We start from the raw sequence: 144179 nt of genomic DNA on the forward strand, positions 1-144179 counted from the left end.
AACCTAAAACACTATAAGACTCATAAAGTAGCTTATTGATCTACAGAGTGTGGTCACAGATGCTTTATCTTGGTTTAATGAAACAAAATGTACACAGTCCAGCCTAGTTTAAGCAATGCTTTGAATGGGAAATTTCGATATATATGTATTACAGTCACAGACTAGCATAGAATGGGAAATTTTTAAAAATGTACTGGATTCCCTTGTGAAAATCAGGGGAACTTAAATGTACTTAAAATTGAGCCACTTGTGACCAATGTGTTTAAAACAATCTAAAATATCCAAGCACAGCACTATATATCAAACTGTGTTTAGTTTAGCTACTGACTTTTCCATCTTAACTTAATGTGAAAGGATCCATTAGTATTGTAATGGAAAGGCTAATTACTCTGGGATGTGAAAATTATAATTAAAATTAATAAGAAGGAGGATGTATAGTCATTTAGCAGTCTTGTTAGCGAGTGAAGAATGCTGAACCATCCAGAAATGTTGGTTTTTCCCTTCTTGCTTTTCATTCAAACATTATGTTCTCCAACTTAAGGCCAAAAGATCCCAACCCTATGATGAGAGCAATAACCATTCCAAAGCATGTATAAATGACCCTCTTAACTGTTTATGAGACATTATCTGAGGTAAAGCAGAGTAGGAGAAATAAACTTGAAGTAGGAAGAGCTGGCTCGTCTCCCAGATGGGGTTTGATAAAGTGTCTTTGTCAGTGTTTCTTCTCAGTTTTATGGCTGCCTTTAACTGCTTGGTAGTTAGATTTTTTTTTATCAGAAGATGTGGAAAGAAGTGGATCCAAAGCAAAGTGGCTTTTCCAAACAATATTCCCCAAACGACTTTATGTGAACAGATACCTTGTTATCTGGCTATCAAGATAACACCATTTATTCCTTTACTTGCCATGGCAGCCTGTTGTTCAGATTTCTGGTTCTGGTATGTATAAGGAATTCCTCAGAACAGCAATAAATTTTCAAAGGGCATCTGGCTCCACCAATTTTTTTTCCCCCACTAGCATTAGTGGACATATTTTTGAAAAGTGAATCAACATTGAAATTGACAGAATCCAATGGGCCCTTAATGTTTTCTTGGAGAAAGGTTCCGCAGTTATTTACAGCTTTCATTCCACTATGAAACTGGAGAATGCTAAAGTGTCTCTGCTTTTTGCAAAAACAAAAAAACAAAAAAAAACCTAAAATATAAGAGAACAAGGATGCAAAAGCCCAGTCTTGCAGAATGTGTGCTGCAGCAGACATATAGAGAAAACTATCCAGTTTCCATTCTTTGACACATATTGTGCTGCTCAGCCATTAAAATCTCATTACAATTTGTTTGTGTATTTGTTTGCTTGTTGAAAAAAGAGATAACAAAGCTTTCAATGGAATCTTTATTGTATGCAGACACAAAACCATTTTGATTTGTTTCATTGTTGAGTTTCTGGTTAAGGCCTAAAATGTTTTGCCACCTTAGGCAAAGGGCAAAGCTAGTTTTCCTGCTCTGTTCCACACATAGAACACAATACAACTAACAGTTTCCTTTTGCTTCCACACTGCTGATTGACCCATATGCTCCACTACACTATGCTGCAGGACAGAGCATTAAAGGCTCACCAACATGTCCACATGGAGATATTTTGCTGCCTCATTCTGCCCAATAGTAGGGACAGCCCTACTCTCATTTTTGGTACCTGGACATCTTAAGAAATGCCTATCACCTCAGAGACTTTATAGTAATCAGTTCATGGAATTAATTTATACATTGGGCATACTCTTTATGCATTTATTTATATTTTGGCTATTAATTAATATCGCTCCATAAGTGCCAGTCACTTGCATTAATTTTCAGACTAATAAAAGAACATACGGAAATAGTTTCCCTGCCACGAAGACTTTACATGAATAGACTGTGTTTATCCAACACAGAGGATCACAATAAGTCGGCATTCAGTGGACATGCCAGGAGAGGGTGGGGAACTGCAAGATCCAAAGCCTTTTTCTGCCGCCACCCCCTTCCACCAAAACACACCTGCAGAACAAGGGAAGAACTACACCAGTATTGATGACAAAAATGGGTTTAAAAAAATGAAGGAAGGAAAGGATCAGCTCAGAATGGTCACATAAAAAGGAAAGAGCCGTACACATGGCTTGGATTTTCCACCTACCAAATGACAGACTTTGGACAAGATGGTTCTTTTTCTTGGTTTCGTGCTCTGCCTTCTACATTAAGATTCTTCTGCCCAGGATATCATGGAAATTCAAACTTTTGAAATTGTTTTTATTTTTATTTTATTTTGACTGGGAAATTCAAGGAACTGTCATTTTCCAATGCTGTGGAAATCAGCATGTTACTGGTCTGATCTTAAAGTGATTTGAGGAAAGGGCAATGAGATCACCAACTTACTATTTCCAACAAACTTATATGGAAGTTTCTGTTTTGATGGGCTTTTCCATTTTGTTTTGATTTTTAAACACAGTAGATCACTTTCACCACAGAAATAATACTTTGGCATACTAAATGGCCAGAAATTCATCCAGAAATCTTTCAGATGCTTTCTTTTAACCAAAAAAGAATGCTTCAAAGGAAGGTTTTTTTAATTAAAAATACAGTTTCAGTAATATTTCATTAAATAAAAAGAATACAATATGCCATATGTATCATGTCCATGAAAATATTCCTTTCCTTTTAAAAAAAAAAAGCTTTATTTTAAACTACTGTATTTTAAATACAATTTGGACTTCTGTTTATATATTTGTGGGCCTCCAGATATTAAGATATTGAGGATTTTCCTCCTAACCAGTTTTTATGTTGATGTTCTATGTATTCTAAATTGATAACTAAATTTTGGGACTCTGTCCTGTCTTACCTACGTTCTAACAGTATTTCCAAAACGTTTTTTCCCACTTGACTGATGCCGACTCTACTGTAAGTCATAGGATTTCTCTTTAAGCTTTAGCAGCAATGAAAATTCAGGAAGAAATTATTTCTGACATTACAGCTTTTTTTTTTTTTACTAAATTGCAGTGTCATTATTTACTCTTGATGTATTTTAATCCCAATGAATTTTTTAAAAAAATGTTTATATTCATTTTCCATTAATTATTTTACATCTATGGGTGTGTCTACACTGTATAAATAATGCAGTTTTATGCCACTTCAACTGTCATGGCTCCATCGTACAAAATCCTGGAATTTGTAGTTTTGTGATGCACCGGCACTTGGTGGCAGAGAAAGCTAAACACCTTGTAAAACTACAAATCCCAGGATTATGTAGCATGGAGCTACAGCACTTAAAGTGGCCTCAAACTGCATTATTCCTACAGTGTAGATGCCTCTTATATGTGATTTATTCTTTTCTATCTTTTTATTTCACTCATTTGGCTCAAACAATACTATTACTACTAATCTACTAATACTAAAAATTCAATCAACTGGAAAATTGAATAACAATTGGGAAATGGATATATTATTTCATTTTTTCTTACTTTCCTAAAATCACATCTCCTTCATCTGTCATTATATGGGGGATTTCTTGCAATTTATTTCTGAATTTTAACATTTTAAATTTTTCTTTCATTTTCTCCAGATGTCCTATCTCTTACAGTCTAGAACCTTGATCATTAATTTAAACCACTGAATTGTGACATCACAAGGGTTGATAGTAACCGTTTGGTGTCTCTCTCCAAAAAGGAGGCCCATCCATCCAGCAGAGCCTTCAATTGATAGAATGGAGGAAGAGAAGGAGATGAAGCCGCAAGATGATTTCCTGAAACACCACTGCCCCCTCAAGCCGCCCACCCCCCAACTGCCCCACAGTTTCTCTGGAGAGCTGGAAGACTGCTTTGGAAAGCTTGGGAGTTGGAGTGGGAGCAGCAAAGACAGGGAGGGGGAAATCACCTCATTCTCCTTTCCAATTTCCTTTCCCTCAGCCATGGAGGGAAACATCCCTGCATTTTCTGGTACCTAGAAGTGCCAAGTGGTTGGTTTGGTTATTTAATTGTTTATTTGGTTTGGTGGCCAGTTGTTTTCTAAATTTATATCATATTCCCTCAAGACTAAAAATTAAAATTTAAAGAGAACGTAACCAAAAGAACAGCAGTTATGAGCAGCAGAAAACGCTCCAAATGAAACTTGTGGTTACACAGAAAAATGGAACTGTCTTCAAGGATTTTTGCTTGGCATTGCAAAGTAGGGCTGAGGATGTCCTCCTGCTGTTATTTTTGCTGCTTGGAAGGAAGGAAGGAAGGAAGGAAGGAAGGAAGGAAGGAAGGAAGGAAGGAAGTTGGCTCCTATGTATTCAACTTTTCCTGTCCCCATTTATTTAATATATATTTTTCTGTCAAGTCCAGTCTATATGCCATTTCTCCCCAATTTTTTAATTGACAGAGTGGATTGCTTTGAAGTTCTTTGCTGGTGTTGAGACTGTGCACCCTATAGGTTGCATGTAATCCTCTGGGAGATCCAATGAAGACTTGGGACCCCACCAACCTACTAAAGACCCCAATATCACCCCCGAAAAAAATTGTTGGTTTTTTTTAATATCTGGAGAAAACACATTTTAAAGTTGAAAAAAAACCTTTGTGGGACTATTTCATGCTGTTTCAGGGTGCTTCCCACCCTGAAACTGACATAAACATTCAAAATAATTGAAGAGGCAATTGGAAGTGATGTATTGTCATTTGCACTTTCCAAAATGGTAGCCACGATGGATGTAGTTGTGGCCCTGGAGTTCCAGAGGAGCAAAAAAATCTGGTTTTGCAGTTCTCCAAGGAGGGTAACTGCAGTGGGATTAGGGGCCACATTCAGGCAAGGGAGACTACTTGGGGATGATCTTTTTTTAAAAAAAAATCTAACTATTATCTTTTCAGGAAGAAGGGGTAGAGTGTTTAGGAGTGGGTGGAAAGCTGTGGGAGAGCTATGGCAAACAGGATCATTTACACCAAAGTGCAGCAAGAAATGCAGGGCATTTCAACTAGTGAAGGTCTCTCACTTTGCAGAGAATGACTCCAGAGGCTTGTGGGGCTGCGCTTTTGGTCTGGTGGGCCACATGTGGCCCACGGGTTGCACTCTATCCAACCTTGCTCTAGACGGTGCCCTGGACTATGCCTTCACTGTAGTGAAGGAGATATATAATGGTGATCACAGAACAGAGAGATATTACCTTCAGTAGCTACCTCACTTCTATGCCTCCCTGGACTACTGGCAGTCATAGAATTATCAAATCATAGCATTGGAAGAGACTTCAAGGGACATCAGATCCTACCCCATACCATGCAGGAGTACACAAGCAAAGCACCTCCAAGAGATGGCCATCTGACCCTTGTTTAAAAACCTCCAAAGAAGAGGACTCTACCACACTCTGAGGGAATGTGTTCCACTGTTGAATAGCTCTTACTTTCAGGAAATTCCTCCTAATGTTGAAGTGGAATCTCTTTTTTATTGTAGTTTGCATCCATTGCTCCATGTCCTAGTCTCTGGAGCAGCAGAAAACAAGCTTGCTCCAGCCTCAATATGACACCCCTTCAAACATCCCCTCTTAACTTTCTCTTCTCTAGGTCAAACATACCCAGTTCCCTAAGTCGCTCCATTTTGGACACACTCCAGCTTGTCAACATCCTTTTAGAGTTATGGTACACAGTATTCCAGGTGAGGCCTGACCAAAGCAGAATGGCACTATTAGCACTATCACTTTGCTCAATGTAGGCATACCAGGGGATAAATCTGTTAGTCCCAAATTGAGTAGATCAATTGAATCCAAGTATTTTCTTGAAGGACACTCTGCCACTGCTTCAGTCTTCTAGAGGCTGAACTCTGGCCTTTTTAGCTAGTCCTTTTATCCCAATAAATCAGCTACCTATGCTTCTCAACATTGTCAAAAATGACACATATTGGCTGCACTGGATACCATTGTTGGTCTTATACAATTCACTGGCATTACAGTTAGCATCCTGCCCTAAAGGACATTCATTCATTCATTCATTCATTCATTCATTCATTTAAATTCTGTTACATTTTTTAACTTCTGATGCACATCAGGGGCTATATCTTTTAGTCCCAAATTGAGTAAACCCATTGAATCAAAATGAATTACATGACCACTGACTTATGTCTCACACAGTCATTGTGGTCTGTTCTGGTTAAGACTAACAACTGTTTGCAGCCCAAGGAGTTTGGCTATTCACAACACCAAAAATCTCATCAAAGTCAGATGTTATAAACCAAACTAACAAAATAAATGGAGTGTACTCCTCAGGTACCTGCAAACAGGGTTACTTTTAAGTGGAAAAAGAACAGTCAAGAAAGTGAGCAAGAGCTCGAGCAGATGTTATTCAATTCTGCTTTAAGTATGTTACCCCTTTTAAGCACACTTATGCAGGTTATAAAAGCATGTGGTCAAAGAGTACATAACCAAAATGGGATTGCTTGCACCATCCCAGTGGCTCTATAAAGTACACAGCTCTTTCCTTAAAGAAATCTCCTGCCTCTTTAAACAATGGAACTGAAAGATCTGGAGTCAGTGTTAAAGGCATTAAAAGGAATCCGCTTGATGCTGGAAGTCTGCATTTGCCATTCCTTCATTTCTCAGTTCTGCTACCCAAACAAATAGAACAGGAAAGGCAGGGTTTGTTTTTTTGAAAATTCTTATCCGTTGTCAAGGCTGGATCCCTTCTTTTAACATCTCTCCCCTTGGAATTAATGTGTCTGGATGAGAACTATAAAAGTCCTTCCTTTTTCCCCATAGATTAGCATTCAGGAATTTACAAAGAACACTAAATATATTTCTAAATATTCCTGGAAGGAAGGAAGGAAGGAAGGAAGGAAGGAAGGAAGGAAGGAAGGAAGGAAGGAAGTCTTAACATTCATGCCAATAAAATAACATTATTTTATAGCAGTACAAAAAAAACCCACCTTGATTTGTAAAGATCAATTTACTATTAGTCTATCCTGAACAATATGACTATGAAAAATTGTTCTGAGCAGGTACTCTAAAGTAAAATTCCTTTGTAAGACTTTTTTTATAGTTTTACCTGTCCTATCCTATTATACAGTGTTGTTTTTGCAACCTAAACCTATCAGCCTTAGTCCATAGACCCCCCCCAAATGCAGCCATGGATTTCTGCTGAATATTGCCAGGTGTATGTCCATACAACAGACAGTTTGGTCTTCTCAGTTAGACACTACAGAATTAATGCAGTTTGACATCACTTTAATGGTCATGGCTCCATCCTATGCAATCCTGAGATTTGTAGTTTGTTGTAGCACCAGGGCTATCTGTAGAATTATTGCAGTTTAACGTGGCTTTAACCGCCATGGCTCTGACAGAAGGCTAAATATCTCACAAAACTTGAAATTCCATAATTCCTTAGCACTGAGCAATGGGAGTTACAGCAGTGTCAAACTGCATTAATTCTGCAGGATAGATGCAGCCCTAGTCAATCCCTTGTTTAGTGAGAAAGGGAGACTCCTCTAGACTTCACACTTGCCTGTAATGGCACTGAAAATTCCCACCCCAGCCAAGATGATTCTTTCCCCAATTAGAAATGTTTATCATAGGGAACATCATCATCACACAGAGAGTCACTAGGCCCCTCAAAACATCCTGGTAGCCACCAACAGAAGAAATGATGAGTCACAACATGATGATGACCGCATCTATGACAACCTAGAGCCTGGCTTATGAAACATATGGGATGGTAAATGCTTTGGAGTATCCTTTGCCACATGATCACTAAATTTAGTGAAAACACATTATGGGATTAAATGGCCTTGATTAAGACTAGATGGTATAATCCTTGTGAACAAGAGTGAAAGCCCATTCTACTCAAACAAGAAAATGTTCCCAGAAATTCCCACTAGCCAGACACTTTCATGAAGTCCACAAATAGGCAACAAAAACAAAGATCTGAGTACAGCCCCAGAATCACTAAAGAAGTTAGATGACTAATGACTGAGCTTCTACCTGGTGCCTGAAGCAGAGTGTACATTGGTCAGTGCTTTTCAACAAATATTTTACCAAATGCATAACTTTGTGTGCCATAAACGCAGAATAAAATCAAGTTAAGTGAGTCATTCTATAAAAGATTATAACATCCTTTCATTTTTATTTTTTAATGAGTGCTTTTAAATACAGAATAGTTTGAACATGTTTGTTTTTAAACCACTACTAAATATGAAACAAGTCAGATATATGAAATAAGTATCTGAGAAAAAGTCTTCTACACACTTTCATAAAAATGTATATCTTAGAATTGTTTGGGTCAAATGATTGCCAGGATTAATCACAGTACAATCCAAAATCCACAAAACAGTGATACCTTTATTGGACCAACCAAAATGCACAAAATATATGGTGTAAGCTTTTTAAGCTCCACTGGTATCTTCATCAGACAAAGGTGTTAAAATCATACAGGGGAGAAAAAAAATTAAAATATGAGGATGTCAGTCACAGGCCTGCATTTTGTCATGATGTTGTTGTGTTGTTCTGTGTTAAGATGGTATGGAGGGATATCTATGCAGGCAAACCCCTCCTCCTTATTAGCATTGCAAAAGGGATTAATCTGAGTGATCAAATCCACTTCAAGCAGAATCAATGATCTTGATGGAGGACTTGTGTCTGTAATTGCTTATCAGCTTATAATGGCCCCATGAACTTCATACAGTTTTCTTAGGTAAGGAATACTCAGAGGTGGTTTGCCATTGTCTTCTTCTCACATACAGCCTACAGCACCTGGCATTCCTTGGCAATCTCCTATCCAAGTACTAAGCAGAACTGACCCTGCTTAGCTTCCAAGAAGATGGAATTTGGTTCCTTCAGGATGGCTTAACACTTAGAAAACAAAAACCTGGGTATGTGTGTTCCCAGTACCTTTCATAAAACATAAACTGAACTGCAATGTTACATTCAGACTACAAAACATAGTCTTTACAAGTCTTGGAATCCTAATTTAAATCCAGCTTTTAAAATATTGCAGTAATTTCATCACTTAAACTTCAGTATGTGAGCTAAACATTTCAACCCACCTTGATAAAATACCCCTAGGCAATATTACCAATGGTGTAGCATGCTGGAAGTTGCCATCCAAAAATATTTTAAGGGACACACCGTCCTTGATACTTGAGTTAGAAATTCATTGCTGCTGCTGCTGCATCCTCTTCCAGTAACAGATTCCACTCATCATAGTTCAGCATATGCTGCCTTTCAGTATGAAACACTGATTTTTCCAACAAGGCTAATCACCACATCGGTCTTTGAGTCCCTGACTTCTCTAAGCCAAGCATGGGAATTCCCAAATGCCATGTTCACTGAGGCTGCTCAGAGTTTGTATTGGGACAACACTTGGCAGCGAAAACAATATGTAATGCAAGCCAACATGGGCGAAAATAAACAAAGGCTATTCAGCTGATACAATACAATATCAACTGTGCAAATCTTAACTATTCACAGGCATACACAACTGGGCATATAGATAACTCTTTACAGTTTGCTTCATATATTATGGATAGGTGACTCTCCTTAAAAGCAGCAAGATGTGGGTCTTTGCCAGAGAAGCCAGGATATTCAACTTGATCGACCAGGAGCATTATCTGGACTTTTTTTTAATGTTCATTTGTTTACATAAGTATAAAGTGCAGTAAATTTGAGTCTTTAAAAGCAAACATGTAAATTCACTCTTTAATCCTGGAGTACACAATATACAATTATGCTTACACTTCTTGCATATTTTTGGCAATCATTAACTCCTCCCCAGAAATGGGTATTTCCTTTCACAAGTGTCTGACGTCCACAGAGTTGTTGCCAAGAAATGATATATGGAAAGAACCCCTACTGCGTGCATACCTTGCAGAAAAACTCAAGAATTTTCTAAGGTATGGGAAGGACATATGCCTACAACTCTAAAAATTCAGAAGGAATGCTGAGCAAAATTAAAATATGCAATCTCACCCTACTAAATTATATATATACACAATGTTCACAGTCTACAATTTCCTGGTATAGTCATCTGTAAATCACTTTTGAAAAGGATTTCTGATTACTTAACTGTGTAGTAATTTTCCCTTTTTTTTTCTACAAACAAGAATGCTAGATGGAATGCTTTGCAAGATAAAACTGCAAGTTTCCATTCAGTTCTTAGCCGTACATCTGGATATGTATTACATATGTAATAAATCTATGTGTTCAGAGCTTTCCGCATTATGATGTTTTAGTTAAGGAAAGCTTATAGTCTTGAAGGTGTTACAAGACATGAGATTTTTTTTATTGTTGATTTTGCTATTGTACATTAACAAAAGCTGCTCCTTCAGAAACTCTCTAAAAATTGTGCTATCCGATTTGAGTAACAGTGTTTGTTGGATCCAAACATCAGGGACAGCATCTGTGCCACATGATGGTATAATCATAGATTTAATGCAACTATATTTCCACTGATGGAGACCAGTGAGTAGTTTGAGTGTTGGGCTACGCCTCTGGAAACCAGGGTTTCAAACCTCTGCTTGAACATAAAAACCCACTGGGTGATGTTGTCACACACTCTCAGCCTCAGAAGATGGCAATGGCAAACCCCATCTAAAGAATCTTGCCAAGAAACCACCATGATAAGTTCACTTTAGGGTCTCCATAAATCAAAAGTGACTTGAAGGCACACAACAACAACCACAACAACATTTCCAATGACAGATCATTATTTCAGTATGATTAGGATTTCCAGATGAATATCAGGAATAAGGATATGAGCCAGCCAAAGCGAAGAATTTTAAATCCTCTTGATTTCAAATGGAAAGATTTAAGTGCATACAAACTCGCCCACTGAAATAAAGTACAGTACTGTGTAAGAAGCAATGTTATTTGAATTAATGTTGTTTGTTTAACCATTGCATTTTCCCCATATATTCATTGTATGTTGCCCTTACCAAAACATGTGATCAAATCCTTCTGGGTTTTCTTAGGCAGAAAAAATGAAACTATCCTTTAAAAGTCTGTAGTACAAGTCTTTGCATACTACAAATCAGGGTGGGCAACTATAAGACAGACAGAAAGAAAGAAAGAAGGTGGTAGCTTCTCACACACAACATTTGACATTCTCACACATATTTTGGTCTGTCTCTGGACTCTCCACTCCACCATGTGCATCTGAGGAAATAGGCTCAAGTCTATGAAAGCTATCATGCTATCAGTTTCTTTCATCCAGTTAGTCTCAAAGGTGTTACAAGATCTCTTTGCATACTGATTGTCCAGACTAACATGGCTATTTCTTTGAATTCTACCACCCTGATATATATTTACCTGCCATTGTCTGAACTGGTGCTGATGATTTTGCTTATGAGTAAATTACCTATGCTAGTACAAATTAAGCCATGGCCAATATTCTGTATCAGCTACTTAGTTAAGTAGACTTTATATACTTAACTGGTAAGTATACTAAATACTAACAATAACTTTTTAATTACCAAGTATACTTAAATACTAAGATTTTATATACTTACTATATCTGTTATCATTGTTTTATACCATATTATGATTTTTGCTGTCAGGAGAGAGTTGTAAGAGTTAGTTAGATTGATATGTTATTGTAGCCAGGTGGGGGAGGAGGGGGTGAGGGTTGGTCGGGCAGCACAGGAGCCAAGTGGGCAGGAGGACCCTGAGGCAGCAGATGGGCGAAGAGGAACTCCACCCAGGGGCTGGCCCATAAAAGGTGAGGGACAGGTGGACGAGAGGAGGGGCACCGAACGTGGAAGATTGGGGCACGTGTAGGTGGCTGTGGCAGGGAATAGCAGAGTCACCAGGAGCCCAGGACGGGTGGGCTGCCCCGTGGCCCTACAAGGGAAACATAGTCTGCTAAGGGTGGGCCCGCATGAGGAGGTGGTACTACCCAACACAGGAAGAGAAGGAGACTTTCGGTACCTACACGAGGGTGACTGGCGGAGACAGGCAAAAGAGACTTTGGAGGGCGAGTGGTGGGAACCCCGAAGGGCTCAGTGGGTACAGTGTCTGGGACCGGAGCTGAAGGAGAAGGCCGAGTCAGAGCGTTTGGAGAAGTACATGGGCAGCAGCCCATGTGAGGAAGTGACCGACGGAACCCAGGCCCTGTAAGAGCGGGCAGCTGACACCCTACCCTCCGGTGAGGTAACCGGGGTGGGAGACCAAAGAGAACTGGACATTTAGTTTGTTGTGCTTAGGTGAAAGTTTGTTGAGTAAAGTTTGGAGCATTCAAGCACGGCGGTTGTGGATTTTGGGAAAGCAAAACTCAAGTAGCCACACGTGCACCAGAAACATGTCTCAGGGAGTCAATGCCCCGCCCACAGTTATGTTGTATTTTAATTATTATTATATTATTGTGTTTTGGATTCTGTATCTCGTATTGTAATATCTAGTATCTTGGATTATGTTTACTTTAAGACTGTAAATTATCTAATTATTGTTTATTTCAGGATTGGAATGGGATGTGAAGGAATTAATTTTCATTTTAATTGATTTGTTAATTGATTGATTAATTAATTTAATTAATTGAACTGTTAATTGTTATGTATTTTTGCTATTTTTGTAACTGCCCGGATTCTACCTGATTGGGTGAGCTATAAATAAATCCTTATTATTATTATTATTATTATTATTATTATTATTATTATTAACTAAGTATCCTCTCCTGGCTCAATCCCCAGACCTGATGGAAACATTATTCACTTGTACTACCGTCACCAGCAGAATGGACCTCTTTCTCCCCATGCAGCTAAAGCCCAGTAAAGTAGATTGGAGGAAGGGGGAATTATGATCATGCCAATAGTGTTACAACAATTGTGACTAACTAGCAATCATGAAAATGGAACAGTCAGTTTTATTCATCCGGGAAGAAGAAGGTCCATTCTGCACAAGTAAATGATGTTTCCGCAAGATTGGGATGGAGTGAGTGCTTTCTGGTCAGGAGAAGTTAGATAAGTAACTGATATTGAATACTGGCCTATTTCACCAGTAAAATCAATAATCTGTATCACTGCATCACTTTCTCACTGTTGAGATGGAGACTAATCATAATACTGTTAACTTTTTACTGGTAGCATTACAATCTCTGAAATGCATTTTACATCAGATTCCATGAAAAATGGACCAAAACCATCATGTTTCAGAGAAGGGAGAAATAAGGTTTGCAGTTTAAATTGTACAAAAATGGTGACATATCCACTTTCATCAAAATTAGCTCATAAATATGCATCCTAAGCAGAAAATGCAGAAGTGTAATGCATTTGTTTGGAAATATTTGATAGAACCCAACCTTATTGTCATCTCACCACATAAAACATCCGGTTTCATGATGCAGTGATCAAATATGTCATTTTGTATAACATAACAAACAGGTTAGATTTGAGAGTCTCCTTTTTCAATAAGATGATGATGATGTTGATGATGTTCATTTGTATCCCAATTTCTCCTAATAATGGGATTCAAGATGGTTAGCAACATATTTGAAAATAAAACTGTACAAAGTCATTAACACAAGTTTAAATATAAAAGTTATTTTTAAAGTGAGGAAACAATTTATAAAATTAAAAGTTAAATTATTAAAACTTTGTAAAAAAAACAACAATACACAAGCCTTTAAAAGAGCTTTATAAAAATTTCATTATTCAAATTCAGTTTTCATTTTCCAAATTAAGTTCCTAATCACAGTGCAGTTCCCATTCAGTTCATAGTCAGACTGAAATTTTAATTCCAGCCATTGTTTCTCTATATGATGATACTGGAGTTCCAGCTGAGATTAGCACATCATCAACATTAAGAAGTAGTTTCTGTTACAAATTTGTCTCTCCTTTCCAAAATGTTGTTTATTTTTAAGAGGAATAGGTGAAGGACCATTTCCGCAGAAATGATCTTATGCTCTTGAGAATAATGAAATGTAGAGAAATCAAATAAAAAATAATGGGATAAAGATGCCATAAAGTTATTTTCAAGTGTAAAGACATGTCATTAAATACCGAAGTCAGAATCATCCAGGCCATAGCATTTCCAGTTTCTATGTATGCCTGTGAAAGCTAGACAGTGAAAAAACCTGAAAGGAGGAAAATCAGTTTATTTGAAATGTGGTGCTGGAGAAGAGATCTATAGACACCACGGACTGCTTTAAAAAAAAACACCAAATGAACAGGCTCTAGAACAGACCAGGACTAAGCAATTACTAGAAGCCAAGATGACTAAAATGAGGCCGTCATACTTTGCACATATCATGAGAAGATGTGACTCATTAAAAGAGACAATAATGCTTGGTAAGGTAAAAGGAAGTAGGAAAAGAGGAAGACCTCATTACAGATGGATGGACTCAGTCAAGGAAGCCATGGCTCTGTATTTGCAAAGCCTGAGGGAGGCAGTTGATGATTGGGGATCTTGGAAGTCTCTCATAGGGTTGCCATGAGTTGAAGTTGACTTGACACCAAATAACAATGATAAAGAGTTATTTTGTTTAGTCAGGTATCACCATGTGTAGGTATACTTTTCAGAAGCAACTCCCAAAGAAATCCCCCTTCTGCTATTGGGTGTGCAGCTTAATTTTCCAGTGGAATTTCAGCAGGTGTTAATGAAGTCCTCTGGAACTCCTTGGCATTTCATGTACTGCACTGGCATATCTTGGAGATTTGCCACAACCACTATGGCCCCTATTACTATGTGAGATGTACTGGTACTATAGAATCTGTGTATTGCCACCACGGCTCAACTCCACTAGCAGAGCTGCTGAAAGGGAGCTATGTTAGGGACCAGCAGTTTAGCTTGAATACTAAATTTCTCCAAAATTCCCCAGTTCAGCATAATACATTTAGTACAAGATATGGACCTTTTCCTATTGTGCTTTAAAATAAACAGGATTTGGGAATGGAGAGAGTGGTTTAGCATATAAATTGACTCTGTATGCTGATAATGTGGTAGTCTTAGCTTTTGATCTAGTATTATCACAGGGAGAAAATCAATGTTACAGCAGTAAAAAAAAAAAGATGGCTTACGTTTGCATACAATAATATATGTTTTTGTAAATTCCTTTCATGACCTTAACATGTGTATATGTGTTTTAATGATTATTGGTTATAAAATGTAATCAGGCTCCATGTGATGTTTGATTGTAGCCAAGGCAGTCTGTATTCAAAAACCCTGATACAGTATTTTATATAGACAGATCAATGTCTACGGTTGAGTACTTCAAGCTAATGCCTAAATCCCTCAAATCCTATCCTTTGTCAGAAAGTCAGTAGCAGACAGAGATCTTTAAAGTTATTTTCAGCATGACCCATGGGATTGCTAGTGATGGGAAAGCCTCTAACAACAAGAACAATTTATCAGTATAGAACATATTTCATGTGTGCAAAATCATCTACAAACAACATCTCATTACTACTCCTAGTCTCCCAAGAAGAAGAGAACCATTTAGAAGGAAGACAGTAGAGATAATGTAATAAAAATGCATGGTTTTAAATCTTATCATTTTTACTATAAAGACAAACAAATCTGGCTATGGAGAAAATCTATTTCTATATCCTATGTTTCCAAAACATTACTTTTTAGAACAGTTATTTATAGTGATGGCTAACTTAATAGTGATGATAATAGGGAAACTTTTGGTCCAATTTTATCATGCAGAGCTACGCTATGGTATAGTGGTTTGAGTGTTGGACTAAGACTCAGGAGAGCAGGATGTGAATCCCTGCTCAGCTATGGAAACCCACTGGCTGACCTTGAGCAAGTCACCTTTTCTCAGCCTCAGACAAAGGCAAAGGCAAACCCCCTCTGAATAAATCTTCCCCAGAAAACCCCATGATAGGATCATCATAAGTCAGAAGAACAACTTGTAGGCACATAACAGCAACAAAGGACCAGCTCTACTGAGAGGCAAAATTAGGCACCTTTGGCAGCAGATTTTGGTGTCATGAAAACATGGAGAGAAATGAATTATTTAATTTGTTGTAATTATGTTTGTACTACCAAGCTTAGAGAGAGGTGCTTGTGGGATTCCATGCCTTGTGCCAAAATAATCAGTTGGCTTTGGTGACTATTCACTTTTATCTGGACAAGTGGGAACAAAATGCTGCTCTGCTTTAGGCAACAAAATGCCCAGTACCCAATATCTAGTAAGAGATGTAAGAGTTGTCAAGTCACCCAAGAGCAGTAATTATCACTGCCGTGGTCAATTTATGTAAGTGGCATATTGTCCAGGAAATCCAACATTGACATATTTAATCACGAGAGGAACTATCTTTCAAATCAGGTGAGCCATTCAAAGGAATCTGAAAATGACAGAAGAGATAGTCCTTCTCAGTAGCAGCACTCTTAATTACAGAACTCTGTTCCAACTGATGCTTACTGGGTCTCATCATTACAGGCCTTACTAGACTCTAAAGACTTGCCTGTTCACCTTTGGGCCAGGGTGATTCTATTGATATTGATGCCTTTACAAGACTAATTGGCTTTAATTGATAATTTTGATGTTTGATGTTCATTGCTCTCGTCATTTTATTACGTTCTATCATTTTATGTTTTGTTGCAACTGACTTGGTTAATTTTTAAAAGTGACTTACCAATAATTTCAATAACAAAATGAAAGAGAGAGAAAGAGAGAGAGAGAGAGAGAGAGAGAGGTGGGGGGGAGTCTCAACAAGGCAAACCTGAAACAGTATACTTCCATCTCAAAATAATAGGGGTAGAAAAAATGCAGGAAAACTCTACTACACTGATTAAGGGAGGAGCAACCTTCATAAAAGGATCCAGCATGGGGTGGTTTAAGCACTGGACTCTAGAGACCAGGGTTTGAATCCCTGCTCGGCCATGGAAACCCACTAGGTGATCTTTGGCAAGCCATACTGTCTCAGCCTCAGGGGAAGGCAAAGTTAATACACACACATACCCAAACAAATCATGCCAAGAATGCCTTGTGATAGTGTTACTTTAGGGTCACCATATGTCTGAAATGATTTGAAGGCACACAAAAACAAGTGTTCATACAGGCATGCACTTGGGGTTTTCTTCAGAAACTACTACTAAGAAAAATAAGGGACATTAAATAGAGAGAATTATAATAACGTTTTTTAAATTTCATCTCTCTCATGGCTGTTTAGCCCTCAAGGTGGGTAACAAAAATGCATATTCTGTTGAGTTTGCTATCCCAGATTTATGAACTGAAACAGCTTTTCAGGAGTGAGGACAACTAATTTCTGGAGGATGGGGATAACTAAATGGAAACTTTATTTTCAGAGACAACATGCCTCATGAGTTACAGAAGAACAGATTTTGGTTGAGACTTTTTACTGCAAACGTAGTTCAGCAACAGAGCCCAAAATCTGCAGGAGGGCTCTCTCCCACTGGGGGACCTTAGGCAGAGGCCAGAGAACTGCTGAGGAATGCTTCAGCTCTAGATTTCCTGCACTGTGGAGGGCTGGACTACTAAGTACCCTTCAACTTTATTTTTCACTTTCTGGTTTTTATTTATTTGTTTGTTTGTTTTTGTTTTTTCCCTGGCAGGCCAATACACAGCAAAGCTCCTTTTTCATGCCCTGCTTGGATTTCTGGAAGCATCCTGCTAGCCTCTGGGAAAAAGAGGAGATTGACTAGTAGTGTAATCCTGGATTTTTTTAAAGAGTCTTTTCAGGGTTGAGAATCTTGTGGTCCTTCAGATGTTATTGGACTACAGCTCCCAGTATTCCTTACCATTGCCTGTGCTGGCTAGGGCTGGTGGGACTTGCAGTTCAACAACATTGGGAGAGCAGCATAGTCCCTATACCTGATAAATGACAAGAACTGTTTCTCTTATTTCTCCTTGTCTTCTCCTTTGAGCTACTTTACCCTGCATGGAAGAAGCCAGTGCCATAATCATACGGAGCAGCAAAACAGCAGTTAGCAGTGGCATGCCTGGAACATATTTGCTGATCCATGTCTCCTTGTTGCATCTGCAGCCTGTATAAATGTTTGCACTCCTTGCTATGGGTGAAGTAGCTCATATGCTGAAAAAGTATTTGCAGACATGAAATTACAAAAAGCTCAAGGAAAGAAGAAATGAAACTAAGACAACTAAGAAACATAATATCATCACTACATGTCCCACATTCAGAAATGTACCCTGATATTGTTAGCACCTTTCATATCAATAACATTTCATATTTATCTTTAGATGTTAAAACCACAAGAATATATTGCCCTCTAGTTTGATGTCAGTGAATCCCTTTTTGTTTACAGTGAATAATGCTGTCAGTTTTTCAAAGTATTCATTTGCGCACTTCAAATACCCATAAAATTGCTTGCTCTTTGTTGAATGTGAATCTTGCCTCTCTGTTTGAAGTTGCAACTAGCTAGCAGAGTTTACTAAGGGAATGTATATAAACACATTGAGCTGAAAATCCAGAGCCTCATTCCAACATCTCCTTTGAAAGTTTGGGGAGTGGAATTTCTTTTAAGTGAATGTTTACTACTGCAACATAGAAAAGGTTTGCAACACATTTCTAAGTATGGTCAACAACATTTGAGCAGGAACAGCAGGAGGAGAACAGGAAGGAAAGGGGATTCTGGGAGTAATGATCTAAAAAAGTAACTTTTCCAAACTGTACCTGAAGGCGGGGGGGGGAGGAGAGATGTCACAGAGAAAAGGAGGATGGTTGCCCTGCCCATGGCATGCATCTCTCACCCCACATGATCATCCCCACAAGAATAAAGCCTCTCAATGGGAAGAAGTGCTGCCTGACCCCTCCTTCTCTACTTCTTTTCCAAGTGGTGCTCCAGTAGTTACTGGATAGGTGGTATACTCTATGCTCATATCTACTTCTAGCTGCAAGAAAAAGAAAAATGGTTGCCTTTTTTCCAGCGGAAAACAATCTCTTCTTTTTAAAAAATGAGGCAATTTTAAGTGAAAGTACTCAAGTTAGGCAAATTGACTGCAAGGCAGCTGAGGTATAGCTGTGAAGGTGGTAAAATATAGGTATTGCCTCCAACAAAAAGGAATTTTCCCTCCCCCAAGAAATAGTTCTTCAGTCCATAAATATCTAGCATTGTGTAGAACACTTATATTCACATTCCCCTTGGTAGCTTTGTCTGTGCCTTTTCTTTAGATGTCTAAACTATATTTCTAAATGCCTGATCGAAATGACTGCAATACTAGATATTTAGAAACAGAAGGAAATTTTTCATTCATAGAATTCTAATACACTTGTCCTGCCATATTCACTGGGGTTAGGGGCACAGGACCCCTGTGAATGTAGAAAAACAGCATATAACAAAAACACTGTGTTTTTACCTGAGCAAACACCTCTCTAGGAATCTCTAGGTCCTCCAGTGCAACTCTGTGGCCAACATTTGCCAGATGATAGAATTGCTCTGGATGAGCTACAAATGCCTAGTGGAGTGCTCTCTCTAGGAATCTCTAGGTCCTTTGGTGCGAATTTGGTTAAAGTTGACCATAGAGTTGCATTGGAAGACCTAGATATTCCTAGAGAGAACATATTAATCAAATCTGTGAATAATCAAATCTGCAAAAGTCAAAGCTGCAAATGTGGAGGGATGAGTGTAGTACGTGATACACCTAAAACATAGAGCTTATATTTATTAGGGCTGTCCATCCAGTTCATAAGAAGCCAAAAGTCCAATACAAATTGGGGCCCTTTGGACTAGTTTTGGTTCTTTGGCAAAGTGGTCTTGCTGATCCCAGATTTTTCAAAGGATCTTGGCCCTCCTAAAGCTTAGAGCTTCATCTGACTTGGATGCAAATTCTTACTAAATATAATAATACTACCTATGTGGAATATGGACCAATGTGTATTATGAATTGCTTCTCTTCCCCTCCCTAGTGTATATATCAATTACATAAACATTGAGCATGAAACTTTAAAATAAGCAGATCCCAGGGTGGAATCTCCAGAATGCAGGAACGTTACTATTAAAATGGTCACGGAGTTGCAGTTTTGCTTAATACGCCAGACATCCCTGTTTGGAAATGTACCTTAACAACTGATCATTAGGAAAATCTTCCCTAGAGCTAATTTGCAGTATTTCTCATTGCACTGTGAATGAGAGAGCAAAAGGCAAAAATTTCCACTGGAGCCATTAAATGTCGGCTGGGGGAAAAAATGAGGATTACATCTCTCATTAAAGACAAGGAGAACAAAAGAGGTGAGAGGAGAAAGAGATTATAAAACAGAAGTGAAATACCCTAGTGTGCACTGGCTACAAACAATATTGTTACACCATCCTTAATTGTATGATCATACAAAGTACATATTAAGTAAGCACATTATTAGATACATTGGCTGAGACTATCTCCTCTTCTGGATTCTTCTACTGACAGCATCATAAAGATAGATCAGATTGATTCAAAGAACTATTTGTTTTAGAATGAAAAAGGAGGTATAGTCAGAGAGATGGTTTTAATTTACCTTTCCTGGCTGACAATAAGAGGGATGGGGGCATTAATCATTCCATTGATGTGATTAATCACTTAGTGCATCACACAATTATAGACCTGCTCCCCCTGAAAAAGTGCTCATCAATGCCATTAAAGAAAGACAGACTTCCCTAAGACATGGCCTTTTGTCCTACGGGGCAAAGGTGGGGAAATTCTTTGAGTTCAAGGGCCAAATTCAACTTCAGAGACACTCTTGGTGCTGAATTCGTGTGCTGGGTAGAGCCAAAAGCGCATATATATATATATATATATATACACACACACACACACACATACATATATATATATACATATACATACACACACACACATACACACACACACACACACACACCAATTTTTAGCTCAGAACTCTAAATTATACTAAAGCTTAAAAAGTCATTTCAGCCTTTTAGAACTGGGACATGCCTGTGCAGAACTAAGGCTGCACCCGCACTGCAGAAATGACCAAGTTTGACACCACTTTAACAGCTCAATGCTATGGAATTATGTGAATTGTACTTTTGTGAGACATTTAGTCTTCTCTGTCAGCGAGCTCTGGTGCCACAACAAAGTACAGTTCCCAGAATTCCATAGCATCAAGTCATGGCAGTTAAAAGTGATATCAACCTGAATTATTTCTGCAGTGTGGCTGCAGCCCAAGAAAGCCCATGTCTGGAGAAGCCCAGACTGAACCCCAGGAGTCAAAAATCAGAGATTTTGAGGTTTCAATCCAGCAGCACCTAATGAGTCACATGTTCCTCATCCCTGTGGTATACTTCAGTCCTAAACTGCTCTTATTTGAAAAGGATGAGAATTTTTTTGTGCACCTCTCAAGTGGGATGGAGGCCTTTCTACACAATGATAGTGCTATGATTCCACTTTTACTGCTGTAACAACAGTCATGTCTGGAGAAGCCCAGATTGGACCTTTGGGAGTCAAAAGTGAGACACTTTGAGGGCTTTGGTCCAGCACCTTGAATCCTATTGTCGGAGAAAGGCGAGATATAAATCCTTGAAATTAAATCAGTACATTAACAAACAACATCCTGTGGAGTTCAGGGATTTGCCGCTATAGTGCTATAACTGTATAGTGTGAAAGAGATCTCAGCAAGAGAGGAAGGTAGCACTAGCCTGGGAAGGGGGAGGATTAAAAGAGGGCAAGGGATCTAAAGAAAGAAGGGAAAAATAAAAAGGAAGTGATGGGTGGACAATGGAGAAATGGAAAGAAAGAGAAGCAGAAGGGAGGAAAAGAGATGGGAGAGGTGGTGAAGGGAAGTTGTAGCTGGGAGGCTGTAAAGAGAACAAAGAGAAGAAGAAGCAGGGAAAGGTGGAGAAGGAATGGGATGGAAACAATGGATGAAGAGGAAAGGAAGGGCTGCCAGCCAAGGGGCCCTCATGGTGCCACCTACTCTGACCACTAACCTATGGCTCTGTGCAACAGTGGTTTGAAAAGAACCTGGTGGGGAGGGGTTTAGCTATGGAAATTCCAGCTCCATGTGCTTAGAAACACCACCCAGGCTGGGGAGATGGGGTGGTGGAAGGAAGCTTTTAGCCACATGAGAAACTTCATTAGGCTGTCTCCCTCCCCTCTGAATCCTAATAATGAGCCAAGGAAAAGTGGTGAAAACGTTGGCAGTAATTATTGTTTTCTGCTTCTCTTTCCTGGCACTCCTTCCTCACCAGGTTCCTGCAATCTCAAACCACAACAAGCCCTTCTTTTCATTTCCGTTTAGATATCTGTGTGTGATCCTTTGTTTAGGAGGGCAGAAAAGTAAAAATCAATGAAAAAAGTCTTCCAATGATACATTATTAAGCACTGATTTAAAGACAATTGTCTTTTACTCTCTTTAATTTCATGCTCCCTTTAAACAGCTGCTCCATTGCAACAGGGATTCCCAGCTAAACAGGAAGCACATGGTTAGCTGCCTGCATTAAACCAGTAGAATGCATCAGTTTATGAGCTCCCCAGTGGTTTTTATGACCTTCATACCACCTTGATATTTTGGGAAGGCTGCTGGGCCAAAATCTCTCTCTTCCAGTGTGTGCCATCCCAAATCAATCCCACCCTGCCAGTCTCTTTGGAAATCACAAGGAGCTCATAAAATACTCACATTAATATCATCATACCATCTTAAAACTGACCACTGTCCCACATGTGAATCTCATTTACTGCTTTCCTTGTAGAGCAAATGGTGAATGTGCAATTGGACTGTTCCTCATTTATTGCAGTTTATTTTCTTGATCCATCCCATATTAGATTCCCCTCTTTGTTTTATACAAAGGATAAAGAGGTTTTGCCATAGACCTCTTGACATGTTTGATACTCCTCTCCTTGCCAGAAGATTTCTAGTATTTGTGAATGCTATGAAAGTGACCAGGCTTTACTGGATATTTTAAATAAAAAGAAGGGATGAAAAAGCAGGCATGGCATGTCTACAGTCTTGGGCCTAAATCCAGTCCCTAATCCTATACAAAATAAACCCACTGAATCAGATGCTGGATATTAAGTCAACACGTACATTAGCCATGTGAATGAATGGCTCTACTCTAGTTTAGAGTAGCATTTGGATCTAGGCCCTGGAGACTATGGTCAATATTCAATTAATAAACAGAAAGCACAATTTCTGAATAATATTCTGAAGCCCAAAACATCTATTGTTGTAGATTCACAGACTCAAGTAAGCATGTATCTTTTCCCTAGAATACACACCTAGAATATGGCACAGAACTGACAACATTTCTACTCTGCTCACCATTGTTATATAGAAATATTTTTAACCACAGCTTGGAAATTCTACTCTTTTCTCAGAGAATCACTTAGTGGTATTTGGGAAATCTGGGACATATAGTCCAAAAAGTAATTTTCCATGATGTTGTCCAAAAAGAGAAGGTACTGGAAACATAAAATAAGCCCAGTTTAAAATAGAGACTGGATCTCATGGTGTTTTTTTAAAAGGAGCATGAGTGTTTTTCCCCCTGCTCCATGCAGACTGTGATTAATTTTTCAGGAATCCTGTTCACATTGTCCATGTGGATTCCCAGTGTAGCTAGCACTTGATCTAGAGCATATCTCACATATTAGTTAAATCCCAAGCTGTGCTTCATTTTAGGTACATTCCACAATCAAAGCGTAGCAATGCCAGAGAAATCCAGGAATGCCTGAAAGCAAAGTGTGAGTTGTGCTCTTAACGTTGACCTGGGTCTTCTGCTCCAGACCATACGCCATAAATCACATTAAAATATTCATTAGGAACCTCCACCATTCTAATGGCTTAACCCTAACCCCTAAAAGCTAGCCTAAATAGATAGGCCATAAAGACGCTTTGTCTTGGCAGTTGCAGATATCCAAGGAAAGGAAGTTCCAGCAATGTGAGTGGGAAGCAGCTGTCCATGAACCCTTGATGTCTGGACCTGATGAAAAGATACAGACATTAAGAAAAGCCCTCTGTTGATTGCAGAAGTCGCAATCCAACTACTGTGTCTGCAAATTGTATGCAATTCTGTCCAAAAAGAAGACCAGATTATAGATGCGCCTTTATTTCCCCATAACATGGGAAAGACTTCTGAAGCCTCAGAAAATGAACTGGAGCAAGATGTCACTCCAAAGTGCCAAACCTAAGCAATAGCTATCCAAAATGTTAAAGTAGGTTCCAAACACATTTTCTTTTTATGGACACTTTACCTGTAGGTTAGACTTTACACTTTTCACTTGTTTTCAAATGTTTAAAAAATAAGATTGTAATAGGCACTGCATTCAAGCAGACCTGTATTTCACAGCCATTTCTCTCAAATAACTTTTTTTTTTCTGACTACAGTGTATCTATTTTTTATCACAACCCTTCCTTTCTACCATCCCATTCTCTGAATTTATGTTGGGGCTTCAATATAATTTATGACTTTTTCAGATAAAACTGCAGTTGGGGATAATTCAGATTCATTTAAACTAGGTCTGTTTCCTTGGGACCAACGGTTGCCGTGCTCAGTATGGCTTACTCCCAAGTCAGCCTGCATAGAATTGCCTTTTTAAACCAATTTTCATCCTAGTACTAAATAGTGCCAGGCCCATTAAATTCATTTTTAAAGCATAAATCAGTTTAAATCCACATTTTGTTTGGCTGAACGTGGACCGCTGAAGTAACATCAGCCATGTCAAGGTTTCTAATTAATATTTTAATACTACTAAATACTAATTAGTAATTTCATATTTCTAATGGGATATTGCTCATGTCCCAGTCTTTTAGTATATACACTGAACCCAGCTGAAATAGTGGAACCTCTCTCCATGTGATGAGTTGGATCCAGATGGGAAACATACTTTTACAGCAGTTCTATTGAAAGTAGTTGAATTTCAATTAGTGAAGACTGATTTAAATCCCATTTATTTCAAAGTGCCTTTTCTAAGCATGGCTAAATACATTCTGGTCGCCTGCAAACAGGTACTGTATCTCTGTTTAATCAGTCTGTGGCTAAATCTGTTCAGATCATTACTGATTCCTAAGCATTTCTGCTGCCACAGCTATCTGCAGGGCATAATGGTGTCTACTGAAACTTTTGAGGTAAGGATGTCAGTGTTTGAATCTGGTTTTTAATTAAGTGGTTTGCGGACAAGACTAGCCCTTGCGTAATTTAATTGGGCATCTGTCCCTAAACATGTTTATTCAAAAGTTAATCTCACTGGGTTTAGTGGAGCCACTGCCTAGTAAATACACTTACTTAATAATAATAATAATAATAATATGTTTTATTTATAGACCGCTATTCCGCAATGATCATAGCGGTGTACAGTAAAATCGTTAATACAATAAAAATACAGTTAAAGGAGGGAGAAGTCTCATCCTTCAGGCAGTCCAAGATGTTGCTGGTCTGTCTGATGGCTCCCTCTGAGGCCGAGATGACAGTTGAGGAGGGAGGGGCCTCTTCCTTCAGACAGTCCCTGATGTTGCTGGTCTGCCTGATGGCTCCCTCTGAGGCCGAGATGACAGTTGAGGAGGGAGGGGCCTCTTCCTTCAGGCAGTCCAAGATGTTGCTGGGTCTGCCTGATGGCTCCCTCTGAGGCCGAGATGACAGTTGAGGAGGGAGGGGCCTCTTCCTTCAGGCAGTCCCCGATGTTGCTGGTCTGCCTGATGGCTCCCTCTGAGGCCGAGATGACAGTTGAGGAGGGAGGGGCCTCTTCCTTCAGGCAGTCCCTGATGTTGCTGGTCTGCCTGATGGCTCCCTCTGAGGCCGAGATGACAGTTGAGGAGGGAGGGGCCTCTTCCTTCAGGCAGTCCCTGATGTTGCTGGTCTGCCTGATGGCTCCCTCTGAGGCCGAGATGACAGTTGAGGAGGGAGGGGCCTCTTCCTTCAGGCAGTCCAAGATGTTGCTGGGTCTGCCTGATGGCTCCCTCTGAGGCCGAGATGACAGTTGAGGAGGGAGGGGCCTCTTCCTTCAGGCAGTCCCTGATGTTGCTGGGTTTGCCTGATGGCTCCCTCTGAGGCCGAGATGACAGTTGAGGAGGGAGGGGCCTCTTCCTTCAGGCAGTCTAAGATGTTGCTGGTCTGCCTGATGACTCCCTCTGAGGCCGAGATGACAGTTGAGGAGGGAGGGGCCTCTTCCTTCAGGCAGTCCCTGATGTTGCTGGGTCTACCTGATGGCTCCCTCTGAGGCCGAGATGACAGTTGAGGAGGGAGGGGCCTCTTCCTTCAGACAGTCCCTGATGTTGCTGGTCTGCCTGATGGCTCCCTCTGAGGCCGAGATGACAGTTGAGGAGGGAGGGGCCTCTTCCTTCAGGCAGTCCAAGAAGTTTACTTAAAACTTGTAAGCTATCTAGGATCTGTGCCTGTTGCTAGCCTATATGCACTGCTAATGGGTAAAAAAGGGGGGAAGAAACAAAAATGGCTTGGATATGTGCAGGGTCACCAGATGTCCTCCTTTTCCAGGACATGCCCTACATTTCAACCTTCTGTCCAGGAAGGATTACAGAATGTCCTCCATTTTGAGCACGACGGAGTAGCATGGATTTACATTTCTCTGCATGTGTTTTTAGCTTTTCCTTGGTTTCTTGAATGTCCTACATTTTGTCCTCCTTTGCGGTGGTGACATCAGGTCCCCCTGGATATGTGTCTTTGTTCTCAAATCCCTCGACAAATCCCAAACCGACAAGGGGCCACTGCCTTTATTAGAATTAATCCTACAGGCACAAAAGTATGCAAGGTTTGGAGATGCTTTGATTGAGAATTCCTGCATGGCAGAATGGGGTTGGACTGGATGGCCCTTGCGGTCTCTTCCAACTCTATGATTCTACTATTCTATGATCTCCAGAACCCTTCATCAGACAAAGGTGCTACAAAGAGCAGGAGATGGCAGGGATGCAGGGTGACCAAATGTCCTCGCCACAAAGGAGGACAAGGCACCACAAAGTGCAGGACATTGAAGAAACATGGAGGAGATGACCAAAATAAAAGCTTTCTTTAAACCACTCACATAAATGTAAATTCATCCTTTTTAGTCATGCTCAAAAGAGAGGACCTTTTGGAATTCCTCCTGGACAGAAGGCTGAAATGGAGGACAGGCCCTGAGAAAGGAGGACGTGTCTGGTCCCCCTGCAGGGATGGAGGGAGACAAGTTCCAGGCCAGATATTCTGCCCATGGGCATGAGAGGCTCAACCTTGCCCTGGCCTTGTTGGCCTCTGCTGGATGCCACAACCAACCACACTTCCCAAAATTCCATAGCATGGAGCCATGGCAGTTCAAGTGGAGTCAAACCAGATTATTTCTGCAGTGCGGACGCAGCCTCAGTGTGAACGTGTGGTAACTCAAAAGCAGAACGTGGGGGAAGTTACTTTTTTAAGTTGGCAGGGAACCGTCTAACTAAAAACATTGCATGTACAGCGCTGTGTAAATTTACAGCGCTTCATAAATAAAGGTTAACAATAATAATAAATTACAGGTCCCAGAATCCGTTCAGCCAGCATGATGTATCCCCAAAGAAGTTCCATTATATTATTATCATTTTCTCCTGCCTTTTCAGTTTGGGTCCCTTATACAGACTCTTGGGATCTGTAGCTTTAGCGAGGTAGCACAGCTTAAGGCTGCATCTGCACTGCAGGGGGGGAAATCCAGGTTGACACCGCTTTAACTGCCATGGCGACATGCTGCCGAATTCTAGAAATTGTTCTTTTGTGGGACATTTAATCTGTCCGAGAGCTCTGGTGCCACAACAAAGTACAAATCCCAGGGTTCCATAGGATGGAGCCATGACATGTCAAACCGCATTAATTCTGCAGTGTGGCAGCAGCCTCAGACTAAGGTTCCGGAGTAGGGCTAGCGGCAGAAAATAACCAGGTATGCCCCAGTGTTAGCCTCAGTATTTCTATCTGAAAATGGTCTTAACTAGTGCTGTGACCTTTACTTTACTGGAGCCCGGGGTTGACTTTGGGAAAAGCTCCCTTTTTGGACTACAGCTCCCAGAATTCCTCACCCAGCATGAGACAGAGCAGACAGCACTAAACTTGATGGGCCAATAATTCAACTTGACAGAAGATCACTGAACTTCGGTCCAAAACGCACTGCAGAAACCGCCCGGTTTGAGACCTGCCTCGATGCTAGGGGATTCTGGGAACTGTACAGTAGTTTGGGGACACATTTAGCTTTAGAGCTCTGGTGCCACAATCAACGACAATCCCCAGCATTCCCAGGGCAGTGAAAGCGGCCTCAAACTGGACGATTTCCGCAGTCTGTTTCTGAAGTTTGGATTTCCTTCTAATGGGCCAGGAAAGCGGTCTGCCAGGATTGCGAAGCTCCTGAGAGGGGTGCCGCAGCCCAGCATTTTAGAGCCGTGACAGAGTTGAAGTGGTACCAACCCAGATTAACCGGGCAGTGCGGAAGCCAGGGTCCCGATCTTCTTTCCGCAGCAGGCGGCAAGGGCACTCCTTGGCAATGGCGAGGAAGAGGAAGGAAGGAAGGAAGGAAGGAAGGAAGGAAGGAAGGAAGGAAGGAAGGAAGGCAGGCGATGATGGGGGTAGGAAAGGAGGCATCCAATTTGTAGAGCCAGGGTTCCCTTGGGGTCTGTGCTGGGGAAAGAGGCCAAAGCCAAGGCAAGGGAATCACGCGTGGCTGCTGCGAGGAAGGAGGGGGACCAAGAAGACTAACAAGCCACAGAGGAGGGAAAGGAGGAGGGGGGACTTTCTCTTTTGCAAAGAGGGGCTCTGGGGGATTAGGAGGAGGGGGGAGCTCTCTCTCTCTCTCTCTCTCTCACACACACACACACACACACACACACACACAAAGCCACCCTCCCCTTGCTTCGGAGGCCGACCTAAAAGCGCAGGGCAAGCCTTCCAAGCCGTCGCGGATGGCCCAGATCCAGGCTGGAAAGGCGGCTGGGGAGAATCGCGGAGGGGCAGAGAGTGGGGTGGAGGGTCCTTGCCGTCGGAAACAAGAAGGGGCTGTTGTTAGGCTGGGAGAGGCTTCAAGGGAGAGGGCCATCCTCACACATCCAGAGAGAGAGAGAGAGAGAGACCCATATTTTAAAAGCCCGCCCCGATCTTGCGTGGGGATTTAGGTGCCAGGCTAGAAGGGACTTGAGGAGGAGGCCGGAGGCCAAGCCCACGTTCAAGGCAGAGTTCTTCCACGGTGGCCTCCCCCCGGAGCTGGGCCAAGAAAGACCTTCCACGGCTGGGATCTCCTCCAAAGGGCAGCCCCCAAGCTTCCCACCCGAGAGCAGGCTGGGGGTTCCCCCTGGCCTTGGATCGGCCCCTGGGATCCTGAGCCAGCGCTAGAGGAGGAGGAGGAAGAGGCCTGCGCAGCGCCAGGGTAAGGCCCTCGCTTCTCGGAGTCGGGATCTGGAGGGGAGAAAGGGGGGCAGCTCTCAGGTGGAGAAGCCCAGAAAGAGCCTCAACGAGTCCCCATCGCCAGGCCTTCGGTCCCAAGGAGGACTCTCGGCCTTTCCCTCCTCCTCTCCCTCCCCCTCCAGGGATACACTGGATCTCCCAGCGAACCCCAAAGGGCAGAGCCCCCATTCCCCACTCTCCTCTTCCTCCTCCTCTTCTCCTTTTCTTTCTCCTTTCCTTATTCCTCTACTTTTACTTTTTCTTCATTTTTCTTCCTCCTCGTCTTCTTCTTCTTCTTCATTTCTCTTTCTTCCTCCTTTTCATATTCCTCTCCTTTTTTACTTTTTCTTCATTTTCCCTCCCTCTTCCTCCTCTTCTTTTTCTTTTTCTGTGGCCCGCAGGGCCGAATCTCCGCACTGCCGAAATAATTCGGTTCGACTCCAGTTGAATTGCCATGGTTCCATGCTTTTACGGAATTGTGGTAATTGTTAGTTTGGGGAAAGATTTCGCCTCCTCTGTCAGAGAGCTCTGGTGCCACAAGAAGCTACAGTTCCCTAGCAACGAGCCATTGGCAGTTCCAAGTAGTGTCAAACCGGATTGTCTCAGCAGTGCGGATGGAGCCTTCTCTCTCAGAGCTAACCTGAATGCCGGCTGGCTTTCCGTCTGCGTGCCCCTCTTCGCCACCGGACCCTTGTGCCCACCCTGCGCCCACCGGGGGCTCCTGCCGCCCCTTCCCCCGCGCCGCCCGAGGCCCCTCGCTCCCCTAATTGCAGCCGGGGCTTAGCCTTGAAGTTCCACGTCCTTGACATCTTTATACCTTGTATAAATTCTCCAGGGCTCCTGGGCTTCGTCAAATCTGACAAATATGCCCCGAAAATATCATTCCAAGGAAAGGGAGGGAGGGGAAGGAGGGAGGGAGGGTTTTTTTCCTTCTGGAAGCCTCCTGTTTGCCTCCTGCAAGATGGCAATCCAGCCTGGGCTCCTTGCTCCGAGGCGAGCCCTGGCTGGAGCTGGCTAGTGTCAAGGCTGGGAGGGACAATTCCGTCTCTTGCCCTCCATGGATCAGGCTGACAAGGAACACGCCGCGACGCCGCTCATAAATGTTGTATTTTTATGGAATTCGATTTTCTTTTTACGGCCGCAGCTACTTGATCCTCCGGCGTTTGCGGGTGTGCATTTTCCTCCCAGGGAATTCAAATCTCTCTCGCAGCCGAAAAGGCCAACTTAATATTTTACAGGTGTAATATTTTTCCCCTAGAGGTCATGTGACTTATCACTTAGAGCCCCACGATTTTCGTTTTCAGACTGCTTTTTGTTGTTGTTGTTGTTGTTGTTGTTTCTGCCAGAGGCTTGTATAACTTTCCAACTGTCTACAATGGTTTTTCTTTTAAAAAGAAAACAAGAAATGCAACTGAAAATGCATTCGAGGAGAAGATTTGATATCTTCAGAATATTATGTGTTGTTGTTTTTTAAACAGAGCCAAATAAGTATTCATTCTAGTTAGGGATGTGGAAGTAAGCGTTTCAATAAAAGATAGAAAAGAAATTAAACAATATTTAAGGTCTAAGGGAGAGGTAGGGTTATGTTGGTAAATCATCGGGGAAAACAGGTATAATGTAAATTCGTCTAAATTTGTTTCCAGTGTTTTTGGAGAACTTCAGTTCACATTTGCTAAGATGTTGAGGATAATTCGTAGTTCCTTTTATGAGAGACTCGGCCTTAGCGTCCTTTACAATCTATGTGTAGTTTAAGACTGAAGAGTTAGGTTTAATGCATTTACATGGATCACAGATTTAAGCAGGTTTCCCTTTCGGATTAAGACTTCGAAACGTACGACTTTTAACTATAAGACTACACGATTTCCATAGACCCCCAAGTACGTTTCTTAAAAGCTGCAGCCCAGCTGGTAAATTCCATTTCTATCAGGGTTAGTTACTTTAAAACACACACACACACACACACACACACACACACACACAAGTGTATTTTTTTAAAAAAAATCGGGTTGTTAGTTCCACAATCGGCTGCAATCCAAGCAAAACTCTGGTGTAAATGGCTTGTAAATTAGAATCCCCCTTTTCCCCCTTCTTGGCGTAAGAAAAGTAGGAAAGCAATTGTGTAGAGTCAAGAATTGATGGGTTTGTTGAGAAGGTGAGGTTCCCGCCCTCCAAAGTATACATACCACATTTCTAGGATGTTAAATTTGACCCTGTCTAAAAACAAGGTCTTGGTCATTGTTTCTCCTGCTAAAGTGGGAGAAGGAGAAATTGATCTTTTTCATATTAGGTGATGTCTTTCATGGCCAGCATCCATAGTTTTTTGTGGGTTTTTCGGGCTATGTGGCCATGTTCCAGAAGAGTTTCTTCCTGCCTGCATCTGTAGCTGACATCTTCATATTAGTCTGTATGGATCTGGGCTACAGCCACTTGGGCCCGAGTCTTGGGAAGTTTCCCCTTGAACTCAGAGCGATTGACACCGGAGTAAACATAGGATCGGGTTGCGCATCTACTTCGGCCTAACATTACCAGTGTTGATCCTGAATAAAATTGCATTCTTGAACTATTTTTCCCTCGCTGATGTTTCTGTGTGCCTTCAAGTCGCTTCCGACTTGACTTTTCAAAAAGTAAATCCAGTACAGATAAGAAAGGAGTTCCATTTTAAATGTCTACGTTTTTCCTTATCTTTTTCCGGATCCTTTTTGTTGTTGATGATGACGACAATGGTGATGATGATGATGTGCGCCTTCAAAGCCACGCTGTCTATGGCGACCCTTTGGTGTGGTTTCCTTGGCAGGATTTATTCAGGAGAGGTTTGCCATTGCCTTCCTCTGCGGCTGAGAGAGAGTGAGACTTGCCCAGTAGGTTTCCAGGGCCGAGTCCAGGGATCCGAACCTTCCTAGTCAGATCACCACCACCCCATCTCCTCGTTTTCCTATTTTGAACGGTTTGATCAGATATTAGTTCTGGGAGAGGACGAAAGAAAAGAAACCTCAGTTTCTATGTCTCGGAAGGAGATACTGTATTCCTGCATAAATCACTGGGGGGGGGGGGGCACAAGTTGCAGATTGTAGAAATGCAACTCACTCTCTGCCCAAGTTTTTACCGAGAAATAACATTTCCCCAATGAAGCAGGCCTATCATTGCGTTATAAGGTCGCCATAAATTGGAAAGGACTTGAAGGCACACCGCAGCAAGGATTGCAGCCTGTTCTTACTTTAAATCACTCTCTTCCGCGGACGATTTCCCCAAACACTGGGCCCCTCCCTAGCAATGCCTTTTGATTAAACGGCCTACTGCCATTCCATCTCCATTGGGACCAAATCATCAGCCCAAATCTCTAAGCACTGGGCATGATCCCGTATATCCTGGGCATGGCCAGCCCAAACCTCTAAGCGAGTTCAGTTTCCCAGTTGAACTCAGCAAGGACTTAACTGCGATCCCGAAGGTTGTTGGACCGGCCCCTAAAAACGGATTCTCGTCCTCAGAAATAGTGGATGGTGTGGACTACCTGGAATAAGTTGACCTCGCCTATTGTAACGATTCGGTTCTGCTTCATTTCTGGCAGCAAAGCGATCGGCACCATCTAAACAAACGCTTTTGTTTCTCTTTTGTTGACTTCCTTGCTGTGGCCTTTCTTCGGGTCGTCTCAATACCTATCATTGGGTTGGGTTGGCAAGTTTCTTCAGAGGGCTTTCCCCCCCTTGCCATCCTCTGAAACTGAAAGACTGTGACTTGTCCAAGGGTTTACATGGCCAAGCAGAGATTCAAACCCTGGTTTCCAAAGTTATCGTCCAACACTCAAACACACAACAATACGCTGATTCTCTACGTCGCTTGTGTTTCGGATCTAAGTTTTCCCCCAGAGCCTTCCTCTGGAGCTGGATTTAGGGAAGAGGGTCTGTTCTGGCTAGAGGGCTTTGGGAAAGAGGATCAAATCTGCGTTACTTTTAATAACCCAGTAAAGTCAGACCAGCCTTTTGTTTGACGGATCCCTGAAGGCACTCAGGGAAACTGCTCGCTTTTATTTGCTCTAGCCCTGTGTGTGCTGCCCATTATTAACTCAGCTCCTTCCCTCCGGCCATATTAAGGGAATCTTTTGCCTCCCACCCATTCCCTTGGTACCTGGGTCCGGATCAAGCGGTTTTTATAATAAGGCGGCCCTGATCTTCCTTTGGCTTTTTCGCAGAGGCCTCCTTTGCCCTTTCTTGAAAGCCACCATGGGGTGGGATGGGGGGAAGCTGACCCACCAGGCTTGACACCCGAGGACTGGGAAACCTTGGTGGGGCTTTGCCTTCCCTGAGACCAGACACGGGAGGAGCCTGTAGCTGGGATGAGACTGGCATGCAATGCCCTGGGGTGAAGGTTTGGTAGTGGGATGAGTCCTATTTAATAATAATAATAATAATAATAATAATAATAATAATAATTTTATTTACTTATATTCCGCCTTTCTCCCAATATAGGGACTCAAGGTAGCGACGAGCAAATTTAAAACAATACACTTTTTTAAACACACAGACACACAAATGTATCCGTATTAAACCGAAGTCGTTTGCACCATCGTCGTCCCTGAGAAGGTCTCTTTGCGTAGGGTTGGGTATCGAAGGCACTGGATAGAAATCATTTAAAAAAAAAAAAAAAAAAAAAGCACACCCCCCAAAAAAAACCATCAAGTTTTGGAGCAAAAGATATGTACAGAACCAACTGGAAGCCGGTTTTCGGAGTTAGGCTGAACTGACTGTTTTGGCCGAATCGGGCGAAGAGGTTGTGTGGGGCGACCCCAGGCAGGCCCTTGCAACGTCTGGCAATTACACTCCGCGGGCCTTGATGTTTTCAGGGTGACCGGGCACGTCCTCCTTTTCCAGAACACGTCCTCCTTTTCAGCCTTCTGTCAAGGAGGAATTTCCAAATGCCCTCCATTCAAGAAACATGCGTTTATACTTCTATGAGCGTGGTTGTGTTTTTGCTTTGTTAAGCTTTTCGTTGGTCATGTCCTCCATTTTGCGGTGCCTTGTCCTCCTTCGCGGTGAGGAGATCTGGCCATCCCTCCTCTCTCCCGATGCTCATCCCCCAAGGTTACACACTGATGGCTTTTCCGCAAAGGTCCAGTCTGTCTCTGATTTTTACAATTATTTCATAATATTACCATTATCACCTGAGGATCATCATCATCATCATCATTCCTCTCCTTGCGGGATTGCTTTGGAAAGGCCCTGAGGGTGACTGGAGGCCTCCATCCCTTCAGGAAAGGACCCTGGAGAGAAAGGCCTGCCCTTCCTCCCCACTTCCCCCAATTAAAAGGCAGCCAGCCATTAAGAGGCTCCTCCAATGAACTCGGGGGAGGGGGCGGGAGGGGCCCAGTGGAGACCCCCCCCTCTCCAGGGCAGGACCCGGTGGCAGCTTCGGCCTCGGCCTGGGAAGGTTCTTGGGCCTCCGATCCGAGAGAGAACCTGAGCGGCTTCTTTGACAAACTCCTCTTTCTTTCTCCCTCAGTGGATCGGAAGACAAGCCCGTTCCCAGAAGGGCCAAGGCCTGGCCCTCTCTCTGCTGGCCCTCCAGCCCTCTCAGGCCTCCCAAATTTACTGCCGCAATCTTTGCCTTTCTGTTGTTGTTGTTGTTGTTGTGTGCCTCCGAGCCATTTTTGACCAAGGCGAAGCTATCATCGCAGGGTTTTCTCGGCAAGTTTCTTCAGGAAGGGTTTGCCATGGCCTCCCTCTGAGGCTGAGAGAGTGTGACTCGCCCAAGGTCACCACGTGGGTCTCCATGGCCGAGGCGAGATTCGCGCCCTGATCTCCAGAGTCCAACACTCAAATCTCAAACCAAGGCATCAGGCTAACCCATTTCAGGAGGGCTGCCACCTCAGGGCCCCCATTGCTCCAGAGCTCTCTTTCTTCGTGGCCTCCAGAGGAGGGGATTTTCAGAAGAGGAGTGAGACCCCCTTGGTCCGCTTCCGTGGGCTTAAAACGGAAGGAAAATTTTGTCTTGAGCCTCCCTTCCCGAGGCTAAACCACTTCTTTCACCATCAGTTTTGCTGGGCGACATTGATTTCATTTTATGATGGTTCCCCCCCCCCCCCTTTCTCTTTCTATATGGGTGCATCTTCACTGTAGAAATGATGTAATTTGACACCACTTCAACTGCCATGGCTCCACCCTACAGAATCCTAGGATCTGTAGTTTTGTGAGACAGCAAGACTCTTTGGCAGAGAAGGCTAAAGACCTTGCAAATCTATGAGTCCCAGGGTTCGATAGGGTGGAGTTACAATATTCAATGTGGTGTCAAATTGCATTGTTTCTATAGTCTAGCTGCACCCAAGGTAACTGCTATCCAGTGCACCTTACTCCGAAGCAAACCTCCAAGGAAGGCCTTGAAGTCCACAGTTAGCAAAAAAAATAAACTCACACAACTGAAGAATTTCTGCCAGATATGTCCATCCAACCTCCATTCAAAGACCCCCAAAGGCTGAGAGTGCACCACCTTCTAAGGCAGTCCTTTCCAACAGCTTCGCAGTCAAGTTCTTCTTAACATTTCGGTGGAATCTCTCTTTTTTGTGATGGATCTGAATCCATCAGTTCATGGCCAGATCTCTAGAGCAGTAGAAAAACAACCTGGCCCCATCTTCCATCTGACATCCCTTCCGATATTTAAAGAGGGCTGTCCTATCAGCTCTCCATCTTCTCTTCTCCAAGCTGCATAGACTCAGCTCTCTCAGCCACATTCACAGGGCTCAGTTTCCAAGATCTTTTACCATCTGGGTCACCCTCCTCTGCCTCTTTTAGTGCAGGATGAGACACTGCAATATTAGCCCAAGCTCAACCGTGGAGCAGAGATATTGCCACTCTTCAGATATTGCTAACTGGAAGTCCCAGCGGCGACAATAGGGAGAGATGATGGGACAAAATCTGGAAGGCTACAAGATTCCCAGCTAGGAGTCAGTCCTCCTGGCCTACATCCAGTTGTAACACTCAGCTAGAGTAGACCTGTCAAATCAATGGGATTTCTATAAATGCTGGCTTGGCACTTAGCAGTTGATTCAGCGGCACTGCCCTAATCAGGTCTAGGCTGAGCTTAAGCCTCCTTGTGAATCCCTGGGATTTACCTTTCTTGGGATCACAGTTCTAAGACAAGCTTGAAATGGGAGTCCAACCGTCCTCCACCTCAGTTTAACTATTTTTTTAATTTTAGGATCGCATAGAGAAAGCCCCCTTTCTCACACCCACCAGCAATGCAATGGAGTCTGCATTCTTGTGCACTCATCCTTAGAAGGTAGGATCCTTGAACTTCTTCTGAGTAAACCCACTGAGAAGGAAGACACAGTCCAGAGTCTGAAAGGCCTGAGCAGGGCTGCTGATGACTTAGAGGTCTCTCATTCATAGGGTCGCCATAAGTCGAAGTCGATTTGAAGGCAGCTAAACAACAACAGGCCAATTGTGGATTTCAGAGCTCCAATGGGCTGAGAGTAGATTATACCCAAAAAGGTACAGAGCTGGGAATGGAAGGCTGCCATGGTCCACATAGTTATTCGTAATTTAAGGATCTGGGGCGATTTTTGTTTTGACTCTATGTGAGGACTGAGAAACTTAGAGCTTTTCCTTGGAAGCAAATCCCATTTCCATGAATGAGACTTAACTGCGAGAGTGGGAGGGTTGGTTCATCCAGCTCTGGGGTGAGAATCTTGTTGCTGTCCACTGTTGGTTGTTCTGGCTAGGTCTTCTGGGAACTGCATGTGGTTGTTGTGGTTGTTGTTGTTGTTGTGTGCCATTTTTGACTCATGGCGACTCTAAGGCTCTGTCACAGGGTTTTCATGGCAAGTTTGTTCAGAGAGGGTTTGCTTGAGTCTAGCTCTGAATGCTAGATCATTTCTGTGTACCCTCGGGGTGAGCAAAATAGTGGGCAACAGAGTTTTTGGCCCTCCACCTCCCCCATCAGCTCAGTGGAGAGGAAGGATGGGAGCTGATCTTGAGAAACATCTAGAAGAACCCCTTCCGGTTCACCCTGCCGGGCAGAGAGGCTACCCACGAGTTTACGACCCTACCTGATAAGGCCAGGGCTTGGACCCTGCCCATACATATTGCATTTTGCCCTCTCTTAAGACTCTTTTTCTGATCACTTTGCTAATGTTAAGCACTTTCCACACTCACTTTCAAGATCACATCTCCATATGATTCAAAGGCAGGGCGACCAGAAGAGGACAAGGCACCGCAAAATTGAGGACACTCCATACAAATGGAGGATATGCCCCCCTAAAAAAACCTAAGGAAAGCTTGATGTGAATATAAATCCATGCTTCTTAGCCATGCGCAAAACAGAAGGCGTTTGGGAATTCCTCCTGGACAGGAGGCATAAATGTAGGACACGTCCTGGGAAAGGAGGAGGCCTGGAGGGAAGGAGGCGGCGGAGTCGTGTGTGTGTGTGTGTGTGTGTGTGTGAGAGAGAGAGAGAGAGAGAGAGAGCAGAGCAACGGTGGATCGGGCAGCCAGTCGCTGCTCCAAAGCCTTGGGGTGTCGTTTGTATCTGTCAGGAAAAATTATGCTTTCGATTTTTCTAGCCCATTTTATTTTCCCTCCCAAAGAGCCGCTGCTGTATTGTTGGATCCCATCGTCCGCTTGGAGAGCAATCTACCCAGGAATTTGTATTGGAAGGAGGACTTACTCTGCGGTGCCTCATCCTATTAGAGTTCAGCGTTTCATAGGGGTTTCCCCCCTTCCCACCCCATGGAAGACAATGTATCCCGCCCCCCCCCCCAATCTCTGAATAAGCCCAGATCTCACTTTGGCTTCACCCGCACGGCAGAAATGAACCCGGTTTGGCACCGCTTTAACTGCCAGGGCTCAAGGCGGTGTTGTTGGTGCCGCAACAAACCACACTTCTCAGAATTCCATAACCTTGATCCCTGGCAGTTAAAGCGGTACCAAACGGCGTTCATTTCTGCCATGCGGATGATGCAGACCCAGCTACACTACAATTCCCAGTCCCTGGCAGCTGGAGTGGGCAAACTGCGGCCCAGAAGGAACGTCCTGGAACTGGGAGAAGGGGAGGGAGGGAGGGAGGGAGAGCAGGTAGGTGGTCTTGGCCCATTTCTTTAACTAATCTGGTTTTTCGAGGTTGAATGGACCCACTTCTCTGGGGCTTAGAGCTGGAATGTCGCTCCAAGGAGGAGATGGGCCGGAGGCGGTTTCGCAGAGCGGACTCCCAGGCGGCATCCGGGCTTGTGCCTGTGCGATCCCTGTCCTTTTAAGTTGGAAGGGAGATACTGTAAAGGAGCTAAACCTGGGCTTTGGCGCACAACGAAAAGGAGACTCATAGTAGTAGTAATTTGAGTGTTGGACTCCGACTCTGGAGACCAGGGTTCGAGTCCTTGCTCGGCCATGAAACCCACTGGGCGACCTTGAGCAAGTCATACTCTCTCAGCCTCAGAGGATGGCAATGGCAAACCCCCTCTGAAGAAACCTGTGAAGAAAACCGTGTGATACAGTCGCCTTACGGTTGCCACAAGTAGAGAAGGACTTGAAGGCTTACAACAACAACAACAACAACAACAGAAGCGGATTCCAGCCCATGTGTTTATCTTCTTCTTCTTCTTCCCCTCCCTTCTTTTTGGCAACCGGCTCCGGGAGCTGTTTTATTGTCCTGCGTAAAATAAAATGCTCAATAAACCCTGCCTCGCCCTGGATTGCGGCCTCGAAGGGGGCAGGCTCCTCACAGCCCCCTTGCTCACCCCAAGCAGAGAGCTCCCTTGGCAGCCATGTCCTCCATTTCATCCTTCTGTCCAGGAGGCATTCCAAAAGGTCCTCCATTTTGAACAGGACTAAGAAACAGGACTTGGCATTTGGCTTTTACTTGGTCATGTCCTCCATTTTTCTGGAATGTCCCACATTCTGTGGTGCCTTGCGGTGAGGACATCTGCTCACCCTGGTCCTACACGACTGCTCCTTTCCTTTATCTTGTGAGGAGCATAAAAGTGAAATACATACATAAAAATAAATACATGTCCCTGCATCGACGCGTGTATTGAATGTTCACTCCCTGTATTGGCTTTCACGCACGCAACACACGGCTTAAACACGACAGTCCCCTCCGGGAATGCAGAGACCCTGTTTCTTATTCTTATTCTTTGCCTTCAAGTTGTTTTACTTACGTCGTCCCTAAGACGGTGACTCTATCATAGGGTTCTCTTGGCAATATTTGTTCAGCTGAAGTTTGCCATGGCCACCTTCTGAAGCTGAGAGATTGTGACTTGGCTCAAATCACTCAGTGGGTTTCATAGCCGAGTTGGAATCCTGGTTCCCAGTGTCCTAGTCCAATACAACCACCTATGAAGCTCAGCTTAACCCGGATAGCTCTGGCTGCTTTTCCTAACCAGTATTTTGGATGCAGTGGGACTCTCCCAGATAGGGTCGCCATATGTCAGAAACGACTTGCAACACACTTTTTGGACACTAGAAATCCGCTGCGCCCTCTAGATTAGGAGAGAGGTCCCTGCCTTTCCTCCTTTTAACCCTAATTCCCCTGATCCCTTTGGGGCCCTCTCAGACGGCGTTGTGGTTCCCAAGAGCCACTTTCCGTCGGGGATCTGTAGTTTCCTTTGCTACGCGTGATCTGGGAGAGATACCGAGAATCGGGGTGAGATTTTGGCCTTTCGATCCCAGGGGAGGTTATGGATGGTACTTCCTTCTCCTGGGAGACCTACCCCCCTCCCCCCAGTTATGTGTTTTGCTCTGATACCTGAGCGATACCATTTGAACGGGTGTCCAGGCATCCTCCTTTTCCAGGACCTGTCCTACATTTCAGCCTTCCATCCAGGAGGAATTCCAAAACGCCCCCTTTCCATTTTGAGAAGCACGAATTTGCATTTCTATGAGCGTTTTGAGCTTGTGTTTTATGATGCTCTTCGTTTTTCTTGAATGTCTTCCATTTCGGGTGCCTTGTCCTCCTTGGCGGAGAGGATCAGCCTGGATCTGAATCACTTGGAGATGTGATCTTGAGATTGATTGTGGAAACTGGTGCACAATGTAACGGTCTGAGTTTGGGACTTGGGTTTGGAGAGACCACGGTTCGAATCCCGCTCAGGCACGGAAACCCACTGGGTGAGCTTGGGCAAGTCGCACACTCTCAGCCTCAAAGGAAAGCGAAAGTGAACCTCTTCTGGACAAATCTTGCCAAGGAAACCCCATGACAGGGTCGCCCTAAATCAAAGTGGACAAGAAATTACACAACAACAAATCTTATCTGATGGATGCTCCACACTAGTCCATGGATTGTAAACATGCTATCCATAAAAATAGTGCTGTGCCCCACAGCCCTGGAGTGTGCGTGTGCGCGTTATTATATAATTCTTCAGGTTTTGTTTATATCCAAGAGCACTAAACCATGTTACCTTGGTACACCAGACTATCAGATCAATTAATCCGATTCCCTCGGCATTAAACCGATTTTACTTTACCCCGTTTACAGCTAGCAGTCTCTTATGATACACCCAGATCTGTACAATTCGCTGAGGAAAAGGGATAAATTAAAATATACAGAAATAGAAAGTTTACGAAAACCTAAATCTGCTAACATAAAATATTGAGGAAAGGAGAGGGCGGTATTTTCCCCTAGAGATACAACACGGGGTCATCTGTAAATGTAGCAGACAGATCAGGAGGAAATTAGTAAAACGTTAAGCATCGTCTGGTGGTCAAAGGAGCAGGAGGGCGAAAACTGACCCAGGAGCACAGCCCTAAGAGGGCCTTATCTGCTATTGAAATCCTAACACATCACAAGAGGCGTCCAATAGAAACAAAAAACAGGCAAGTGTGTATATAAGGGAGCTGCCCCACACTGAGTTCAATGGGACCCACATCTGAATGAGCATGGGTAGGACACATGCGCATGCCCAGTTCCCCCATAGAAACCAACCAGACTTGCAATCCTGCCGGACATCTCCTACGATGGGTGCAATCTGGAAATCATTTACGCCAGAGTATTGGAAATTGATTTTGGACTATAGCTTTTGTTAATGGGTATAAAGCAACTGCGGACAGGAGAGAAGAACGCTCTTAAACCCAAAGCTTGTATCCTAAAATAATCAGTTAAAAAGTATCTGGGATAACTTACTCCGTCAATTATGAAGCCCCGGTAATATATCTGTACGATCAGAAATAAGTGCCAGCTAAATTTAAGGGCGTTTATTCCAGCGAAGATGTGCTTAGCATTACAGCTTTAGGCTGCCCTTTCTTCTTTTGGACTTTACCAAACTGAGATTGTAAGGTGGTCGGGGCAGAGTCCCTGTGGTTAGGGATTTTGCATCTTTCTTTCTTTCTTTCTTTCTTTCTTTCTTTCTTTCGGGGAGCCTTATACTTCCGTGACATTATTTAACCTGTTCAATAATTACCACCCGCAAGACTTTATTTAAAATTTTAAATACAGTTCCTCCTACTGAGCTAAACACCATTTCGGCCACCTCTGGTGCGGGTTGGTGCTGCATTTCATTTCTATGTCGTCTATTTTTCTCTTCCTCCCTTTCTTAGCTGCATCCCTGAAAGAAGCCTCCTTAGCTTTGGTGGAAAATGAATCCCTCCCTTCTCTCCTCTCTTCAAAGAGAGCTCATCTCTTCTTCCACAGATCGAAAGCGGCCATTGGAGCCCGATAGAGAAAACGGGAGCTTCCCCTACCCATACATGCCGATTCCTTTGAATCCAATGGCACTGGTTCCCATGCAAGCTCCGATGACACTCCGATGGACCAAATCCATCCAGAGTTAGGCATTCTCGTGTAGGATATCCTTTGGAGGATAAGGTGGTGGAAATCATTTCTAGAGGTGCCCTGCCTTCCTTCAGGCACCCTAAATCTAGGAAGGATTCCCTTGCCCCAAACCCAGGAAGGTCAGGAGAGTTTGGTGGTGTTTCACCCTTTCTGGAGAGATTTTGTAGCATCTTTGAGATTCACTGAAAGAAAGAAGTTGGCAGCATGAGCTTTCCTCAGATGCAGAAGTAGACTTAAGTCTAGGAAAGTTCATGCTGCCAACTTCTTTCTTCCAGCAAGGACCAAAACAGATTGCAGAAACAATCCATTTTGAGACCAGTTTAACTTGCTCTGGCTCAGTGCAAGGGAATTTGGGGGACTGCCGTTTGTTCTGGTACCAGAGCTTTCTAACAGGGAAGGCTCAATGCCTCACAAAACTACAGTTCCCAGAATTCCCCGTAGCATTGAGCCAGGGCAGTTACAGTGGTCTCAAAATTGATTATTTCCGCAGTCTGTTTTGGCCCTTGGTCTCAAAGCTGCTACAAGATCTCTCTACAAACTGATTCTACAGACTAAAACACGGCTTTATCTTTGAATTCTGCTCTTTCTGGAGTTAATACAACCATTATTCACTAGGAATAAAACGCCCAACTAGGACCTATTTCTTAAGCAGGAAATCATTCTTAGCGCAGAATTCTCTCTCTCAGTAAAAGCGCACGCGAGTTCCCTTCCAGGCGCCTTTTAAGGTTTGCAAGTGTGATTGCGTCGATCCTTTGCATTAGCCACGGACGACTGGCTTTCTCTCTCCTAAACTGTCAGGGGTCCAAAACACACTGCAGAAATAATCCAGTTTGAGACTGCTTTAACTGCCCTGGCTCAATGCTAGGGAATTCCGGGAACTATAGTTTTGTGAGACATTGAGGCTTCTCTGTCAGAGAGCTCTGGTGCCACAACAAACTACAATTCCCAGGATTCCCTAGCACTAAGCCCTTAGGGCAGTTAAAGCAGTCTCAAATTGGATTATTTCTGCAGTATGTTTTGGACCAGGGAGATGCTGATCGGTTAAAAGATGGCATGTTAAACACACTCGCACAATGAGAGAGAGAGAGAGAGAGGCAGGCAACTATGGTTCAACTTTGGCAAGAAAGTGCCCCTCTCTCTTTAAAAGCAACACCAAAATCCCTCCTTCATTATACTAGGCTTCTCCTTGGAATCTGAGAGGAAACGGTGTCATTTGCTGTTTAACGATTTTCAATAATTTATCGGCCACGCGTGAGTCTGTTTAAGGCTAATAAACCTCCCCCAAACCCTCCCAGGCGGGGCAGGGGCAGGGGCAGGGGCCGAGTTTTGCTGCTGCCAGGTGGCTCTGGGAATCCCTTTCGGGGGCGAGGGGCGGAGAGAGTGGCAAACGCAAGCGCCTTTCACTGGGTGCGCCAGAGGTCGCTCAATAATCCACTGTGGGCTGCGACTTCATTTGCTGGAGGAACAGGCACCCTCCAGTTTAACACACACACACACACACACACACACACACACACACACACACCCCTCCCAGGTGGAAGGTCATTTTTATGCCGGGTGGGGAATACCTTCTGCCAGGTCTCCAGACTTGTACTAAGATCTCCAGGCAGCGTCATTATAGCAGTTTGGTTTCAGTTTCTACGATGGAACCATTGGATTTTTAGTTTGGTACTTAGAATGCTTTGGTCCCTTTCGCAGAACTGCAGGATTAGAGTCGGATGGAGGAGATTTTATAAACTACAAATCCCAGGATTCCACTGAACGGTGTTAAAAATGGTATGGAAGTGCTATAATTTCACACTGTGGATACATGTGAGAAGTTATTTGGTCGCATCGCAAGACCTTAGGAGAGGCACGGATCAAATCCTGCTCAGGCCAGGAAACCCACTGGGTGAGCTTGGGCAAGTCACACACTCTCGGCCTCAAAGGAAAGTGAAAGTGAACCTCCTCTCAACAAATCTTGCCAAGGAAACCCCATGCTAGGGTCGCTCTAAATCAGAGTGGACAAGAAATTACACAACAACAATAACAAAGCTTATCTTATGGGTGCTCCACACTCCATGGATTGTAGACATACTATCCATAAAAATAGTGCTGTGTCCCACACCCCTGGAGTGCGGGTGTGAGCGTTGTTATATATTTCTTCAGGTTTTGTTTATATCCAAGAGCACTAAGGTCTACTCCGGTGCCACAATAAACTAGTCTCCAGGAGTCCGTAGCCCTGAGCCAGGGCAGTTAAAACACTCTGAAACTGCGTTATTTCAACAGTGTGTTTTGGACCAAAGTCTACTTCCTCAGAAGTATGGTATACCCGTTGGTATCCATTTCTGGACATCTCTTGCCCACCCTTGAGCAATTGGAAGACAGATGACCCAGAACCAAAATGAAAGCTTAAATTCCGCTTTGGATTTAAATCAGATGCTGATGTAAGCGGCTGCCCATTCATCCCGATGCCTTACAAAAATAACTCTTACAGGATACACAGCCTAACTCAGCTCCAAGTCAGTTCAGTTACAGCGTCACCCTGTGTACGTTACACATAGGTTAGTGCCAATGTCTTTAAAGAATTTAACTCCCTCGTGTGTTTAAAATGACCATCCACAACATGCAATGTCATGCATGTTTACTTTGAAGTAAGCCCCATTAAGTTCAGTGTTATTTACTCCGAATAAATGGATATAGGTTTGCACTTGAATATATAGGGCATAGGATAGCTTAGTGAGAATCATTTGTAGATATGACTTTCTTTAGGCGTCATAGTTAAAACATCACTCCTAAGAATATGGCGTGTAAGATAGATAGGAACTTCCTTCATGCCATATTCTTAGGAGTGGGATTTAACTATGATTTCCTAGACTTGGTGTACCTCCTCAAATGCAGGTGTGTGTGTGTGTGTGTGTGTGTTTACTTATATTTACTTATACTTTTATATCTCTGGGAACTTACTTTTATACAATATTCTTAGCATCTGGGTGCTAAACTGTGCCGCCTGAAAGAAGCACATATATTGTTGCAATATAGCTATATGCCCTTAGTCAAAGGGAAAACCTGTACTTTTTACTTAGTCATTGTTGTGTAGTGGGCCAACATTGCAGTTTTGGACTAAGACCCGAGACACAGGGTTCAGATGCTCAGCCGTGGAAACTCACTGGGCAAGTCACACTCTCTTGGCCTCAAAGGAAGGCTGTTGGAATTACCACTTTCTTGAGATTTTCTAGAAACTCAGGAAAGTGGGAGAGATTGTTTAATCTCACTAGCAGAGTAAAACACAGAGGAATATGAGCTAGCAGGAAAACTAGGTCCACTATATCTCCCAGTCCCACGTGTCCCCAATAAAACACAGTCACTTGGTTAAAGTGAAAAATAAAAAAAGTTTACTTACAAAAATATGTAGTATGAAGTAACACACAGGTCTAGCTTCATGTTGCAGAAAAAAATAAGGTAGGAAAAAGTAGGTTGCGTACATCCTAGAAAAGTTTCTTCTCAGCATGCAAGGAAGGCATCTTCTCCTGAGCAAGGAGAAGGCAAGAGAGAGATAATGGTGGCTCCTTCTCTCAGGGACAACAGGCAAGGTGAGCTCGTGAGTAAACAGGAAATGGAGGAGGGGCTGTGAATAAACAATAAACTACCATAGACATGCATTACTAGAAGGTCTCAGCATGCGAAGTTGCTATATCCCAACAAAGGCAAAGCCAAACCTCCTCTGAATAAAGCTTGCCAAGAAAACCCTATGAGAGAGTTGGCATAAGTCGGAGTTGACTTGAAGGCCCAACATAAAAACAGTATATTATTATTATTATTATTATTATTATTATTATTATTATTATTATTATTAATAATAATAACCTTTATTTATGAAGCGCTGTACATTTACACAGCGCTGTACATGCAATCTTTTTAGTTAGACGGATCCCTGCCCTCAGGCTTACAATCTAAAAAGACATGACATAGAAGGAGAAGGGAGTGGTGGAGGGAAAGGGTAAGAGGTCCAGCAGTTCCTCTCTACCTCCAAGGCCTGGACCAAGGCAGATGGACTGGAGGGAGGGCGAGGCTTCATAATGGATGGTTAATTATGTGACACATTTGAGACTGACTGAAATAAAGAAGCTGGGGCATGAGCTTTCCTGTACAATAATGAAAACAATATTTACTTCCATGTCTTGTCTTAGGCAAAAGTAAGCAACCTCCATAAGAAATGATGGAGCCTTAGAAGCCTTATAAAGGGGCACGTGGAAAGTAAGCAGTTAAAGGCTTTAGTCATTTCAGTCTTCAATTGGGAAGATTACTGGAATTCGCTGAGGGCAAACAAACCTCTCCCTTTCCCTAAAGTTTGGGGAAAGACAGAACAGAATGGCCCTAACCTTGGTAGGGTTCTAAGGGAGCCACAATCGGTTAATCTGGGGAGGTTCGTCGGTTTAGGTCTGTTTGCTTGGAAGTCAATTAACAGCAAAATCCAAATTGTCGGGTTTCACCGTTCAGTGGGTATCTGTCTTTGGTACGTGTTTATTGTTGTTTTAACTTAGTCACCTACGTCTAGTTGCCAAAGGAGGTAAGGTGAAGGCCATCAGTTGTGAATATGTTTACTTAGAAGGAAGACCCCGCATTTGGTTTCGGGGAAAACTGTTTCCAAGCCAAGGCTGAGCACGGCCTTGCAACTGAGCGTACCCTCAGTCCACTCAGGAGTAAATCACGTCGTGTGAAACCAACCAGAAGACTTTCACCCAAGTATCCCTGGATGGGAGGGCAGCCCAGGTGGTCTAACAGAGCGGTCTGAAGCAAACGGCTCAGAAATAAAGCCCGCAATGGCAACGCTGGCTAAAGGAAGTTTTACCACAAAATATATATAGGCAACATGAAATAGATGAATACACTTCGTCCCTCCGGCCTCTTCTTCCACCGCAGCGCTGGATCCAAGGCACTCCTCCAACTTTCCTGGATCTGCAAACTCAAGTCCTAAACTAGTCTGTAAAGAATTTCCTGCGTCCAGAGTCCTTCCTTTCCTGTTCCGGGTCGCTGCCATTCTTCTCTCCTTCCGCTTTTGTTGAGCTACCCCAAACTTCCCAAAGCATCTTAAAACGTTTTATTATTATTATTATTATTTCTCACTTTGACAGGTATCCTGCGTCTTTCTGGCTACGCCTTACCCCACCTCCTTCGCTTTCATATTTAGTTCCTCCTTGTTCCGTTATAAATAAAGAACAAACCACGGAAGAGCATCGGCTCACATCACCTCCTCCCCTTTCCTGGAATGCATTTATGCCAACGTCGGAGCGGGAGATATAAAAACGATTTTTGGTTGCCTGCCTTCCTTCAAGTCGTTTCCGACCCCTCAGTCCCTGAACCGATAATGAGGTTTTGCTTGGCAAGATTTGTTGTGATAAGGTAAGCCGTTGCCATCCCCTGAGGCTGAGAGAATGTGACTTGCCCAAGGTCACCCAAGGTTTCATGGGTCTCACCCAATTCAAAACTCCCTGAAAGGCGCGGTTAGCCTTCCCTTGATAGCAAAGTTCAGAGGAAGCCAAGGCTGGGGAATTCCGACAGACGGAGGATTGTTCTGGTTTGTGACGTCACGCCCATTCAATAAAAGACCTTTGTGACGTCACGGCTCCATTGGAAGTTTCTTCTTGAGAAACGCAAAGGAGAAAGAACGTCAAATTGGAGGCATTACAGACTGAGGTGGGAAAACCCACGTTGGGACTCAGGACTACCCTCACTCAGGCTGCACCCACACTGTAGAAATAATGCAGTTGGACACTACTTTAACTGCCATGGCTCCATCCTACAGTATCCTGGGATTTGTAATTTTGTGAGGCATCGGCACTCTTTGATAGGGAAGGCTACAGGCGTAAAACTACACATCCCAGGATTCTGTAGGCTGGAACCACGGAAGTGGTGTCCAACTGCATTATTTCTACAGTGTGGATGCATCCTTAACTAGATTCGTCCTCCGTGTATATTATGTTCACTAGACAGAAACTGGATGGGCTGAATCCAATTAGTTAGTCCCAAAGTTAGTCTTAGTTAGTCCCAACAGAGCAGCTCCATTGAGTTAACCGGCGCTTGAGGAATCAACACGCGGATCAATCCCAGGGATTCAGTGCTTCTGCTCTGGTTGGGGTCTAACAGTGAGGCTTAGGGCCAAACATGTTGGAGATCCGGATCAGGTGTACTTTGTGGACTGAAAATGAGAACACCAGCCCAGTAGACAAGTCTACAAAGTAAGATTTGGAGAGGGTTTAATTCGTGGCTGATCCTTCTCAGACACACTGGATCCACAATAAATAGGAGGAGGAAAGGCGTGTGTGTGTGTGTGTGGCAGCACCTTTAAGACTAACTGGCTTTTCTTTCCGCATGAGTTTTCGTGGTTATAAACCCACTTCTTCGGATGCAGCCCACATCCGGTTGCTGGACCCACAAGGCCACCTCATCCCACACTGAAGCCTCACTGGGCCCTATTCCCAAAGATCCCTGTTCTCATTTGACCTGGCAGGGAGGGTGAGCCTGATCCCGCTGACTGGTGGCAAACCTGTTTCTCCACCCTTTTGCCTGAAGGACTGGGAGAGTCCCAGAGGTAGTAGGCGAAGAGCATTTGACAGCACAGGAGAAAGAAGCCCACAGTCTGAAGGGATGGATTTCGCCTACTACCAATAAAATCATGTAAGAGAACCTCCCTATTTCCAAACCCGAGAAGGGGAGGGGGGCAGATCAAGCAAGAGAGCCCTTGGGTTGCAACTCTGTGCACTCTCCCCCGTGGGTGGCATGGGCAGAGGTTGCTCAGTCCCTCCATGAAAGCCTAGGGGTTACTTTCGAGTAAGCAGGATTTACCCATCAGTAGTAAAGCAGGAGTAAGGGGAGGCCAGCGTGGTCTAATGGCTTGAGCGCTGGACTAAGACACTGGTGGGAGACCAGGGTTCGAATCCCGACCCGGCTATGGAAACCCCTGGCTAACCTTGGGCAAGTCACACTCTCTAAGCCTCAGAGGACGGCAAGGGCAAAGCCTCCTCTGAAAAACCTTGACAAGAAAAGCCTGGGATAGCGGTAAGTCAGAAATGAGTTGAAGCCACCCAACAACAACAACCAAGTAAAGCCAGGGGTTTATCTTCAGAGCCTTTGGAAGAAAGAAAAAAGGCTTCCAGCTCAAGAAGGTGATAATGTCTTAGAGAAGGAAGGCAATGTGTGGTCTGGGGAAGGGGGATTCACCCTCACCCCCAAAGCCTTTAATGGGGTGCTTTCACCCCTCCGGCGCTTCCGAAGCCCCCCCTCCCATTTGATTTCCCATCGATCTCTTATGAGGAGGGTTAGAAAAGGCCAGCCATGTCCCCCCCCCCCAAACAGCTGGTCATTCAGAGGGCTCTTCCTCCCTCCCAGGTGTCCCTGGAACCGGGCCCCTCTTCGAGCTCTTCCCTTTGCTCTGTTGGCTCAGCAGGGGGTTCTTCCTTTGGGGACGAGATTCATCCGGAGCCTCTGGATCCTTAGCCTTAGAGCTCCGCAGAGCCCAGCCAGGGAAGGATAGGAGGGAGGGGGGCTGGCTGACCATCGCAGTCTGGCTCGGGAGCTTTGCACTCTGCGAAAGCGGCTAACCACCCGACGGCGGTTGTCAGGTTGTTTAGTTTGGAAAATGTCTCCAAGCCACAAACCCGAAGCTCCGTGGGGAGGATTCATGGAAAGCCAGCGGCCCCTCCCTCCTTCCCTGCCTCTTTCCCTCCGGTGCAATGGAAAAGCCTGCCTCACGTTGGGCTTCGGAGGGACTCCCGCTGGCACCAGGCGGATGCCCTTCCGCACTTGGAAAAGATGATCCGCTGCTGACACGGATCCATTCGGAAGGCGCCAGGACTCGCAGGGAAAGGAGGCCGAGAGCCCGTCTGGGCCCTTGGGGCTAGAAGGCCTCTTTGGCTCTGAAACTCGGGTCTAGGGTTCCCTTCAGACAACCACACAACTCTGGATCCGACACACACAAACACACACAGAGAGAAAGGGAGTTCCATCTCGCACTGTGTGGAAGGAGGGCAGGGAAACCCAAGGAAGGGAAAGAAAAGACTATAGACAATATGGCTTTAGAGACCAGGGTTCGAATCCCGGCTCGACCATGGAAGGCCATTGGATGACCTTGAGCATGTCACATATTCTCAGCCTCAGAGGATGGCCAAGGCAAACCCCCGCTGAAGGAAATTGCCAACAAAACCCTGTGATAAATTCGCTTTAGGGTCACTCTTGGAGGCACACAACAACTAACTTTGTGGGGCTGTGAAACAGAGAACCGTTCCACACTGTTCAGTGACAGCGCTATGGTTCGACTTCAGCCGCCAGGCTGAGACCCATGGAATTCTGGGATCTGCAGTTTAAAGAGGGACGTTTACAATTCCCAGCCAGAGAGATCTAGTGCAAATCCCTAAATTGCAAAACCCAGGATTCCACAGGATGGAGCCATGGCAGTTATAATGGAATTACTGTATAGCACTATGACTATGTAGTGTCAAAGGGGCTAGGGCCCCTCTGTGGCTGCTCTAGAACTCCCTTCGGGGCTAGATTTCCCCCCCCCCCTCCCTGCTCTCTCTAGAGGTGAATTAAATAGGGCACGGCCATCTGGGATAACAGCCTTCCTAGCCAAGGAACACCTGAACCACTCCCATTCTGTGCAATCCTTAACACCTTCATTGTAAGCATTCAAAGACATAGCTGTGTCAGTCTGGAAAATCAGTATGCAAGGAGATCTTGTGGCACTTTTGAGACTGCCCTGAATTGTGGGAGCTGTAGTTCTGCAACTTTGCACAAAAGTACAATTCCAGAGGTATCTTGGGAAATGGTGACAAGGCACAGGAGTCGTGTAAATCCAGCCAAGAGGCTTGAATCTTGTGGCTTTATGTTGCCACCAGAATCTTGGCTTGGCTGGTTTGGGTTTCACTTGCCTATAATGCCCTCAAGAAGGCAATTCTGAATGGGCCATTGGATCTCTGTTGTCCTGATGTTAATTTAGCTTCTGGAGGTTTATTCTTCCCTGAATTAAATTACTTTTATGGCAATATTTTTTTAAAAAAACCAACAACCTTGAACAGATAAACTACCTGATTCTACTATGGCCTTCTTGATGAGGTCATAAACATCTTGGAGGTCTACAGTTGCCTACTCTTGTCCTAAAAGGGCAACCAACCTGCTTATACTTAAGGAATAAGAGTGTGGCAACCATCGTAGGTTTATGCCAGATTTGGGGCTGCCCAGAGAGGAAAGTGACAAAGGCAATTTACTCCCTCCAGAAACCAAGGGAGGGCCCTATCCTATCTCCTGTATATATCATAGGCACTTTCCCTGACATCTGCCCAAGACCACATACATTCACTGGACGGCCCTAACTTGGCCTGTTTCTTAAGATCTTCCACAGAGGACCCTTTTTTGCACAGATTTGCTAGGTATTGAGGGAAAGGGACTTCCCTCTGGTAGGACCTCAATTCTGTCATGCTTTGCCCACAGAGGTTTGACTGACACCAATAGTGCAGACTTTTCAGGGTCAGGAGGCATTTTCAAGGAAACTTTGCTCAGTCTGATTTTATGACTTAGGGTGGTTTTTTAAAAAATTCTGTTTGATAGGTTGCTATATTATGTTACAGTCATTTATTCATCATTAGTACCATATTATGTTCATTTATTGCTTTGGGGGGGGGATGTGTGCATGTGTGAATAATCATATTCATATTTTTGCAGAATGCCCCGGAGTCCTCTCAGTAACAGATTATTACAAAAATATGTTCAATAAACATCACAAATGTCCTCTTTACTAAAATCTTCATTTCATTCATGGGGTTAAAGCAAGTATGCATAGACTTCAAATCCTCTCTCCATTTCCTTCCCAGAACCCTGTGTTCAACCAAATAGAAAGAAATTTGGAAAGAGGAATAAAATAAAGGATATGCAGTCTGAATGAAGGAAGCTAGTTCTTCTGGGATCATAACTAGTACAGCAGTCCTTTGTATCTTCCACATTACACAATCACAGCACTTATGGTTTCATCTTAACTGCCATGGCTGCATCCTATGGAATCCTGGGATTTGTAGTTTGGTCAGAGGAACCAGATGAGCTCTTTGGCTGAAGATTCTAAAGGCCGCTCCTTAAACTACAAATCACAGGATCCCATAGTAAATTACCACAGCAGCAAAAGTGGACTCATAAGGCTATAATTATATAGTGTCAGAGGAAGGAATGGGCAAAACCACCCCTGAGTATTTCTTGTCTAAGAAAGCCCGATGAAATTCATGGGTCTGCCATAAGTCTGCAGGAGACTTGAAGATGCATATACACACACAATGTGAGCATACATAAATCCACTCCTGATTTTCTCCTTACGTTCTCTTTATTTCACCTCCACAAGGATCAGTAAGGAACCTTGGGAGATAAAGCTAATATTCTCAGGATCCCTTGGAAATCCAGCAGCAGATGTATCTTTAACAGCCAGCATTGTGTAGTGGTTTGAGCACTGGACGATGCCTCTGGAGACCAGGGTTCAAATCCCCACTCAGCCATGGAAACCCAGTGGGTGACCTTGGGCAAGTCAGACTCTCTCAGCCAGAGAGAAAGACAGAGGCCCCTCTAAACAAACCTTGCCAAGAAAACCCCTTGATAGGGTCTGACTTGAAGGCATGCAGCAACAAAAATATTTGTCATGCCTTTCTCTCCAGTGAATGAGTGACCATACACAGGCACCCACTTTTGGAGTGACAGCTGATTATCATAGGAATGAATGCCTATATATGTTAAAGCTAAAGGGTCTCAGGCATACATTACTGGACATATCAAAGTCACACAGAAGCTGAAGAAGATGCAAAATGGCAGTAATCAGACATAATAAAAGATGGGATCTCTGTATCTTTGTTATGTAGAAATAGAACAGTGAAATATTTTTTCCTTGGTTAAGGGAATAATGTAATGTATGAGTGATGCAGAAACCATTATCATCTGGGAATTCCCACCCACTTCTCCAAGTATCTTAGCAGTATTGGCAGACAGCTTTTCTGGCCCATTAGAAGGAAATCCAAACTTCAGAGGAACTTAAGCTATCTTCTGTCAAGTTGAATTACTGGCCTATCAAGTTTAGTGCTGTCTGCTCTGTCTCATGCTGGCTAGGAAATTCTGGGAGCTGTAGTCCAAAAAGGGAGCTTTTTCAAGCTTGGCACCAAGGTCTCCGAAGAAGGAAGTAAAGGTCACTGCACTAGTTAAGATCATTTTCAGACAGAAATACTCAGCCTAACACTGGGGCATATCTGGTCATTTTCTGCCGTTAGCCCTACTCCAGAACCTCAGTCTGTGGCTGTTGCCACACTGCAGAATTAATGTGGTTTGACACTGCTTTAACTGTCATGGCTCCATCCTATGGAATCCTGGGATTTGTAGTTTGTTGTGGCACCAGAACTCTCTGGCAGAGAAGGGTCACAAAACTCCCCAGAATTCCATAGCATTGAGCCATTGCAGTTAAAACAGTGACAAACTGCATTTATTCTGCAGTAGAGCTTCAGCCTGAATTTATTAGAAAGGTTACACGTCTTCAAGTTCAGCAGAATCCATGTTGGAGGTCAAGCTGGGTAAATGGGAGAAAGATTATCTTGAGCGTGGAAAAAGATCCAAAGTCCAGAATGTGGAGCAATTTGTAATGCAAATTAACAACATCATCAACAACAACAAAAGCCTGGGCCTTTTATTAGCAATACCTAACAACATTGTCTCTCTTCCCCTTCTGTTTGTTTGTCCTCATTCTGACAGGGTTCTGCTGAACTACAAAGCTTCCTCACTAATTTTTGATGGTCTTAATGTAGTCAGGGTCTTCACTATCATTAAATTGTAATGGCTGGGAAGAAGGGAGAAACTGACCTGGTGAAGCTTTCTTTCACTGACCTTTAACATCAGACTGTTTGCTAGAACTATTCCAGGCCTTCTCTCCTTTGCTGCCATAGGGACACAGGCTCCTGTCATTCACAGAGCTTGGAGATGTTCCCTTTTAACTACACCATCCAGAATTCAGCAGTCATCCAGTGGTCTTTCTGACCAGGGAAATGCACGAGAGTCCAAAGAAAATAATTTTCTCAAGCTTTGCTGACCACGAAACAGGAGAGCTCCAAGGATTTGTCTCCCTTGTTTTTACTTTCAACTAAAGCAGAAAAGAAAAGGAAACACCAAAGTGGCAAGTTACTGGCTCTGGAGGAATTTCAGTGATGTTTACTTCACAGGAAATTATGTGTGTCTTTTAGCTTTGAGGTATTTGCCAGCGATTATCATTTTTCACAATGTACCCACTTTTGTAAAAGAGAAAAGAAAAGAAAATTGTGTCGGGCTGTAATCCTGTTCACCCTTCTTTCTGGAAAAAGTTTGTCTGGACTCAGTGGGGCATACCTTTCTGTAAAATGGTATAGTTTGAGAAGTCTCACTCAAACCAACAAAACTGCATCTGAATTTCAATGTTATGTATATTCTCTGGGTAGTAACCCCGCTAGATTTCACTGGCATATTTATTTAACATGAATGTTCTTTAACACTTTGCCTACCAGGGTTTGAATATGAAGGAACAGGAAGGAATGTATGCTGGCTGGGAATATTGGGAGATCCAGTCCAGCCATCTGTAACCCCTCTGGGATGACTGCCCTTGAGATTTGATGGGATTTTGAGTGTGTTGCTAGGATGACTCTAGATGAGTACTGTACTCTCATAAGTTAAAACTCTAGACACAACTAGGTTTGGATCCAAGTCTTATGGAAACTAGCCCAACTTTCTTCCCAGTGAGGAATATTATGTGTGTGTTTGTGGCTTCAGGTCACCTTTGGACTTATGATGACCACATGAACTTCTTAGGGTTTTCTCAGGCAAGGAATACTCAGAGGTTGGTTTTGCTGGTTTCTTCCTCTGAAATATAGCCTACAGCACCTGGTATTCACTGGTGATCTCCCATCCAAGTACTAATCAGGGCTGACCCTGCTTAACTCCTAAGATCAGATTGAATCTGGTGTTTAGGCAGAGAATTATTACCTTCCCATTTTTCCTTCTTTAAACTATCTAAAATTTTGGTACCAGCTTTTGTGACCCTCCAGAAGTTTTAGGTCCCATCAGCCCAAGACAGAACAGCCAATTCTGCTTCTGGTACAGCAGAACACCATCAAAACCACTTCCACTTTGATCCCGCTTTCTCTCTGAATGGAGATACAATTGACTTCAACATAGGCATTCTTGGGCTGGAGATCCTGGCCTGGGAAGTAGATCCTTCTCCCAATAAGCTGGGGCCACAATACACATGGCCACCAAACAGAGCCTTTTAGGTGCCTTGGTCTAGCGCAGTGGTGCCCAATCTTTGGTCTTCTGGGTATTTTGGGCTTCAATGACCAGATGCTCCAACCAGTTTGGCCAAAGGTTAGGAATTCTGGGAGATGTCTAAAAATATCCGGGGAATCAAAATTTGGGAATCACTGGTCTACAGGAGACAGAGGGTCATGGACATGGAGTTCAGGAGCACTTCCATCCATTCAGGGCCTGGGAGTGGAATACTCTTCTTTTCCCATATTCCTTGTCTGCTAATATAATTCTTTCCCAGAGCTTGGTGAAGGGGTTTTCTTTAAAACAATAGATCCCAGGACCCATTGCCAGTGGCCCTGGTGGCTGGAGCATTCTGGGAGTTGTAGTCAAAGGGTAATTTCCCCTGAGCTCTATCTTCCCCCTGGTGCTTTATATGAACAGCAAGGAGTGCTCTGGCAGAAGGACAGGAGCACTGGCCCTGCAATTTGGCAAAATAAGGCAGCAACTATATTTTGCAGAGATGTGAGGGAGCATCCAACTGTGATGTATTTGGTGAATATGTATATGAGAGCAGTGTGGTGTAATGGTTTGAGGTTTGGACTAGGACTCTGGGGGAACAGGGTTCAAATACTTGGTGGCCCATGATTACTCACTGGGTGACCTTGGGCAAGTTACACTCTCTCAGCCTCACAGGAAAGCAATGACGAATATGAACAAATCTTGTTGAGAAACCCCTTTGACAGGTGTACCTGAACGTTCCCACAAGTGAGGAGGACCTGAAAGCATGTAACAACAAATTATGTATATGTATATCTCCTTCTGGTCTAAATACCCTAAAGACACCAGATTGTTTCCATGGTGGAGAGAGAATTTGAAGCCTGGTCTCCTAAATCCTAGTCCAACACTTAAACCACAATACCACACTGTCTGTCTTGTGAGCCACCTTGGGTCCTGGTCTGGGAGAAAGGTGGCATAAATAAACAAATAAATAAATAAATAAATAAAATTTTGGAAATCGTGTGGGAAGGAAGAGAACAAGAAAGGCCATCTCCCTGGACTTTTCCATTGTAGCCTTGGAAGTTTGGAAGCTCAGAAAGTTTAGAAGAGCCAATTTGAAGCTCAACCTCCATATCTCAGAACTTGATTCCCCCTGTGGTTCTGCTTTTGTGAAATAGAATAGAGTTGTTGTTGATTTTTTAATTAAATTAAAGGAAATGAAAATTGAGAGAGTTCTCTAGTTGACCCTTGGTAAATGAATAGCCCCACAGCAGACCCACTGACCTGGAAGCATTGCCCTCTGGGTTTAGGCCTGTGGAGAGGAGTCAAGAGGCCAGGAAGAAGACATTTTGCCCTGAGGAATTCTCTTCCCTTCCCCATATTCAGGCCCTCCCCATAAAGAAACGGATGGGAATACCTCACAAAACTTTTGGGGTTCCACTGGAAGGAGCTGAAGCAGTGACATAAAGGTGCTGTAATTTAAGGGCACCTTTCATGTTCTCCAGCTTCCTGGGTCCTGATACCCATTATGTTCTATGGAGCAGTTCGTTTCTTGAATTGCAGGGAACCCTGTTGGTTTTCTGCTGACCTGAACTTCTGGTAACTTCTAAGAGTTAGGCAACTGTAAACATAATTCTCTGGGTATTTTGGGATTAAGGGTCTTCTAACATGGGCCTTTTTCAGTCCCTTATAGTGAGTCATAGGGTGGTTACCTTACTGACGTCAAAATAAGATAACGCAGATTTATAGTTTGTAAGGTTTTGGTGGTTTGTTTGCTTTTTTGCGAATCCAGATATTGTGGATCCAGACTTCCTTACGGCTCAGTCTGCACTACCCAAATAATCTGATTTGACACCACTTTAACTGCCATGGCTCAGTGTTATGGAATCCTGGGATCTGCAGCTTGTTGTGGCATCAGAGCTTTGCCACCAGCGACAAAGCCCAGAATCCCATAGCATTGAGCCGCAGCCATTAAAGTGGTGCCAAACTGGATTATTATTCCGGCAGTGCAGATGCAGCCTATGCAGTTTTGGCTCCCAGAAGAGGGGAGCTTTGGAGGGGGCTGGCCGGGGGACCAGAAAAAGCTTGCACTGGGGAATCTGGGAGTGCTGCTGAGCCAAGAAGAAATCGACTCCTGCTGATGGAGGATGATACCACTTTGGGGGACCCTCCCACCGCCTTCCATCCCGAGAGAGCATCCAGGGGTTCAAAGGAGAGCAGAGAGTGCGGGGATTGGGCAAGGCCTGCTTAACCCTAACCCTCCCCTCTCCCTTTCCCTTTGGAAATCTCCACTCGACGGAAAGGAATCGCTCCATGTTTCTCTCGGAGACAAATTGGCTTCCTTGTCTCTGAAATCAGCATCGGCAAATATTTTGTTGCTTTAAAGTCCAGAGGTCGGAGGTTTGACACTGAAGGAAGGGGGGGGGGGTGAAAGATACAAAGAAAGGGGGAAGGAGAGACCCAGAAGGGAAGAGTCTTCACGAATGCGCTTTGCAAAAGAAACCTCTCTTGGCTGGGGAAGGTGGCAGGGGATCGGGGCCCAGGGAGCTGGGGACGCATTACTTTAACGGATGGGTCCCCTTTTCTTCCTCCTCCTCCAGCCCTTAAGGTGGGGTTGTGCTGAGCTGTGGGCCCAAGGATAGCCCCGCTTGGAAACTGATTCGCATGAGCTATCGCAAGACTTCAGCCTACTTTCTCAGATGCGTCTTTTGGAGTTTTCATTTGGACTCCAAAACATGCGTCTGAAGAAGTAGGCTCAAGTCTAGGAAAGCTCAAGCTACTAACTTCTTTCTTTCAGTTAGTCTCAAAGGTGCTACAACACCCTTTTGCATACTGATTTTCCAGACTCACACGGCTTTGTCTTTGACATTTAAAGTATTTGTACTGTAATCCAAGTTAGACCTTGGTTCTTTCCAATTGAAATGGCTGGATCCCGTTGACTTATGGGTATGAACCTCAAAACAGGGGGAGGGGTGATATTTGGACCTTACCTAAGAAGAGGCGGGGGAGACGAGTCCCCCTAAATCATCTGACAAAATGAAATAATGAAGTCTGGTCTACACTGCATGAATAATGCAGTCTGACACCGCTTTATAGCTCAATGCTGTGGTATCCTGGGTCCTGTCCTTTGTTGTGGCACCAGAGCTCTCTGACAGAGAAGGCTAAGTATCTCACAAAACTACCAATCCCAGAATTCCATACCCGTGAGCCACGGCAGTTAAAGCGGTGTCAAACTGCATGCTTTCTGCAGCGTAGATGCAGCCCAAGATGTATTGAGACATTCTCGGGAATTAAGCAGGGAGACATCTTAAATCAGTGGTTAAAGGATAAAGGATGGCCGCGACGGGCGCCCCTTGAAATCTGTCCTGTGCTCTGTTACCTGGCGGTAAAAAAGCTCCAGGCAAAAGGACAGTACATACTGTCCTTGTAGAAGCCTTTATATTCAATGATGCTTTAGAGATAATGGATGGGAAGAGTCATTTCTCCTCCACCTGCAAATAAGCAAAATTAATACCAACCTGCCTGACAAAGTTGAGCTCCCTCTCATCTTAAAAAAAAAACTGCTTGAGGGGAAAGGGTGGGTCGAGGCAGAGTAGCCTTGGATCTTTTGTGAGCCGCCTTGGGTCCAATTTAGGAGAAAGGCAGCATATAAACAAACAAACAAACAAAGAGGTAGGGGTTTAATCCCATCTACCAGTCCACCCTGAACTCCCAGTCCCAAAACATGCTCCGCGGGCGCACGGGAACAAATCTCTGGGTCCTTGAACCCACTTTGACGCTTAAATGTGGAGTGAGTCTGGAGTTAGGCCCTCGATTCCTTTGGCTTTGGTCTCGGGGAGGTACACAGTAAAGTACCACAGCAAACCAGAGTGCAATTGCTCTCCGATCACAGGGTCAGGGGGAGATTAGCAGTTCAATCCATAAATACGTGTAAATATAGATACAAAGAGTAGAGAGGTCTGTGGGGAGAGGTCCCTTGGCTCAGTAGGGAAGGGTCCTCCTAAGCCAGCCCCTGTGAGTGAAATCGACTTGATAAGGTGTGGGTTTAGGATCGGAGCCTAAACTAGCTGAAACGGAGGGAGGTCTTGGATTCTGGCGAAAGAGGCCGATTTAGAAGTCAAATCTAATCCGGAAATCGATGGGCTTCGCTTTCTAAGGAAGGAGGGCGATGTGTGTGTGTGGGGGGGGGGGGTCGTTTACACAGAAGTGTGAGAATCCCGTTCAAAGGCTGTCTTAACAGGGCTCTGGGTTGCTTTTCCAATATCCTGGTCTCCAGGGCTCTGGGGTCCCTTAAAATGATTATGATTATGATTATGATTATCATGTTTCTTTATATGTTTATTTACATCCCACCTTCCTCAAAGGTGACCAGAGCGTCCTCCTTTTCCAGGACGTGTCCTACATTCCAACTTCCCGTCCAGGAGATATATCCAAAAGGTCCTCCACTTTTAGCACGAATGGCCATTTCTATGAGGGTTTGGGGCTTTTGTTTGCTGATGGCCTCCATTTTTTGTTTCTGGAGTGTCCTCTATTTTGCAGTGCCTTGGCGGTGAGGACATCTGGTCAGCCTGGCCTGTCCTTTCTCTGGTCTTCATGTCACACATTTATTTGGGGAGAGGGGAGGGAAGGGAAGGGAAGAGAGCGGTGGGGAGATGGGGAGAGAAGGTGGGGAGAGAGAAAAACAGGATCAGTCCAAGGAGACCGAAGTATCGTATACTTAAGGAGTCGGCTAAACCGAAACTCTCTTCTATGGGGAATGAGTGGGGGAGGACAGTGACTTTTCTCCTTTGGAAAAATCCTTGGCCGGCATTCCAGAAGGAGTATGACAGTCCCTCCTCCTCGTTGGACTCAGGCCAAGGCTGAATCTTGGGAAGGTACAATCTAGACTCCTAGAACTGGAAGGGACCTCGAGGGCTATCCAGACCAACCCCCTGCCAGGGCAGAGCACCCAAGTGAAAGCACCCAAGTGAGAGCTGGGTGTCCAACCTCCCTTCAGAGATCTCCCTTCAGAGACCTCCACCACCCTCCAAGGCAGTCTGCTCCACTTTCCAACAGCTCTTACAGAAAAGAACACCTTCCTCGTGTTTGTGTGGACTCCCTTTTCTTGCTATCAGAAGCCACCGGTTTGTGTCCTAACAGTCTCTTTAGCTGCAGAAAACAAGCTCGCTTCAGATGAGGGTTTCCAAGATCTCATACTTTCAGATCAGGGACAGACCATCCGATGTCATGTCGTGGAACTGCAGCTCTCAGCAGACCTGGCCAATTTCTGCAAGGGTAAGGACTGCTGGGAGTTGCAGCCCAACAAGATCTAGAAGGCTGCCTGATCCCCATCCCTCAAACAGGCTTGCTCAGGACTTTAGCTAGGGCCCTCAGCAGCTACCAAACATGGCGACCAGAGCCTGGAAAAATGACACTTTTTTATTATTATAACTTCAAGAATCTCCTGGGCTTCCTGCAGTTCAAAGAAGCCACTTTTTCCCAGGGTTTGAATAGGAGCATACGCCCACGAGAGTCTTTCAAGCAACCACCTTAGGCCTACTTTAGAAGGATCTTGGGAACGACTGTTTTTTCCAAACTCGAAAATAAAATCCTTTGCGTTGGAAGGAGTCTTCCTGGTCGCTTCCCGATGTAAAGCCCAGGTTTGGCATTATTGTACTTTCTTGGACCTGGTAAAGCTGGTATCACTGGGTTGGAATGAAATCAACTCCTCCAATTTAAACTAGACTCTTGACTACACCTCCTATCATCCTCAACCAGAATAGAGTCGTGCTGTAGATTAATCTAGATCCCACTGAAACGAATGGGGCAAGTCACCTGTAATCGTGACTTTAGCCCCTTGTGTTCCATTTCACCTGTTTTGGGTGACTCCTGCCTCTGACATTGTTCAAGAGACAATGTTTTAAAGAAAACATAGAAACTTTAGATTCTGATCCTGATTGTATTCCCTGCCCTTAAATATACAGAGGAGGAATTTCTGTCTCAATGCCTCTTCCATCGGAAAAAGAAGAGCGGTGCCAAATAACGTTATGGTCAATATTTATCATGTAATACCTATCCTAATCCAATAAAGATGTTTGAGAGATGAGGCCTGGAGAAGAGCAGATTTCAAAGCACACTTCGGCCTAGAGACACCCACCAAACTTCCAGGCCCAGGTCTCCTTCCCGGTTTGTCCCAGGAGCAAAGATATTATTTCAATTGGCTTTGCAAAACCAATGCGGGATTTAACATGCACCAAGGCGGAGAGTTATTTATATAGTCCCTTGAAGGAACTATAAATACCAGCTTCGAGGAGAGTTACCCGCTGGTTTATTGGCACCCATTGACGTCCCTTAACAGGCCCTGGGATTTGTTTAAGGCTGCATCCACACTGCGGAAATAATCCGGTTTGGCACCGCTTTAACTGCCATGGCTCCATGGTATGGAATTCTGGGAATGGAAGTTTGCGGTGGTCCCAGAGCTCCGCTCTGCTCTGGGACACCACAAACTCCCATTCCCAGAATTCCATACCATGGAGCCATGGCAGTTAAAGCGGTACCAAACCGGGTTATTTCTACACTGTGGATGCAAGTCGTCAGCTTCAGTCTTTAGCCTCTGAGGATTGTATACTTATTGAGGAAACACTATAGGCTCTCGCACCAAGGCTATCCCAGTTTCTGCTGCCCTCAGAAAAAGCTGCGTTTGAACCCCAGCCCCTAAAAAACTAGGGCGAAATCAGTGAGACAAACCGAAACCAAGTCGGAGGAGAAGTTTGAAAAAGAGGGATCATCTGAGATACTTAATCCGCAACCAGTTCACCCAGTAGTCCTCGTGGAGTCCTTGGCACTTACTCTGCCAACCAGTTAACCAGAAGAACCAGATTTCTCTCCCCAACCCCATCCCCCCAAAAGGTACACGAGGGGCACTGCCCCAAATCTCAGAGAAATCCGCGAGCCAAAGGGCGTTCCCAAGGGAGCTCAATTTAGACTCGGGGGCCGAAAACTCCCGAAGGCCTCCTGGGCTTCATCCACACTGCGGAAATAATCCACTTTGATACCGCTTGAACTGCCCTGGCTCAATGCTATGGAATCCTGGAATTTGTAGTTTGTTGTGGCACCAGAGAGCTATGACAGGGAAGGCTAAATATCTTACAAAACTACAAATTCCATAGCATTGAGCCATGGCAATTCAAGAGGTGTCAGGCTGGCTTATTTCTGCAGTGCGGATGCAGCCCAGAACACCGCCGTGGGAGCAAGCCCCGCCGAATTCGATGGAAACATGGTTAGGATCGTAGCTTGGAATAGTTTCCCCTGTGAATGCTACAAAGCCAAAGACTACAAGAAAACCACCCATAGCTCCATTCGAGACATTTCACTAATGATTAGAAGAAAATCTCTGAAACTCAAACTTCAAATGATATTGCAAAGGCCCAACCGAGGCTGCTCCTCCTATCTATTGGATCTGCTTTTAACAGGATCTAACGCCTCTTTCCTAACTGCACGGATACGTGTTGTATTCTGACGAGGCAGATGTTCACGCACGTCGACTCGTATCCAAGACATTTCTAATGCATTTGTTAGCCTGAATGAGTATACCATGTGCAATGTATGTATAATGCATAATCATGCAAGGAGTGCTGGAGAGGAGGCTCGTAGACTAAGGTCCAAAACACACTGGAGAAATAATCCAGTCTGAGACCGCTTTAACTGCCCTGGCTCAATGCTAGGGAATTCTAGGGACTGTCGTGTTGTGAGACATTTAGCCTTCTCTGTCAGAGAGAGCTCTAGTGCCACAATAAAATAGAATTCCCAGGACTGCCTAACACTGAGCCTTGAGGGCAGTTAAAGCAGTCTCAAACTGGATTATTTCTGCAGTGTGTTTTGGACCTTAGTCTACGAGCCTCCTCTCCAGCACTCCATGCATGAGAAAGAAAGTACGGGTTCTGGCTTGGCCCTATTGAAAAGATGGGGTGGTTGCAGTCAAAGGCCTGCTGGGGCCCAGCTGTCCTCCTCCCTCCACAGGCTCCAGGTCTCCTGGGCCGGCCAGAAGAAGTTCTCCTCCTCCTGTTTTTCCTCGTCCCCACCTTCAAGGATATGTATTTTAGGCAGAATGCTGCACAACCTGAGAACTTTCCTACAGTCACCGTTTCCAGGCCATCGTAAAATCAGCAGGGCCGGTGCAGTGTGTGTGTGTTTAAGATGTTTGTTTTTCCCTGAAAAAAAATCCTTATTACTCCAGGAAAGTTGCCTTTACTTTTTTTGCCCCAGAGAAACAGATAGGATCGGCCTGCGTGACTGAACAATTAACGGACTGAGGTTTTTAGCTGTAAGGTTGCAATATGCTTTCCGCCTTGAAAGTGAGGGGAAATAAAAGTGTCCAGAATGCTGTGTGTTGTTTGCCTACAAGTCGTTTCCGACCTCTGACAACCCTACAATGGGGGTTTCTTGGCAAGTTTCTTCAGAGGCGGTTTGCCATTGCCTTCCCCAGAGGCTGAGAGTATGTGACTTGCCCAAGGTCACCCAGTCGGTTTTCATCTTGGCCAAGTAGGGATGCTGAGGAGAAACGTATTAGAGTATTACGTATTAATATTTGGAATATTACTTTGGCCTTACACCTCTTCAGACTCACGCAGTATGGGCTCTTTGTAAACTGGGTGGATTAAAAAGTAGTTGCCTCCCATTCTCTGAATGAGTCTATAATGCAATCCTGTACCTGTCTGTGCAGAGGTGAGTCTCACTGAATTTTAAAAAGGTTGATTCCAGGTCAGAAAATATAGGCCATCAGTCCTGAGCTTGCAATCCTATTCGCACAGTGAAGTCCAAAGGACCACAACCGGGGCAGGAATTGGTTTGTTGCATTGAGCAATTCAGATGCCCCCGCAGAAACAGTGCCGAAAGTCCAGTTTCACTCGCATTCTTAGGTGCAGTCCTATATATAAGCCTTGTATAAGGCCCTGGCCACTATCAGTCGGGTCAGTCTTAGTATAATCAACCTTTTTTGTTAATTTATTCAAGGTCGCACAGGCCGATCCTATGCACGTTTGCTCACAGTTAAGCCCTACTGCATCCAGCCAGCTTCATTCGCAGGTAAGTGAGCCTTTGTGTTGTTGCTGTTGTTGTTGTGTGCCTTCAAGTTGGCGCTGAGTTATGTGGACCCGCTCTAGCTGTTTCCTTGGCCCATGTTATTATTGTTGTTGTTGTTGTTGTTCAGAGGCAGTTTACCATTGCCTTCCTTTGCAGGGTGAGAGAGTGTGGCTCCCTCAAGGTCACCCAGTAGTTTTCTCTGGCTGTGGGATATTTGAACCCTGGTTTTCCTGGAGTCCTAGTCCAACCACTACCAGGCTGGTTCGCTTGTTGCTGCTGTTGTTGTTGCGTGTCTTGGAGTCGTTTCCGACTTATGGCATCCCTAAGGCGACTCTATCATGGGGTTTTCTTGGCAGGTTTTTTCAGAGGTGGTTTGCCATGGCCATCCCCTGAGGCTGAGAGGGTGTGACTTCCTCCAAGGTCACACAGTGTTTTTTATGACTCGGGGGAGATTTGAACCCTGCTCTCCCGGCCTCCTAGTTCAACCACTAGGCCAGGCTGGCTCCCTTAGGCAATCCCCAAAGACTGTCCCTGCCTAGAAAACTATTCAGGGCCAGTGGCGCCTTCAAAGCGAAACTCAGAGCAATTACCAGACTCGAAGGAGAGAGGGAGGATGTCCCAACTGACCCAGTTGGATGAGGCTTCCCCACATGGTGGCCTGGATGGTCGACTTCAGGGGGCCTAGCTCCCACCAACCCACCCACCCCCAGCTATGCCAATATTAGGAGAAGGTCCCTTTGATTTGGAACAGCCCTTGCCTCCACGTCCCCACCTCAACAGGGTGACCGCACATCCTCCTCCTTTTCCAGGACACGTCCTCCATTTCAGCCTTCTATCCAGGAGGAATTCCAAAACGTCCTCCATTCTGACCATGGTTGAGAAGCATGCATTTATATTTATGGGAGGGGGGATGTTTGTAGCTTTTACTTTCTGTCCAGGAGGCATTCCCAAATACCCTTCATTTTGAACATGGCTAAGAAGCATAGATGTACATTTTCTAGGAATCATGCAGGGGTAGCTGTGTTGACAAACAAAAATCCATCAGTGATACCTTTTTTGGGCAACCGATATGTACACTATTGTTATTTTAAGGGGGGAGAGGGTAAAATTTGGAATTATTGTATATTGTTATTTTACTATGTATTGGACTGTTTTACTGTAAGCCGCTTCGGTCCTAGTCAGAGTAGGCGGGATATAAATAAAAGTAGTTGTTATTATTATTATTATTATTATTATTACTATACTGGTTGCAAGCTTTCGAAACTCTATGAGCTTCTTCTCCAGGAAAGATGTTACAAACCAAACAAGAGGGGGGGGGGACACACAATTGGAGATGTGAGTCAGATGCCTGCATGTTGTTCCAGTCCTTAGTATAGATGTTGCGTTGGGGATGATATATTTTCTAGGAGTGCTTTTTTGCAGCTTTCCCTTGGCCACGTCCTCCATTTATTATCCTGGGAGGTCCTCCATTTTGCGGGGCCTAGTCCTCCTTTGCGATGATTGCGCTGTCTCTTTAAGGAGCTGCAGGAGGGCCTCGGGGGCGCGCCGGGGCGCGGGCACGAGGTCTGGCTGGACGTGTGTGAGCTGCACATCCCCTCTCTCTCTCTTTCTGCCAAGAGGACGGGGAGGTTTGGGCCCTGGGGAGGGGAGGAGCTTCGCCTCCCCTTCCAGCCTTCCCTTCCCGGGCAGGTCACTCCAAGCCCGCGCCTTCGGAACCAGCCGCCTCGCCCCGATCGCCGCCTGTTTTTCTTCCCCATTTTGCCCTCCTTCTTTCCAGCTTGCCCTCCACTCCCCGCACATGCAGCCCCGGAGCCCTTGGCCGTGCCTCTCACTCCCCCAGCCCAGCCCGGCTCCTGGTGGATTTCAAACTCCCAGCCGTCTTCATCATCATCATCATCATCATCATTTTTTAAAACATTGACCTATACATATATTTTTGTGTTCTTTAAAAAAACAGACTTCTCGCAGCCTCGATGGAATCATAATCATAATCCTCGTCCTGCATAAATCTGGTATTTTTCCCTCCCATTTTAAAAAAATCTATCTATATCTATATATCTCTCAAAGAACACCTCCGTTTCTGTGGGGCCCGAGGAGCAGAGGACGTCCGAGCCCCTTCTTCCTTCCTTTCTCCCCGCAATGGATTCCTTCAAAAGTGGGATGAATTTGGAAAGGCTTCCGGACACTTTGAGGGCTCCGCCGCCTTCCCACGAGATGGCCTCCAGCTTCCATTTGCAGCGGCCTGCCGAAGCCAGGGAACCGCTGGAGAACTCGGCCAGCGAGTCCTCCGACACCGAAGCCCCAGGTATTCCTTCTCGGTATTGCTGTACTTGTTGTTGTTGTTGTTGTTGTTGTTATAAAGTTTGCAAGAGGGAGGGAAGGGGGAAGGTATTCCTTCGCGGGGGGAAATCCACCCGAGGAGTATTTACGCGAAAATAATAATAATAAAAGCTTTATTTTTACCCCGCCTCTCTGTCAAAAGACAATCGAGGCTGCTTACAGTTAAAAAAAGATCCATACAGTACCCGATATCCCAATTATTCCCTCTCTCCCCTAAAAAAAAAACAATTAAACACATTAAACATTAAAATAGTAAAATCTGATGAGGGTGGAAGAATGGCGTTGAATTCATTTGCCTTCTGAATGCGGGGTAAAAAAGCCTTGGGGAGATTAAACTTGTCTTTCCTGCGGCAAACAGCAGCGAAAACAAGGGGATTTACTTCTGAGTAGACCTGTCACAGGAGCCCAAACTTTTTTCCATGTACCTTTTTTCCATACCTATTGCTCTCAGTGTGAGAAACTGTGTGTTGTCCCCAAACACAACATACAGTATCTGCAACTCGCTATTTCTTTGAGAGCTTCCATCCAGGCTGCGGTTTTGAACAGAAAAGTTTCTGGAATCGGGTCAGCTCTGCTGGGTTTATTTTCCAGTCTGAAAAGCAGCCTACGAGAGTGTGTGTGTGTGTGTGTGTAAAAAGATCTATTTTTTCAAAAATGCAACAAAACCCAGGAAGGTTTTCAAGGTGGGGGATAAAAAGAAAACTCCAGACAAGACAGAAGGTAAATTTCCGGAGGTTTTATTCAGAAAGCCACATGACGTAAAAATTGACTTTGGAGGCAAAATGTCTCCAAAAAGGAAGGGTCTTTTTAAATAAATAAATCACTAAAAGAATGTGGGGGGGATGTTGACTCTAAAAATGCATGTTGACCATAACACGAAATTCCAAAGTCCATATTGTGGCAATATGGCCTTCCCTAGGCCAGCCAAAAAGGCCCCTAAATGCCGGTGGGAGGCTGTCTATCCTATGCTTGTAAGTAAATAAAAAATATTCACTGAGCTCAGGGGAGCTTACTCCCAGGTAAAGGAGCCTGTCCTAAATTTCAGTGCCTTAAATCTGTAGTTTTTCGAGAGACTTTGGGGTGTCTGGCTGAAAGCTAGAGAGTGTCTCCTCTAACGAAGGAAGAGATTCCCTTCTTTTCCCGCACAAGTCAGACTCACAAGATCAAGCCCTAGCTCTTGACTTGGGGTATTATTCCGCTCACTCCCTCCGTAAAACCATGGGGAAGTTAACCCGCTGGGATTAAGGAGAGACCCCAGCCTCGTTGGCTGCCCAGTTGTAACGTGGAGGCCAATGCCTTTCTTCCTCCCAACCACATACACTATGGGATAGTAACTCCAAATAAACCGAAAAGGGTTATCGTAGCTGCCTTCCTTGCTAGGGAGTGAAATCCCAGTTTTAGAGGCAGTCCAGGCTCCTCGGAAGAAAGTTCCAACGAGTTAGTAAAGATGTGTGTGAGTGTGTGTGTTGTGTGCCTTCAAGTTGTTTCCAGTTTATGCCCACCCTTGGGTTTTTGTTGGAAAGATGGGTTCAGAGGAGGTTTTCTCTTGCCTTCCCTCTGAGGCTGAGAGTGTGTGACTTGCACAGGGACACCCAGTGGGTTTCCACCCTCAAACAAGGATCGGAACTCTCCAGAGTGTGAACCCAAACCCAAACCACTACTGGCTCTCCCAGTGAAATGTCCATAGGCCTTAGCAGCATTTTTCCAGTCGAGCTGGCAGTGGGTTCGAGTCCTAGCCGCTCTGGGTTCCTATAGAATCCATCGCCACAGTCCTAATAGCCACGTACTCTCTAGTAAGTGCCATTGCAATAGGGAGGATTTGCACCTGAGAGCCAGGGTGGTGTAATGCTTTGAACGTTGGGCTAGGACTCTGGAGACCAGGATTTCAATCCCTACTCAGCCATGGAAAGCCATTGGGTGACCCTGGGCAAGTCCCACTCTCTCAGCCTCAGAGGACGGCAATGGCAAACCCTCCTCCGAGGAAACGGGACAAGAAAACTCCGCAATAGGGTCGCCAAAAGTAAAAAATATGACTTGGAGGAACACAGCAACAAGGCATGCAATGGAGTGGTGCTTCTGATGAGATTTACTACCTCTCGGAAGACCTCATTGAGCGCTCAGGAGGGCAGAAAAAGGCTAGTGGCTTGCTTAACTTATTCCCACAAGAGAGTGAGAAAACAAAGTGCGTGAGAGAAAGAGAGAGAGAAGGAAGGGGACCTCTCTCACACACATACAAGAGCGGCATTGAGTAATATATACAAAGAGAGCGAGAGAAATATAATACTTCTATATCGACCGATCGCTATAGTCTCCTGAGCCGTGAGGACTGAGTGATATCTGTCGATTCTATTTATTGAGCGTAAACTTAGCAGAGGAAGATAAAGAGGGAAAGGTGAGCTTTGTAAGAAGTGAAGTAATATTTCCAGTAACATATAATATACAGTAACACAGTAATATATAGTACGTAATATACATTAATACAGACTATAACAGACATATATCCGAGCGCAATAAACCCGACTTGTACTCGGCTCTGGGATTGGAGTTCCTTCGGGGAAATCCCTGCCCTGGACAGGCGTCCTCCTTTGGTCCCACATTCCAACCTATAGTCCAGGAGGAATTCCCCGATGTCCTCCATTCCGAGCAGGACTAGGAAGCGTGAATGTATATTTATAGGAGCGTATAGCTCCTTTGCGAGGAGGCCGCGTGGAGGTCCCCGGGCCTGGCTTCAATGGCGGCGGCAAGGAGAAGGGGAGATCGCTGCCTCCGGAGGCCGGGGCAACCCTCCACCCAGACCCAGGCCCTTTCACTTCTGGCAAGTGGGAAAATGGGCCCGGGCCAAGTAAAGCCAATGGGGGTTTGGGTTGCAAACTGCATCGGAGGCCCTGAGGAAGAAGGCAAGCCGCTTCTTCCTTCTTCTCCAGCTCTTTCTCTGTCTCCTTGAATGGAAAAGAGGAAAGGAAAAAAGAAAAAGTGAGGGGAGGAATCCGAGGCAAAGGGCGCAGTCCTCTGAATGGAGGAAGGCTGGGCTGAGGAGGACGAAATATGTATCTATGTATAGTATGTATATACTATATGTGTGTTAGAAATCAGAAGATGGCCATGGCAAACCCCCTCTGAAGAAACTTGCCAAGGACACCCCATTATAGATTCGCCTTAGGGTCGCCATAAATCGGAAACGACTTGAGGGCACACAGCAACAAAGTATAGTATGTTTAAAAAAGTGTGTGTGCGCGTGCGTATCTTCATACACACATATCACAAAACGCTAAGCCAAGCTGGCTCTAGACACTGGATGTCTCTACAGCCAGCTTGGTGTAATGTTTTGAATCTAAGGGACCAGAGTTCAAATCCCCCGTTTAACTAGGGAAACCCCCTGGGTGAGAGTCACCCGCTCTCTGCCTATGCTACGTATGTATTAGAAGCAAGGAAATCAGAATAGGCCTCAAGGCGCAGAACAACAAATAATATAATTTGTGCCTGTCCACAGCACGCAGTAAATATTACACACGCAGGCATATATATAAAATAAACATACAACTATAGTTTTTTGTGGGTTTTTCGGGCTTTGTGGCTATGTTCTATAAGAGTCTTATAGAACATGGCCACATAGCCCGAAAAACCCACAAAAACTATGGATGCTGGCCATGAAAGCCTTCGACTTCACAAACATACTACAACTCTTTCTCTGCATGTATGTATATCTGTGTGTGTGTGTGTAAATTTATATACGCATATTTGTTAGTGTGTGTGTGTGTGTGTGTGTTATTGCTGTGTATTTCCTGAAACTTGGTAAAAATATCAACAGGGTTTTCTGGGGCTGAGAGTGTGTCACTTGCCCAAGGTCATCCAGTGGGTTTCCACAGCCGAGTGGGGATTTGAACCTTGGTCTCAGAATTGTAGTCCAAAGCTGTCTGTCTGTCTGTCTGTCTGTCTGTCTGTCTGTCTGTCTCTCTCTCTCTCTCTCTCTCTCTCACACACACACACACACACACAGAGAGAGAGAGAGAGAGAGATGTCTTCTGGCCTTCCTCGAGATCCTGTGTTTTGCTCTGGAGGGAAGACCTTTTCTCGCCTTCCTTCCTTCCCTTTTGGGCAAACCTTGAAGGAAGCGAGCCTTCCTCCGCATCCGCACCCAATTGTCCCGCTTCGAAATCCTTTTCCTCTACGGATTGGGCCCTGTCTTTGTGTGTCTTGGAGAGTGGTTGGCAGGGCTGGAAATGGTGCCTGGGCATCATCCCCAAGGAAGAATCTCCTCCTCCTCCTCCTCTTCTTCTTCTCCTTCTCCTCCTCCTCCCTTTTAACGAGGCTGCTGTGTTCCAGGCCTTGTTTGCTTTGCAAACCGCTTACTGGAAAGCGTGGCCGTCGGAGCGGCAATCTGGCCATTTCCCACTTTGGGGTTTCCATTTCACCGTTTGAACTCGCTCCTGGTTCGCTTTCAGAGCTCCCAGATAAGCCCAGAAGGAACTTCTGGAGGGGAAAAACAAAACAAAAAAAGATTGTGTATGTGTGAGAAAGAGAGAGAGAGAGTGAAGGAAGACAGCTTAAAACCGGTCCCTTAAAAGGGATGAGATTGGGGAGATATTGCTCCTTCATCTGGGATTTCGAATACAGAACAAGGCCGATCATAGAAAATAAGGCCTCGAAATTGCCTTTTCTGGGGAGTGAGCTTCGTAGCAGATTTAAACATACAAAGCAAAGGGAATCGAGTCTTCTTTGCTCACTCCTTTAAAGCGAATAGTTTTTCTTGTTTGCGTATTTTGCATTTTCGCGGGGTAAACGGACACACACAAAGACACACAACTTCTCTGTATAAAGAGGGGCAGGCTTTCTCTTTCTTTGTACATAGTTCTTGATCCGGGAAAAGTTCAAGCGTTTGAAATCTCCTCCTCGGGTTTCAGTAGCAAAGTCAATCGACGCCCTTTAATTTCCATCAGTGAAATGAATGGCTCGGAAGAGTTTGATTTTCTGGAGAGATCCCTATGCTTCGGATGTTTTGTTCTGCATAAATATTGCTGTGGTTCATAACCTCTGGAGACGCGGGTTCAGCTATATACTTGGCCATGCCCACAGAAATACAAAGGCAGTAATCCCAATCAAAAACCCTAGAAATGTTGATTTATAGTAATAATGTTAAATCGCATGATGGGGACAGGAAAAAAAACCTGGTCCGAAATCCCTCTGTCTCTGCCCCACAATGATACTCTATGGCTGAGAAGCACCAGTCCTGCGTTTTATTTCTCCCAAGGTGGTAAAGCCATTTATTTTTGTTGCTTAAAAAAATGCGAAATAAAAGGGGAGGGTGCTGCTCCTGGAGGCAGCCTGGTACCTGGGGACTATATATCCTGCTTTAAATGGGGAATTTGCATGTGGACTCCCCAGGGCATATTAGGAAAGACCTGATCAGAGGCTTCTCGGACTATTTCCAAATCCTTTCCTGGGATTTTTCAGAGCCTGGTTGCAAGCCTTGGTTGGAGCAAATCGGGGCGGCTGGGCAAGAATGAAATGTTCTGGGTTCCTCACGATTAATTGATGGCCCAGTTCTGAAATTTTCTCTTCGGAAGGGAGTGCTTCCCTCCTTCTGGTTCTAAATAATGCCTTAGGAATTGGGTTGTGCCGTCAATGGCTCCAGTGGCGCTTATACAAGTAATAATAAGTAGAGAAGATTTGGAATGGCTGTTCCTCCAAGCATTGCTAAGGAAGGCATTCCTAAGGAGTAGATCCCATTGGGGCTGGCAAGGTTTACTCTGGAGTAAACACGAAAAGGCTCGATCCCAGATCTCAGATCTATCAGGACTTCAGTCGGACTGAATCAGAGAAGCTCAGGGAGGCGTCCTGGTTAAGACTCCCATCTAAATTTATTTTTAATACCTGAAAGGACATTGGTTGCCAACGCCATCACTTGCCCTCCTAAAACAAGGGAAAATGCACCTTCGTATCATTGAGATCTTCTCAGCTAAAAAGGGAAAGGTGTACGCGGGGAGTCATCGGCTGCCCAATTTAGTCCAATGCGGCCGGGTGAAAAATAATAAGAATAATGGTCCAAAACACACTGCAGAAATAATCCAGTTTGAGACTACTTTAGTTGCCTTGGCTCAGTGCTAGGGAATCCTGGGCATTTTCGTTCATTGTGGCACCAGAGCTCTCTGACAGCGAAGGCTAAATGGCTCACAAAACTACAGTCCCCAGAATCCCCAAAGAAATTAAAGCTGCCTCAAACTGGATTATTTCTGCCGTGTGTTTTGGACCAATAACTCGGAAACATGCCCATTTGGGACTCTCAAAATATGCCAGCCCACAAAGCCACTGATCACGCTGGCAGCCGTGGGCGGAGGCATTCTGGGAGTTGTAGTCCAAAAAAATCTAACTCTTCCAGAATTTAGAAATGTCCACAGGATTACACTTTAAAAACCCCATTGGTGGCCAACGTTTCCCCAAGGAAATTGTTAGGGTTTCCAAGTGATTTAGCCCTGCCAGGATCTGATCCTGGAAACTTTTCTTCTTTTATTTAATGTATTTATTGATAATCTCGTCCATGTCTACTCAGAAGTAAGCCCCAAAATTGAGTGTGGTTGACCACTGCTAGTAAAATGCAATGTGGATTGAAGGCATAGGCCTTTACCAAAAGAACCGGATAGAGGTTGTTGCCATAAACATTATAAATCAATGTTAGGCTTTGCGGAGGGCTTTTGTATACCAGTCAGTGCACATATCTTCCATTTTCGAGAAGGGAAAAGAATTCAAACATGAATGATTCTTCTAAAAGTTTAGGTAGGCGTTGGAATTAAAGGACTGTTGTTTTATTTCATCCCCTGTTGCTGTCAGGACTTTTACACAGATGGGAAAAAAACAATTGGCCAAGTGTTAGAAATCCAAAATCCCAACGTAATCACTAATTATTTTTTTTATTCCGGTTTTATGAAAAGCCCTGTTCTTTGGATGCTTAGCAGCGAAGCCCGAGGGGAGTATACTTTCTTCTGATGCTGGTTGTTTTACCCTCTGACACGATAAGCAAATGTCCAGAGACAACAACACAGATCCATCAGGGAATTTCTCAAAGATCCGTCTGAGGAACTAGTCTGAGGTCTACATTAGCTTTCAACTTCTTTCTTTCAGTTAGTCTCAAAGGTGCTATGAGATCCCTTTGCACAGGGAACTTGTCGTAGAAACACCCACGACATCGAGACAACTTGTAAATCAAGTTTTCTGCCTTTAAAAAAGAGGAAAGCCCCAAATCCTCTCCGTAAACATGCCATCTATTAAAACAGCATCGTCATTTTCATCATCATCATGATGTAGACTGTGTATTTATTTATTTTCAAAAGAATCTTCTGCATAGAATAAAGCCAGGCTATGTCAAATTCTGGATTTGTTTGTAATGGAAAATCTTCCCTCCTGGGTTGTGTCTGGCGAGACTTTTTGCACCAAAACACACTGCAGAAATAATCCACTTTGACACCGCTTCAACTGCCCTGGCTCAATGCTAGGGAATCCTGAGAATTGTAGTTTATTGTGCTCTCCGACAGAGAAGTCAAAACATGTCCGACAAAACTACAATTCCCTAGGATTCCCCAGCACTGAGCCAGGGCAGTTCAAGCGGCCTCAAATTGGATTATTTCTGCAGTGTGTTTCGGACCTTATAGTCCAATCTCTCTGTGCTGGAGAAAAAAGAGCGCCATCAGATTAATAATTCAGATTATTGCCTCCGAAGGCGGGCTGGTTGGGTTGAGCAGAGCCAAAGGAGAAGCACTAAGGGTTTGGGGCCTTGATTCAAAGGGTTGTTGTTGCTGGGTTTTCCCCCTGATTTTCCTTTTTAAAAATTCTCCTGATGCGACTTTCTCTCTCTCTCTCTCTCTCTCTCTCTCTCTCTCTCTCTCTCTCTCTCTCTGCTTGGCCCCTTCTTCCCTTTTGGTTGCCTCCAGAAAAGGAGCGAGGCGGCGTCCAGAAAAGCGACGACGGCGGCAACGCGGACGATCCGGCCAAGAAAAAGAAGCAGCGCCGGCAAAGGACTCACTTTACCAGCCAGCAGCTCCAGGAGCTGGAGGCCACTTTCCAGAGGAACCGCTACCCAGACATGAGCATGCGGGAGGAGATCGCCGTCTGGACCAACCTCACCGAGCCCCGGGTCCGGGTGAGCCGAGGGCCCCTTCTCAAGGCAGCCCCACCGACCCCTCGCTTGGGTGGGGGCTCTTGCCTTGTAGGGACAGGAACCATCCCCGGAAACTAGCCTTTGTCTTTGGGAAGTCAGTGGCAAGTTGGTCTCAAAGGGGTCGCAAGATCTCTCTACAACAGCAGCCACAAGACTGGAAAGAAGATAGCAAGAAAAACGGCAGTCCGAAAGGTCTTGGGGTTGCTGTTGTTGCTGTTGTTGTTGTGTGACTTCAGGGGCAAGGATGTAGAGAGATCTTGTAGAACTTGCCACTTCACTGCCACGCACAAAGGCTAGTTTCCAATGCCTTTATTCACAAACGACCAGCGTTCAGCCTGGACTTGCCACTTCATTATCCTACACAAAGGATTTTGAATTTGAATTGACATTCTGACACACCAAGGGCATATACAGGTCTGTCTCTGGCTTTCCACTGCCGAATGCATCTGAGGTAGCAGCCCGATTTCTTTCTTACAGTGAGTCTCAAAGGTACCATTAGATCTCTCTACATACTGATTCTACAGACTAACACGGAATTCGAGGACAAGATCATAATTATAATGTGGGGCGATCTTGTCCTCGAATTCAAAGATATAGCCATGTTAGTCTCTAGAATCAGTATGTAGAGATATCTTGTATAAATACATTATAATTATAATTAATGTAGGGTGATCTTGTCCTCAAATTACATTTATATTATATTATAAAATATAAAACTATATTATAATTATAATTATTTCTTGGCCGCCTTCCCCATGGATCGAGGCAGGTGCAACAACAGGCCAACAAATATGCATCAGTTAAGACTACAAGTTCAAAAATACATCTGTTTAAAAGAACCAACAGGACACAGCACACATTTAAAATTCATCGTTGACATTTTACAATTTTAAAAATCACTTAGATAGACCCACTGGAAGAGATTACTAGTTTTCTCAGTCTAGAGACACTGTACTTCTATTGATGCCCCCTAGAATCACATTGGCTCTTTTAGCTGCCACATCACACTGTTGACTCGTGTTGGGCTTGTGGTCTTCTAAGGTCCTATAGCGCGATCGTTCCTCTTGAGCGGCTACGGCTGTGGGTTTCTGGGATTTGCAGTTGAGGGAGAGGGCATTGAGAAGTCTCAGCCAGGGAGCTCTTAGGCATGACTGAACCACAAAAGCCAAAATGCCACAGTAGGCAGCCATAGCGGTAAAAGTGGAATAACAGCACGTACGAATATAGTCGTTTCCGATTTAGGGCGACCCCATCATTGAGTTTTCTGGGGCCGAGAGTGTGTGACTCGCCCAAGATCCCTCCTCTCTTAAAGTAGATCCCCCGAAAGTCCTTCTAGGAAGGAGAAAGGCTCTTTTAAGAAGGTAGGGACGCCCTCGTCATGTCTGGAAACAACTGGGATAATTCTCTGGGTGTGTGTTTTTTTTACATTCGTCCCCTTTCCCTTTCCACTTCATTTAATAATAATAATAATAATAATAATAATAATAATAATAATAATTTTTGTAGGGAGAGGGTCTCCAGCCATTGTCCTTGTGGCTTGGGAAAAACAGGACTTGGCCAGGAAAGGCATCTTTCAAGGATTTACTGTTCTCCCCTGGATTAATTAAATGCAGCCATTTAATACCAAGCAGGAAATCTCTTTTCTCTTCGGGCGATTGTTGCGGGGAGGAAAGAGAGAGAAGCAGGGGGGGGGGGGTGCCAGCATCCGGATAACGAGGTTTCCTAAAAGCCTTCTGCCCCCTTCCTCTCTGTCTGGGGCTCTAGAAAAGAAACAAAAAATTAATGTTAACGCTAAGGGAAGGAGAGCTTGTGAACACGCGCGGTTCCCTTGCTTTTCTCCGATCAAAGGGGTGGCCAATTTTGGCATTTCGTTTTGTGAAAGAGTCGGCTAGATCTGGCTCCGAAGTGGGAAGCGCAAAGAGAAATGGCTCCCCACAATTCAATAGGTTGCAATCCGATTGCTACCCCCCCCCCCCCCAGAGAAGACCCATTGAATCCATGGAGTTTATACGAGGTTTGGCCCCAGTCATGGATTCAGTAGGGCTACTCAATTGGCTTTAGGATTCTGGCCTTTGAGGGTTGTGGAGAAAAGACAAGAAATAACCAGAAGAGGCCAAGATTATGGCTTGACAAGATTAGGAGATCGCTCTCTTTTCCATTTGGTCTGGAGGCGTTGTGGGTTTGTGACCAAAACTTCCAGAATCCCCAGCCAGCACAGCCAGGAGCCATAAGGCTGGAAAGTCCTGGGAGCTGTGAATTGGAAAAGTAAAATTTCGAAGAACTGGGATGAATATCCCTATGTGAATGTCTCTATGTAAAGCTATAGGAGAAAAAAGAACTTGCAAAAGAAGAAGCATTTTTTTGTAGCCAGGGCAGGTTTTATTTACGTGTTGTACTGCAGTATGGAAATCGTGCGGAAAGTTTAATGCGGTTTTTTTTATTTAATTTTTTTTAAAATCCTGTTATTTGATAAGGAGGTGACTCCCATTCTGGAGCCCGGCCCAAAATACTGCCGCTGTTGTGCGCCTTCCAAGTTGTTTCTGAGTTATGGCGACCCAATCTCTGGGTTTTCTTGGCCGAATTTGTTCAGATCGGGTTTGCCATTGCCTTCCTCTGAGGCTGAGAGAGTGTGGCTTGCCCAAAGTCACCCAGTAGGTCTCCATGGCCGAGCGGGGATTCGAACCCAGGTCTCTCTCAGGGTCCTAGTTCAATACCGAAATCATTATTCCACGCTTGGTCTCTAAAACACTGAGCACGATCCACTCAAAAAGCAAAAGCCCCTCAAAGGCCGAAGCCCTTTGCAAGCAAGAATCCGAAACAGATCGGAGGGATTTAATCGCAAGGACCAATGCAGCCCATTGGACCGAAAGTCCTACTAAATCCAGCAGCTTTATTAATGCTTTCCTCTGCGTGAGTTCCATAGGATGCATGGGGATTTCTTCCGAGTAAATGTGCGGCCAAATATGTGGTTCTCGCAGAGAAGTAAATCTTCTAAATTCTTCTAAATAAATTCAACGGAGGATCGAGCTCTCAGGTTGGTTCTAGGTGCCCTTTTGTTGCTGCCTCGATTTATGGCAACCTTTTCATGGGGTTTTCTTGGCAAGATTTCTTCAGAAGAAGTTTGCTTCTGAATATAGCCAGCAAGCTCTGGCATTCCTTGGCAGCTGGATCTGGTGCCTTTCCGGGTGTTTAGGCCAACCTCCTGCCCTTTCTTTGCATGGAAGGGAAACTCGGCCAAATGAATGGTACTTTGGGTTTAGGAAGTTTGTGTTCATAAGTGTGTAAGAGAGGCTGTGGAAAGAGAAAGAGAAGTGATGGTGTAATAGTTTGAGCATTAGACTATGGCTCTGGAGATCAGGGTCATGGAAACCCACTGGGTGACCTTGGGCAAGTCACACACTCTCAGCCTAAGAAAGCCACCATAAGTCTTAAGGTCGCCATAAATCGACTGGAAGGCACACAACAACGCGAGAGACAGTGAGATCTCAAACTCCCTAATAACAGCAAGGAAACCTATATTAGGTTGTGCTTCTTGGATAGATTTATTTTATTTTATTCTGGTCATTGCTTTTAGCAGTCCCCCCCCCAACCCTTTGCCCCTAGATATTGTGGACTACAACTCCCATCAGTCTTAGCTCAAGCAGCCAATGCTTAGAGAGGCTGGGAGCTGAAAGTCTAAAACAGAGGTTCCCAACCTTTTTTTTTAAAGCCCCACACCGCCAGGAAATGTTTGACTGATGTTCGCACTCTCTACAAAAGTAATAGCACATTTGAAGAGGAGGAAGTCTAGTTTCTAATTTTGGGACCGCAAATTGAACCACATACAATATTGAGGGTGAACAATTTTTTTAAAAAAACACGTTTAACTCAGTGCATAAAATGCATATCTAAATTGAGCAATTAGATTCCAATTCATTCGGAAAAAACACTGAGAAAAAATTAAGGGGAAAAAATGACTCCAAGGCCACAAGCCACTCTTTGTCACAGCCCCGAAACTCCATCTCGCTCCTTCTGCTGCTGCTTCTGGAAGTTCTAGTCAACCCCGGGTTGGGAACCCAAGACGTCTGGAGAAGCCAGTCCTTTAAGAAAGCCGTCATTGTTCGCACCAAAAAGAATGGCTGCAACCGCCATAGGAATCCGACTGGAATGGATTCAACACAAAATGCCCAAGAAACCTTCAGGTTTAATCTCCGGGGCTTTTATTTTCTACCAGTTTCTAATCCAGCAAATTTACAGCCCAACTCCAGGCTAAATAAATTCTCCTGGAACCCAATTTGCTTCTAGGCCAGGCTGCGGAGTGACAGTCACCTTCGTTTCGGGCTTTAAATAGGATTAGTATTGTGGACCGTTGTCTAACTGTGGCCAAATAAATAAACACGGTTTCTCTCCCAGGGCAATTAAATGGAAGTGAGTTTTCCATGCAATCCAGGGTAAAGGTGAATGTAGGACTCCAACACCCATCAATACCGGTGGCTGGATCCGATGGGAGTTGGGGTCCAACAAAGCGCCCCTAGGAGAAGGCTGGCCAAGCGGGTCTCCTTCTGAGGCTGCGGCCACACTGCCGAAACAATCCCTGTTGACACCACTTGAACTGCCATGGTTCAGAACACTATGGAATTCTGGAATTTGTAGTTTTGTGAGATATTTCGCCTCCGGTGCCGCCACAAACTGCAAATCCCAGAATTCCATAGCATTGAGCCATGGCGGTTCGAGTGGTGTCAAAGGGGATTCTTTTTGCAGTGCTGGCCGACTCTGAGTCCTTTGCAAATGCTGGGCCCGCTTCTGTTTCCTTGCTTGCTGGCATGTTTGTTTAAAGTAGTCCAACGGCAGAAAATGACCTGCGGTAGGGGAAGGATTAGTATTTTATTGGGCTTTCCTCTTTGCTTGTTTCTGCCTTGGAGAGTTTTGGTTTATTGGACTGGTTGGGGGGGGGAGATCTCTCTCCTCCCCTTTCTCTTCTTCCCTGCTCCCTCTTTCTTTTTCTGTGTTGTGTTTTTAGCTAGAAAAACTGGGTGCATTTAATCCTTGCTAAAGGGAGGTCGCTGGAAGAATTACAAGGCGTCCGAGTTAAGATTGGGGGAGGGGGGTAGAGATGGGTCCTTCTGTGTGGCACCTTCCTCAAGCCCCTTCATAAACTAAAAAAGCCCCTCGATTTCCCTCCTTCATTGGTGCAAGGCCCGAGGAGGGGGCTTAGCATGGACTATTTGGACTAAACTCAGTTGCAAGACCTGAGCAGGACAGTGGGTGACTGAGGTCCCAAACACACAGCAGAAATAATCCAGTTTGAGACAGCTTTAACTGCCCCGGCTCATTTCTAGGGAATCCTGGGAGTTTATCACACGGGAGGAATTTCTCTTAATTTCTAATGAAAAGAAAGTGGGGCCAGAACACATTCACGTGAATTCACTAGTTCAGTAAATTTACGTGAATTTGAATTGCGTTGGAACTGACTTCCTATTGCCCGAAAATAGCTTGCCATTGCCCGAAATTACGTGTGATCACCTCTCACGCGTAGTTTAAGGTGGCGCTGGAGTTCTCTGACAGAGAAAGCTAAATGTCCCACAACACTATATTTTCCAGGATCCCCTAGCCAGTACTGACACAGGGCAGTTAAAGCTGTCTCAAACGGGATTATTTCTGCAGTGTGTTTTGGACCTGAGACTTTCAGAGGTTTCTAATTCACGTGAGCCTTGCGTGCCTTCAAGGCACTTTCCGGTTTATGTACACTAGCATCCAAAACAGTGATATCTTTCTGGGACCAGCCACAAGGCATTATATTTATATTTTTATTGTATTCCTGTTTTGTGAGTTTGGGATGCTAGTGCACTTTGCTATATGGCCAACAGGGCTTGATATGTTTCCAGCTTCACGGGATTTTCTTGGCAAGATTGGTTTAGAGGCTGCTTGCCTTTCTCTGAGGCTGAGAGTGTGTGACTTGCCCAAGTTTACCCAGCGGGTGAGTAGAGATTACAGTCCTGGTCTCCAGAATCATAGTACAGCCCTCAAACCACTGCACCAGGCTGGTTCTCCCTCCCATTCATAGGGTCGCCATCAATTGAGGCCGACTCCACGGCACATAAAAACAATAAATGAAGAATAGATCCATTTAAATCCGTAGGTTTTACATCAGTGTTGCACTGCCCTCCAGATGTTGATTCAGCGGGCTTAACTCTAGTCGCGATTAACAAACTAATTTAAGGCTTGGGTTGTTGTTGTTGTTTTAAAAAATGTTGGATATGATGGTTTTGGTTTTGGTGTGCAAACGGGGCATCCAAGTCGGATAGTGTCCTCTCGTCCTCCTTCATTTCTCTAGGCTTAAAGGGATACCTTGGGCTGGGCCCACTCACGGTAACCAGATGTCCTCACCCCAAAATGGATGGTCTTCAATAAAAATGGAGGACGTGGCCAAAGGAAAGCTTAAAAACACCCACATAAATGTAAAGCCATGCTTCTTCGTCATGCTCAAAATGGAAGACATTTTGGGATTCCTCCTGGACACAAGGCGGAAATTTAGGGCGTGTCCTGGAAAAGGAGGACCTCTGGTCACCCTGGACCTAATCCGTCCCAAAGGAGGGACCTAGGAAGGAAGGAAGGAAGGAAGGAAGGAAGGAAGGAAGGAAGGAAACCAGCTGATGGCTTTTTCAGCCTTACAAATAAATGGGGTGGGATCAAAAAACGAACTGGCTTAGAAATAGCTCTCCCAGAGCCAGACAACCCGAGGGGTTCAATATTTCTTTCAAACCCCCAATTAGGTGAGCTTCGGATGGGACGCCTCCCAGATCTTGAGTTCAATTGGAGTTATTCCTGCCTCTTATTCCTGCCTCTTTCTGGGTAGGAGAAAAGCAGGGCAGAAATTGAACAAAGGATCTCGGCCAGTTTAAAGAATAAACCTGGGGTTTATTTATAGTTACCTCTATAGTAACTACAAAGTAGCTTTGGGAGACTACAGGGTGACCAGATGTCCCAACCACCAAGGAGGAGCAGGCACCACAAAATGTAGGACATTATAAGAAAAAAAATTAGGACATAAACAAAGAAAACTAAAACCATTCCTATACATGTAAATTCATGATTCTTGGTCCTGCTCAAAATGGAGGACATTTTGGAATTCCTCCTGGACAGAAGGATGAAATGTAGGACTTGTACTGAAAGAAGGAGGACGCCTGGTCACTCTGGGAGACAACTCCCGCGTTAGATTTTGAGGAAAAAGTATATTCGGAAAAAAGTGGCTTGTTTTGTAGCGAAGAGAATCGTCTTTCCCCCCTTTTCGCATTTATATAGGAAAATGTTCCTACAAGGCTTCCTTCTGAGTAAATCTATCTAGGCACACTTATGGTGAGAATTAATGGGATGCGCTTCTTCCTGTTTATTTATATGTACTGATAATGCCGCCTTTCTTCCAGAAGGGACCCAAGGCAGATCACAGATAAAAGCATTTTTTAAAAAAAAAATTACAATAAAATTCAAAGCGGTCAAAATGATGTAAAAACAGTACAAAAGTACATTGAAAAATGTACAAAAATTAAAAGCATGACCAAAACAGCAACTAAGACATACTTCCTTAGATCGGAGAAGGTGATTTAGGGTGACGATTCCAGCCAAAGTGAAGCAATAATTTCAAGCCCCGCCGATTTTAGCAGAAGGGGATCTTCGTCTCTGCTCCTGCTACAATTAATTTATTAGCATCCTCCAAGGCCCCGATTCCCAATGGGAAGGCCGCTGAGCATCCCAGGACCACGACTGATGCGCCTTTTAAACCCCTCCATCTCCTTCCGATAGTTTCCATAAAATGAATCCCGTCCCTTTTACCCGGGAGTAAATACAACTGCATTAAATGAAAGTGACTTCCGAGTAGAGGCTTCCTTGGGGGAAAACGCAGACTCCTCTGTTCCCGATCCTGGACTTTCCTAGATACATTCTTATTTTTCTTCCCCCGGAGGGTCCCTCCAACTCCGTCTCAGTCAATCCCGCCTTAATTTGCTAAGAGGACCTTCCTTTTAAAACGTCTCGAAGCCACCATTAAAACGATTAGTCTCATTTTCAGGAAATTCCTGTCTGGAAGCCCCTTCTGAGAAATGAATGGCTGAGTCTGATTCCCTCGTTTCCTTTTTAGATAGTTCCAGGGGGGATCCTCTCTCCCTCCTCCCCAGTTTCCCTGCCCTTTCCCCCTTCAGTTTCCCCTTTTCCTTCCCCATTCTTCCTGCCTCAGCATCCGCCCTGACCCATAGCCAAGGGGGCTTGGACCACGGACTCCGCTGAACCTGATGGAGGTTCGAATCCTGCTCAGCCATGAAGCCCACTGGGTGACCTTGGGCAATTCACATGCTCTCAGCCTCAGGGGAAAGCAATGGCAAACCTCCTCTGAACACATCTTGCCCAAAACAACCCTTATTAAAATAATAATAATAATAATAATAATAATAATAATAATTTTATTTATATGCCGCCTCTGCCGCAGGATCGGGTCTTAGGCCTTAGGGTAGCCATAAATCGGAAGCGACTTGAAAGCACACAACAACAACAACAACAAGCTGGAGGCAACTATCCCATACACACATACCTGAGAGTACTCTGAATTCGGTGGGAATGACTTCGGGGTAGACAAGTCTAAAATTAATTATATAGTGGGATTTTCTTGGCAATATTTGCCTTCCTCTGAGGCTGAGAGAGTGTGACTACTTACCCAAAGTCGCCCAGAGGGTTTCCATGGCCGTGGATCGGGGATTCGGACCCTGGTCTCCCAGAGTCCTAGTCCAGCACTATTCTAGGCTTTCTCCTACGCCTTTCACCCGTGGCTAAGAAAACACGGGGCTCTTGGGGAGGCTTAGGGCAGAAACCTTGCTCCCTTGGGTTCCAGACCCCAGGCTGCATCCACACACTGCCGCCACAATCCGGTTTGGCACCGCTTGAACTGCCATGGCTCCATGCTATGGAATTCTGGGAATGGTCGTTTCCGGCCGGGTCTGTGCTTGGGGTTATGAGCTGGGCAGCTTTTCCTGTTCGGGGAGCCCTGGCTTTTTATGAAAGGGAACTCAAAACCTTTCCCCTGAAGAGGCATTTCCCGCAAATCTCCCCCCTCCTTTCTGGGTGAGTGGTTTGCGGTGGGTCTCTCCCTCCCCTCCTCTTCCAGCTCCATCAAGCCCCCTTTTCCTTTCCAGCAGCAAAGGGCTGTAAATTCAGAGTACGAAACGTAAAGGCAGATGCTGCCCTCCGAGCCAAGCAGGCCATCCTGCCGTCCATCCATCCATCCCGCGATCAATAAAACGGAGGGGTTTGGTGGGTGCTGTGTTTACCTTAGAGGGACTGGGTCGGTCTCCCTCCTGTTAGCAAAGCCTCCTTTGAAGGAGATAAAGCCCACCGCTTTGTGTCCCGTACTGAGAGGAAAGCAGAACAGAAACCAACAAGTTAACAATAAATAAAAGGGTCCTGCTCTGGGACACAGGAGACAGCCGCCCACAAGGCATGGGCCTGGTGACTTTGTCGATCGGGGATTGTTTCATTTGAAGGGAAAGGGTAAATGAAGGAGAAACAGAGGCTGGAAAGGACCATAGTGGCTGAAGAATTCTGAGACTTGTAATTATTATTATTATTATTATTATTATTATTATTATTTATATGCCGCCTCTCTCTACGGATCGAGGCTGGTTACAATGGCACAGTTAGTACAGTAATACGTAATAAAAACAAACCCACAATACATAACCCCCTATCCCTACACGATAAGCAAAAGCAATAACAATAAAAATACGGATAGTTGTAGCTTTTAAGAAAATAATTTTGGGAATTGCAATTAAAGAAAAAAAAAGAATTCTGGGAGTTCTTCATAACTTTTTTTAAAAAGAAAGAAACATCAAGGCTGAACCGTTTCAAAACACACTGCAGAAATAATCCGGTTTGAGACTGCTTTAACTGCCCTGGCTAGGGAATCCTGGGAATGGTAGTCTGTTGTGGCCCCAGAGCTAGCTCTCTGAGAGAGAAGGCTAAATGTCTTCCCAGTTCCCACAACTCCCTAGCCTTGAGCCGGGGCAGTCGAAACGATCTCAGGCTGGATTATTTCTGCAGTGTGTTTTGGACCACCAAGGCCAGTGCAAGGGGATGGGGAAGCCAGGATTCAGAAAGACTGACAAAAATAGCTCCAATATCTCTGCATGCCAGCCGTGGGTCTTCTTGCATCCAGCCCCAGCCACACAAGGCTTGCCAGAGGGATACCATGGACTGAATTCACCTTCTGAAGAGGCGTTTTCTCTGGGACATGTAGGAAAGAGGGGAAACCCAGCCTCTACTCCCCCCCCTACAACCTCCCCCATTCCTACACCCAAAGGCCTACTCAGCCTTGCTCAGGCCTGGTCAGGTATCTTTATCATGGATGGTGGTAGAGAATACCCCAAACAGGCTGGGAGTGGAGATGAAGGTCCAAAACATACTGCATAAATAAACCAGTTTGAGACCTCTTTAACTGTCCTGGCTCAGTGCTAGGGAATCCTGGGAGTTGTAGTTTATCGTGGCACCAGAGCTCTTGACAGAGAAGGCTAGAAGTCTCACAAAACCACAGTTCCCAGGATTTCCTAGCACTGAGCCAGGGCAGCTAAAGCAGACTCAAACTGGATTATCTCTGCAGTGTGTTTTGGACTGAAGACCATAACCTGACCTGGAACTTTGTGAGAGATTTGGTTCCATTTGTGTAAGGGAAAAATGTGTTTTTGTTTTGGGTTTTTGTTTTAAAAAAAAATTATCAGTCGTCCCCTGTACCTAGACTGAGGTTTTCAAAACAAGCACCTACTTCAATATGATTAATGCCCCGATCAATCCATTAAAAGTCTTATTATAGCTGAAAAACCTTCAGTTTGCTTTGCAGCTACCCTGTTACTGCCCCTAGAAACTGGAGGCTGGATCCTAGGAGAGAAATTCTACTCTGTTGACCTTCTTGGTTGACTGCTCAAGCCATTCCTTTTGCAGGTTTGGATTCAGACAGGGCTCCAGAGGAGGAAAGGGTGAATGGCTTCTCTGGCATAATATTAGAGTACTTTGCCTTCCTGTACCCTGCTTTGTTGGAAAGGGTGGAATAACTGAGCAGTTTGTCAGCAAAGAAGCTTCCCCCCCCCCCACCTTTCTTTAGTCCCATAGTCAAGAGACAGTGCTTGTTTGCAGGGGGGGGAATGGTCAAAGATGTTTTCACCTTTTAAAACCTGGTTGGGGAACCTTTGACCCACTAGATTTTTGTACTACAAGTCCCAGAAGCCTCAGCTAGGAAGGTCAGACATTGTGGGAACTGTGGTCTAAAACATCCGGAGGACCCTGCATTTGTTTTACAATCTGCTTTATTACCAAATTCGAGTAGCAACAGCTTGATTCATGGAGTGGGCAATTTATAATCCCCATGTTGGCTAGGACTGTTGGGAGTTGTAGTTCAACTATACCTGGAGGGCCACAGGTTGGTTTCACTGCCTGACTTACTAGCACAAATTGGGCAGAAAGAAGGCAGTGAAATAGTTAAACAGGACTGAGAAACCACCAGTAACACAAGGTTAACCTACTTATCTGTAGCAATGAAAACCCCTTCAAAGTCCACTGAATGTTATATGGATAAAACCAAACAAAACTAATGTTACGTGGTGGGATGAGTATTGGACTTTGACTCAGGGAGATCAAGGTCCAAATCCCACTCAGCCATGGAAACCCACTGGCTGACCTTAGGCAAAACACATTCTCTCAGCCTTTGATGTAGGCAACGGCAAGCCTCCATGGAATGAATCCTACCAAGAAAACTCTAGGAGTTGTGGTTGACCTGAAGACCCCTAACAACAAGCAACAACAGCAACAACATAACCTTATTGAGGATGAGGCCATTTCCCTCCTCCTAGTTTCCTTTCAGTCTAAGATCTAATCTGCCCTGTAGACATAATACAGTTTGACACCTGTTTAACTGCCATGGCTCAATGCTATGAGGTTTTGGGATTTGTAGTTTTGTGGGATATTTAGCCTTCGCTTTCAAGCACCCTGGTGCCACAACAAACTACAAACCCCATAGGATTCCATAGGATACAGCCATGACAGTTAAAGCTGTGAAACTGCATTATTTCTGCAGTACAGATGGAGCCTAAAAGTCTCCAATAGTCAAGTCTTAGCCTAGAATCCATCTATAACAGCTATAACCGAAGTATTTGTTGTTGTTAACTGCTGTTAAGTTGACTTTGAACTATGGCAACCCAATGAATATGAGACAGACGCCCCTCTCAGTCTTCCAAACTCAGGGCATCCTTGAACCTTGAGGAAAAGAAAGGAGTTAAACCACTGTGTTAAGTAGGGGAGGCTGTTATGTAGCTTCAAGCCTCCATCTGTTGAGGATGCTTTGATTTAGATTTCCTGCATGGCAGGGGGTTCGACTGGATGGCCCTTGCAGTCTCTTCCAACTCTATTATGATTCTATGATTCTGACCTAATGGGGTTTCCTTGGCAAGATTTGTTCAGAGGGGGTTTGCCATTGCCTCCCTCTGAGGCTGAGAGAGTGTGATTTCCCCCAGGTCAACTAGTGGGTTTCTGTGGCTGAAGGGAGATTCGAACCCTGGTCTCCAGAGCGATAGTCCAATACTCAAACTACATTGGCTGTCTGAGTCCATCCACCTGGGATGTGGTCTTCGTTTTCTTACTGCCTTCTACCTTGCCAAAAATGCTTTTGATAATTTTAAAGCAGATGACGAAGAGTAGAAATAGTCCAAGATTTCCCATACTTTGGATCAATCATTGATCAAAATGAAGGTTGCAGTCATCAGAAGAAGACTAGGACTAGGGTCATCATGGGTCAAGGTTGATGGGAAGGCAATTCACACACAAAACACAACACACACACACTCATCATACCCTTTGCACTGCCAAGCAGCAAATTTGGTATATTGAAAAGCTGGTCATGATTAATTAAAAAAGAAAATAAGAAAAAAACCCTAATGCATGTGTGCAGCAGTTGTGCCAGGATGGGGAAAAAGACAAAGGATGAGTGTACATAGGAAAGAAATACAAATAAAAGCAGACCAACAACAACAAAAAAGGTATTAGCAAATATTTAATGTCAGGAAATACCTATTTAACATATTACAAAATTTTAGTTGGACTTTAATTTTAAAAAAACCATGTAAGAAAGCTTAGAAGTAATTCCCTTTTCCAGTCATAAAGTCATAAATACACTCCTCTCTTTTCCAATCACACATTCTACTGATAAGTGTGTGTATAGTCTCAGTGTCTAGGGCAGCAATTCCCAAACTTTAGTTGCCCAGCTGGTTTGGACTTCAAGTCCCAGAAGCCCCAGTCAGCTTGACCAACTGGAAGCGCAAGTCCCAAACATCTGGAGGACTAACCTTTGAGAACCACTGGTCTAGGGCAGAGTTTCCCCTCCACTGCAGAGTTTCCTACTTGACCTCCCAGCAGTGGCGTCCCTAGGGTTGGTGTCACCCGGTGCGGTCGCTCATGGCGCCACCCCCCTCATGGATCTCCTCTGCCTCCCATAGAGAATCCTTCGTAAAAAAAAAATCCACTAACTTTACTCATAAATCACAATTCCCATATACCACCGACTGTCACGCTAACAGTTGTGACTAGCAAAATTAAAAACCATACCTTCAGATTACAATATCACATGCATAACCTAAATGTTATTTACATGTACGCAGTGAAGATTGGGTTATAATGTAATGTTTTTAAAGAAATGTTTTAAAACAAATAATTTTTTAAAAAATCAACTTTTCAAAAATGGAAATGTTATATCAAAAATGTTATATCATTTTAAATCAATAAATAAATCTATTTAAAAAAACAACTTTTCAAATAATAATAATAATAATTAATTTTTTAAAAATTCTGGGACCCCTCCTTTCTTCTCCCACTGAGGTTTGCCTCACTCCCAACATCTCTTAAAGCATTTTAAAGAGAGACAGGCAAATGCCACAATCGTTTTTGTGGGTTTTTCAGGCTGTGTGGCCATGTTCTAGAAGAGTGTTTATTCCTGACTTTTTGCTGGCATCTGTGGCTAGCATCTTCAGAGAATGCTGACATGGAAGTGAGTGGGGTATATATACTGTGTCACCTTGGATTGGGAGGAGTGATTTCCATATTAATCTGTGTGTTGTCCTGTTGTTGAATGGCAAGGCCTCAGAGTGGGAGGATATGCAAGGAGCAATGCACAGATTAACATGGAAATCACTCCTCCCAACCTACATACAGTGTGTGTGTGTGTGTGTGTGTGTGTGTGTGTATTCTCTGAAGATGCCAGCCACAGAGGCTGGTGAAACGTCAGGAATAAACTCTCTTCCAGAACATGGCCACATAGTCCAAAAAAACCCACAAATGCCAGCCATGAAAGCCTTCGACTTGAAAACACCACGTTTCTGCCCAAAAGTAGGTGTCTGAGAAGCAGTGGTGTCTCACACACACACCCTTGGGGTGTCACCTAGTATGGTCCACACACCACGAGCCTCCCTAGTGACACCGCTGCCTCCCAGGGCTTCCCAGGAGCCCTGGAGACACAGTGGTTAAATGCCTGTACTGCAGTCACTCACTCACAAACTATACGGTTGCAAGTTCAATCCCAGCCAAGGGGGCTCAAGATTGACTCAGGCTAGCATCCTTCGCTAAAATGAGTACCCAGATTGTTGGGGGCAATTAGCTTACACTTTGTAATCCACTTAGACACCGTTAGTTCAGTATGAAGTGGTATATAAATGAAGCTGTTTTGTTTGTTTGGCGAGTTGAGTTGCCCAAGCCCAGGGAGGCCAGAGCCAAAGGTGAGTCTTCCAGATGGCTACCAGTCCTGCAAAATAGCAAAATCAGGACTCAGGAAATGCAAATGGAAAACCAGTCAAGGTCAGGGGCTTTCCCAGCAGACAATGATGACCAGTTAAGCAGATGCTAATCCCCCTTTGCATATCCTCCCACCCTGAGGAGGCCATCAACAACAGAACAATACACAGATTAACATGGGAATCACTCATCCCTACCCAGGGTCACACAGTATATATATACCCACTCTCTTCCATGCCAGTATTCTCTGAAGATGCTGGCGAAATGTCAGGAATAAACTCTTCTACAATATGACCACATAGCCCGAAAAACCCACAAAAAATCATATTCCTCCAGATGTTTGGGACTTTCGCTTAAGTGGGCCAAGCTGACTATGGCTTCTGGAAGTTGAAGTCCAAACTAGGTGGGGAACCAAAGTTTGGCAATCACAGCCCTAGGGCTTCTGGGGGTGGAGATGTGGAAGGAACAGGTGGGTGGGTGTGGGGCTGGGTGCTGCCTCCGTCCTTCTTGGCTGAGCCCTGTCTCCTCTCCTCCAGGTGTGGTTCAAGAACCGCCGGGCCAAGTGGAGGAAGCGGGAGCGGAATCAGCAGCTGGACCTGTGCAAGAACGGCTATGTGCCACAGTTCAGCGGCCTGATGCAGCCCTATGAGGAGGTCTACGCGGCGGGCTACCCCTCCAACTACTGGCACGCCGCCAAGGGCCTGGCCCCGGCCCCACTCTCCTCCAAGAGCTTCCCCTTCTTCAACTCCATGGCCCCGCTCTCCTCCGCGCAGTCCATGTTCTCTGCGGCAGCGGCGGCGGCGGCGGCCTCCTCTCCGGGGCCCATGGCCATGTCCTCAGCGATGGGGCCCCCTTCGGCCGTAGGCAGCCCCTCAGCCCTCAACCAGCTGGGCGGCTCCTCGCTCAGCCCGGCAGCCGTCTCCATGGCCTCACCGGGGGCCTGTCCCTATGGGGCCCCAGGCTCCCCTTACAGCGTCTACCGGGACACATGCAACTCCAGCCTGGCCAGCCTCCGGCTCAAGTCCAAGCAGCACTCGAACTTCGGCTACGGGGGGCTCCAGGGCCCCGGAGGGCCCACCCTCAATGCCTGCCAGTACAACAGCTGACCGGGCCCTGGGTTCCAGGGCGGCTCCTAGCAGAGGAGGAGGAGGGAAGGGGAGGGAGGAAGGCCGGAGACCCCCCTCTTTCTCCTCCTCCCACCCAGCCCCAGCCCCACGGATGCGTTGCAATCGTCTTCTTCTTCTCCTCCTTCTTCTCTTTCCTTTTCTTCCCCTCGTGCTTCTGCATTTGTCGTTCTCCTCTGGATGATGCGGGTTTTGTATAAGTGTGTGTTTACTTGAACTTGCACAGGACTTCTCCTCGGCCCCCTGTTAGTCGAGGAAATACGGGAATGCTGAGCAAGGGGAGGGGAGGGGCACTCTTGTTTTTTTGGCTGGGTTATATAAAAGTGGGGAACCCCACCCCCTTCAAAGATGGGAAGAGCTTGGCTTCCTCCCTTGTGCTGGACTTGGAGGGAAATGGGGCAGCAGCTGCACCAGATTCAAAGGGGTCCTCGCCGCCCAGGAGGCCTTCAAGAAGAAACAAAGGACCGACCACCTAAAAGCTACAAACCCTCCTAGAGATAGTGGAGGAGATCTTTTGGAATGCCTCCTGGACAGAAGGTGGACATGGAGGACCCCTGGTCACCCTGCCCCAAGTTGACTCACGAATCAGATGGGATCTATAGTCCTTCTTGACACTCCCCCCTCCATCCCCACCCCACAAAACTATCTGGAAGGTTCAGGCTTCTCCTCAACTGCCCATCTCATCCTCTTGGGATGTAGAACCCCCCCCCCCTTGAAATGTAACTGTATGCCTCCTCCCACATCTAGCTCTTTCTTATCTCGGGAAGAAGGCGGTACAGAGAGGTCCTCACCACCCAAGAGAACCAGGTCCTGTCCAAGGTGGCCCCTCCACGAAGAAATAAAGGACAGGGCCACCTAAAAGCTACAAACACTCCTCTAAAGATAGGAAGGCATGCTTCTTAGTTCAAGTGGAGGACATCTTGGAATGCCTCCTGGACAGAAATGGAGGACCCTTGGTCACCATGCCCCAAGCTTACACACTGATCAGATGGGATCTGTAATCCTTGACTCTCCCCCCATCTCCACCCCACAGAACTATCTGGAAGATTCAGGCCCCAACTGGACACTTGTCATCTCATCCTTTGTGATGTAGGCCCTCATTGAAATGTAGCTGTACACCTCCTCCCACATTTAGCCCTTCCTTATCTAGGAGAGAAGGCCCTGGTAGATGGAGGGACTCCCATTTCTCACATCTGGTATGAAGGGAGAAGGATCTTGGCCTTGGTTGTCTTGGACTTGGTGTGGTTGGATATGTGTGGGCTGGAGTTGACAAGGAGGCAAGAAACATCCTTTGGACTTGGGGCCAGGGTGACCAGATGTCCTCACTGCCAAGGCGGACCAGGCACTGCAGAATGGAGGACCTTCCCAGAACAAAATGGAGGACACCTCCAATGAAAAGCTGCCAACCCTCCCAGAAATGTCAACCCATGCTTCTTAGCCCTGCTCCAAGTAGATGACTTTTTAGAATACCTCCTGGACAGAAGGTTGAAATGGAGGACAGGTCCTGGAAAAGGAGAACATCTGGCCATCCGGGGGGGGGGGGCAGAAGAGAGGAAGGGTGCCCTTTTTTGGGAAGAAGAGTACTTTCATTTGGGCAGGAACCAGGTCAGGGGTTCTTCTGTTAACATAGGCTGAAACTGAGCAGGGTCAACCACTTCAGGGATGTCTTGTAGCACCTTTGAGACTCACTGAAAGAAAGAAGTTGTCAGCATGAGCTTTTGTAGACCTCAGTCTACTTCCTCAGAGGCATTTGGCCCAAATGCTTCTGAGGAAGTAGACTGAAGTCTACACAAGCTGCCAACTTCTTTCTTCTCAGAGGTGCTACAAGATCTCTCTACATCCTGATCCTACAGACTAACACACGATTATATCTTTGAGTTCTACCACTTCAGTGAAAGTTCTCCTTCTCTCTCTCTCTCTCTCTCTCTCTCTCTCCTTTTCCTTGTGTTTGGCTGTTGAATCCGTTGTCATTTGTCTTGTTTTCCAGTGCATGGTTCTTCTTGGTAGGATGTGCTTCTTGTAGCTGAAAGCGACAAGGCCCCAGCCATTTCCAGCACTAAGCAGTCCCCCAAGTCCTCCTTCTTCCCAAGAAGAGCCCAGGACACTCCCCTTCATCTCTTCCCTTTTGAAAAAGGAACTTTTCAGAACCCTCTGACCCTTGTCCCCTTCCCACCACACTTTGCAAGTCTTACCCAGATAATCAAATTATCATCCAACCTTATTTAAAGGTGTAATTTTTTTTAATTTAAAAAGGGGGGATAAAAAGAGAGGGGAAAAAATCTCCTAGAGAATCTAGGGAAAATGGTTTTTAAAGACATAGAAAAGGACTATCCTGAAATGTTGTTGTTGTTGTTATTGTTGTTGTTGTTGTTGACACTGCATCATAAATAAAGGAGTCGAGTGACCTCACCAATGGGAAAATGTGTGAAAAAGTGACTTTCCCCCACCCACACCTTTGAACGAAACAAAAACAAGGAACCCAAGCAAGAAATCTTGAAAGGTATTATAATGTAAATGTAAGGGTTTTGTTTTTTTAATTAAAACTTGAGTTGTTTTCGTTGGCAAATAAAAACCCTATGGAAAAATATGATTTTTAAATATTAATACGCATAAAAAACGCATATGAAGTTTTCTTGCGGACATATTTGTTGCTTCTTTCTGTCTCCGTACTTATTACATGTAGATGACCAACCAACCAACCCCGTAATATCAAAAATGCACAAGGTACTTCTGTCCCCCTGTATTCCCAACTGTGGTAACCTTTATGCTGGACTTTTCAATAATGCTGTTGTGGAGGATGCAGTATATATATTGTTTTATAAGTTATGTTTTTGTGATTTTTTTCCAAAATTAAGAGCATGGGAATAATTAATAATAATAATAATAATGAATAAAAACCCTCCTGAAATGTGTTTAGTCTTCCTTTCTAGCTATGTTAATGTGCAGACCCTCAAATTTATTTATTTTTAAAATCTAAATCTTGAAGGATACATTAAAATTCAAAGGATGACATTCAACGCTACAGTCTGATGGTGGCAGGGTTTTATTAGTTTCATAAGTTTCAGCATAAGCTAAAAATGTCAATATTGCTATGAGACCATTTGCTTTAAAATAAAAGTATTCTGGTCTGTGTTGAAACAGTAGCATCCATTTCATTTTGAACACAGCATATTGGCAGCGGCCTCCAGTTGTGTTTACTTCTCAAGCTCTGTTTAAGCTACCTAAATGTGGAGCTTATATTTAGTGAATTCATTTCGCAGGCTTGTAGACTTACAGGTGCTTGTGTGTGTAGCCCAGGACTTCAGTCCTAAATTTCCTGGTTCACCTGTTGGGAGAGAACATCAGTACTACAGTCCTTTATACATTGCTTACCCGTTAAAAGTGATAGGGATTTTTTTTCAAATATAAAAAAGAATACCAAATTTCAAACTGTAATAGTGAAAATTCCCATAGGCAGCCATTCTGCTTCTAAACATATTTGTGAGGAAATAACTCCCACTGAAATCACGGAAAAGTTTAACTGCTGAGTGCATATGTTCAAGATCCTGATTCTGCAACTTCATCTTTCTCTCAAGAACAGACAGCAGAGTTGTCTGGAAGTAGGATTAAGCGAGAATTTCATTTGATTCTTGTTTTGATAGGATTTGCAACTTTCTTTAAAAAATGTTGGAACAAACTGGACATTTAAAAAAATGGATTTGGAAAAAGTGAAATGGAAAGATTTGGGCATCTAGCAAATTAGCTTTGAGAGCTTGTAATTGTTCCCAAGTCTAGACTTCAGTTTCTGTACATTCAGTCATGATGATGGTACTAAATGAGAATGGCTTTCTCTTCATTTTTCTGGCAGGCTTCTTATCTTTAGCAACAAAACGACAGGCAGGTACTGTCCTTCCATGCTGAAATAGCTGCACCTAGTATTTTAGCCAGTGGAGATGAGTGAGAATTTTGTTTGGTAGCATTTTTGATAAGACCTTACCAAAACTTGCACTTTTTAAAAATAAATAGGATGGAACGATATTGAGGGGGAAAACTGAAATGTTGGAGAAAATGACACCCAGTAGTTTGAGAGAGATAGAGATCCTGTTTAGAGATATTTCTTTCTGTCATCTCTGGATCAAACTTGGTTTAAAAAAACAATAACAAAATTTCAGGACCCATTAGTAGTGGGTCGAGGGGGAGAGAGACATGCCAATTTGCACAATGTCTAGGGTACCAAGGTACTTTGAAATGGCTCTGAATCCAAGTTCCTATTTACTAGAGCAAAAGTGGAATGAAGGTGCATCTCACTTGCAGCCTTCCCACTGCCCAACCTCTTCAGCAAACTGATGGGAGGAAAAACTGCGTACAATCTGTTTCCAGTCTAATTTTACAATATTGCTGGCATATGTGTCTAACATACTGGTGAACAGAATACCAAAATGCAGATGTGCCAGAATTGTGGGTTTAGTATTTTACTTTAAACTAAGAAAAGCTTACTTGGAAAGCTCATACAAATATTGAATAATGGTGAAAAAAGAGTCTTGTGGTCCTTTAAAAGTGAGCCTGCGGTGTAGTGTTTAGCATGCTAGACTGGGGCTTGGGAGCTCTAGAATCATGTCCCTGAGTGAGCTGTGAAATTCACAGGGGGCCTTAGGCTTATCATATGTGTCTGTTCAGAAATAAGCCCCAAAGGGATCAGTGATATTTACCCAAGACAACGAGCCTAGGATTACAGGCTAAGGCTATACAGTCAGCCCTCTATATCCACGAATTTCTTATCCGTGGATTCAACTATCCATGGTTTGACAATAATTTTAAAAATCTATATAAATTCCAAAAAAACAATCCTTGATTTTGCCATTTTGTTTATATTGCATTAAATGGAATTGGAGGATCCAGGGATTTTGGTATCAAGAGGGGTCCTGTAACCAAACCCCAGTGGATACCAAGGGCCCATTGTAGTTGTATTGTGTAATCACACTTCCTTGAGATTCAGCCCAATTGAATTCAATGGGATTTGCTTCAGGAGAGACATATATAGAAATGCACTGTTACTTTAGGCAATCATATTTGATGTGTAATTGCCTGGAATATACATAGGTAGAGGCATGGAGGGACTTGGTGTGAATGAGATCGAAAGTACAGAGGTGTTCCTAACATTGCCAAATGTACTTGAGCAGCACATGTGACCTATTTACAACAGCAGCAGTACCACCACCACCATTTGGTAGGATAAACTAAATGGGTTGAAAATGATTCCACATATATCACTTTCAGTTTTATTTCACTGATTTTAGGCATCAAAGCCATACAAGAAAAGGCTGACTTTACTGCTGGGTTTCTTTAGGGTACAGCTAGGGGAGAGAGCACTCTCATTCCTAAAATCCCAGACCACCTAAAAGTTTTTTTAAAAATCCTATTGAACTCAATTAGATCAGTATATTCAAAGTGGTGGCCCACAGACCTGTGCTAATCTGTGAGGGGTTGGCTGCCCTCTGCAGCTAGTTTGCAGAAAAGAAACAGTTGTAGCCAATGGGCACAAAATAGGATACCGGTCACTGGAACACGTGGGAGCAGTGTGTGTGACAGTATCCCTCATCAAATCTCCTGAGTTAGACTTCCCTAGATCATATATTAGACGATATATTTGATGAGATGCAAAGTAAAAGGTGGAAGGGAATCTTTCAGACTGACAAAGAAGGTAGAATTTCTCCCAGCTACATACACATAAACATCAGTGAACCCAGTGTATGTGTCTGTAGGTATGTAACATCTCCCATTTCCCAAAAATGAAGTTGTAATTGTAAATAGACATGCAGAGCTGAAGTGTTTGCTGGTATTACATTGTTTAGAGACCCTCTGTGACATAGAAATAATACTGTATATTTTGGAGGGTCTGTTGGATCTTGGAAACTAAGCAGAGACAGCTCTGGGTAGCACTTGGATGGGAGCCAATGAATGCCAGGTGCTGTAGGCTGTATTTCGGAAGAAGGACCTGGCAAAACCAGCTCTGAGTATTGCTTGCCTAAGAAAACACTATGAAACTCATGGGGTTGCCATGTCAAACGTCAGCTTGGAGGCACTCTCTCACACTCACACACACACTATCATATGTTAAAATTGTTGACTGTTCTGCCTGTTGTTTTAACCACTATCAGACCATTGCAATAAACTCTTTTTTAAAAAAGTACAGGCTACTGTGATGACTAATTCCTTTGCAACAGCCATTACAGCTATTTTCAGTCTATCATTTGGAGCTCACAAATTGCCTTGGCAGGCAAAAAAAAATCTCCTGTATCTAAGTGGCAAACAGTATGCAGGAACTTCCACATTTGCTATACAATTTTGTTTCTGCGGTTTAGATATTTCCCAGGTGGTGTGGACCAAGACACTTCCAGGGGAGTGGCATGTAGACATGTAAATCCTCAACTACGTAATCCTTTCATGCTGTGGGAAAAAATGAATACTCCTATGCAGTATTCTCTTTGAACTGAAATGTCAAGAAGTATTCATAGGGATTATTCAGAGAAGAAAAAGATATATTTTCTTGGACAAAATGACCTGTTGTTTTGCATAGAAAACCATATTCCTCTGCATAAAATAGTGATTTCCACAGAAAACAGGGTATTTGCACTAAAAGCGATATATATATGTATATATATATATGTATAATATATGTATACACATACATATATATATACATGCATATGCATAATAATGCATATATATATATATATATATATATATATATATATACATACATACATACATACATACACACAGCAATGCAGAATAATTCCTCTGCAACCCTTTGGGGTATCAAACACCAGGTGAAATTTGCACAAAATTCTTGCTGGTCTAGTATTGTGGAAATATTGTGGAAATAAATAATTGTGAATACTCTTTCCATTCCTATCCATGTGTAATATTTCTTTGTGAAAGTGTTCATTAATGCCTGTCCTTGATCTCTTTATCCTTATTTAACTTGCTAGTTTGCTGGACTGTTGGGTTGTTACAATAAATGAGACAAGGGTGCCACAGTTCACCCTGAGAGGTGGGGAGGGGAAGAGGAGTATCTGAAATTAGATAGTATCAGAAGCATCCACTGACTCTCCAAAGGAAGAGATGGAGGAAGACTTCTGACCCAAAGTGAGGTATCAGATTAAGGCAGCAAAATTCCTTATATTTTGGGAAGCAACTGAACTCAGTGGGAATTCCATTTATGTTTAATTACTTAATAAGATTGAGTTGTGCATGTATTTGTCCAGTTCTGCCTTGAAGGTACTTAACCACAGCTGTCAAATGTTTAAATGATGGTGCCCCTTGGTAGATAGACCTTTCCTCCATCCTTCCTTCTCCCCCTCTCTCCTTTTAGAGTGGCTTGGCTCAGTTGCTTAAGTTACCCAGTAGTATATGCACAGTTATGCAGACCTTTAAAAGTAAACCTGAGGGAACGCCTCCTCCCATATAATTCTTACCGCACTTTCAGGTCCTCTGGGAAGAACTTATTGCAGTCAAAGAGAACTAGACTGGTGACGACTTCCCAGAGGACGTTTTCTGTTGCCATTCTGAAAATTTGGAATGACCTGCCGGATGAGATCTGCCATATAACATTCCTGGAGGCCTTTAAGAAGGGATCTCTTCTGGCAGGCCTTTCCAAACTGACCTCCTCGGAATTTCACTCTCCATCTGCCTAGCTGTCCTCACCAGACTGTGATTGTGAATTTTTACTGGGTATTTTACTGGGAATTGTTGTTTTAACGCTATTTTAGGGTGGGAAGGAGATAGGAGAATTAGGATGTGATATATGCCTTTATTTATTTGTGTTTGACTTTTATTGTTCTCTTGGATTTTATTACCCGCCTCAATCCAATACAGGGAGAGGCGGGATACAAATAATAATAGTTATTATTATTATTATTATTATTATTATTATTATTATTATTATGTACCATTTGCTAGGTAAAATCCAAGTCTTCTTGTTAACTGCCCTCAAGTCAACTTTGACTCATGTGGATAAGAGCTCTCCAAAAAAACCCTGTCCTCAACCTCTGTGCTCAGGTCCTACAGGCCCAGGCCCGTGTTCTCCCTGATTGAATCTAACCATTTGACATGTGGTCTTCATCTCTTTCTACTGTCTTCCACCTTTCCTAGTATTATTGTCTTTTCTAATGATTCATTATTCCTCACGTGGCCAAAGTACAGCAGCCTCAATTTAATCATCGTGGTTTCCAAAGAGAGTTTAGACTTGATCTCTTCTAGAATCCATTTGTTTGTCCTCTTGGCCTTTCATGGTATTCTCAGTACTTTTCCCCAGTACCATGTCTCAAATGAGCTGATTTTCTTCCTATCCACTTTTTTCACTCTCCAGTTCTCACACCTATATATGGTGATGGGGAATACAATGGCTTGGACTATCCTCACTTTAGTGCTCAGAGTTAGGGCTTCACTTTTTATCATCTTGTCCAGTTTTTTCAAAGCTGTCCTTCCTGATCCTTGTCTTCTGATTTCTTAACTGCAGTCTCTGTTCTGATCAATTTTTAAACCAAGATATGGGAACTCTTTTACTATTTCAGTGTTCTCGTTGTCTGGGATGAATTCTTGTAGCTCTTGCATAGTCATTATTTTTGTTTTTCTAATATTCAGCGTTAATCCAACCTTGGCACTTTTCCCCTTGACCTTAAATGATTGCTCCAGGTCTGTGTTTGTTTTTTCCTGCTAGTAGTATTGTGCTATCTGCATATCTCTAGGTTGTTAATATTCCTTCCTCCTGTCTTTACTCCTCCTGTCTCTGAGTCCAAGCCTAATGTACATACAATTTTTTTTCATTTCAGTTGAATAAATAAGGTGATTGTATGCAGCCTTGGCTGACCCCTTTGCCAGCTGGGAACCATTCTATTTCTCCATATCCTGATCTGATGGCAGCCTCTTATCCTGAGTGCAGATTATGGATCAGAACAATCAGAAATTATGGTACTCACATTCCTCTAAGCGTAAACGATTGCTTTCATAATTTATGCAGTCATAGGCTTTGCTACAGTTAAAAAAGTACATGCAGATTTTCTTCTGGAATTTCCTAGTGTACTCCATTATCCAGTGTATGTTTACAATACACTCTAGTGATCTCTAGTGACTCCTCCTTTCTTGAATCCACTTTGCACCTCAGGGATTTCTTGCTGCATGTATGGTAGGAGTCTTTGCTGCAGATTTTTTCCCAGTTTTTAATTTTTATTCATTTTCCATAAACAAACAAACAAACAAACAAACAAAACACATTCTTTAAGATGTCTTAGACATTTCTCTATATCACTTTTAGATCTTACTCCAACTTCCTTTTCCTTCTCCTTTCATATGGAAGTCATTAATCGATCTGCTTCTTCCTCAAACTTTAGCAGTGACATTCCTAATCTTGAAGATATTAATTTATACCATCATTCCCCAGCTTCCCTCTATCATTATTACAGTTCTATTACTGTACAACAAATTGAAAATGTGTTTTGCATTGAAATCTATAATCATTTCCTTTTTCCCTCCCTCATGCTCTTCCTTTAATCTATTAGCCTATTTCAAAGTAAACTCTAGCTATTCCCACTATGCAAATACCACATATTAAGTGTTAATTGTTATCCTTCTAATATAAAAATTTAATTTCTACTGTATCCACCAAATCAGTCGTATTGTAACAGTTCATTTTTATTCCTCATTCAGCATTCCAATACTTTGTTATCAGCTGCCAATCCTCTTCCATTTTTTGATTTGGCTCATCCTTTATCCAATGAGTCAGTTTGTCTGCCTCTTTCATCTCGTGTATTTTATGTATTCAATCCTCGATGCTGGGGGTTTCTTCTTGTTTCAATTTTCTTGCCAAAATTAGTCTGGCTGCTGTCGCTAAGTATAGTATTATCCTCCAGTGCTTTTTTTCCTCTTGGCTCTGCAGTCTCAATGTTATATTTAATAAATATAGCGCTGGACACACTGGAAATTGGATATTAAATATCTTCCTTATCTCATTATGAATTCTCCTCCAATTTTTTTTCACTTTCTCACATGTCCACCACATGTGGAACATAAAACCTACTTCTTTATGACATTTCCAACATTTGTTATCTCTTAGTTTAAATATCTAATTTCTGTGGTGTATAATACCACCTATTAACAATCTTAAAGTAATTTTCCTTTAGGTCTTGTGATGCTGTAAACTTATTTGTTTTTCCCCATGACTTTTCCCAATCTTTAGGTGGGATAGTATGACCAAAGCCTTTGGTCCACTTTATCATAGGTTCTTTTATGAATGCTGTTTCAAGTTCCCTTGAGAGTAGTAGACAATATAATTTAGAGATTTTCACTTTAGTCCCATAATCATACAGAAATTTGAGCATGACTTGAGCATGAGAAATTAGTGCAATAGTTCTGTGATTACTGCAATCTTGGTTGTCTCCTTTTGTGTGTGTGTGTGGATGGGAACATATATTGATCGCTTCCGGTCTGTGCACCACTTTGTTTCCATATTTGTTGACAAATTTGATTATCTTTGTGGATTGTAGCAAGTCTATTGGTATATTATCTGCACCTGATGATTTGTTCTTTCCAATTGCTTTGAGTGCAGCTTGCACTCCAATTCTACAACCATAAAAAATTACAGCAACAGAGAGCATTTAACTTTTTAATTCATTTTATTTTGCAAATTTCATCTTGCTTCTCTTAGCAATGAGGCAAGTGGAAGTAAATCAGCATTTCCCTGTAAGTCAGCTCCTTGGCCAATGGGAATTTTAGTGTGCTCTTCACACAAACACACACACACACACGTGTATGTGTGCAAACGCACACACATGCATGAGCATTTTAGAAGCAAATATTTCTCAGAATGCTGAAACCAATTGCTCACTTTCATTCATAGCCCCCCAGGCAGCTTTTCTCCCTGGGGAGTTCTAAATGTCCATTTGGGGATATACTCAGCTTTCTGTGCATTTTACTGCAGGCAACTTTTGGCATGCTGCACTTCTTCCACCTCTTTTTTCTTCCTCGGGAGAAGATAATTTGGATTGTAGAAATTTATTTGTTCTTTCATTCCTATGTGGAGTGTTCCAATTTAGGGTGGTGGGTTGGTCTTAAAGAAACTCTACCTCCAAAACAGAGAGAGAAGAGAGGGGGAAAGCATTTTTGCCAGGCAAGAGCCACATAAAGAAAGGTGAAGGGGGAAATTCCCTCCTTTAAAGAAACAGCCCAGGAATGAAACTGAGCAGAAATCAAAGCAAGTATGCCATTTGGCAAGTTAAGCATTTTGACTATAATAACACAAGCCAAAAAGGAATTTGAGGAGCTACTAGCTAAAGACATTCAAGGCAAACAGCAACAATAAAGTTTCTTCCTTTTGTTGGTCAAAATAAATTGCAGAGAGGGAGCCTGCCAAAGGACTGCTGCACTCTTGTTTAGACCACCCAGGTGAGAGAGAAGGACTTAAGGGATACTTAGATAGACTAATAAGTGGAAGGCATTCCTTGCTTCTGTCTCCACAAAAGGGGCTGCTGGAAAGAGATTTGTGTCATCTTCTCCATTATCTGCAGTTGGTAGACCTGAACAATCCTAGCAAATTGCCCATAAAGTGGGTTTGAATTGCTCATAAAGTGGGCTTTAGTTTAGAGCGCACATCAGTGGTTTAAGCTGTGCAAGATGGCTTTGGCCAAATTGTTTGGAACTCAGCTAAAAATTGGCTCTGGTGTTACATAAGAGGTAGCTAATGTAACAGTAATTTAAACAAAACAAAAAAAACAACCAGCACTCCAGATTCTGGAAGGAAGTAAACTTGAATTTTGGGCCAGCTAAATTGCTAGAAATGAACAAACATTTCTACACATGGATAAAAGCTGTTGTACTCTAAAGAAGAATTTTTCAGCCAAGAAATACAAGGCTAATATGTCAGTGTAGCCAATCAGTGCCTGAACTGGAATCTCTGGACCTTTAATTTTGGAGGGAGTGTTACAGCTATATTATTATTTTTTCTTGTATATCACGTTCCCTCCAAAATTGGGACACTCACAATTTAAAAGAACAATACAATTAAAAGTATACAAAAAGTGAAAATTAAAATTGAATTATTCACAGTATTAAAACAATACTGCAAAAATTGAAGCTATTGCCTCAGCTAGAGCTGAACAAAAGGCATCTGTGCATCACAAACACTATTCATATCCATGAACAGTAAACTTCAATATAATTTCTTGTGTTCTCTTGCACTGTGGTGTAGCATTCTGCAAATACTCTGGAACAGTTTCCTTCATTTAGTTACTCCACATGCACATTTAAATAATTTTAATGTTCTTTTATTGTTGTGTGTCTCCACGTTATTTTTCACTTATGGTGACCCTAAGGTGGGCCTATAATGGGTTTTTTCTTGGCAAGTTTCTTCAGAGGGGATTTGCTGTTGCCGTCCTCTGAGGCTGAGAGAATATGATTTGCCTAAGGCCACCAAGTGAATTTCTATGTCCGAACTTGGATTCAAACTCTGGTCTCCAGAGTCCTAGTCCAATGCTCAAATTACTACACCATGCTGGCCCTCTTATCACCCAGTTTCCCCTTTGAAAATCTTTGCTCCAGCTCCTCTTAAATGAATGCCAGTGAATCATTCCTTTCCTGAGCTTTGTTTCCCGTGTCTTTTCTTGCTCTGTGGCTTGGGACAGGCATTGGATTTCATGGTTCTGTGTGTTTTGCTTTCTCTCTGTCAGGCAATTCAGATCCAGAAAGCATGCTATTTCCCATTATGAGTGAGAAACCTGGAATTTGAGTCCCATTTTGGTTCCATTCTCCTTATGTTACTTGGTTTAAAATAAGCAGTGTTTGTTTGTTAATTTGTTATTAATGGTACATTTCTCAGATCCTTTCCTGAAATTCGCTGGTTTATTATTTCACATTTAATAAATATCTGTGTATCATGCATACAGTTCATGTCTATGAACAGTAAACCTGATTATAATTTCTTGTGTGCTATAGTGTTGCATATCTTCACGTCTTCTTCATTCTGTGTCACCTTTCCATGTGTCTTGCTCTCTCTGTTGCAGAGGAATGTAATCTGAGGCAGGAAATTCAGATCGAAATATTGATTCCTATTATCAATATCAATGACTTAGATGATGAGGTGAAGGGAAACCTTATCAAGTTTGTGGTTGACACAAAACTAGGAAGAGTAGATAACACTTTGGAAGATAGTAACAGAATTCAAAAGGACCTAGTTAAACTAGAAAACAGGGCAGAAATTAATAAAATGAAATTCAGTAGAGACAAATGTTAAAATTCTACATTTGTACAACAAAAACCAAATTCACATGTATTAAATGCAAAAACGACACCGGGATTGTTGTTCATCAGCAGCATGCTGCATTAACAGAAGTAAATCGAGGGAAGTAATAATTCCAAATCGAGGGAAGAAATAATTCTACTGTATTCTGTGTTGGCCAGGCTTGGTCTAGAGTACTGTGTTCCTCATTTTAAGAAGGATATAGACAATTTGGAGCACATTTAGAGAAGGGCAATAAGGATGATAAGAAGTTTAGAGAACAAAATATATGAGGAAAGGTTAAAAGAGCTGGGCATGTTTAGCTTGGCAAAGAGGAGATGGAGAGGTGATATGAGTGTACTCTTTAAATATATAAGGGGCTGTTACAGGAGTTGCAGGTTTATTCTTTGCTACCCCCAAAGCGTAGGGCCAGGTCTAATGGTTTTAAGTTACAGGTGGAGAATTTCAATTGAACATTAGAGGGAACATTGTGACAATAAGAAGAGTACAACAATGGAACCAATTACCCAGAAAGATTTTTCTCTGGATGTCTTCAACAAGAAGCTAGACAGCTGCCTGCTTGGGATTGTCTAGCTGGATCTCCTGCACTGAGTGGGAGGTAGGGCTCGGTGGCATATGAGGCCCTTTCCGATTCCATGATTCTATAGGCCATGGCAAACAATTCAACCCACCTCACCATTCATTCCCTTCAGGAAAATGGATGGTTAGAATCCATTTATTGCTCATTTTCCTTCCTTCACAAGATCAACATTCTTCTCTCTCTTTTAACTGTGCACAACTGTTATGCATCATTGTTCTGTCTTGTGTGGCATGTTGTCGCCTGCCCTTTCTTCTGAGCCTTCTTTACCAAGATGGCCTGATGCTTCATGGCTCTCAAAGTTGCCCTTCACTGGCATTTTGGGAGGGGCAACATTACTATCACCAGTTGCAATACTGCATCCCAATGTTACTTTAACATTAGCCGTTGCAGATTAAAACCTCTCAGCCCCACCATTTCTTACCTCTCCATGCTGGGCTGCTCTCCTTCCCCCTGCTCTGATCCTTTTTTAAGTGCAGGCAGATATCATAGATGAATGCAGAAATCCTATATCACATTTTATTTAATGAACCTTTGTGTATACGTAGCTAAGTAGCAGCGGTGCTAAGAAACCCTGTTAGTGAATTGTGAAGATAAGTATCAGCACACCAGTAGGAGTGCCTGATGCACACTGGTGCTTAATGCACATTGGTGGCCAATGTACATTGGTTTCATTGTGCACTGGTCCCATGGTACAATGATCATTTTGTCAACTCAGTCACATAGGAAAATAACAGCAGCCCTCTACTGGATATGAACATTATGCAACAGCCCAATTCTAATTCCCACATACACAAGCCCACTTATAAAGATGTAACTTCTGTACAGGATTCTGACCAGGATTGGCTACAAAAAAGGATGCCAAGTGGTCAGTTTTGCTGCAGCCACTGTCACCACCACCACTTGCACACAAAACATTGTCACTGCCTTGGTGACTCGTATAGCCTAGTAGTCAAACACTCAAAGCACACAGGCACTGTGGCTCTTTATCCTCTTCTAAATGCTCTGTACTTCCCTCAGTCATTTTCCTACATGCCTTCTCAATCTTTATAGTTCAGACAGTATAGTCTGGTCCCAATTTCCTGTGGAATGGCTATTCTGCTTTCTTTCTTGGTCTGTGTTGTGCATCTTCTTTGCTGTGTACAATATATTAATCAACCCACCCATCTTTTCCTCTACTTATGGGAAAAACTTTGCTTTGGCCTGGCTCATATCCAACCTTACAAATTATATAGTTTAAACACACATGTACACACACTTCCTTTGCATGGCTGCAGGCTTACATAGTACAGTAAGATGGGAAGCACAAACATTTGGATTTCTGGATCTTACTATAGGTTTGTACTCAAGAAATCAAATCATGAAGCTTTCTAATATGTCCAATTGAAGTCTAAAAGGGCTTGTGTGATTGGTATATGGCCATACAACATAGTGAGTTCCTGTAAAAAAAATAGACAACCATGTAAAAGTTGTGGGAAGAATTTCCCTGAATACCCTGGTGCTGTATTTTGGGGTCTCCATATTTAATATCTCAAGACAGCATTTTTTTAGAGATCAGAAACCTTTCAGGAACATTAAGTCAGTTTCCAAGGAGAATAGGAGCATGACCCAAAGCACGTGTACATCCATGCAATAAGCCAATCAAATCTAAATGGGTGTACTAAGTGTTCCTTTCTTCCCCCACACCATCTGCATTTCATCTTGTACCTTGAGACAAAAGATCTCCTTGCACCCAAAGCAGTAAGCCAAAACTCTCTGCCTATCCCCTGTATTCCCAGCCAAACTTCCCTGTGCATTTATCCTGGAAATGTCCTGATCCAATCACTAGTTTTGTCACACTAATTAAAGCCATCAACCAGTCCAAAATCCCATTGTCATTTCCTGGAAACACCATCAGGTCTTTGTTTTAGATGCTAGAGACCATCAGGCACACCTCCAGAGGCTAATAATCAGGTATATGTCTCAGAAACCTACCCTCTGTGCACACACCATGTATGCACCTCTGCACTCTGTGTATGTTCTGTGTTGCCCTCACACCTGCCAATCTGAGCCACTCCTGCTTTCTATGATCTACTCATCAGACACATAATTATTACCCCTCTGCAAACCCCTCAAACTCCACTATCCTGTTTTCATATTTCCATTTCAGTTAGCTCTGAATGCTGTGTCTGTGTGGATTGCTATTCTGTATGTGTGATTGCACTCTGCATTTTTCTAAATAAAACTCTCTTAATTCACTCAAACCTAGAGTTTTCCTAATTTATTACTGGTATATGCAGGTGCACATAGTCCGAAAGGTTATCCAGCCTCTTGCAAAAGCTATTTCCCCCAACATTTAAAATAATACTGACATACTTGGTGCCCCCCCCCCCCCAATCCTTCACCTTTCTTTGGGTAACAGTGTATCTATCACAGAATTTCTGGAGACAAAATCTGAAAGTTTGCACTTACAACTTTTTGCTCCAGTTTGGCGCTACTATAATCTGGCTTGCCATGTGTTGCAGTTGCTCTGTATGACCTGAGAATGAGGAGAGTACCCTTGTAGCTGGTGCATCACAGATAAAAATTGGTGCCAGGGGTCTTGCCTGCTGTGTCCGATCATTTTAATGATGATCCCAGTAAGGCTCTGAAGAGCTTCCTCAGTGTTTCTTTGAACAGTAGAATACTGCTGATTGGAAATCTGTAATCACTTCACCTTTGAGGAAATGATGCATAATAAAATGCAAATATAATGCTCTAAAGAACCATAAGAAAAAGGAAAATATGTCTACTTCTGTTCTTTGACAGTGCAGAAATTTGCCTGAGTCCGCAAGACATTCTAATATACTGGTTCTTTACAGCACTTGGAAAAGTCTCTTTTTGAACTGCACAGCTGACCGGGGGGATTCTAAGAGCTGTTACTTGTCCAAACTCTGGTTATATGAAGACCACATGGACATTCAAGAGATTGCAAGAGCTCTTATTGAAGAAGTGGAATGTTCTTGATGCCTTCTCCCCTTGCGTCTCTCAACATGAAATATAAAACAGTTCTATCATGAAAGGAAGACACTTTTCACATGCAAACACCTCATAGTCCACCCATGTGTTTTTTTTAAAAACCCACAATGATAATTCTCCATGAGTCATCTGGTGAATAGAAGCATAAATATAGCCTGAATTGATGCTGCTGTAGTTAGTGCAATTTCAGGCTATATTTGTGCTCCTGTTTCCAAGTTGGATAAATTAAGTATGACGTTTCAAACAAGATTTTGTGAAAAGATACTGCATCCAAACTGGCAAGCTGTGTGCATTTCTTCAAATTTAATATCTTCAAAACATTTTATCATCTTGACTCATAAATCAAGATTTACTCCTGGTGTTGCTGAAAATTAAATTATATGGTGGTTTTGCCAGCAGAAATGGTGTTTAGCAAACAACATTGAGAACAGCACTTAGTACACATGCTTCATATCTGTGCATTAGCAGAAGCATCTCAGCTAGCTACAAAGCATTTTTCTTTTGACTCTCCGAGAAGGTACTGGAAAAAGGAGTTAACATCTGTGTGTGGCATTAGGAAAATGCTTGTAGAAGTGGTGTAATATGTGTTCATTTTCCTGATTTGGGCAGAGTGTAAGGGTGGTTCCATGATGGCATCATTGCATTGCTACACATGCACAGTTCCCTGGTTGTTGGGTTGTTGTTTTTTAAACCACCAATCATGGGCCCGTTACAGACCACCTAGAAGCGGCGGTCTGCCGCCGCCACCAGTTGCAGCGTCCGGGAACCACAGCAGCCAAACGGCACAGTTCCTGGACGCTGCAGAGAAGGAGCGCAAAAATCGTGCTCCTTCCTGGGCCCCGGAAGAGACGCTGCGAGGCTCTAGTCGTGCACTCATGGTGTCACTTCCGGGGTGCAACGTGCGGACGCAGAGCGTCCGCTACGTCAAGATGGCGGCGGCCGTGTGGAACGGCCACTGGCATTTGTTATGGAATCAGTCCGTGGTAGGGTTAGGGGCGTCTGGAAGAGATGCCCCTTTCTAACCCTAGCATGAACTGAGTCCGTCCTAAGGTGCCCGTGTGTAACGGGCCATAGATATCTTATTTTATGTGCAAGAAAGGGGCTGTGAAAACTATAGCAGTTTTCAATTGGACTGATCAAAACCAACTGACTAGTATGACTAGCACCTGAGTAGAATTCGTTAAAAAGGAAGGTGCAATTATTGCCTTACCCAATGTTGTTTTTCTTTTTTCTTCCTCCTTTACGTTTCATCCTTTTCCGATATTTTGAATGTCTGTTGACTATATGTTGTCAGCCATTTATTAAGAGCACAGGTTATTAGTATTAGTCATGATAAACCAAAGAGAAATAGGGAGAAGAGACACAATGAAAACAAGTTTCAGCATGATTCAGTTTGATTACTGACAGAAGGTTATGCTTTTCAAATACTTTTCTTCCTTTATTTTGCAGGTCACAGATGTAAGTGAAATTTCTTGGCAGTCTGAAGATTTTTGATGTAGTTCTTTTAAATGATTATTTTTCATTTCTTTTTCATTATCTGATGACAGGCTTTGACAGATATTGTTGTGTATGGCCCTGATTTGTATATAAGATGAAATCATGCACTATTTTGAAAAAGATGTTATAGCTTTACCTTTAGCTAATTTAAGCTGATACATCAAATTTTCTGCCAGAGTTGTGTGCCAGAAGCTCTGCTGTGTTCCAGCTTTTAGCTGTTACTCAGATTTCATTTATACTGTGCTGGTGAGAGTGACTTTAGAAGCTGGTCTTGTTTCTAATGTGAATTTGGGGATCTTGGTTTAGTATTTTCCAGTTAAAAGGCTAAAGGAAGGTGCTAGGCCTTACCTTATACCATCACATAATAAGTTAACCAAAGTTTTGTTTAAATTCTTCATTTTATATCACTAATAACTTTGTGTTCTCAATAAAATGCTTTGTTCAATTATGATCTATTTATTTATTTATTTATTTTTAAGTATTTGTTTATCACTTCTCAGCCTATTAGGGCTCCCAAGGCCATGTATAGCAAATAAAAACAGAAGAAAACCAGGTAAAACCAGGAAAACAAACTAATCACCTCTGGTTTTAAATACCAAAAGCCATACAAAACAATGTTGGCCACATCACCTACTTAGCTACATAACCACCTGGCGCATTACAGATGCGCATAAAGTACAGGTTAGGAAAGGGCATCTCTTCCAGATGCCCTAACCCTAGTATGTGCTGAGCACGTACAAAATGGTGGTGCTCTATACACATGGGCGCCACCATTGGTACGTCACAACCGCACCACCTCCAAACGGAGCAGTACAGATGTGATATACTGGTGTTGGGCGAGGGCGCCTTGGGCACCCTTTCTGCGGCGCTGGAAGGAGCTCTGTTTCGGAGCGCCTTCCAGCTTTGCATCGCTGGGTGCAGCCTTTAAATGGCTGCACCAGCGACGCAAAGCAGAAAGGGGCCGAGTGCCCCCTTTCTGTTTGTCCACTGCCGCCATCAGGTGTCCTTGGGGCTTGAAGCCCCAAGGACACCCCTTTCCAGGCTGCGGGGAAACAGCCTTTTGCTGCTTCCCCGTGGCCTGGAAAGCTGTGGCAGCTGAGGCCCCGATACAGCAGGGAAAGGGGCGGGAACAGGCCGCCCCAAAGTTTCTTCTGACCCAACTCCTCCCCACCCCATTCCTGATCTACCAGGCAGCAGCTGCTGCAAGTGATGTCGACGACCAACTGTATATTCACCCATTTAGCCTCTTGCGATGATGGGTCATGCAGCAGGGCCTCTACTAACAATTTCAAATTCTGGGCAGGCTCATATGTGATCAGGCTGTCCTTCAGATAACATGGCCCCAAACCATTTAGGGCTTCCTAGGGGCCTAAATACCCTAAAGGCATCAGATACCATTTGATCTTGGAAACTAAGCTTTATAATTTTTTATGCTGTAATCCTGCCTTGATCCACAGGGAGAGGCAGGAAATATAAATAAATCATATTATTATTTGAAGGGCTACATTCTCTGAAGATGCCAGCCACAGAAGAAACTCTTCTAGAACATGGGCACCAAGCCCAAAACCCCCACCAAAAACCATATTATTATTATTATTATTATTATTATTATTATTCAGGATAATTTTATTATTATCATGATCATTATTAATTTCTTATCCGCCTCACCTCATGGATGCGCCCTTGTTAACATTGGGATGGGAGACCACCAATTAATATCAGGTGCTGTAAACTATGGCGGGATACAGACTGCCCCTTTGGGGCGGCCTGCACCCGCCCCTTTCCCCAACGGATCGGGGCCTCAGCGGCCACAGCAGCAGCCCCAAAATCCCTGGTCTGCTGCTTTTCCAGGCCTCGGGGAAGCGGCAAAACACTGCTTCCCCGCGGCCTGGAAAGGAGTGTCCTTGGGGCTTTCTTTTCCATATCGCTGGCGTGACCATGTAAAGGCCGTACCAGTGATACGTGCAGCGAAAGGAGCTCCGTTTCAGAGCTCCTTTCAGCGCTGCTGAAAGGGCGCCACAAGTGCCCTGTAGCAGCATCAGCACATCACGGCCATGCTGCACCATTTGGACGCAGCATGGCCATCACGTCAAAATGGCGGTGCCCATCTGTACAGGGCACCACCATTTTGACATACGGAGAACGTGCTAGGGTTAGGGAGCGTCTGTAAAGGATGCTCTGAGGTAACCCTAGCATGTACTCAGTACGTCCTAAAAGGCCCATCTGGACACGGCCTTTAATTCAGATAAAGGAACTGGTAAAATCAGCCCTTACCGAAAGAAACCCTATGAAATTCATGGGAGTGTGGTAAGCAGATGGGCAACCTGAAGAAATGCACACATCAAAACCAGCACCTTGAACTGAGCTCAGAAGCAGACTGGAAGCAAGACTGATGATGCATGATCTCTAAAGTGCATTTCAGACAAGAGTCTGAATTTGCATTTCTCACGAGATGTAGCTTCCAAACTTTTTTCAAAAAGATCCCTATGAAGAGTGTGTTCTTGTTGTTGTTGTGTGCCTTCAAGTCATACAATGGTGTAGGTTACCACTGCGTTATGATGTGGAACAGATCCTGGGCTCTCAAAGTATCAGCCAGTGGAGCACAAGCTCTTGCATTTTCTGCCAAGCTGGTAAAGCTCCAGGTATAACCCCAGCCATGGACTAAATGTGGGCTGCTCAGGGACCAGCTAACTAAGTACAGAGAGGCTCATTCTCAGAAGGATGACCAGCAAGGTGATGAATTGACCTAGGAATACAACAGCCAAGTGGAATGTTTGCAGTCTGCAAGTATTCAGAATTTGAATTTAGTGGGTGACTTTAAGGTAGCAGCATATACCTCTTCTCCAGTCTTTCAAATACCACAGGTAGTTTGCCCATAAATGCAGAAAGTGGAAGGAAAGGCTACTTGAACATCTGCTTTTCACTGCTTTTTATAATCAGAAAAAGAGCTGCAAACTACAGCTCCATTAAAACAATTCTAGTCCCATGCCACAAACATGTTCCTAAGAACTCACACACTAACTTAAATAAATATTCCTTATGCACCACCTATCTCAGTGTGCTGCACATGGCAACAGATTGTACCTGATATTTCAGAACATTCACAGAAAAATTCATGTCCTTCCACTCACTCATGCTTCTAACAAAGCAGAGATTTCCAAATAGCTGAGTATGAAATTGCATCCCCATGTCATCTTGGCTCTCAGCCACTGAATGATTTAATCACTGTGAATTTGTTTAAAACTGTGTTGAATCGAATGATTCAGCTTGGTCAAAATCCTTTGACGGTGGGTTCCAGAAGTGCTCACAGCACGGACAGGTACATAATTATTTTAAACCTGATACATATTAATGTCATCATGCTTTTCTTAGTTTTTGTTTCACAGGAAAGAAAAAAAATGAGAGTTCCTTATTCATGTCTTCCATTCTTGCTCTTTTATTGCACTGTTATATGGATGGCGGAGTGGTGGGAGTTAAACCTGTCAGGCCTCCAGTTGTTGAAGACCTATTGCAGGAGGACTACTGAGACATGAAATCCAGCCTTATAAAGCTATATAATTTTATTTTGCACTCCATTACACACTAGAGCAGTGTATCCTCCATAAACCCAGTAATGGAGATGGTTGTCAGCAATTTCCAAGATAATTTCAAATTTTTCTTTTTGCTAACTCAAATATTAATTGACTAGGAAAAATTGATAAGAACAAATGATCTGGATTAATAACAAACACAAACATCTTGAACAATAGCAGTAGAAAATACTGCTAAAGCACTGCCTCTCTGATGTGTAGCATGTGTGTGTGTATTCTACATTACTGCAAGCACCACACATCAGTTACTGCCACAAACAGTCCTCCTAATAAGTTCAGAAGTGAGCAGTTGTGGCCCTCCAGATATTGCTGGACTGCAATACCCTATATCCCTCAATAAGGTATAAGGTGGGGCTGCCTTTGAAGTGTGTTTGGAATCTGCAGCTGGTACAAAGAGCTACAACCAGACTGTTAACTGGGACAGGTTACAGAAACCACACAATGCCCCTGTTGAAACAGCTCCACTGACTGCCAGTTTGTTTCTGGGCACAATTCAAAGTGCTGGTTATGACCTATAAAGCCCTGTATGGTTCAGGTCCATACTGTGGGGCTATACAGATGGGCAGCATGCAGCTGCCCCTTTTTGTCCCGGATTGGTTCCAAGGCAATCACACACAGTGGCACCAATCTGGTCCCTGAAGGGAGCAAAAAGAAGCTGTGAAAAATAAAATTGGTAGAGGATTCAATCCATTGGTTTTGCAACTACTTGTAATCAGTGAGGCAAGCAGTTGCAAAAGCAAGGAATTGAATCTTCTATCAATTTTATTTTATTTTTTTTACAAAAATATTATGTACCCATAGGTCACACCATAAGCATGAAGGCAGCCCTGAGAGAGAGGGGGAATGGTGGATCTACCAAAAATTGACCCTTCTGCCATTAGTCCCTCCCCTTCAGAATAATGCGATTCAGATCCATTGTTCCCACTTGTTGAACACGCTTTGGAGTTGATTCTTTTCAAAAGAACCACTAGAAAACTAGTGTCTTGAAAAAACGTGTTTTTTTTTTGTTGTTGTTTTTGTTTTTGCATTTGCCTTGCTTTATTGTGACATAAATTTCTCAAAGTAGGATCGGAACTGGTTTCAAATGGGAATGACAGTCATATAACCCGACCAGCGATTTGCTGCCCTTAGGCGGGCAAATAGGCAATAGGACTATCATGACTCATTTCCTCTGTGGAATTTGCAGCCTGCTCAAAAATGACTAATGTTAATATCTTGAAGTATAGCCTCCATATTCCCCAGTCTCTGTAGGATTCTGGGAGCTGGAGTCCAAAAAAGGAACTCTTTGTATTTCAAAAGGCTGTTTCTATAAACATTTTCTCAGAAGCAAGTCTCTCTGTGTTGAATGAGACTCATTCCCAATCCAGAACACATAAACTTGTGGCACCAGTGTATACAATGATGACATCCTATTAAAAAGTTCAATGTTGCAACAAAGTGTAATTGAATATCCCACTTTTATTGCTGATCTTTAATTACATTTAGGAATGTTTATTTTCAGAGCTTTTCCTTTAAAAATACATGCTTCTTTTGCTTCTGCCAGATAATACTATCTAATGACTGCTGTATACTGTTTCTAAGCCTTGATAATAAAACTTTGCTTTTGTTTGCTAGCTACTACAATGCTGATGGTCTCTGTTTTCAGCATTTATTGGTTGTTCCCCCCCCCCCCTTTCTTTTCTTTTCTTTTCTTTTTTTAAGCTGGCAACACCAGAGACTTACCTAGAGAGTTTTAGGCAGCACTACTCAAAGGCATGTTAAATGGTCTAGTCCTTGTTATTGACCTGTTGGATGTCTATCCTTGAAGAGTTACAAGGGTGAGTCTACACAAATCAGAATACTCCAGACTGCTTCCAGAGTATTCTGGATTCAAAGCTGCCCTAAATTCTCCCTGTTACCTGAACACTCCAGAGCAATACTGGGCAGCTGTTTACACATGTGTCCCACTGTGCTGCCTGGTGCCACTGCCACTAGCATGAGTCAATTCCTCTGAGGTCAAAAACAAGGTGCCCAGCATCAAACACACGGCTGGGCACCTGGTTATGACCTCAGAGGGAGCAACGCGTGCCAGCATCATTCTGGAATGCTCAAGATTTTCCTGGAACATCTGGAGCAAATGGTGAGTGTTTTAAAATTAGATTAAAGCAGACATGGCCTGCATTTGGTGTAGAACTGGCTTTCCCACATAGGGAGAGTCCATACTCAAATTGCACCATTGGCCCTGCCTTGTGAAGACAGGGCAATGCAAGGATGGGAGGAAACTGCTTTAAATGGCTCATGTAGACATGTCCTTTCTCATCTAAAACTCTAGGTTCTTGCAAGCAAAACAGACATGTTAGTAGAGCTAACATGCTTTTTGGGGTTTGCTTTTTGGATTTTTTTGTAAATATTTTCAAGCCATGGGTGGTTGAATCTGTGGATGCAGAATCCATGTTTATAGAAGATCGACTGTAAGCCTGCCTCACCATCTATCCCCAGCTTGTTTAAAATATAGATCTATAAATCTGGTCATCAGTGACATCCCACTCTGATGTCACCTGGTGTCAGGGGAGCAGGGGGAAAGCAGTCAAAAGGGTGCACTTGACCCTTTCCTTCACTGCAAAGCCAAGACAGGTGCAATGGGAGCAGGGCCTGACAAAGTGACACCCCTGAAGAGGATGTCACCCGGTGTGGGCCATAACCTCTAGTGATGCCACTTCTGGCCACCAGAATGGAAATCATAAGAAAAGCGGAAGCTATTAAAAGAATGAAAAAAATCATTGCTGGATTTAGTCTGGAAGAAGCTTTCAAGTTGTCTCTAGAAGGTTAGAAATGTTCTTGTTTTCTTATGCAAGGTTTATCTTCATGTCACATGTACACATTATTTTGTGTTGAATAAAAAGTCCACTGAAACTTTTGTCTGTGTGCATGTGTGTTGTTCAAGAGCCTGTTCCTTCCATGTTACCTCTGCTTTTTGTATCAAATTTTCTATTAAAGATGTCATTTCCAAGAACACATTTACTTCATTAACTGAGATATACCTGTGTCTGACATGGAATCTTCCCCTTCCAAAGAATGGAGCATCATCATAGACCTTTGAGGGAAGAGCTACTCCATTGTTCCAGGAACGTAAAATTGATGCCCTATACTTTTCCGGTTCATAGATATACAAAAATTATCATTTTACCTACCAGATTATATACAGCATGTTCACAATGTATACTTCATGTTAATAAGGTATACTTATGTTTGAAAAGAAATTAATTATTGTATATATCTCTGTTGTCCAGCGAATTTCAAGAACAGCAGCAATACTGTTAAAAGCTCAGTCTTTTCATGGCTGCAGCATTATGTTTCTCTCTGTTATAAAAATAAAAAGCATCCCAGCTGATTAAGGCTGCAATCCTATAGCCTCTCAGCCAGCCCCTGAATAGCTGTAGGATGTAGCAGAGGTGGTCCTTTGGTGGTGGGGTGGCATCTATGCCCATGGAGGATTCACTAGAAAACAAGTGAAAAATGCTACCAGCCTAGATGTACCACCAGCAATACATTCCTGATAGAAGTGCATTCCACAGACATGTTAGGGCAAATCATGGAAAGCTTGGTTATGAAGGGACCAAAGCTCCTTTATTCTTTTGACATGCCCCACCAACATAGAGAAAAACTGCACCAAGCACTGAGATAGTACCCCGATTCCCCCTCCTGTTATTTTTAGTCAGGTTTTTAGGTATAAGGAGGGAATGAGGACATTGACTACCAAAATAAGAATTCCTTCTCCAAATTAAGTTTTCCTTCAATCTCTAAATTTCTAGGCTACAGTAACTTTAAACTTCAGCCATTTAGGCATCCCCCCCCCCCCCAAAAAAAAAGGAGCAGGAAAAGTTTCCAAAGGAATGTGAACACAACAAATAGAAGAGTCTAGATGTGAAGTGAATGCCCTGATGCCAGTGAATGGCCAATGAGGGAGTCATCAGGCAGACCCAGCAACATCAGGGACTGCCTGAAGGAAGAGGCCCCCCCTCCTAAACTGTCATCTTGGCCTCAGAGGGAGCAATCAGGCAGACCCAGCAACATCAGGGACTGCCTGAAGGAAGAGGCCCCTCCCTCCTCAACTGTCATCTTGGCCTCAGAGGGAGCGATCAGGCAGACCCAGCAACATCTTGGACTGCCTGAAGGAAGAGGCCCCTCCCTCCTAAACTGACATCTTGGCCTCAGAGGGAGCGATCAGGCAGACCCAGCAACATCAGGGACTGCCTGAAGGAAGAGGCCGCTCCCTCCTCAACTGTTATCTCGGCCTCAGAGGGAGCCATCAGGCAGACCCAGCAACATCTTGGACTGCCTGAAGGAAGAGGCCCCTCCCTCCTCAACTGTCATCTCGGCCTCAGAGGGAGCCATCAGGCAGACCCAGCAACATCAGGGACTGCCTGAAGGAAGAGGCCCCTCCCTCCTCAACTGTCATCTCGGCCTCAGAGGGAGCCATCAGGCAGACCCAGCAACATCAGGGACTGCCTGAAGGAAGAGGCCCCTCCCTCCTCAACTGTCATCTCGGCCTCAGAGGGAGCGATCAGGCAGACCCAGCAACATCAGGGACTGCCTGAAGGAAGAGGCCCCTCCCTCCTCAACTGTCATCTCGGCCTCAGAGGGAGCCATCAGGCAGACCCAGCAACATCAGGGAATGCCTGAAGGAAGAGGCCCCTCCCTCCTCAACTGTCATCTCGGGGTCAGAAGGAGCCATCAGGCAGACCCAGCAACATCAGGGACTGCCTGAAGGAAGAGGCCCCTCCCTCCTCAACTGTCATCTTGGCCTCAGAGGGAGCCATCAGGCAGACCCAGCAACATCAGGGAATGCCTGAAGGAAGAGGCCCCCTCCCTCCTCAACTGTCATCTCGGCCTCAGAGGGAGCCATCAGGCAGACCAGCAACATCTTGGACTGCCTGAAGGAAGAGGCCCCCTCCCTCCTCAACTGTCATCTCGGCCTCAGAGGGAGCCATCAGGCAGACCCAGCAACATCTTAGACTTCCTGAAGGACGAGACTTCTCCCTCCTTTAACTGTATTTTGTATTGTATTACGATTTTACTGTACACCGCTATGATCATCGCGGAATAGCGGTCTATAAATAAAACATATTATTATTATTAAGTGTTTCACACTGCAATGCTAGAAATGTGATCCCTGCCAAGGGATCCCAGGTAGCTTAGAAAATAAAAGTTTAGGAGACTTCCAGTTGGTGATGGTGCCATTAAGAGCAAACTTTTAGCACCCTGCTGAGAGGTTGCCTGCACGGCATGGCTTAGACTGTCAGAAGACATAGGAGACAGCTAAATTTTGCATCCTCGTGGAGGGGAAACATGGAAGAGTCCTACAGGGGTCTGATTCCCACTCCTAAGGCAAGATAAACAACTTGATTGCCTAAAGAAGTGGAGGGGACCGAAGGACAATTGCGACCACGCCGTCGCCACCATAGAGCTCACAGGCGCAGCCAACTATAGATGAACAGCAATCCATGGTAATCGTGAAAACCCTTAAATTGAAACATTTACTTTCATCTTTAAAAATTACCGGACAGGACATTGTCAAATGATACCTCATTATTTCTTGAATATACATTTGGATAAAAAGTAGCAAGATACCAGAAGGATAAGTTTCTAAGACAGACTCAAAATAAGAATGATAAGAGAATAAGGAAGGGACACTGAGAGATATCAGGCAGAGAAACGAGAGAAAAAACATATTTAAAATGCTAAAAGGGCTGATTAAATAAGGAAATATATATGGAAGCTGTGTAAAATTTAAAAACAAAGACTTGCTGAAAAACTCAGGGAACCATGAGATTGTGGGACTTGCTGGAAACGCTGGAAACGCTGAGAACGCGGAGGGAAATGGAAAATGGAGTAGGCAAGAAGGACAGGAGGAATCGGGGAGAGTGGACTGGAACGCGGAGAGCAGCTGGAGTTGGTGGATTGAAGGACGAGGCGGGCGCGGACACGGTGAGGGCTGAAGGCACAGAGAGGGCACCAGGCCGAGACCGAGCAGGAGGAAAAGAACACGGAGAAACCCGAAGGAGACGAAAGGACCAGACCAGACAACGCATAGGACAGCCAAAACATAGAGAGAAACCGAACGGAGATAGAAGCGGGGAAGGCGGAAAGCGGAAAGCGGCGAGTCCCAAACGGTGAGACCCAAAGAAAACGGGGAGGCCAGGCTGGAGATTGCAGAGGGAGTTAGAGACATGGAGAAAGGTTGAGCAGAGAGCAGGTGGAGAAAGCAAGAAACAGAGAGACCAGAAGAAGACAACGAGAATAAATCCGAAACCGCAAAAGGTTGTTGGTGGAGCAGAGGGAAGCCAAGTGAAGAACGGGACGGAGAGTGACTGTGGGTGTTGAGTGGAGATGAAGAGGGAAATTAAGGGGTGATAAAAGTAAAGAGTTTAGTAATAAAAGAAGGGCAGAGGGGGTTGTGGAAACCGAAGAAAAGGAGATTTGAAACCAATCGGGTAGTAACGATTGGGGAAAGATTGGGAAATCGGATAAAGGGAAAAGGAGTTGGTTGTTAAATCTTTTACAGAGAAAGGGAAGTGGGGGATTCAAAAGCATTTGTAGGAAGAACGGGAGAGAGAGGGTTGAAGACTGGTGCTGCTGAGTAATTTGAATTTGTTTCTCCTCTCTTACATCTTCCATTTCAATTACTACAAAGACCTAGCCCTTTAAAAACGCATAAGGAAGAGATCACAAGGAGAGGACAAAGTGTAGATTAAAGAAGCAACCCGAGAGGCAAGAGAAAGGAGTGTTTAAATTGAACAACGACCCCTGGTGGAGTGTAGGTGTTAATAAAGGAAATAAATAGGTTAGAGTTAAGCATTGAGGTGTAGAAAACAAGAGAAAAATATTAGTATAAAATTTCTCACTGGCTTAAAACGTCTGTTGTCCAAAACAAACCCTCAAAAAGGAAAGATGTCCACGGTAACAAGGCAACAACAACAAAAACTACTACAACAACAACAGCTTCAAATACAAAGAAGACCGTCTTTAGAGCTCATGAAAACTCAGGATAAGAGTACATTATTGCTGGAGGAAATAAGACAAATGAGACAAGATATGAAAAGAGATAAAGAAGACTTGAGAATGGATATGAAGAGAGACAAGGAAGACTTAAAACAGGATATGGAAAGGATGAAGGCAGAAATAAAACAAGGAATAAGAATGGAAATTGGCGAGATTAATCAAGCAATTAAATCAATTGTATCAGACGTGAGACAGGTCAAAACAAAGGTGAAAGTTATGGAGAAAAAAAGCCAAGAATTGGAAGACAAATTAAAAAAAGAAATCGAGAAGAGGAAAGAACTACAGGAGGAAAGGAATATTTGGGAACTGAAAATGTGGGAAAGATGTCTGAAAATTCGAGGGCTACCCGAGATAGAAGATGAACAAATCTTCGAAAATATGACAGAAATAATGGCAGAATTCATCAGAAAGGATAAAGAATCGATGGAGATGGAACTGGACAAAGTGCTCCACGTGAACTCGTGGGTAGCAAAACAGAAGAAACTGTCCAGGGACATTGTCATCTATTTTGTAAGGACCCAAATGAAAGACTCAATACTACAAAGACATTTTGAAGCAAAACTGGTGGTAGACGAGGTGGAACTTCAAATATTGAAGGATGTCCCTGGTACAATATTGAGAAAACAGAAAGATTACACCCCACTGACAAAGGCTCTAAGAGAAAAAGAAATTAGATACAGATGGGAGGTCCCAGAAGGGATCTCGTTTAGATACAATCAAAGAATAGTAAAGATTACAACACTATTGGAGGCAAAAGAGTTTCTAGAAGATCTTCTAAAGGACAAAGAACAAGAAGAAGAGGAAGAGAAGAAGAAAGAAAGAACTGTCCTAATGACAAACTTGCTAACGGGAGAGGAGGAGAAAGACCCAGAATCAGACGTTTTAAGCTCAGGAGAAAACGGAGTAGATGATGGATAGTAAGATTAAATTAATCTCATGGAATGTGAAAGGACTGAATAGTCCACAGAAAAGAAAAAAAAGTAAATCATTACCTGTCCAAATTAAAAAGTGACATAACTTGCTTACAGGAAACCAAAATTAAAAAGGGAGATGAGAAAATTTTAATTTGTAATAAATTAGGAAAAAATATATAGCAAATGGGGATAAAAGAAAAAAAGGGGTGGTTGTATATGTTAATGAAAAAATAAAAGTTACAGAACAAGGATCAAAAAGGGCAATATATAGGGCTAGAACTAAATTGTCAGCAGGGAAAAATCCTATTGATAGGGGTGTATGCACCAACAGAAAACAAAGAAAAATTCTTTCAGAACTTAAAAAAAAGAGTAGACAAATTAGATTATGAAAATGTGATTATGTTAGGAGACTGGAATGGGGTAATAGACCCCCAGGTAGACAGAAAAACAAATAAACCAACAAAAAAAAAAAATCAGAGTAAACTACCCAAAACTTTCTTCGATTTGAAAAATACCCTAACTTTGATGGATATATGGAGAGAAAAATCGGGCGCACAAAAAGATTTCACTTTTTATTCAGAGTGTCACAAATCATGGTCAAGGATCAATATGTTTTTTATTACACCAGCACTAACCCCTAGAATTAGTAAAGTAGATATTCTTCCAAAATTAATCTCAGATCATTGCCTTATAAATATGGAATTGAGAGGGGGACATAAGGACTTTAATTGGAGACTGAATGAAAATCTATTGAAAGTTGAAAATATATTAAAACAGGCAAGAGACAATTTGGAATGGTTTTTCAAAATGAATTTAAATAATGAGGTAGAAACCAGAACAGTGTGGGATGCATCAAAAGCATTTATGAGGGTTTTTTTCATCCAGAAAAATAGTGAAAAGAGGAAGAAAATGGGGGCCAAAATGGAAACTGTTATACAGGAAATAAAGAAAAAAGAGAAAGAACTCAAAAATGATCCGAGTAATAAAGAGGTAATAGAAGAATTAGCTAAACTTCAAAAACAAATTTCATTAATTATGGTAGAGGAAATGGAAACTAAAATAAGATTTGCAAAACAGAAATATTTTGAACTTGGAAACAAACCCGGAAGGTGGCCATCCTGGAAGTTGAGAAAGAAAAAAGAACAAAATACAATTTGGAAAATTAAGGAGGGTGGGAAACTACATGTAAAACAAAATCAGATCAAAAAAATGTTTCAACACTATTATGAAAAATTATTTACAAAAAAGACAACAAAAAAAGAGGATATAGATCAATTTTTAAAGGAGGAGAAAATAAACCAGATTAGGGAGGAAGAGGCAGAAGGTCTAAATAAAAAGATAACAGTGAAGGAAGTTATGGACACGATTAGTAGGATGAAAAGGAAAATCACCAGGACCGGATGGACTATTGGCAATTTACCATCAAAAATTAGGAGAAAAATTAGTAGGACCACTCCAAATAGTCATGAATGAAATTTTACAAAAGGAAATCCCAGACTCTTGGAAAACGTCATATATAACGCTTATCCCCAAACAAGAAAAAGACTTAGAAGATGTCAAAAATTACAGGCCAATTTCCCTTTTAAATTAGGACTACAAAATTTTTACAGGAATATTAGCGGAGAGGTTAAAAAAATATTATGTAATTGGATTAATCAGGATCAATCGGGCTTTTTACCTAAGAGACAAATCAAGGATAATATTAGAAATATAATAGATATAATTGAATACTTTGAAAAAAGAAAAGATAGACAGGCAGCTTTGATATTTCTGGACTCTGAGAAAGCTTTCGATAACTTAAATTGGGACTATATGATTAGTGTTTTGGAAGAGATGAAATTAGGGAAAAACTTTGTAAGATGGATACAAGTGATCAAAACACCAAAATATTGATTAATGGACAAAAAACTAAAACAATCAAAATCAAAAAAGGAATTAGACAGGGCTGCCCCCTCTGCCACTATTATTTATTACAGCGATAGAGATATTAAATAACAAGATTAGAAAAACTAGAGAAATTACAGGTATAAAAGTTAAAAATTCGGAATTTAAGTTAAAAGCATACGCAGACGATTTAGTATTGACTTTATCTAACTCCCTAGAAACTATACCCTTAACACTGGAAATTATTAAACAATTTGGAGATCTGGCCAGATTAAAAATTAACAAAGACAAAACAAATATTCTAGCATTAAATTTAAGTAAAAAGGAAAAGGAAGAAATTCAAAAAATATTGGGTTGCGAAATAAGAGGAAAAATTAAATATTTAGGAATCCAAATTACAAATAAAAATTCAGAATTGTTTAAAAATAATTATGAGCAATTGTGGAAAGAAATAAAGAAGGAACTACAAAATTGGAACAATTTAAATATTTCATGGTTAGGAAGGATATCAACGGTACAGATGAATATAACCCCTAAAGTACTTTTCCTGTTTCAAGATATACTAATAATAATTAATGATAAACATTTTAAAATATGGGAGAAAGATATAGCCAACTTCATTTGGAACAGCAAAAAACCAAGGGTTAAACTGAAGGTACTGCAAGATAGAAAGGAAAAAGGAGGATTAGGCCTACCAAATTTCAAAATATATTACAAGGCATGCTGCCTTAATTGGATAAAAGAATGGATTCAAATAAAAAAATGATAAATTATTAGAACTGGAGGGATTTGACAATATCTATGGGTGGCATGGGTATCTAATATATGATAAGATTAAAGTAAATCAAAATTTCAACAATCATCTCATAAGGAAATCCCTATTTAGAATTTGGACAAAATATAAGCCTCATATTATACAAAAAATTCCAAGATGGACATCAATTAACGAAGCCTTCTTTAGGAGAGAAAAGATGAAAAAAATTGATTGGGTATCATATGAAGACTTATTAAAATTAGAATCAGGACAATATAAATTAAAAACAATGGAAGAATTATTAGAAGAAGGTTGAAATTGCAATTGGTTTTTATACATGCAAATGGTTGCAAGATATAAATTAGACTCTAAAATATTACAAATTGAAAGGGAGGCGAGACAACTAGCAAAAATAATAATGTACGATGAGGACCACAAAATATCCAAATTGTATAAATTATTACTAAATCTGGAAATGGAAAATGAAACAATAAAACATTTTATGATAACCTGGGCACAAGATATAGGCAGGCCAATAATGTTAGACGAGTGGGAGAAAAACTGGAATAAAAGAAATATACACTCTGTGCTGATATAAAAGAAAATTATTATAAAATGCAATATAAGTGGTATCTGATGCCGGAGAAGCTATGTAAGATGAACAAGGATCGGAAATTAGAATGTTGGAATTGCAAAGAAAAAGTAGGAACCTTTAGACATATGTGGTGGGACTGCGAAAAAGCAAGGAGGTTCTGGAAACAAATACATACAGAAATAGAGAAAATATTAAGTATTAAAATAAAGAAAGACATATTATTATTCTTGCTGGGAATAATAACAGATGGAAATGTGGAAAGTCAATATGGTAAAGTATTATTCTATTTGGTAATAGCGGCAAGAATGGTCTTTGCTAGGAAATGGAAATGTAAAGAAAACCCTACAATGAAGGAATGGCATGATAAGATATATGATATGATGATATCAGATAAATTGACTTATTTACTTAAGAGTGAATGTATTAATCAAGTAGAAAAACAATGGAACCCAGTTATGAATTATCTTAAGGAAAAGAAAAATGAAATTTAATTAATTAGTTACTAGTTATTAGGAATACATAAAATAAATAAGAGTGACGTATAATGCTAAGAAATAAGATGTTATGGAAATACTGGTAATTGTAAGTATAAATGACTTTTATGGAAAATATGAAAACAAGTTAAATAATAGTTTAATAGTTTAATTAGAGATGACTCCAATGATGTTAATTATCAGAAGTTATGTATAAAACAGAGGACTTAATTAAAAGATAAAGGAGAATTAATTTCATGGGGGGGAAAGGAACTATTGGAAAGTCATATATAAGGTATATTATATATATTCAGTTTAAAGGAAGGGAAGGTTTTTGTTTTTAATGTTAAATGTCGTTGGTATTTGTATTGTGTATTTTGTTTAGGCTGTTTTCTTTTTTTTACTTTTACTGTTGTGTATATCTGTAATGTATTTTAATAATAAAATTATTAAAAAAAAAAGAAAATGAAAGTTTAGCTAAAAACTTTACAAATATTTAAAAAATTAAATGCCAGTTGTATTAAAAACACATAGTTAAAAGCAGTTTTAAAATACATTTAAGACAATTAAAAATATACAAAATAAGAACAGAGTGTACCATTTTAAACAATATTCTGCCACATTTTCATTGAGACTATGCAGTAGTTGATTCTTTTCGGGGCTGCCTCCAGACAGAGAGTTTTGTGAGAATAGATGAACAAATCGTTCTGATCAAATGAATCTTTCCACAACATATCTGGAACCCCTGTTACAAAACGATTGTGCCGCCACTCTCCTCCACAGGAACAGCATCTGAGGTGCAGAGTTCTGTTTATACAGAGCCACAGAAGGATGACTCTAGGCCAGATTCCAATGACACCAGTGCCAGGCCTTCCACCCCCAGACACCATTAGCACTTTGAAAAGTCAAACACAAGAGAAAGCACATGTTGTAACACTTGCCAAGCAGATATCACACATGTTGGTCTGGAATACAGCCTATGCATTAGTGTTTCCTCTCACTTGCTGGCTCTCTACCATTGATACTGTTATTACAACAATGAGGAAAAGCTTCCATGCATTCAAAGCTCTGGAGGCTATTGGTTCCCATGTCACTGGTGCAAGCTAGGTTTTAGTCCCACTTTTAAAGGAACTATCCCAGGGGCTGTATCTAGCTGGGGGATAGGTTCTTTAAAGTGTGGACTAAACCATCTATCAGATGTCCTGACAGTGACTCCGGAGCTACCAGACACCACATCTGCAGAGTGTGCCCAATATGACAATACTGCACAAAGTAAGCTTGCCACATGGGGTTTCAGTTAGTGGTCCAATTTCCTTCAGGTAGGACTTGATCTGAGTCAGAGTTGAAAAGAATGATGTGCAAATAATGAGCTACTTGCAATTATTTCTTTTTTCCAGTAACAAATATAAAATTATGTTATATTATGACTACATCAACAAGTGACAACTTTATCCCTCTTATGATCTAACCATAACTTTTAGTTATCTTCATAATAACAGGGGTATCACCTCACTAAATGGTAAAGGAATACCATTTGGACCAAGTGTGGGATCGTTTATTTATTTATTTATTTATTTATTTAGAGCATTTATACATTTTAAAAAAACGAACTGAAATATACACTATTGCAATGTATCTATTCCTGAAATCTCCACGGGTAAAGAAAACATTTTGAAAACTGTGTGTTTTTGAAAAGCATGTGTTTGTTCAAAAAATAGTGCCTTCAACACACTATAAACAGATTTCAAACACTGACCCCATGACAAAATGAACATTATTTTGGTTTGAAAAGGCTTCAGATACAATGTGTTGTGGAGCAAAAGTGGATCATACGTTTTGGAAATGCAGGCACCAGCTAGGCCTAATCCCTCCCAGCTGTTTTGCTCAGTTTTTGTCCCCAGAAAGGAGCCCCTAAAAGTCTTTTCCATAATCCTGCACACTGAAATTCAATCTTTTTAAACACATACACACACACACACACACACACACACACACACACACAGAAAGTCTGGAGCTTTGGTTGTAGGGGATGGGGGGAGGAAGCTTCATTTGTCCGTCTTTCTCAGTGCGATAAAATTCCTGAAATTGAAAGACAAAGTCTCCAGGATCCAATTCACTTAAAGTGCACTAACAAGAAAACTTCCAGGTTTTCTTAGAAATGAAAATAGACAACTTTGAGGGGTTTGTGTGTAAATTAAGTAGCCATCTCTTTGTTGTTAACAAAATCTTTGCTTCAGGTTTCCGTGTTTACCAGTCAAGGTGAATGTGAGCATTGGCCCACAAGCAAATTTTAACTCACCTTTCTGACTGTGAACCTAGCTAATCTAGTGTTCCTCTAACAGCTACTGAGATAGGGAAATGGGACAGACACAAGAAGCTTTATGTTACTTTTTGCTACCTGAATAAGCGCCAGAACCTTTATGTTGCCATATGCTTCCTGAAGCTTCAAGATGTAATATACTGCTGCAATCTTACTGGCAACCATAGGAGATATATTATTTTTAATGAAAGATTGAGCCCCATGAACATTATAAAAGTACCACTCCTAGTATTCACTCTGAAATTGACCTGGATGACTCTTCAGATGGAGTGGATTATGTACAGTGGGTAGGATGCAGATATGCTCTTTTGTTCTCAAGTGGCCTCCCTCCAAACATGAAAGGGGCATGGATCCTGTGGAGGCCTCTGTGGATGGGCAGTAGGAATGCGTGATCCTCCCCAGAGAATGGAAGTTAGAGATGTGCAATCTTCTTTATTTTCCTCAAGTATGGAACTCTGGTTCCAATATTATTATTTTTAAAGATTAGGAGCCATAAATTTGTCTTATACAATAACTCAAAAGGTGAAGTAAGGCAAAGTCTATGATGAGAGCAGAGCTTGGACTGGTACTTTCAAAAAGTAATTAGTTACTTGTATAGTTCTATGCTCCCCCTCCCTGTGTATTTACTGTTATAGGCCTAAATCCAATACCTTGCTCCAGCTAGGGTAAAGCCATTAAAACAATTGCTGGATAACAAACCAATGGATGTGTTGGCTTAGTGGGTCTGCTCCAGTTGGGTCTAGCAGTTGGGGTTAGGTCTTAGTCATCAAGCTTCTAAAAGTAGTTTTTTGCTTTCATATGTCATCTTTTTATATAATTTTGTTTAAAAAGCAGAATGCTAAAACTGTTGGCCTGTTATACAAAACACACTCCCCCCCCTGTCTGCCTTGTTGTCATCTGAACACCCACAACACAGAAAGAAGAGCAGCCAGGCACAGCACCATCATTGTGGCCTCTGAGGAAGATAAGAGCAGCCAGCTTCTGTCAGACTTATTCACTTCCCCCATTGCCATTACTTTTTCCTTGTGTGCCCTGTCTTATTTAGACTTGAAAGCATCACCTTTTCCTTGTGTGTCTTATCTTATTTAGACCTGTAAGCCTGAGGGCAGGGACCTTTAAAATTAATAGTTTGTAAGTCACTCTGTGAGCCTTTTTGGCTGAAGGGCAGAGTATTTGCTGGCAAATAAAAAAGGGCAGGGTATTTGCTGGCAAAAAGAAAAAGGGCAGGGTATTTGCTGGCAAATAAAAAAAAATCAAAAGTAAAATTTACACTAAGAGGCTGACTGACCACAACTCTGAAGATTTCTTTCCTTGCACTTCAAAGTCATGTTTGACCCCATTTTTATGGTGGAAGCATCTCACAGAGCCAGATATACAAAGATTCAATTGGTGAAACTGAACAGAATTCCATTTTTCTCTGGTAATTTCCATAGCTGTTTATACTCAACTATAAATGCAAATAGTTTTCAACATGATTGAAAAACCTGCACAATTAGGTTCCTGGTGACATGGTAGTTCCTATTCATGAGCACACATCAGCACCCTTTCCATACATTAAACTGAATGAATGAGTAACAGTCAAAAGTGTTGTGTTTGGAGGCATGGAACTCTTGGCACTGAGAAATTTAGACTCAAACAAGATTAGAAGATACAGACTTTATTGTTCCGTAGTTCCTTTTGCCTAAGGCCACGAATCCACTGTTTTACTCCCTATCCACCCACTAGAAAACCTAGGGTGGACTAGCACTTTGTAACCAATCTGGCTTGGATCAAGGAATGTATGTTTCACAAACACTACAAATCATTCTCATACATTCAGTGAAAACATGAAAAATGTGAGGAAAGTACTACTGCATGATTCAAAGTGGTTAAGAAAGATGCCCCAAACAACATGATATGGAATAAATCAGTAGGAGTGTATCCAATACTACTTAGCAATTGTAAATAGAACATTCAAAGGCAAAAATGATTCACAGTCTTTGGAACTGTTACAACAAACATTCAAAGTAGACCAGTTTTCCTGAGATCATGCAATGAGAAGGAAGAAACTTATGCCTTAACAGGAGTAGGACACTTTTGCCTTAGGAAGAGAAAGGGAAAACAGGAGCTTACATCTATCCTCCTCACACCACATACTAAAACCCACAAAAAACACATATGAAGCATTTTGCAATCCTGCAAAAATCCTTTTCACCCTCAGTGAATTTCTGATGCATAGCTTAGTCATCAACACTGTGCAGCATTAGCTCTTAGCAATGTTGCTCTCATAACCCCAACATTTGCCACAAACTCCAGAAAAAGGAGAACTGGTGAAACATCTTCTGTTTTTCAAAGACCACAGTGCTGATGCAATCCCCAGCTAAGGAGGTGTTGACACCTGTGGTTTACCCCAGATTGAGAAACTATCTGACACCCAATCTCAACACAAATGTGTCATCTGAGGGGTTCTATGGTAACTTTTAAAATAGGCGCAACACATGGATTGAATGTAAAGGCAATTGAGTGTCACAGCTGATGAACATACAGACTCCAGTTTAGCTTCAGAATGGCACTGGGGTGGTATGTAAAAACTGATAGCTAGCTCAGTGTTGGAGCACTCTGAACACCCAGCATCTCACCTCAATAGTCAGCCATCTCTCTGCTAAAAGTTGTCACTGCTTGGACAACATCCTAGAAGGTCTGTGCATCACAGAAATGGCCAGTGATACTAAGCAATTGGCTCCTGGGTAAAATCACAGGGCAAGAGGAAAGAGTTAAATGCTTAGAAACAATTCAAACATGAAAAAATTCAGGTAAGTGAAGATATGAAGGCATTTGGGTACACTCTCAGACAAATAATAAGCTAGAGTCTAAGCTGTGTATAGGGGCTGTCACAACGAGAGGGGAGAAGGCTGCAGATCAGTGGTGGCTTGCACTTCCAATGCCAGGGAGGGTTAATTCCTGGTTTCAGTCAGAACTTTAAAGGGAATACCCCCACACACACACAAACACAGTGCCAAACCCTACATCAAAATTGGTTCAGTACCTTGGACAGCTCCATAAACTGATTGCAGAGGACACTTTTGTTGTTAGCTGACTTCAAGGTGACCCTGACTCATGGCAACCCTGTGAGTGAGACACCAAGTCTCCCTATCTTCAACCATCTGCTTAGGTTGTGTAGATTCAGGCACATGGCTTCTCTGATTGAGTCTAGCCATCTGGAGCTTGTCTTCCTCTTTTCTACCATCCGCCACCTTTCCCAACATTATTGCTTTTTCTAAAGAGTCATGGTGTTGCTAAAGTATGACAGGCTCAATTTGCCTTTCAGGGAGAGTTCAAGTTTGATCATTCTAGAACCCATTTGTTTGTCTTTTTGGCCATTCATGGTATTCTTGGTGCTTTTCTCCATTACCGCATCTCAAATGGGTTGATTTTCTTCCTGTCGGCTTTCTTCACTGTCCAGCTCTCACATCTATATAAAAATTCCTCTGGTTAAAATCCTAGCATCTCCACATAGAGCTGTTTGAACCTCTGGAGAGATTTTGCCATTCATCATAACAGTAAGGGTTGGGTAAATGCAGGGGAAAGGGAACTAATTTTCAGGTTGGCCAAGAAACTGAGAGTCATGTTTTGCTTTTGAATTTAAATATAGATTTAAAAAATACATTAAAATTAGGTACATATATTAAAAATAAATTAAAATTCATTCAAATTGATTAAAATAATTTTCATGAAATATTATTAGATAAATTAAAATCCTCCATTCATGCTTGCTTAATTTCTATTAAATGTATATCTCTTTACAAATGTATCTTAAAAGTTCTTAAATTAGTAGGGGCCAGCATGGGTTTGTCAAGAACAAATCTTGCCAAGCTAATCCTTTTTTGACCAGGCCACTAATTTACTAGATGGTAGGAATACTGTAGATGTCATTTACCTGGATTTCAGCAAAACATTTGATCCCCCCCTGTTTTTTTTATTAGCAACGTGATTAAATGTGGAATACATGGGAACACTGTCAGATAGATCCATAATTGGTTGGAAAATTGTGCTCACAGAGTCATCATCAGTGGCTGCACTTCAAACTGGAAGGAGGTCTCTACCCTAGCACCATTACTCTTAAACATTTTTTTAGTTATTTAGATAATGGAAATAAGGGAATCCTTATCAAGTTGTCAGATAACACAAACTGAGAGGGGTAGCTAGCACATTGGAAGATAGAAACAGAATTCAAAAGGACCTAGATAAACTTGGATAGAAATTAATAAAATGAAAATCAATAAAGATAAATGCAAAAATTCCACACTCAGACTACAAAAACTTACACTTGCTTATTCATCCACCAGCATGGTGTAGTGGTTTGAGCATTGGTCTATGCTCAGCCATGGAAACCTACTGGGCAAGTCACACCCTCTCAGCCCCAGAAAACCCTATGATAAATTTGCACTAGGGTTGTCATTTCAGAAATGACATGAAAGCCCACAACAGCAACAAATGCTTATGTTTTACTCTTGATTATTCAAACAAATGTTTTGCAATTGTTTTTTGTTGTAGAAAATCTGCAATAAAGGGGAAAAACTAAAAATAACATAAGAGCTAATTGCATTGGGAGTGCCACAACATCTGAGCGTCTTGATGCACAGCCTTTACTCAGGACAAGAAGCAGCTGTTAGAATAGAATACAGAGAAACAGAATGGTGCTCAGTTGGCAAAGAAGTAAGGCAAGGCTTCATATTATCACCCTATTTATTCAACCTGTATGCAGAAAATACTGTTTGCACAGCAAGCTTAGAGTCAGAGGCCAGAAGAGTGAAGATTGGGGTGAAGGAACATTAACAACCTAAGATATGCAGATGACACAGTACTACTAGCAGAAACCAACAAGGACCTGGAGCAGTTGAAGATCGGAATCTTGGAGATGTCCCATCCACAGAGTAACCATGAGTCGAAGTCGACTCAAGGGAAGTTAACAACAGCAGTTGAAGCCCACAGGTGATACTTTCTCCAGCCCTGGTACAAGCAATACAGAGCTAAAGGGCCCAATGGGGTGACTCAATAAAAAGCAGTTTCCTTTAGGCCTAAGAGAGATCTAGGCAATTAGTGATCATGAGCATGTTTGTAGAAATGATCATTCATAGTTGTGAACAATTCCAAGGGATTTAAGGTGGCCATAAGTGAGATTGTGGTAAAATGCTCCAGATGAGGAGTCTATGTACTGATGATGATGCTGGCTAGGTTTCTGAGAGTTGTATTCTAACTCACCTTACTGGTTTTGGGGAGGCTAATGCTTAAAGTACCTATGATAGCTAGAATATATTAATTAGCAATCTAAGATTAGAAGAATCAGTTCCATGCCCATTTTGTTTACCAGTGTTTTGTTACCATGTTGAAAGTGAAAAATCCACAAAAAACTACGTGGTTTGAAAGATTTGAAATATGTTGTTGCTGTTGAGGTTCTAACCACTGGCACTGATGCCTCACGGGTGTTCCTCAGCACTGCATCTGTCTTTTTCTCATCTGCATCCTTAAGAGACCAGAGCTGAAACTGGAGCACTGACCAATGACATAGCTAATTTCTCCATTAACTCCTCAAACAAATATTACTTTTTGCCATGATTAGTAATGTTCCTATTGTTTCCTGGATTATCCCATTCCAGTAACTTTCTGAACATTTCTGGTAATGGACTCTGAATGTCTTGTGCAGGGATCTGATGCAATATTGCAGCCAACCTACTAGCTTTTCTCTGCTCTCAAAGGCCCTCCATATTTGTCACCTCATTTGATCCTATACCTAATGTACTGAGCACTCTCTTAAAATGCTCTAATTTCAACCATTTATTTCTACCATTTTCCTTATCTTCATCAGAATTCTACTAAGAATCAATCTCCAACTCTTCTTTTGGATCTCCACCAATCACATCCCCAGTAGTTGTTGATGAAGTAATGGCAGCTGATAGTGTGATGGAAGCAATCCATCCACATAGGAAGAGCTGCAGTTCTAAATGTTGTGGCTTTGATAAGGATACTTCAAAATAGTTTCATCAGTATGCCTATGGTGGGTATCATGCATTTCTTGACCCTCATTTGCTTGTCTTATTACCCCACCATGAAGCCATTCCTTTCAAGTACATAGCTCCTCAACAAACAAACTACAAGGGGTCATTTCGACAACATGTGGAAATGAGACTATTTGTTGCTATTTCTAAACCCTGTGACTGGTAATAAACTAAGTGTAACAGAAATTCCCACAGAAAATCTATGGTGGCCTAACTTTATCAGCTCATGGTTCAAGGGAGCCATTTCATTGTGTTAAACACTACCATTGTCTCAAAGAAATCAGAAGATCTATCCATGAACAAAGAGCAGTATTCCACCATGAAAATAAAGATGGGATAATTGGACTTTATCTGAAGGACACATAAGATAAGAAAAGGAATATTCCTTGATTATGTAGGGTGATGAACTTAGTCCATAGAAACATAATTTTTGAATGGGAGGTGGCAGGATCATTTGTTTGACAAGCATTGTAAAGATGAAGCAACTGAGACTAAAGAATCAAGGGTGAGGACTTTAGAAAAAGATATCAGATTAGGCCTTTTAAAGGCATGCTTAAAGCTTTTGCAATGTTGGTTACAATTTACTACTGGGATTCCATATTTGTACAGCAGTTCTTCCATGTATTCAAAGAACTTCACATACATTATCCTAATAATCCTTGCAATAACTCTATAAACATGGGCAGGCCATGATCTGAGCAGGAGGTATCTCATCACAAATTTTTGGAGTGAGGTCCCCCTCCATCTCCACTTAGACCATGAGCTGCTAAAACCTGAGACAGTATTGCTAGCTCTCAAGTGACACTGATGCTAAACACACAAGTGCATACACATAACAACAACAACAACAACACCCCAAGATGTTCCCATGGCTGCTTTCTAAATTCATGGTTAGACATGAACTATGGATCTCCAGAACTGATACAAAACAGGTAAAATAGTTCCATTAGTTCTTAAATTGATGTATATTCCTGTATGACAGGGGACTGGACTGGAGGGCAGCTGTGTTCTCCTTGAAATCTATGGTTCTGTGAATTGTTCCTTTGTAGATTAGGGATGGCTAAATCTGTCAGATTTGGCTTCCCTCAGTTTTCCATTATTCTACTCTTCAATTCATTTCAACCTATACTCAAATAATTGGCAGTCTTTGGTTAGAATCAGCCAGTGCAGCAACACATGGTGTCACCCTCCCTCCACCTGTTGAGCTCCTCCCATACCACACCATACAAAATCCTTAGTATTCTTTGTATTAATATTACTCATAAATCATAATTCTAGTATATCACTGAATGTAATTGTGACATTACGAATTAGCAAAATAAATACATTTAAATTACAATATCATACATACAGCCTAAATGTATTTAAATGTACGTAGTTTCATGTGGTAAAGTACAAATTTGATAAGATGTGACATTATTAAAGGATATTTTAAAAGAATAATTTTTCAAAAATTTAAATTGTAATTTAAAAAAGAAAACCTAAGGCCTCTCCTTTCTGCTCATACTGAACCTCACCCCACTCACACATCTCTTCTGCTGAGCTCCAGCATTTTAAAGGAATGCAGGTGAATGCTACAGCCCATTTCTGCCCAAAGGCAGATGTTTGGGGAGCACTGGTATCCTTAGAGTGTCACCAGGTGCAGCTTGCACCTCCACACCCTGCAGTAGCACTCCTGCAATTTGTGTTGACCCACTATTCCACAACTGATTTAATGAGTCTTTTCTGGTTGAAACTCACCTACAAGATTTCAGCCATTTTGTGGCCATCTTTCTCCAAATATTGTATACACATTTTGTATACTTTTATAGGATAATTTATTTCATGGTTTCAATCTGATTTTTAAACATATATGATTTTAAAATTGTATTTTCTTTTAATTTATGTTATGCTCCCCATGATTGCAGAAAAGCAGGATGTTACATTAATGAATAATTAAAATGCCTTTCCATGAGGTACTTTGCATCCTGAACTTGTGACTGTCAATAACTATATTCCTGTTTTCATTTCCATTCAAGAAGTGTGCATTTGATACATTTCTATTTAAAAAAATGAACCAAACAATATTCTTTCCTCTGCCCCCAGCACTGATTTTCCTAAGTGTGCAAATCCTCATTCAGAGCAAGGAAAAGCAACAAATTACACAATGTCTCTATGGACTGGCTTGCTCCATAGAGAACAATTAATCTGGGGACAAAGATACACACATACTTCTAAGTTTGCCTACATGAAAGAGATTAAAGAACCAAAGTATTTCTTTATTTCAAATTAGTTAATGATGTATGTTAAATTGATTTCCAGCTTCTGGCTCAGTCCTAGGGCTAAAAGCACTGAGTGTAAAGAATATAACTAGACATTATGAAAATTATTGACTATACTTGGAACAACAAAAATCCAAAATCTTTTTCTACCACCAGTTATATTGTGTGTGTGTGTGGGGGGGGGGGTGTGCTTCTCTTTTTTCCCAGTGTCATGTTACACTTTCTCACAAACAAAAACCTAGAAAAACACCTTTCCCACCACTATGAAAAAGGGTATCAGCACTGGTTTTGTGAGTCCAAGGGTATTGTTAACACCAAGTGTTTAAAAATCATGAGTCAGCCTTCAAACATTCTGAGAGGAGTTACAGCAGTACTGAGAGCTTTCAGAACTCATAAACTCTTTTTTCTCTTTCAGATTTAACTTAAAACTTTTACAAGATTTAGAGAACCCTGCAGTTGTATTTTCAAAGTTTCCTTGGAAAATGTGTGGCTCAAACAAGCATTTCAAATAACGCTGCAAGTCTTCTCAGTGTGGACAGAAGGTTTGTTGTCTTTTAAAATGTGGTGCTTGAAAGGGGAATCCCAAGTGTTTTAGTAACTCCATGACAGGACTAAACAGAAGCTTCTTCCACTAGCAGAAATACCCCTTTGCAGGCTGATCTCAAAGATTTATCAACAGAACAATCTGCTTGCAGAACTGCTGTGCTGGCTGCGCTCTAGTCTAGTGGCAGAAGAGAGAGAGAGAGAAAAAGGGTGGAGCAAGTTATATCAAATCCACACCTCTTCCAAGCAAGGGACACAGCTACAATGCCAAAAACAAAATTAGTCAGGGTGCTGGTTGCTGTTGTGTTCTGTGCCTTCAAGTAATTTCCAACTTATGGCAACCCTAAGGAATTTATCACACGTGAGGAATTTCTCTTAATTTCGAATGAAAAGAAAGTGGACCCAGAACGCATTCATGGAAAGTCGCTAGTTTAACGAAATTACGTGAATGCTCATTGCATTTGAACTGGCTCCCCATTGCCCAAAAATAGCATGCCATTGCCTGAATTTGCATGTGGCAGTCTATTACGCAATAACGTGAAACCCCATGATTGCGCTCGTACTGACTTCCCATTGCCCAAATTTGTGTGTGGCGGTCTATCACACAATAACGTTAAACCCCATGATTGCATTCAGACTGCCATTGGATTATACTTCCAATTTCCCTTGTCTGATAAACTCCTCAGGCAAACCAATCATTGGGTTTTCTAGGGCTGAAAGTGTGTGACCAAGGTCTCTGGATATCATTTCCAACATCCCTAGGCTGAGAGGAGTTGGGATTCAGCACAGATTCACACTTGGTTACTGTCAGCTCAGCTGACCCTCGGTCATCTTAGTCAGCGAGGACTGAGTTATGTGAAACAGTACTGTCATTGTGCAGGAAGGCTACCATTTTCATTTTCACATCAAGAAACAGCTGGATAGGTTCTCATATGAGACAGACAGACAGACAGACAGACAGACAGACAGACATGCCTTGAATAGACTTGTAAACAAGGTCATATAAAATCAAAAGTGGTTTTACTCAGAAGTCATCTGCACTCATTTTAGTAAGGCTTACTTATGAGTAAACCAGCTTCTGATTGTGCTGTATATAGTCCAGGGCTTTAAATATATGATTGGCTTTTAAAGAAGATTAGAAAGAGTCATACAGCTATGAATGACTATTTGTTGTAATGCCTGTTTAATCTCTCCACTATTAGAGGGATTATCATCATTTTCTGGAAAATGCAAGCACAAAAGTTTCCTCCAGCTGTGTGCTTTCCATCAGTTGGCCACCATGGGGCTGTGCAGACTGGCCATAAAGGCCAGCCTAGGGGCGGAGTTAGGGCATGATGCACACCCCAACTCTGCCCCCAGGACATCATAATAGTGCACACCACTCCACACAGTGCATGGCACCATGGCGCGCCTCTGGCGCTGCATCCACATGATGCAGTACCAAAGGAGCGCCTTAAAGCTGTGACTATCACACCCTTTCCTGCAGTTGCCATGGCCCCAATCTGGTGCAGCTGGAGGCTGCCCTTTAGGGGTGGTCTACACAGCCTCTATGAGAACAGAATGCTGGATTAGATAGGTGTTTGGTCTGACTCAACATGGTTCTGCTTAGGTTCTTAAATGCAGAATGCCTCATACTGGAAAGAAAAGCAAGAGAATATTAACTGGCAAGAACCTGATAAAAAATTGTATTTGCATTAAAACTCACTTTCACACATCACACTGAGCATAAAAGTGACGGAGGTCTCTTTCACACTACACAGCAACAGCACTTTGATGGAATTTTACCTGCCATGGCTCCATCCTACGAAATCCTGGCATTTGTAGTTTTGTGAGATATTCAGAATTCTCTGGTAAAAAGCTCTAGTCCTTTATCAAAATACAAATCTACAAATCCCAGGATTATGCTGCATATCCTCCAACATTTCATAGATGAAAACTGGGGCATGTATGGCCAAGCAACATTAAGAGTGTTGTCAACATAGCAAAAGTTATTAATGAGTTATTAAAAACAGTCAAGCTAGGAGAGGCTTTTGTCTGAATCTACTGGAAAGGGCAAAAAACAAGCCAATCCCCCCACCCTTGTCATCAACTCCATGCAATTCTCTGAGAATGCATACTGTAAGTAACATCACATCCAAAGTTAACCTTGACAAAACATCAAACTTATTTACCTGTTTCGCCTCTTCAGTATTCCAACTGCCTTTTGTAGTTTATGACCATAGCTAGTGGCAAGACACAGACTAAGCACTACCAAAGAAAAGTTTAATAATGGAGAATTATATGTATTAGGAGAATTTCAGGGCCAGACTGAGAAAGAAAGAAAACCACAATTGTGTCTTGGAAAATATTTACAAAATGCTAGGTAATGTTATGTTTCTGTGCCAAGCATTGGCATCCATGCACAGAGCTTTTATTTGCACATCTGCAGAGAACATCCACGGATGCAATAAATGCATGGCATGCAGCCCCATTACAAAAGAAAAGATTTTTTATGCTGAAAAGAACTGAAACAAAGAAATGGCTCTGCTTGAAAGAATGGTGACAGAAGGCATAAGGTCTGCCATGTTCCCTTTCAGTTGCAGGGGAAAATACAGTAAAGTAATTTAATGAAAACATTTAAATAAGTAAACAAGGAAGTTAATTGAACCCATATGTATCAGGAAGGAAATCTAAAGTATACTGATTCATTAAGTTTTATATAACTGTAAACCCTAGTACCTAAGAGAGTACAAGAAGCCATGATAAAGTGGTAGCTAAGAGGCGACTCTTCAGATTGGTTTGTTTTCAGAAGAAAAAGTGGCTTTAATAAGTTCAGCATATATTTGGATCCACCACCACTTTCGTATTTCTTAGATCTGGAGGAAACATATCCTTCATGATAGTGAAGAACAAATTTGGATTGAGGATTTCTAAAAAGTTTTCACTTTAGTCAAAACTACTTACTCCAGTGGTGTCCCCACCTCTGGTGTCACACGGTGTGGGGGACAGGGCTTCTGAGCAGGGCAGAGGTGGGGCTACCAAAGTGGAAGGGACAGGGCTTCTGCAAGGAGGTGCAGGGTGCGGGCTCAGCTTTGTTGAGCGTGCGTGCCCCTGTCTCTCCTTGCCATGGCTCGGTTCTCCTCAGAGGAGAACCAGACCATGGCAAGGAGTCTTGCTGAGTGCACATGTGTCCCCCACCCCTCCTTGCCACAGCAAGGATGTGGGGAGTATGCCTGTGCTTGACCTGGCTCCTTGCCGCAGCCCAGTTTTCTTGTGAGGAAAACCAGGCAGCAACAAGGAGGAGCAGGGATGGGGGGACTGGGTGTCGTTCTTCTCTAGGGTGTCACTCAGTGCAGGCTGCACCGCCTGCACCCCACCCACCCACCCACAGTGGCACTACTGACTTACTTTTAGTATACTCACAGATTTCTACTGAAGCCAATCTAGATAAAGTAAAAACTTCAGACTTCTAGCACTAGTTAGTAATTCTCCCAGCATATTTAAACTGACTAAACTTTTTGGACTGTTTCTTTGGTCAGCCTGATGTAGCAGTGTATTATAGGTTGTCTATAAAACTTACTAGGCTTGTATAGCATTCAGGGGAATCAGTAGGGGGTGTGGGAAGTGTGGACCACACCATGTGACACCTTAAGGGAGGGTAACACTACTGCTCCCCAATCATCTGCTTTTTGGCAGAAACAGGTTGTGGCATTCATCTGCATCCCTTTAAAATGCTGAAGAGATGAAGTGAATGAGGAGAAGCTCAGAGGGAGGAAAAAGGAGAGGCCCCAAGTATTTGTTTTAATTAAATTTTAAATTATTTAAATATCTAAAATTCTTTTAAAATTTTATCTAAAAACATCACATTTTACCAAATTTACCCTTTAACCACATGGAACTACATATATGTAAATACATTTAGGCTGGTTGTATGATGTTATTATTTAAAGATATATTTTTAATTCTGCTAGTTGTTTATGTCACAACTATTACCATTACATTCAGTGATACAGTATGATTTATGAGTAGCATTAATACCAAAAGACATTACTAAAGATCGTGTATGGTGTGGTGTGGTGTGAAAGGAGGTCAGTGGGGGTGGGGTGGCACCATGAGTTACTGTGCTGGGTGATGGCAACCCTAGTGATGCCACTGATGGCATTGCTAAGGTCTCCCAGATAGGTGTGCAGCTGGTTAAAGCATACACACTCATGCCACAGACAGGGACAGTTCCGGGTACTGCTAAAACCCAGGCAACCTCAAGTCTTCTCTCCCTCCATATGAGCATGTACATTTATGTGCCACCCTGATGCACAGAAACTGCACCAGTGGAACTAATAATGCATAACATAAATTATTGACACTACTCAATCAGCTGTTATGCTGATATTAGCTGGTTACCAAGGGTTCTTTCTTTAATTTATTTTTAAAGAAATAAGAATTAAAATTTTAAATCAGACCTCTGGCCATATCTAGCAACCAATTCATTACCACTGTGAAAAGGAGCACGCAGCAGCTGCCCTGGTCAGCTTCTATCTATGAATTGGAGGCTGCCATTTTGTCCTTAACCACAAGCTGCAATCTTATCAGTTGTGTTCAGTGGGACCTTAGTGCTCATCAGAATATTATTAGATCTTATCCTCATTAGGCAGTCATGGTAGACACTGCTTTCATAAGTTCTGTTGTTTTTGTGTGCTTTCAAGTCATTTCCAACTTATTGCAACCTCAAGACAAACCTATCACAGAGTTTTCTTGGCACGTTTCTTCAGAGGGTGTTTTTCATTGCCATCCTCTGAGGCTATGAGAGTGTGACTTGCCCAGGGTCACCAAGTGGATTTCATAGAATCATAGAATCATAGAGTTGGAAGAGACCGCAAGGGCCATCCAGTCCAACCCCCTGCCATGCAGGAAAACCAAATCAAAGCATCCCCAACAGATGGCCATCTAGCCTCTGCTTAAAGACCTCCAAGGAAGGAGACTCCACTACACTCCGGGGGAGTTTGTTCCACTGTTGAACAGCCCTTACTGTCAGGAAGTTCTTCCTAATGTTGAGCTGGAATCTCTTTTCCTGTAGCTTGCATCCATTGTTCCGGGTCCTGTTCTCTGGAGCAGCAGAAAACAAGCTTGCTCCCTCCTCAATGTGACATCCTTTCAAGTATTTAAACAGGGCTATCATATCACCTCTTAACCTTCTCTTCTCCAGGCTAAACATCCCCAGCTCCCTGAGTTGTTCCTCATAGGGCAAGGTTTCCAGACCTTTCACCATTTTAGTCGCCCTCCTCTGGACACGCTCCAGCTTCTCAATGTCCTTTTTTAATTGTGGTGCCCAGAACTGGACACAATATTCTAGGTGGGGCCTGACCAGAGCAGAATACAGTGGCACTATTACTTCTCTTGATCTAGACACTATACTTTTATTGATGCAGCCTAGAATTGCATTGGCCTTTTTTGCTGCCGCATCACACTGTTGACTCATGTTCAACTTGTGGTCTACTTGGACTCCTAGATCTCTTTCACATGTACTTTCATTCAGCAATGTGTCTCCCATCCTATATCTGTGCATTTCATTTTTCCGCCCTAAGTGCAGTACCTTACATTTCTCTGTGTTGAATTTCATTTTCTTAGCTTTGGCCCAGCTTTCTAGTCTATTCAGATCATTTTGAATGTTGGTCCTGTCCTCTGGAGTATTAACTATTCCTCCTAATTTGGTGTCATCTGCAAATTTGATAAGTATGCTCCCAATTCTGTCATCCAGGTCATTGATAAAGATGTTGAATAGCCCTGGGCCCAGGACAGAGCCCTGTGGGACCCCACTGGTCACTTCTCTCCAGGATGAAAAGGAGCCATTGTTGAGCACCCTTTGGGTTCGGCCGGTCAACCAATTACAGATCCATTTAACAGTTCCTTTGTCTAGCCCACATTTTACAAGCTTGTTTGCAAGAATGTCATGGGAAACCTTTTCAAAGGCCTTACTGAAATCAAGATATACTATATCCACAGCATTCCCTTCATCTACCAAGCTGGTAATTTTATCAAAGAAAGAGATCAGATTTGTCTGGCATGACTTGTTTCTCTGAAACCCATGTTGACTTTTTGTGATTATGGCATTGCTTTCTAGATGTTCACAGACTCTCTGTTTAATGATCTGCTCTAGAATCTTTCCTGGGATTGATGTCAGACTAACTGGACGATAATTGTTGGGATCCTCTTTTACCCCTTTTTGAAGATGGGGACAACGTTTGCCCTCCTCCAGTCTGCTGGGATTTCTCCTGTTTTCCAGGAGTTTTCAAATATGATTGCCAATGGCTCCGATATTACATTTGCCAGTTCCTTTAGTACACTTGGATGTAGTTCATCTGGTCCTGGAGACTTAAATTCATTTAGATTAACAAGGTATTTCTCTACTATCTCTTTACTTATTCTGTGCTGAAATTCCCCTATTCTGTCCTCTGCTCCATTATCTTCAAGTTGAGCACCCTTTGCCTTTTCTGAGAAGACTGAGGCAAAGAAGGTGTTGAGTAATTCTGCCTTTTCTCTGTCTTCTGTTAGCATTTTGCCATCTTCTCCACGCAGTGGCCCTATCGTTTCCTTCTTCTTCCTTTTGCTGCGGACATATCCAAAAAAGCCCTTTTTGTTGTTCTTAACCTCTCTAGCAAGTCTGAGTTCATTCTGCGCCTTAGGTTTTCTGACTTTACCCCTACACATGCCTGCTATTTCTTTGAATTCCTTTTTTGTGATTTCCCCCTTTTTCCATTTCTTATACATGTTCCGTTTCAAACTGAGCTCGGTTGAAAGTTCCTTAGTCATCCGTCCTGGTTTCTTGAGACACCTCCCATTTTTCTTTCTCACTAGAACTGTTTGAAATTGTGCCTTCAGTATCTCTCTTTTGAGAAACTCCCATCCGGTCTGAACTCCTTTATCTTTTAGTATTTCTGACCATGGGATCACCCTCAATACTTCTCTAAATTTACTGAAATCAGCTCTCCTAAAGTCTAGAATGCGTGTTTGACTATGCCTGGCTTCTCCTCTCCATTGTATAACAAACTCCAGGAGAACATGGTGACTTCCACCTAAGGATCCCACCACTTGCACCCCATTAACCAAGTCATCCTTGTTGGTTAGGATCAGATCCAAAATAGCTGACCCCCTTGTTGCCTCTTCCACCTTTTGGACCATGAAATAGTCTTCCAGGCAAGTGAGGAATTTGCTAGACCTTCAGGATCTGGCTGAGTTTGACTTCCAACAAATATCAGGGTAGTTGAAGTCGCCCATCACTACTACATCTCTCTTTTCTGACTGTGTGGTCATCTGTTCTAGAAAGGCATCATCCAATTCCTCCGTCTGACTTGGGGGTCTGTAGTAGACTCCCACCATAACATCCTTGTTGTTTCCTTCCCCTTTGATTCTTATCCAGATGCTCTCCACCTGGCTTCCATGATTGATGTCCAGGATCTCTTCACTGGTGTAAATATCTCTGACATATAGTGCTATTCCTCCTCCTTTCCTGTTTGGCCTATTTCTCTTAAAAAGGTTATACCCCTCTATTTCCACATTCCAATCTTGAGACTCGTCCCACCAGGTTTCAGTGATGCCTATTATATCATATTTGCTTTGCTGTACTAGGAGTTCAAGTTCATCTTGCTTATTTCCCATGCTCTGTGCATTAGTGTAGAGGCATCACAGACCACGGGTCCCATTTACTTTTTGCTTGTGCAAGTTTATTTGCCTCCCACTGCTGGATCCTTGCATTTTTTTTCTTGTTTCCTCTATGTCTGTTTGACTATTATCTCCAGCCCTTTCGCCTTCTTTAATATTGTCTCCCTTCCCCTCGGAACTCAGTTTAAAGCCCTCCTGATCAAGTTCTTGAGACTGTTGGCAAAAACATTTCTTCCAACTGGTGTGAGATGCAACCCGTCCGTTGCAAGAAGTCCCTCCTCATGGAACCGCAGCCCATGATCAAAGAATCCAAATTGTTCTTGGCGGCACCATCTGCGAAGCCAGTTGTTCACATCCGCTATTTTCCTCTCCCTTCCTGGACCATGCCCTTCAACTGGCAGAGACGAGATGACAACCTGTACATCCATTCCTTTCAGCTTCCTACCAAGCGCCTCGTAATCCCTTTTGATGTTCTGCAGGCTGTGTCTAGCAGTATCATTGGTTCCCACGTGGACCAAGAGGAAGGGGTATTGGTCAGTAGGCTTGACCAGTCTTGTCAGCCTCTCTGTCACATCATGGATCTTTGCCCCTGGGAGACAACACACCTCTCGAGACATCTTGTCAGGCCTACAAATCCCTGCTTCTGTACCCCTCAGCAAGGAGTCCCCCACTACGACCACACGCCTCCTACGAGATTTAGCAGCAGCTGTTCCCTTGGGTGGGACGCTCAGGCTTGCCTGCTCTGTCCCTGAAGTCTGTCCATGCTGCTCTTCTTCATCCTCCTTGATAAGGGAAAGAGCTTTGAATCGATTCTCTAGCTGCAAGCTCCCTGAACAATCCCTTCTTGGCCTACTTCTCTGTGTGACATTCCTCCAGCTATCTTCCTCCAGTGTATGTGAAGTGACCTCCTCGGCTCTAGCATCTTCCTCTGCGTGGTATTCGTCCAGGATTGTTAGTTCTGTTCTGTCCAGGAAATCCTCCTGCTCCCTAACATGCTGAAGTGTAGCTACTCTGGACTCCAACTGCTGCACTTTCTCCTCCAAGAGGGCTACCAACTTGCACTTGGGGCATGTGAAGTTCTCCACTTCTTTAGGCAAGAAGACAAACATCCCACAAGTGTTGC

General features: G+C 43.0%; 1 protein-coding gene across 2 annotated transcripts; it reads left to right on the plus strand.

Moving 5' to 3' along the window:
- The first annotated feature begins 65892 nt into the window (after positions 1-65892).
- On the plus strand, positions 65893-93537 carry PITX1 (paired like homeodomain 1). Of its 2 annotated transcripts, none has more exons than XM_089503436.1 (3): positions 65893-66575; positions 74533-74741; positions 90083-93537. In XM_089503436.1, exons 1-3 carry the CDS (start codon positions 66410-66412, stop codon positions 90650-90652), a joined length of 945 nt encoding a protein of 314 aa, XP_089359562.1. In that variant the 5' UTR covers positions 65893-66409; the 3' UTR covers positions 90653-93537. The 2 variants fall into 2 exon arrangements, with proteins under 2 accessions (XP_089359562.1, XP_089359619.1); XM_089503493.1 differs by having other exon boundaries at positions 74533-74735.
- Positions 93538-144179: the final 50642 nt, after the last annotated feature.

Source organism: Sceloporus occidentalis, unplaced genomic scaffold (assembly GCF_023333645.1).
Source record: "Sceloporus occidentalis isolate IW3139 unplaced genomic scaffold, rSceOcc1.0.p SCAF_1, whole genome shotgun sequence".
In the NCBI taxonomy this organism is placed as follows: domain Eukaryota; kingdom Metazoa; phylum Chordata; class Lepidosauria; order Squamata; family Phrynosomatidae; genus Sceloporus; species Sceloporus occidentalis.

What these genes read in the sequence shown, in the direction of transcription:
- PITX1 (XM_089503436.1), top strand. Translation starts at nt 66,410, where the DNA reads ATGGATTCCTTCAAAAGTGGGATGAATTTGGAAAGGCTTCCGGACACT. An exon ending in CTCCGACACCGAAGCCCCAG is followed by an intron (nt 66,576 to 74,532) that starts GTATTCCTTCTC and finishes GGTTGCCTCCAG; the next exon opens with AAAAGGAGCGAGGCGGCGTC. An exon ending in TCACCGAGCCCCGGGTCCGG is followed by an intron (nt 74,742 to 90,082) that starts GTGAGCCGAGGG and finishes CCTCTCCTCCAG; the next exon opens with GTGTGGTTCAAGAACCGCCG.